The sequence below is a fragment of the Chlorocebus sabaeus genome, chromosome 13 (assembly GCF_047675955.1).
Source record: "Chlorocebus sabaeus isolate Y175 chromosome 13, mChlSab1.0.hap1, whole genome shotgun sequence".
Lineage (NCBI taxonomy): Eukaryota > Metazoa > Chordata > Mammalia > Primates > Cercopithecidae > Chlorocebus > Chlorocebus sabaeus.
In genome coordinates, this window is record NC_132916.1 from 88,751,479 (window position 1) to 88,895,657 (window position 144,179).

Genomic DNA, 144,179 nt, shown 5'->3' on the forward strand with positions numbered 1-144,179 from the left:
GTAAAAGGTAGAAGTATTTTTTTAGCGGAGATATCTTGAGCAGGTGAGCTACAAGTTTGTGGTTAGAAAAATTAATTGAATTCAAGATTTGGAAGTGATATGGGGTTTGATTGTGGCAAAGTCGTTGAAGAACACAGGTATTATTTTCTTCATTGACTGGTAGTGTTGAAGATATAAAGTATTTTTAAAAAATCTGTTGTAAAGAATGGGCATGTGAAACTTTATGATCCGGGTGTCCCTCCGATGAGGTGACATTTAAGTTGTGAACTGATGTATATGAAATCAGCCATAGAATTAAGAGGAATAAGCATTCCAGATAGGCTCTGAAGTGAGGAAGGAAGGTTACTGTGTTCAATGAAATGAGAAGAGTGGGAAATGGGAAGTAGGATAAGAATGTTTAGAGGCAGGGGCTTCTGGTAAGTATGACAACTGGATTTTAATCAATGTTTAATCACAATTACTTGAAATTCAATGAATATTACTTGAATACCCGTTTAATTACAATTACTTGAAACTCAATGAATATTACTTGAATACCGGGAAATATTCAAAACATTAACAACCAAAACAGCAAAGGAATCAACCGATTGGGACATATAAATTGAACAATCAGAAAAATCACCATTTGCAAACAGCTGATACAATTGAATTGGTGTAGACATGTTGATTATCAGTTCTGGTTGAATAAATGCTGTTTGAGATCAGCATTTCTCAAAGTGTGTTCTTTAGAATGCCAGTTCAGTGGGATATAACTAAGTATTAACATTAAAAGAAGAAAAATGTTCTCATGGTCAATTAAGTCTGACTTTTAACTTTTTACATATTTACAGAACTTCTGTCTTTAATATGCAAACACGCATTAAATTCTTTAAGAGAGGCCAGGTGTGGTGGCTCATGCTTGTGATACCCACACTTTGGGAGGTGGAGGCGGGCGGATCACTTGAGGTCAGGAGTTCAAGTCCAGCCTGGCCAACATGGTGAAACCGTCTCCACTAAAAATACAAAAATTGGCCGGGTGTGGTGGTGTGCACCCACTTGGGTGGCTGAGGTAGGAGAATCACTTGAACCTGGGAGGTGGAAGTTGCACTGAGCTGAGATTGTGCCAAAACTACAAAATTAGCTGGGTGTGGTGGCATGTATCTGTAGTCCCAGCTACTAGGGAGGCTGAGGCAGGAGAATCACTTGAACCAGGGAGGCAGAGGTTGCAGTGAGCCAAGATCACGCCACACTGCACCAAGCCTGGGCAACACAGCGCGACTCTGTCTCCAAAAAAAGAGACACAGAGAGAGAGAGAGAGAGAGAGAGAGAGAGAAAACTACAGAACACAATTTAGAAAACTTCATCACAGCAATACTCTCACTATAATAAACATGCTGAAACAGGCTGCCTTAGCCATTACTTATTAGTATTTCTCTTATCCATTAGTCTCTTTCCCAACTTCATGAGCCTTTCTTCTGGCTCCCATCATTTTTTTCCTGGACTATTTTAGGTTCCCCTAAGTAATCTCCAAGTTACTCAATTTATCTACTATACCATGACAATTATCTAAAATTGATAGATTAAATTGTTCAATCTGCATGCATCCAATAACCATTTTCAAAAACGAAAATAAAGACTTCATACAGCACACAAGAACATTCCTGATCCCGCCACCCATCTGCCTCCTCAGCTTCACCTTCTTCAACTTCCTATCTTAACAAGTGGCCCACTGGCAATACTGCAATTATGCTTTACCTCCAAGCCTGAAATTCTCTTGTCCCCCTGAACCAATGAGCATTCACTCATCTTTCAAAACTCATATTTTTTACAAAGACTTTCACACCTACCTACCTCCTTTTCCAGAAAAATAGGGCATTCTTTCTGATGTCCCTAGGTATTATATTATTGTCCTTTCATCTTATTATCTATAGCCACTGTGACTGCTTGATAAAAATTTGCCTTAAAAATCTGTCTAGCCCTTTAAAATAATAACATATGTATGTTAAATTTAACACTGTTGAAAATTTCAAAAACCGTTACATTTCAATTAAGACGATGTATTTTGAATAACACAATTCTGACCTGTAATATGCAAACTTTGGGGGTTCAGAAGAGGAAAAACTCCTACTTTTTAATGACGAAACTTTAGCAAATTTAGGCTGCAGAAGATATCTCAAGACAATAGGTGGGGAAAAGTATACCATGAAAAAAATATATTTTATGATTCTTTTTTAATACTTAGACATTACATTCCATATCAAAATTTACCAACATGCTGTTCTTTAAATTCATATCTATTTTTTTTTTTACCATAATTTGATTTTTCTGTTTCATGCTAAAAAGCCCACTCTCTCATAACTACCTTTAGCATACATTACCTGGAATATAAAAATTTCATTAAATGTTGGCAAACTCTTCCCCATGACATGTAGAACAATTACAGAAATGTCTAGTTATAAATTTTCTTAAGCTAATGAGCAAAAGAAAAGCCCCAATACACTGGCATTTTCACTTAACAGTGGCTCATAGTTACAATGATCAGAAATAAACTTACTTGCTACTGTGCTATATGAGTAGTTTTGCCAAGTGCTCACCTTTAAGAGCTAGGTCAACTTCTAAGAAAACTGTATGGAAACATTCAGTTGTTAACAAAAATTTAATATTAAAATTACTCAGTTATTTAAATTATTGTTAATTTAGGAAAAAGAAAACCCATGTATTAATCACCCATAAAATAACTTTTATTTTAATAAATAACAGTGGGCTTACCAAAGGGCAGGGATTTTAACGTGTCAAGTTTTATGCTTATTGGTAGTAAGTCTTAAAGAGGTGAAATGAACTAGTCAATAAAACCCAAAAGGCCCTAAAAATAAAATTATACTTTAATAATAAAAATTAAAAAGAAATTTCCAAAAGAAAATAGTTCACTCCTTGACCATGCTTATTTATTCAGAGTACCAGCGATTTCAGTAAGTGCTTCATTTTTCCTGCAAATCTGATGTTGCACAGGGAATGTACACATTTTCATACCATCACAATATCATCAATATCTCAGGCCAATAATATTGTGAATGCAACTGTTTTATAACAAACACAAAATAAAAAAACCAATGTTACTATTTATGGCAAACAGAAACAAAAGTAAATATTGCAAGGATGTTTTCTTTTGTTTCTAGTACTGATTTTAGTTGGACTTTAAATGAAGGTCATCAACTCTCCTGGAATAACCTCTACCTCTGGCTGTGAATCCACAGTATAAATATGGTGAATAAAGCTAAACTGTAAGAGCTAACTATATACTGAATAACCAAAATAATTGTAACTAATACTGCTCTTGAAGACCAATCTAATGAAAAAAGTATCATTAGATATGGTGAGAAATACAGACAAATCTGTACAATCTAACATCTATAAACAGTAAAATCAAAACATCCAACTTCCTTATAGAAAGTGTTTTATCTATGTAATTATAAATGTTAAGGACTCTTGTATTTTATAAACACAAGATGGGCTCACTTTGATGATATCAATTTTAAGATTTATAAAAATGTTTAAAAAAATCTTTCCACAAAACTTTATACAGTTTAAAGCTATACACCAATCTATAAATCTCAGAAAATGGAAAACAAAACAAAAAATCTTTATAAGATCACATGTATAAAACAAGAAATGAAATGTGATTTTATTTAAGGCAATACTGGGCTACTTCACAAATCACCACCTCAAATATTTACACTGCTCCACACTACTAGTTTTCTATCACATTCACAAAGGATTTTTTTTTTTTTAATACCAAATGTTTAAAATCTTCAATGTAGTAAATTCTTTATTCACATTTCCATTATATTTCATGGACTCATAGTAACTATATCCAATTAGAAGCAATGAGGAAAAAAAAAAAAAGCAAAATTGTAGCTATAGGAAACTGCTAAAGAATCTGCTTTAATTTCACATGAATACCACCCCAAAATCCTGGATGGCAAATTTACAAAGCAGAGCAAAGTGTTGATATAATGTGCCTATTTTGTGAAAAGTAATCTTGATATCATCTTGTAAATAAATGTTTCATGTAAAAATCAATGAACTATGGCAGAGTTTCTGGTTTTAGTTCAAAAAGTTCTTAATTTAAAACAATAAAAGAACAATTTAAAAAACTTGATCGCTTAGTTAAAAATTAAAATTCCAAATATAAATGTGTCATTTAATAGTTTAGACTTACAGACTGCTGGTGGCAGCACATGATTTACAATAATAAATATATACAAAAAAGGTATCTACAAATAAAGAGTACTGTTATACATGAGCAGTGACCTGGTGAAACATACCAATCACACAGATAATTGTTTAGTTCATGAAAAGGGCAATTGGGTGATAGAAATTTGAGGTTTAGCTATTTACAATAACTGAAGTACTGATTCTGTTCCTCAAGTCCCATAGGGATAAAAAAAAAAGTTTTACATGACAATGTCATGTTTTTTTTTGTTTTTTTTTTTTTTGTTGTTTTTGGCCAGGTTAATTCATGACAACAAAAAATATAATGAAAGTTCCACAATTCTAGCATGCTTGATGGCTTCCTATTTAAAATAAAATGGTAAATGATGTATTTATACTACATTAATTATCAGTACTGACCTCTGCCTGTGGCTTTACCTATACTGATATCTTTCACAACAGACATATCTGGATCATTTGAATGTACTTCAAGTTTTTTCAGACTGACGGTAGGTTTCATTTCCTGAAGCTGCTTTAAGACAAGCTCAGTGCAATCTTTAAGATTCTTGTCTAAAACAATTTTTACGTTATCACTGCACTGAAGCTGTGATGGATTGGCAAACTGTACAAACGTTTCGCTTTCTTTACAAGGACATACATGATTTCCACTAGTCACAGCAGTCTTATCAATATTTTTTCTTGAATTTGAATGGGATCCTTTTTTGTTTCCAGTATTTGGATGGTCTTTGTCAATATTTTTCTTCTGCTTCACTGCAGACTCCTCAAGAAACTTCAGAAATGATACTTCAAATCCCATTGGCTTAAAAGAGCTCCAGTCAAAAGATGCAGGATGCTCCTCAGTGGTTTGAATGGCAACAGCAGTTTCTTCTTCTTTACGCACGCTACTTAACTCAGCTGCCGATGCTGGTTCAGCTTTTTCAACTTTCCTTTTTTTATTTTGTGAGGCATTTTTTTCTTTATTAACTCTCTTCAAATTACTTGCTTTTTGTCTTTCTGACTGGCAGGGGTTATCTTCCTGAAAATCGTTACTCACATTTGAAGAAGTAATAGCCTGGGTCTCTACACTTGTGCTATCTTCATTTATTAATTTTGTAATAAACAATTCTGTTAGTTCATCCATTTCATCTTTTTCATTTTTTTCAACTTCCTTTTGTGAAACTGTAGCTGTTGTTCTTGAATTATCATTGCTCTCTGATACACACGTGTCAGAATCTTTCACATCATTCTTAGCACCTTCTTGCTCAGACGTTTCCTTTACTTGTGAGTTGCAACACCGTTTGAATACAATAAGAAGATTTCGGTGTTGTGATGTAAATGCCTTAGATAATTTATGGCACTTATAATGTCTAATTATATTGCTTTCACTTGTAACAACCGAAGTACATCCCTTTATCATACATGGATACTGGGTTACAAATCTGCTTGTACACTCAGACAGGGCATCATTTCTAGCCTTTATAGAATATACATGCTTCCCACGTTTCAGAGAATAAGGCTTATTTTCTTCAATCTGCACAATCTTTGCATTCTTGTTTTCTAAATTATTTTTTTTCTTTCGTTTGGTCTTGGGCATTTTTATTCCTTCTTTTCCACATCTGCTGTGTTTCGTCCCCCTATGTTTAGACTTTGATTTTTCCTGGTTTGCCTTGCTTGACATATTTTCCTGGCCAGGTGTTAATCTTCTTGGGCGAATCAAATGAGCCTTATGTTTGTCATTATGCTTATTAAAAATGTGTCGGAGGAGATTTGACCGGGTTGCATATATACGGTCACAGCCTTCACAATCACATTTGTATACACCATCTTCTTCGGTTTTACTTGCCCTTAGTCCAATTCCATGGTCTGCCTCTAGATGAACAACATAGTTCAAATATGTAGTAAATGAAGATTTACACTCTAACTGGTCACACGGAAATTTCCCAACATCCACTGAAGCAGTCATACTTTCAATTTCTTCAGGAGTCATTTCATGAAGTTTCATGTAGTGTTGTATTAGGCCAGTAATTGCTTGGAAAATTCGAGAACAGTCACTTACCTGACATCGAAATTCTTTCAAAGTTTGTTTAGTTTCAGTTTCTTCACTTTCTTTACCAGCTTCACTTTCCTCTTCGACCTCTGCTGAAAATGCAGGTAGATCTGATTTGTGTACAGCCTGGTAATGGAGAATCAAGTTTTGCTGTATCGTAAAGGCAGCAAAGCATCCCTGGTGAACACATCGATAAGGTCTGTAAGGACTGTATCTTGTTGGAAACTCAAGGGATTGGGAAACTGGCTTCTTCCGTTTTTTCTCCTCCTTTTCTTTTTTATGCCTCCTAATTTTCCGTCCTTTGGTTTGTATGTTTGTGAGTGCATTTGTATTACATTGTTCTGAAGTAACTGTAATCACCTGTAAAGAACTTTCTATTTTGTCAGGGCTTTTTTTTTCTACAAGTTGTTTTTCTGGGATCACTGCTACATTACTGTGGGTAGTTTGGGTCTCTGCTCTCAATTCTAAAGCAGGCTGAGATTCCTTTTTATTTTCCTCTGTCATAGCTAGCTGTTTTTTCACTTGTGTACTTCGTGGGGCCGACAAATTTTCACTCTGAGATTTTCTTCCATAAGGCCTTTTAATTTTTAACTTTACCATTTCTTCAGTTGTAAAATGATGCACCAATTGACAGTGTGCCCGGAGGTTAGAATTTCTTGTAAATGTTTTTGTACATGTAGGTACTACACATTTAAAGGGAGCAAATTTCAATTGATTCTTCTTAATTTCAAGAATCATTTCTGGAGTGTACTGATGAATTTTACCATAGTGCTTAAATAGTGCATCCTTTGTCATAGCACTGTAGTTACAGCCTTGGTTTTGACACACAAAGGGTTTATTAACTTTGTCATTAAATTGAATGTTTATCATTTCAGAAACTGGCTGAACAACTGTGACATCTGCAGTTGATTTAACAGGCGTGGGAGTCAGTGTCACTGATGTATTTATCAGTACACACTGGGATGCTGGAGGGGACAGGTCATTTTCTAATTTTAGTTTCTGTAAGCCTTCTAAAATTTCCTGTATTTGATCCTCCTTATGTGATACTTCAGACTGAGGAATGTTACTTTTTGTTGGTATGACGCTTATAAAGGAGGAAAACTGAGAAGAATCAGGTAATTTGTTATTTTGCACAGTGTTTACTGAAGGAAGCTGAATGTTATAATTTATTTGAGCATTTTGTGATGTTTCACCAGCACCCTGAGATCCACTTTTTACCTCAAGTATTTGAGAATTCATAGCAGTTTTAATAATTTCAAGAGTCTTCTCAAAGTTTTGTATAACATTGTCTTCAGAAATCTGCAAATCAGAATTTATTGAAGTTGTGCATGAATTCAAAGCCATCATTTGGGAATCACCATTTTCAGTTTTTAATGTTAAAGGGGCTAACACTGTATGGGACTCAATACTGGTTTTAAAATTCTCTTTTACATCAGTCATAAATAACTGATTGTTAACATTATTTAACTTTTGTGTTAGATTTTCCACCAAACTCTGAGGTTCACAACTTGGAATTACATTTGAGTGAAGGTTAGTAGCTGGGATTTCAACACTCTTTGCTATGAGTCCCATTGTTGTTAAGTCACTTGTTACCAAGTTTTGGGACGAATTAGGTGCAATTAGTGGAGGAGCAACTTTCTTTCTTCTCTTAGAAGCACTGTTTCCCTTTTTATTTAAATGACTGGATCTTGTGTTCTGAGGACCACTTATAACAGAAACACGAGAACTGTTACTGGTAAAATTTTGTGATGGCCCACCAGAATTAGGAAATGAACTAGAGCACAAACCATTTTCAACAGTCTTCAGTAGTAAGTCATTTGTTGGAAAAACAGGCAAGCTGCTACATTCCTCAATGGAGGAAGTTTTGGAGTTTGATGTCCTATTCTGGTTGGTCAGCAAGGTGTTTGGATGGCATACAGTCTGCAACAGGGGTGGTACAGTTGGATTTGGCATCACTGTTGCATTTACTTGTGGTGTATCAGAGACACAACCTGTTGAAACATGAGAAAGCATCTCGGCACCCTCAAATGTACTGGGAATGCCAGCAGTTTCCAAAGCCTGTTTAATAATTTCACTACCTTCTTGACTGACACTGGTATTGAAGTTAGTCACGCCAGGTCGAGGAAATGTATTTGGTAAAAATGTTGGTGAGCGATTTTCAGCAGCAAGCAGCTGTAGAAATGATGGATCTTTAAAACATGCTTCTGGATTGAAGGTAGATTGTTGTGGCTGCTGCAAATTTACTGCATTTGTGGAGAGAATCATGCTGGCAAGAAGAGAAGGCTGTCCATTACTCTGTAGAAGTTCTTGAGCAATTTCGGCTCCATCCAGTGGTTTACAGTAAGATCGCTTGGATAAGTGCCCACCCAGTGATCTGGGATTAGTAAAAGCCCTGTAACACCTGCTACAGATAAATTTCCCATCTCTGATAATTGCAGGCCATTTAGCCCTTTTGTTGTGCTTAGGTTTTCTTTCCTTCCCATTTGGGCCCCGCCCACGGTCTTTTTTAACTTTTTCAGGTGCAGACTGTTGGTCATTGGTGCTACTGAAATTATCTGCAACATTCACTTGTGAAGGAAAAACTGCATTTTCACCATTACCCCCCTTTAGAAAGGAGGAATTAGTGTTTCCTTCCATCTGTGAGGAATAATGATTTGTATTATTTTCCAGTTGGGAAAAAACAGAATTAGTCCCACTATCTGCTGGTGAAGGGAAGAGAGACATTGAACTACTTTCTGCAGGTAAAGGAAGGAAAGGATCTGAGCCACTGTCAATATTCAAAGGCAGAACTGTTTTGGTTAGATCTTCCATTTGTGCTGGCAAGGCAGTATTAGGTAAATTTTCCATTTGGGAACATAACATACCACCTTGTTCATTTTTATCCTGAGAAGTTATATTTGGATTTATGACACTTTCCATTGAGGACAACAATGGAGTTGACACACTTGCTAAATGAGCTGGAAAAATGGGAGGCGAGACATGCTGCAACTGGGCCGAACAAGTAGGATTCCCATTGGCTTTGGTCTGTGATGTAAAAAATGCATTATTTGAGCTGTTCACCGGTGATGGCAAAAAATAAACAAACTTTCCATTATTTGGTGTATTTAAGTTGTTAGCTTTCTGACCTTTTTTATTTTTGCGCTGCATTTTAAATGCAGCATATTGGTCAGGGTGTGCTGTCTTCATGTGTTTCCCAATACTCTGTGAAGAGTTATAGGTTCGAGTACATCCCTCGACCTGGCAGCTGAATTTCTGAACTGGAGCTTTTGCAGGCACTGATGGGGTTCCTAATGAATTACTTAGATTGGGCTGTGGCGGAACAAATGCAATACTTTCTAATGTCTTAAGAGGTAAATTATAAAGATTGGATGATGTTTTAACATTATCTCCACATTCAAATTTGGAAGTTGGTAAATTGTTTTGAAATCCTGCCTGATTTTGCACAGAAAAGGTCATCAAGTTGTTCACTTGTCTTTCTAAGTTTTGTGGGGTAAGGTCACCTATTTTGAGAGTTTCTGAATTTAATAAAGAATTCTGAGTAACCTGGGCTTCATTAAAGCAATCTTGTTCTTTTCTCTCCTGGAAACCTGGATGACATAAATCATTACAAGTATCTTCAACTGGTGTATGTAAGTCTGTGACCAGAGATTCACCATTGCCTTCCACAGTTGAGTTTTCTTGCTTTCCAAAGTTATCCTCAATCCCCTGATTGAGAGACACCTTAATGGACACAGCTACTTCACTGGATTGAAGCAGAGGAGTAGTAGCAGAGTTTTCCAAACCATTTGACAATGGTCCATTAACTTGCCTGAGCTCAGAGGCAGAAATCTGGTCTTGTTTGGTCACAGTTGATTCTGCTTTGCTTTTATCCCAAGCATCACTTCTATCTGCTAGTAAGCTGTTTTCAATGTTATTTTCTGAAGGAAGCACAGATCTTTCTTTCTCAGTATTCTCTGCTGTGTTCTGATTCACTTCAGAAGGCTGAATGGAATCTCCAGATGAATTAAGTTGGGCTTCAGGAGGCAGCACTTTTTCAGGAGGAGTACTGTGATCATCCAGATGCTTTTCCAGCTCACCCTGAGAACGATAAACTTTGCCACAACCTGTGAACTTGCAAGTGTACGTATTATAATGTTGTGCTTCATGATCATACAGTAAATAAGCTTCTGAAAAAATTCTTCCACATTTAGGAAACATACATTTTGCTCTAAAGACTTGATGCTCCTTTCGGTGGGTTAAAAGCTCGGCATAACTATTAAAACCAGCTTTACATTTCATCTGTATACAGATATATGGTTTACTGCCACAGTGCATCTGTAAGTGATCATTGAGATGAGTAACACTCACAAAATGCCGCCTACAGTACTGGCAAATAACTTTTTTGCTCTGCATTTCAAGAAAGCGCTTAGCATCTTCATTATCTTTATGCCCCTTTACATGAGCAATTAAATTTTTAAAGTACTTAAAGCCCTTTTTACAAAAAGTTACAGGGCAATTAAATTCATTGACAGGTACTGGTTTCTGGACTGGAATCACTTCTGGCTCATAGGATTTATCTTTGTCATCATTCTCATCGTCTGAACCATCATTGTCATTAAACACTATAAAATCTGTTGAATAGAGACTATTCTTTTTTATAGGTCGCTGCTCCTGTTTAGCCACAGTATTAGTCTTCTGATTTTCATTGGCAGTTGTGATCTTTGGAGGCCTTCCCAATCTTCTTAATGGTTTCATAGCTGCTAGTCTCTCTTTACTAGATTGTTTAACATGCAGTGTGACATGAGGGACAAAAGTTTCTTTAGAATTAAAGTTCTTTGCACATATGGGGCAACTATAAATTCCATCTTTGTAATGTTTCTGAGCATGTCGTACTATTCTGTGACCAAGGAATTCTTTGTCACACAACACACAATACTGCATGTAGGCTTGCCAATTCCTAAACCTAGCAGATATAAATCCCCTCTCTCTTAACTGTTTTATCTCTCTCTTCTTCTGCTTTTCATCACCAATGTCTTTAAGAAGGCCAGAATTAGCACCAACTCCACCAGAAAGTCCATTCATAGAAGTTTCTTTACTCTCTTCTTGGTAGTCTACTTTTTCATATACTTCACTGTCATTCAGTTCATCTATTGAAGACACAATGGATGCTTCTTCCCCCATTAATGCAAGGCATTGTCGTTTCAAGGTTTTCCAATCCCAGAATTCTGGATCAAAGGGCCACTGAGTTTTCAATACAAGTAACAGCTCACAGCGTAGAGAATTTGGTATTGGAAGATTCTCTTCATCATATTTCTGGTCTGGCTGATTATACAACATTTCCACAGCATAATACGCATCTACTGTAGGCTCAATAAGAAATTCACTCAGTTGACAAGCACGTTTTACTTCCAGATCATCAGGCAACAAACATGAAATGGTCTTGCAAATAGATATTTTCACTTCAGTATTTTCTGTAGACTCCAAGCGAAGAGCTTTTACACACAGTTCTATACAGGTAGCAAGTCCAGCCCCTTCAGTCTGTGAAAAAGCAAATAGGAAATGTTAATTTAAGCTACACTAATCAACACTAATTTATTTCAGAATTTAGTTAAGATTGAGATTTTTCTCAAATCTTACAATAGCAGCTTATGAAAGGATTCCCCTTCTAAAGCACTGCAGCTTAGTCTGTTATGTGTGTATGTAAAATGAACTGCATAGAATGGCAGAAAATGCATAAGTATTAGAAGCTAAGACCTGGGTATGAAATTATTTAATGGCTAGGCAAACTTGGAAGTTAATTTAACTTTTTTGACCTTTTATATCCCACTTATAAAACAGAGGTCAAAACAGCACTTAAACTTCATTAAATTGCCGTATTAAAGAAGATTAAGTATGTGTTATAGTTTAGTATAATGTCTGGCACATAGTAAATGATCAATAAATGTCATCCTTATTGTAACTCTTCCTGTTTGCATAAGCAATCTTTCTGAAACAAAACCCTCCTAATCTAATTATAAAACTGAGAACATCCCCGTATTTCCAAACTTATCAGTACTGAAATAGTTTGCTTCTATAAAATAAGGTACTAATCCCTAATAGTGGAGATTCTAGTGCTATCATAAAAGCGAATGTCAAATTACCTACCTCATAGCGGGACCAGCTTAAGAATTAGAAGTAGGGGTAGACATAGCCCAACACACTTTTTCTTTTGAATTAGCATCTTAAACTATTATTATTAGATAGCAATAACAAAGGTAAGAGTCATTTGAAAGACACATAGAGTAAAGAGATAAAAATAGGTTTTAAAGACAAGAAGGGAACAAAGATAAATGAGAAATAAGATAGCCACAGGATGTGGCCACATTCATTGGAATAAAATATGTATGATACAGGATCAAAAGGCAACAAAGAAAATAGGTAGAGAGAACTGATAGGGCCTGTATTATCATAAGTTAAGAAGTAAATATTATACCAAAACAAGCTTAAACTTGTAGGGCAAACATATTTTTACTTAAAAGGAAAAGGAGCCTGGGATACTGAATTGGCCTTGATTTTAGAAACAGCAAGAGCACAATGACCAAAAAGAAAATGAATAGAAAGAATAGCATGATGAGACCTATTTTTAAAATGATAGGCTAGGCTGGGGGCGGTGGCACATGCTTATAATCCAAACACTTTGGAAGGCTTTGAGGCAGGAGGATCACTTGAGCTCAGGAGTTTGAGACCAGCCTGGGCAACATAGGGAGACCCCATCTCTACAAAAAGTACAAAAATTTGCCAGGTGTGGTGGTATACAGCTGTAGTCTCAGCTACCTGTGGGGGTGAGAAAGGAGGATCACTTGAACCTGGAAGGCTGAGGCTGCAGTGAGCAGAGATCGCACCACTGCAATCCAGCCTGGGTGACAAAGTGAGACCCTGTCTCCAAAAAAACAAAAAGGCTGGGCATGGTGGCTCATGGCTTATGCCTGTAATCCCAGTGCTTTGGGAAGGCAAGGTGGGAAGGACTGATTGAGGCCAAGAGTTTGAGATCAGCCTGGGCAATACAGAAAGACCCCATCTCTACCAAAACAAACAAACAAAAAATTAGCTGGGCATGGTAGCATGTGCCTGTAATCCTAGTTACTCAGAAGGCTAAGGCAGGAGGATTGCTTGAAATTGGGAATTTGAGGCTGCAGCAAGCTAGGATTGCACACTGCACTCCAGCCTGGGCAACAGAGCAAGACCCTGTCTCTTAAAAAGAATAATAATTTTAAAAAAATGACAGGGAAGATGAAAACTGGGAACGAAGTGGGACCATATGGGTGTCTCTAGATTTCATATAAACTTGTATATATTATACTATTCCTAGATAGATCTGTGCCTTAAAACTTGTACAGTAAAACATCTGCATCTCTGTTACATGCCTTATGGGGCTGCTAAGGGTGAACAATTAGGTCACTCCTCTATTACGATATGCAAGAAAGAAAAAAATTACCGGTGGTCTGTGAAGCTGCATTCTACACACGGAAAGGCACAAATAAGTCTGGGAGGACTTAATGGCCAAGTAAACCATAAAGATGATTAAAAGTAATACTGAAGGCACATATAATAATGTCAGAAGAACTCGTACAAGTTCTTACTGGTGAAAGTTCTGAGAAGGGGTGTGATTCTTCAGAAATTCAGGAAATGATGGAGAAATAAATGAATTTTAAAAAGGATTCAGAGAGGCCCGGCATTGTGGCTCATGCCTGTAATCCCTGCACTTTGGGAGGCTGAGGCAGGTGGATCACCTGATGTCAGAAGTCCGAGACCAGCCTGGCCAACATGATGAAACCCAGTCTCTACTAAAAATAGAAAAAATTAGCTGGGTGTGGTGGCGGGCACCTGTAATCCCAGCTACTGAGGAGGGTAAGGCAGGAGAATCACTTGAACACAGAAGGTGGAGGTTGCTGTGAGCTGAGACTGTGCCACTGCACTCCAGCCTGGGCAACAAGAGCGAAACTCTGTCTCAAAAAAAAAAAAAAAAAAAAAAAAGATTCAGAGAATGAAGGATTTCTGGATGAAGGGTATCTGTCTTGCAGAAGATAACTATTTGTATCATATGAATGTTGAGCCTCTTCTCCAGGAATGGCAAAAGCTGGTAAGAATTCTACTTATTGGCCAGGTGCAGTGGCTCATGTCTGTAATCCCAGCACTTTCGGAGGCCGAGACAGGCGGATAATGAGGTCAGGAGATCGAGACCATCCTGGCTAACACGGTGAAACCCGGTGACTACTAAAAATACAAAAAAAAATCAGCCAGGCGTGGTGGCAGGCGCCTGTAGTCCCAGCTACTCAGGAGGCTGAGGCAGGAGAATGGCGTGAATCCAGGAGGCGGAGCTTGCAGTGAGCCGAGATTGCGCCACTGCACTCCAGCCTGGGCGACAGAGCAAGACTCCATCTCAAAACAAAAACAAAAACAAAAACAACAAAAAAGAATTCTATTTATTGCTCACAAGACACACCTAAACTATTTAAAAGGGGAATTCCACTGACATTCTATTCTAATCCAGTCTGCGACTAAATTCGAAGGTTCATTTCGATTCATTAACGGTGAGGCGCCTCAATAAATTTGCTTTAAAAACATTTTCATGTTGTAATTAAACCTGAAACCTTTACATAATGTCAAAGAAACAAAATAAACTATATTTTACAATTTTTTTTCTTCTGACCTTTCATGTGTGTACTTGAAAATAAGTGAACAGGCAACATTCAAATCATAAACTGGCTATACGGCAGGTAAGTTTTAAAAGTTGAATTTGAATTCACAATAATTTTCTATAAAGACAACGTAATTAAGTGATTTGCCCAGAAAAATCTACTTAATTCGTAAGTTAATCATAAATACTAATAGCACAAGCTTAAATTTATGAGTCACAGGAACAGAAAGCTAAGTGACATGAATTCAGAGGAGGAACAGACACTCAACCCCTTTCCAGGAAAAGAACAGCACCAGACAAGTTCTGGAAAACAGAAAGGTTTGTCTTTTGTACCTTCTTCCCATTGCCTTTTCTGTTCCTTTCCTCTGGCTGCCTAGTATTCTTGACCTAAAGCTATCCAAGGCTTACATGTTGCTTTTAGTTTCCCACATAACATCCCATCCAGTCCTTCCCTACCCACTCTTAACATCACGTTTTACCCGGTTTTAAAACTCTTTGAATAATTACCACATATTTCAGAATAAAATACAAACCTTAGTGTGGAATACAAAAAGGACTTCACAGTCTGACCACTGCCTCATCTGTTATTAGTTTCCTCTTTTATCTTTCCCTCCACTCAAACAACTGAGCTACCTGTAGTTACCCAAATATTCCATTTTCTCATTTGTCTTGATACTACTTTATGTGTTTTTTCTGTGACTAGGAACACTCTCTCCTCCCTCTTTAGTCATTACTAATTGAGTAGCGAAAATAGACAAGTGGGTTATTATGGCCCACTTCTTTTATTCATTCAGAATCTACTTTTATACCAGGCACTGCACTAAGTAATGTACCCTCACCAGATCAAGATTCCACTCTAGTAGAAAGACTCATATAATATTGCTATTGGTTTTGAGTTTCCATCAACAGACTACAAAATCCTTAAAGGCAGGGATGTATTTTTTTAACTCTTAAACCTCAAGGAGTCTAGGGAAGAGTATACTATATGAATAAAAAGATCCCAAGCTATCTGCTCCAATTCCTTTGCAGATCTCAATTAGGATTTAAGATGTTAATTACAGTTGTCCTTCAGAATCTGGGGGCACTGGTTCCAGGATTCCTGTGGATACCAAAATCCACAATGCTCAAGTCCCTTATATAAAATGGCATAGTATTTGCATATAAACTATGGACATCCTCTCACATAATTTAAATCATCTCTGTATTACTTATAATACCTAATAAATGGCTACATATTACTTCATTTGCATAGATTCAACATAGTACGCTTGTGGCAAATTCAGGTTTTGCTTTTTGGAACTCTATAGAATTTTTGTTTCCTTTTCTTTTTTGACACAGGGTCTCACTTTGTCACCCAGGTTGGAGTGCAGTGGAGTGAACCTGGTTCAGTGGCATGATCTTGGCTCGCTGCAATTTCTGCCTCCCAGGCTCATGTGATCCTCCCATCTCAGCCTCCTGAGTAGCTGGGATTACAGGCACACCACTATGTTTGGCTATTTTTTTTTTTTTTTTGGGTAGAGATCGGGTTTCACTGTTTTACCCAAGCTGGCCTCAAACTCCTGGGTTTAAGTCTTCCAAAGTGCTGGGATTACATGTGAGCCATCACACCTGACCCCTAAATATTTTCAATCTGTAGGTGGTTGAATCCACTGATGTGGAACCCATGAATGTGGAGGGCGAACTGTATTTTAAATTAACATATGAGTAGCTGGCTGATAGTCTTCAATTCCTGGAGTTTTAATTTTTTTATTTTTTATTTTTATTTTTTTTTTAGGGTTACCAGTTGGCTGGGTGTAGCGGCTCACGCCTGTAATCCTAGCACTTTGGGAGGCTGAGGTGGGCAGATTACCTGAGGTCAGGAGTTCGAGACCAGCCTGGCCAACATGGTAAAACCCGGTCTTTACTAAAAATACAAAAATTAGCTGGGCATGGTGGTGTCCACCTGTAATCCCGGCCTCTCAAGAGGCTGAGGCACGAGAATCGCTTGAACCTAGGAGATGGAGGTTGCAGTGAGCCGAGATTGCACCACTGCACTCCAGCCTGGGCAACAGAGGGAGGCTCCATATGAAAAAGAGAAAAAAAGGGGTTACCAGTTAATCCAAATCACTACATCGAGGTTAACCTCTATGTGGAAAACGAAGAGAGTTATTACACCAAAATCTAATCACTATAGCTTAACTTTAAGGTCTCTTCAGTCCTAAAATAATAATAATCTATGATCCTAGTTTTAAGATAAAACCTCTGCTTGATCAGATTTCAGAAAGTAAAAAAACAAAGGGAAAAAAATTTCTTGCAACAAGCAGCAAGGTTTTTGGGCAAAGAGCAATTACTATGGTGCATACTATCCCTGTCAAGAAGGCTGCTGCGAAGGTCACGTGTGGTGGCTCTTATCTGTAATCCTACCACTTTGGAAGGCCAAGGCAGGGAGAATTGCTTGAGCCCAGGAGTTGGAGATAAATCTGGGCAATATCGTGAGACCCCATCTCTACAAAAAATAAAAAAATTAGCCAAGTGTGATGGTACACACCTGCAGTCCCAGCTACTTAGGGGGCTGAGGTGAGAGCACTGCTCATGCCTGGGAAGTTGAGGCTGCAGTGAGCTGTGATTTGCAGCACTGCACTCCAGTCTGGATGACAGAGGAAGACTCTCTCAAAAACCAACCAACCAACAAAAGCAACAACAGAAAAGGCGGCTGCTGCCACTGCCAACTTCCAAAGCTATTCATACTTTTAACTGCTTTTTTATATACTCTAATTCTGAACCCAAATTCTCCGCAATAGTGTTACCCGACAGAACTATTAGTGATAACGGGACTGTTCTATATCTGTGCTGTCCACTAGCACAGTTCTATATCTGGCATAGCCACTAGCAACATGGAGCTACTCAGCAACTAAAATGTGACTACCATAATGGACAGAGCAGCTCTTGTCTAGTATTTTACACCCCATCCTCTGGCCCACCATGGTCTTTTTATGAGTAGGGAGTAAGACTGAAGAAGGATGGTCACTTTTACCTAACCTCCTCAATGTATCTGATTTAGTAGTAATGAAACCTACAGTGATTAAGGTCAATTCCAAGTCAAGATTTATACCCAGTTTGGATTCTAGTTTCAACTTCTTTCTACTCTACTCTGTCGTGCTGTTTTTTAAGTTAGTGGCACAATCTATAATTTAAAACTGCATAGTAGTTTCATAAGAAATTTATTATTGGTCCCTTTCAGGTTTTTGTTTGTTTTGTTTTGGAGACAGGGTCTTGCTATGTTGCCCAGGCTGGTCTTGAAATCTGGGGCTCAAGTGATCATGCCCAGCTACTTTATTTTTTAACTGCAGCACTGCAATATATAAATGAAAAATCAGGACAAGTTAACAAGGGTGACAGAGGAAAAACTGGAAAGCAGGATTCATTCATATTCTTTCCTCCTGAAAATGAAGAGAAATTATTTTTAGGAGAGAAAAATGAAGATACGTCTAAGACTTACTGACCAATGACAGATTTTAAAAGGTACTTATAAAGAGGAATAGGAGAGTATCTTTTGGTCCTTCCTTTCAAAAACAATTATACATTCATTTAAAAATACTTCTTAATCATGCTGCATCTCAGTTTTTAGATTCTACACAATGGTAGCACTTTGGAAGGCGTTTTCTGTGTACATTTAAATGGAAACCAACTGCATTTCTACACAGGTTACTATAAGAAAATCAGTAACTTTACGAAACTGGAATTCTGATTTATTAATATTTAATAGTAATAAATAAATGGAAACACACATGCAACCTCTACTCATCAACTCACTCTTCAGTTGTGTCTAATCTGTATAATCTACCTGTTAAAATTTTCATTTCAATAACTATGTATGTTTATTTCCAAACGTTCTTTTGACTCTTTTTACAATGCTTGGTCATTTTGATACTGTCTTTCTCATGCTTTAATTCCTTATTTTAAGTGTTTAAATATATATACTTCCCAGATTTTTCCATAATTATATTATTTAAAGTATTAGGCAAGTAATTCTATTATTCCTTTGCTGAAAATCACTCAGGTCAGATAGTTTTGTATCTTTATAAATCTTAATGGTGAACTCATGTTAAGCAGGGCTTTATGAAACACCTGTGTTGACAATATGTCCCTCCCAAAGGAGTTCGGCATTTCCTTCTGCAGGAATCTTAGGTGTTCATTCTCACCTTCTTAAACATTAACTTACTTGGCATAGGGATTTCTGAACTATACAGCTAGGGTAAATGTGGTTCCCAAATCTGTACGAGGGTAGACTTGTAGTTATAACTTCCTAAAGAATTTCCTCCTCTGACCCAGAGTCCAGTTGGACATACCTAAAATTCCCTACCATCCATCTGTGTTAGACAGTATTATTTTTCTAGTCTACCTTTTCAATAAAATTACAGAACTTCACAGGTTCCAGCTTTGTGTAGTGCTCGTGTATGCATGCGTGCGCACATGTGGTGAGGGGGTGGTTGTTTCAGATCTACCTACCCAAGCAGACAAGTAGAGCTGGCCCAAGATCTTTTTTTTTTTTTTAAAGACCAAGTCTCACTCTGTCTCCCAGGCTGGAGTGCAGTGGTGCAATCTCGGCTCACTGTAACCTCTGTCTCTCAGGCTCAAGCCATCCTCCCACCTCAGCAGGGACTACAGGCAGGCGCCACTTACCTTAGTAGAGATGGGGTTTCATCATGTTGGCCAGACTGATCTCAAACTTCTGACCTCAGGTGATCCACCCACCTTGGCCTCCCAAAGTACTGGGACTATGGGCGTGAGCACCCTGGCCTGGCCCAAGATCTTATCTCCATATAGCTATCTCCCGTCCCTGTGTAAATATCAAACTTCCAACTACTTAGTTACTGCAAGTAGCAACTTATCCCAATCTCCAGGTTAGGTGAGGCTCAGTATCAGTTCAAGCTTTCTGTTCCTGTTTTTAGGTTTCACCTTTTGAGCCCAAATATTCCTGCAATCTCAGCTGCTACACAATAAAAGAGATGTTTGTTTTATTTTATCACGTATTTGTGGCTGTTTGTAGAATTTTAGATAATGTAATCTTCCCTTCTGCTAGCAAAGGAACCTAGCACTATATATTCTTCTTTATACTTTTAAAATTTCTTTTTGTTAGTTTGTTTGAGATGGAGTCTCGCTCTGTTGCCCAGGCTCGAGTGCAGTGGCGTGATCTCGGCTCACTGCAACCTCCACCTCCTGGGTTCAAGCAATTCTACTGCCTCAGCCTCCTGAGTAGCTGGGATTACAGGTGCACGCCACCACACCTGGCTAATTTTTGTATTTTTAGTAGAGACAGGGTTTCACCATATTGGTCAGGTTGGTCTCGAACTCCTGACCTTGTGATCTGCCCACCTCGGCCTCCCAAAGTGTTGGGATTACAGGTGTGAGCCACTGTGCCCAGCCTACTTTTTAAATTTCTACAGTCAAATTACCAAAGTAGTGTAACACCTAGAACCAAAACAGAAGAATGATATAATTTAAGTATTACATATATTACTTTTCTTTTGGGTAAGTAAGAACAAGCCCCTGGATCTCAACTGCATTTTTAAGTCTTTCTGTATCAAGTATCTTAAAGGACTAACAAGAAAATGTTCAAAGGATTAAATGAAACATTTTAAAAATCACTGAAAAGGGTGCCAAAATCATAAAAGTTATAGTCTTTTATTAATGATAATGTATACATTTTAACCTTAAAAATATTCTGATTATTCTTACCTCTGAATTAATAACTTTAATCAGGAAGAAAATGTGATATACTGTTTTCGTTAACAAAGAAAGTTGACGACACCTCTCAAGGTACACTTGTATAGATGGTTCTACTCTTTGTTGTAATTTACTCCAAAAGAGAGTAAGTTCCCTTAAAAAAAAAAAGTTACAGTAAGAAAAGTTGGAGCAGTAATGTAATAATCATGGACCACATCAGTCCAGTCATTACATTTGAAATTAAAACTGGTTTTATATTCCAATCCTATATGCATGCTTAAGTTTAAATGCAAGAAAATAGATCCCAACTATCTAAATACCAAATAAAATCAGGATATGATTTATCATTTTATTAATATTTTTCAGTCCCAGAGAAGCATTACCTTTTACTAGGAAAGCATCTAACATTTTTTTTTTGGAGGTAGTCTCACTGTCACCCAGGCTGGAGTGCAGTGGCGCAATCTCCACTCACTGCAACCTCTGCCTCCCAGGTTCAAGCGATTCTTGTGCCTCAGGCTCCTGAGTAGCTGGGATTACAGGTGCGCACCACCATGCCTGGCCAATTTTTTATTTTTAGTAGAGATGGGGTTTCACCATGTTGGCCAGGCTGGTCTCAAACTCCTGACCTCAGGTGATCTGCCCGCCTCAGCCTTCCAAAGTACTGGGATTACAGGCATAAGCCACCGTGCCCAGCCAGCATTTTAACATTTAAACGAGTTACACAGATGATAACTTTGAGCGACGTGTGAACTTTATGTAATAAGAAAGCTCAAGATACGTATGTGTACGTACGTGTATGTGTGTGTATATATATAAAACATATCAATGACATGATTTTTAAACAGCATTTCTCTTTTATCTCCTAACAAATTTAAAATTGATAAGGTTATTATTATTAGATGAATATAAAAACCAATGCCGACAAAAAACCCAGAAGACACTAATCTATGTTACAGTAATTTCCCAGTTGATTTACTGGCTTTCCAGTTGATTTTCTGTCTGAACTCTGTACTGCTACTTCCTTGTCCAACTCTGCCCTCACTATTGAGTCGTCAATCAACTCACAACTGCTTATCTTAAACAGTGCTCCTTGAACATAAACTTCTATGTTGCCCTTCAAGAGCTTATAATGGACTGCTTTTGCTTAGCATATGAAACTTAGCTTTTGATGCCTTTGTAAAAACCAACATAACATACTAATTTTTTAGTCATCACTGATTTTCTGGTAGTGTAACTAGAAAACCTATTACACTTGTCCTGGATAAATACATTTTACTTATTCTCCCTTCAGAATCTTTCTGCCTTTCATACCAATCCTCTGTATTGCATATACTACTTTGCCTTCATAACAAGGTTCAATGCTTAGAAATCTTTTATGAGCTTCAATCTTTATTGATTACACAATCATTGATTTACCTTGCTGTTCTATTATTCATTTGTATGCTGTCATTTGGTAAATATTCTTAAATGTTGGAATTTTATAAACCAAATTTTCTTACGTGTTCCCATAATATGAACACAACACTGAAGAATTATAGTGCTGTTGACTGACCAGATAAATTGTCAGTGTTAGCGAAAGCTAATTTAAGGCAGATGATCTTCAGTTTTTTCGTTAACTGAAACCAATATCTCTGTTTCTTGTAGCCTCCCAAAGGATTACATATAACAAGCTATGCCCAGCTGAAAATGTACCATAAGAAGAAATGTACTGCTTACATATCTAAAAAATGTTATGGTGGCATTGGACAAAACAAGTCTTTCTTTCGCTTTCTAACACTTAAAATTTTCCTGACCAAAGATAATTACTGGTATGCATGCTAAGGAATTGTGTGGCCTTTAATACACAAAGTTTTTAGAGTTGTAACAACTACTTGATAATAAGTTTGCCCAGCATGTAATACCTAAATATAAGCCTTTTGTCTTAAAAAGATTTTAAATTATGTTCGTAAGTCATATGAATTCTCACAGCCTATTTTGTATTCTTATTTAACAAAGATTTCTTAAAAAATAAAATCAACTCACCAAGCGCAGTACATATCTCCTTGTTGGAGCTGACGTGACAAAAATGCAGTACATAAGACAAGAGCGCTTTTTTCATCACCCTCAGATTCTAAGTTACAGATCATTTCCAGTGCATCTTTGCAATCAACTTCTGAAATCTAAAGAAAAAGCCAACAGAAATATTCCACAAAACGGTTTTATATTAGGATACAGAGCAATATACCTTTGGTTTTTTCATTAGATATTCACAGATCGTTTTCATGAATAAAATACCATTAATTCATACACTATCAAGTCAGTCATAATTTGTCATTATGGGACAAAGATTGGCTGCAGTTAAAAAAAAAAAAAACACCTTTCTTTATAGCCAGTAGAAATTTACATAGTAATTCTGAGAATATTAAGAAACACCTGAGAAATATTAGGAATATTAAGAAACACTATTTAAGAATTTACAAGCATTTATATGTAACTGATGATAACTATAAGCACTCTCTACCCATTCAATCAGATCTGATCATGAAAAAAAACTACAGTACTTTTATTTTTTCCCCTTTTATCTACTGATTTAAACAAGCATTAGAATCAACAGAGACACACAGAGAGGTACACTGCATATAGAATGATAAAATACGTATCTATTCATGAGGGAAAAATATAGTGTTAAGCATTTTATGTAACGACTTTTAAAATTAGCTCACCTCAACTTTCTATAAATCTCCACTATTTTTCTTTTCATATAAATATACTCCATCTCAAAGCTTGCCAAAGTCATGCATGTGTACATATAACCTAGATGAAGGCAACTTGCTTCATTTAATGATGCACTTACATCTATGATTTTTTTTTTACATTAAAATTTATTACTTCATCACAATGATGTACTATATAAAACGAAGAGACTTTACCTGTGATTGCTACAAGCATCTGCTATAAGACAAGGGATGTGACAAACAGCATACAATCACAAATTACCAGTGTTCCAAAGAATAGAAAGATTAATTCCAACATGGTACAACTGACAGATGGCAAAAAGAACTGAAGACAAAACAGACCGTTAGCGCTCACGTACCACAGAGGAGACTATGCCTCTCCTAGTTGATTTTCTCTCTTTCATAAAATATTGAGTAAGCAAAAATGTGCATATGTGTAAAATGTAATGTGTTTAGGAGTCAATAAGTATGTAAATGGAGAATGGGGGTAATCCTGCGGTCAATCTTTGATAATGAGGATAAACGCTGTGGGGCAGTAGATTCACAGGTTCTATTTTACACATTAAATCAGGCCTTCTTAGAAAACACTAAGGGAGAAACAAAAAAAAAAGCATCGTGTGTTCAACATAAATGACTATCTAAAGCAATTATGAAGTTAGTGGAAGACTTAAGACTGAAATCTAGTCTTGTACTACCCGGTACAGTGCTCTTTCCACTACTCCTCTGTTTGACTCTTTTTCAACAAATCTTTATAAGCAGCTTGATTTAAGCAAATTAAAAAAAGACTGAAGGATATATATTTATAAAGATTTAAAAATATCTACAATATGTTAAACACATGGTCAGACATTTTATGTATATTATTAAACATAACTTTCCCACTAGGTAGGTATTATCACTAACATTCTATATACAGATGCTCTATGACTTACGATGGGGCTACATCCCAATACACCTATCCTAGGTTGAAAGTGCATTTTTGACTTAAGATATTTTCAATTCAGAGTAAGTTTATCTAGATGTAACCCCATCATATGTTCAGAAACTTACTGAATGTGTATCACTTTCACACCATTGTAGAGCTGAAAAATATTAAGTTGAACCATCATAAACTGGGGGACCATCTGTATGATGAATGTGCTAGTTGAGTGGTTGAGCCACAAATCAAATCATGTCTGGCTGACATCAAAGATCCAAGCTCTGGGCAGACACGATGGCTCACCCCTGTAATCCAAGCACTTTGGAAGGCCAAGGTGGGTGGATCACCTGAGGTCAGGAGTACGAGACCAGTCTGGCCAACATGGTGAAACCCCATCTCTACTAAAACATACCAAAACTACCTTGACATGGTGATGCATATCTGTAGTCCCAGCTACTCAAGAGGCTGAGGTGGGAGAATCGTTTTAAATCTGGGAGGTGGAGGTGGCAGCAGTAAGCTGAAATTGCACCACTGCACTCCAGCCTGGGTGACAGAGCAAGACTTGGTCTCAAGAAAAACAACAACAACAACAAAAAAACCCCAAAAAAACCAAAAAAAAAAAAAAAAAAACCAAGTTATTTCCACTTCATCACAATATATTTTATTCAAAGTTATGTTAGTTTTAAACAATTACCCTGTCACATTCATGCAGACAAACTGCATTGCCCCCAGACAAACAGCTTGCCTGGTAGATGCTACCTACTACTTTATTATTTATTTATTTATTTATTTGTGAGACGGAGTCTCACTCTGTTGTCCAGACTGGGGTGCAGTGGTGTGATCTCGGCTCACTGCAACCTCTGCCTCCCAGGTTCAAGCGACTCTCCTGCCTCAGCCTCTCGAGTATCTGGGACTACAGGTGCGTGCCACCACGCCCAGCTAACGTTTTGTATTTTTAGTAGAGATGGGGTTTCACCGTGTTAGCCAGGATGGTCTCGATCTCCTGATCTCCTGATCTTGATCCACCCGCCTCGGCCTCCCAATGTGCTGGGATTACAGGCATGAGCCACCATGCTTAGCCAAAGCTAATACTTCTTTTAAAGAAAGAAGGCCTAAGAGATTAAGTTGCTTGCTCAAAGTTAAAGAAAGAAGGCCTAAGAGATTAAGTTGCTTGCTCAAAGTTACGCACTTAGTGGCAAAGTCAAGATGTCAACCTAAGTTTAGCTTCAGAGTCTGTGCTCTTTCCAGAATTCCACGTGCACAGGCATACTAAGGCCATATATTCATATGCTGCTAAATATGGATTTTTACTTGTTCAGGTTTAATAAAAATCCTTATTTCTTGAAAGTCTGATTTATTTTTAATCTTATCATTTTTGTTGTTCTTCTAAAACCTAAGCCACCCTTAGGCTGGGCCCGGTGGCTCACACCTGAAATCCCAGCTCTTTGGGAGGTCAGGGGGTGTGGATCACCTGAGGTCAGGAGTTCAAGACCAGCCTAACCAACATAGTGAAACCCTGTCTCTACTAAAAATATAAAATTAGCCAGGCGTGGTAGCAGGTGCCTGTCATCTCAGCTACTTGGGAGGCTGAGGCAGGAGAAGTGCCTGAACCCGGGAGGTAGAGGTTGCAGTGAGCTGAGATGGTGCCACTGCATTCCAGGCTGGGCAGTAAGAGCGAAACTCTGTCTCAAGAAAAGTAAAAAATAAAAACTAAAATAAAATAAAAAATAAAACCTAAGCCACTCTTGCTGAGTGCTCATATGGTACCAAATTTATCTATTATGTATAAGGAAAGAAATTTACTTCCCCAATGTTATTACTATCATTAGCTTACTCTTTTTTTTTTTTTTTTTTTTGAGACGGAGACTCAATCACCCAGGCTGGAGGGCAATGGTGTGATCTCGGTCCACTGCAACCTCTGCCTCCCAGGTTGAAGCGATTTTCATGCCTCAGCCTTCCGAGTGGCTGGGATTACAGACAAGTGCCACCACGCCTGGCTAATTTTTGTATTTTGGTAGAGACGGGGTTTCACCATGTTGCCCAGGCTGGTCTCAAACTCCTGACCGCAGGTGATACACCCGCTTCGGCCTCCCAAAGTGCTGGGATTACAGGTGTGAGCCATTGCACCCGCCCGGCTTACTCTTAATATTTAAAAATATAAATGTGTGATTGCCTGTGTGTATTTTTTCATATACATGCAATGTACCAATGGAAACATTTGCTATATTTACTAACACAGTAAACTTCATTTTTCATAGGCATACTAATGAAACAATTTTTATGGTGTACTTGGGATCCTTCATTTCTCTGATTTGCCACTAGATGGCTGTCTTGAAAAAATATGATATTAAGTAGAATGTAGGAATAAGGAAGTCATATATAAAGTAGTAAATGACTGAATTAAAATTATGAAAAGTGAAGCATAGCCACCAATGAACAAGAATTATTTAAAAATCCAAAGAAGCAAAGTTCAGAGATTATCAGTATATTACCTATAGAGGGACTATTCTCTATTGCTTTGACAAATGAGCAAAAATTTAAATACCAGAAAATTTAGAACTCTTAATAAAATACTTAAAACCAATTAGGATGATCTGTTTGCTAAAGACACATTATGCTGAATAAAGTCCCTTTATAAAGCATAACAATTATTTCATAGATGTAAATAATAATTTGTATGTTTTAACATGGCTCTTTATGCCAAACATTCAAAAAACATAGAACACTATCAACATTTTATATGAATTTACAAAGTATGCTTTTAAAAAGTATTGGCTGTAATCACATTTCAAAAACAGTTTCGGTTGGGTGTGGTGGCTCATGTGTATAATCCTAGCAACTTTGGTAGGCCGAGGCGGGAGGATTGCCTGAACCCAGGAGTTTGAGACCAGCCTGGGCAACACAGTGAAACCCTGTCTCTACTAAAATACAAAAAATTAGCCAGGCATGGCAGCGTGTGCCTGTAGTCCCAGCTACTTGGGAGGCTGAGGCAAAATTAATTGAACCCAGGAGGCAGAGGATGCCATGAGCTGAGATCACACCACTGCACTCCAGCCTGGGCAACAGAGCAAGACTCTGTCCCCCCAAACAAACAAACAAACAAACAAACAAACAAAAAGTTTAAAAAATAACTGATTTGCTTATCAAAATAATATTGCTTTCCATATAGAAAATAAATATTAAACCTGTCATAACTAAGAAAATATAAAATCAAGAGTTAATCAAAATTAACTTTTGGGCTAGCAAATATTTAAGACTAATAATCTCTAAGAAAATATTTCACATATTGTTTTTGGAAACATAAATTGCCATAATCGTTTCTGGAGGATAGTTTAAACCTATCAATTTAAAATGTGCTGATTCTTTGATCCAGCAATTTCACTTCCAGAAATTTACCCTACCAGTACACTCCCCACAAGGATACACAGATGTATGCAAAAAGCAACAATGTAAGTAAGTGTCCACCAATCTGGTTAAAGATATTACAAATCCATACTATGGAATTATGTAGCCATGAGAAATAAGGCTGATCTATACGGAATGATATGGAAACATGTCCACAATAATATCGGGAAAAGTGGCCAACAACCAGGGAGTGTGTATGTGATTTTAAGTATTAAAAATGGATGTATCTGCATAGAAAAATGTCAGAAAGATTATATATCAAATTTTAATCTTAATAATAATTACCTAGTGGAGTGTTAAATGGGGAAATGAGACAGCTACAGAGATACAAGATAGAAAGTTTTAGTTTTTAAACTTCTATATTTATTTTAATGATAAAATGAATAGAAATATTGGATCTAAACTAGACCCTGCTAACTTTATTTTTTACCACTATACCAAGAATCCAGTTCATTCCTTCCAGAAAGGCCAGATAAACACTCTTCTCTCCCAGCCCCATTCCTCTGCCATCTACCAAGGCTAGCTGCTATTTCTTTTCTTTTTTTTAAAACAACCTATGGGGTATCAACTAGCTGCTATTTCTATCACACTGAAAGGGTCCTGGGGAACAGTCAATCCCTTGCCTCACTTGGACAAAGATCTCAGAAAGATCACTACCAATCCAGGCCATTGCTGACTCCTTCTAACAGTCTATTCCCACTATCCTTTAAGGAACACGTAAACAAAACCAAACCTCAAATACTTGTAAGGCAAGTAACGTACATTAATGAAGTGGACAAAGAGTAGGGTGGGCAAGTGAGACAGGACACAGTGCATACCTCTTCTAAAGGGGGCAATGTCTCTGGGTTGGGGACAATAAATCAATAAATCTTAATTCACTCACCTCATATGGAACAATGAACAAGTTTTTAATGTGTTTATAACAGAAACATAAAAGAGCAAGCAATCTCTAAGCAAAAAAGGATTTTTAACAAAGTAATGTTGTTACTTTGTAACAAGGGACTTTAAACAAAGTAATGTTCCTATATATGTGTAGACTTACACCTATCTGTCCTGTTCTGCAGTATATGATCTAGTTTTTTCCTGGGATGGAGTATACAGGCCTTAGTGAACCCTGCTCATGAACATGAAAAGTCTTAATTCTACCTGCTTAACATGAGAAGTGGGGGGAGGGAAATAGTTCCACATGACATTAGAGGTACCCAGGGTCGTCACAGAGAATTTTCCTGATCACATCCCAGAGCAGGCTGGACTGTTGTTACTCAACTCTGGATAATTAAACCAAGAAGGAACTTAGGCTCAGTATTGCAAGACTGGATTATTCAGAGAGCTGGAAATACAGATTTTTTTTTTTATTGGATTTTTACTTGAGACACAAATTCATAGTCTTCAACTTCAAAGCTAACCCAACAACTCTATGTTTACACAGTCAGTTTCCTAATAGGAGATAGGCTTCTTTAGTGAAGGGCCTATGCCTTATTCACCTTTTTAAATCCCACCTCCCGTCAACTCCCCACCAATGCTTATACAGAAAAAATCATTCACTTAATACAAATCTGTGGAAGTGGAAGGGAGGACAGATAGACTTTAAGGGCAGGGACTGAACTGATAATAAAAGCTTTCATGGCATTGAAAAATATGAGATGTAGCAGCACAATAACTAATGATTTTTTTAAAAAAAGTTACACACATGTCAAAGGTGATTTCAATAAATTTTATACATCTGCAAATTAACTTATCTAGTTATTTTGAACTAATAAGAAAATGTCAGTCTTCTATTTTGCTCTCATATATAATATCAATTAAAAGGTCAATTACCTGTAATAAAAGAAATAATAAAGAAAAACATATATAGACTAGTCGAAGTCCAAACTAATAATGATATAATATCCTACGCTACAGACCATGGTTCTACTCCATCTAGCCTACAAACTGTCTGACATTACTCTTCCCAGTACCCTCAATATCCTCACATAAGAAACCCAACAAGGTTTATTTCTCATCTTGGTCCAAGCCTACCACTTGCCCTCCTACTTGTCTATTCTCAAGGAAAAAATATTACACAATCGTCATTACAAACCTCATGTGGCACTGAGTTTTCTGTATGAGCTATTCTGCTTTGAGACTGATGACAATACCTCTCGGTCTAAGAGGATCATGCAAGCTCTATTAGTTTACTCCTCTGTCTTATATCTCAACTTTTCCCTTAACATATCCTTATGTTTTGCCTACAATCGCTTTGTTTTCCTCTCTATTGCTCTGGAGTCAAAGGGTATGTATATTAGAGATATAAGACACTTGTACACAATCAGTGCCCACTGAACACTGATCAACCTACTATAGGTGTTTTTGTTTTTTGTTTTTTGTTTTTCAGACAGAGTCTCACATTGTTGCCCAGGCTGGAGTGCAGTGGCGTGATCTTGGCTCACTGCAACCTCCGCCTCCCAGGTTCAAGCAATTTTCCTGCCTCAGCTTACCAAGTAGCTGGGATTACAGGCGCCCACCACCATGCCCAGATAATTTTTTGTATTTTTAGTAGAGATGGAGTTTCACTATGTTGGCTAGGCTGGTCTCAAACTCCTGACCTCGTGATCCGCCTGCCTCGGCCTCCCAAAGTGCTGGGATTACAGGCATGCCACAATACCCGGCCGATCTACTATAGTTTTATCTAAATTTTTAAAATATACACGCCCTGTTTCTTGATCAACAACTTTTAATTCTCCTACCCTGTCTCCAACTTCCTTTGGAAATTGTGAGTCCCCCAAAATGCAAAATTCCCATTTGGATCATGATTCCACTCTCAGAATTTTGTAGTCATAAACTATACAAATATGTGAATACTATGCTTTATACCAAACTAGAAGCGAGAACAAAATGTCTCAGAGAGAAAATAAGGTTTTACATTAAATATGCAAATAAATATGTACTCAAAATTATATATAGCATAGATGTGCATATACAATATAAAATTTATATGACTTATCTCCAAGTATTCTCAGAGATAAGTCATAAAATTTCTATAAAGTTACTTAAATTAGCCAGTTTAAAAGATCTTCAAGTATCTTAAAGTCAGACAAGACTGAGGTTAAGGCCCAAAGCTGACAAATCTAGGTATTCTACTAAACTGTTAAGCCACCACTATCTTTCCAACAATTTAGCCAAAGCATTTAACAGATGTATATTATTTAAAACAGAAACTAGGTGCAATCAGTTTACATATAATTCTAAAAGTTGCTTAGAATCACGTTGCCACCACTCAGGAACATACCAAAAACGTAAGATTGACAATGATCTCTTCACTATCTAAGAGAAAAGGAAATCAAAGACATTCTAATTAAAAATTAATTTCTCAACTTAAAAAACAATTACTAATGAAAGGAAATATACTCACCTCTTCAATTAACTTTTCATTTGGTGATGATGTACAAAGACAGACAAGGTAAGTTTGCTTAAAACTACCTTTTGTACCAATCTCTGGATGGTCAGAACACAGCTTTGCTAGAGCAGTTGCTTGACTTAACTGATGTGTTTTGATTAGGTGTTTAATTCTCATATCCAACAAGATGGGACCCTCAAAAGCTAAAAATTCATTCACTTTAAAAAACAAGACATAATAGATTATTAACATTTGGTAATAATTCACTTGCAATACAAACACTTATAAGAAATATTTTTAAACATAGGAACTAAAATGTTTCTTTTTTTCAATTTTCTATTATTGCTAGTAAGGCTATCACAAAAGACTTGACCTTATAAGCAAGAAGAGATTATATTGCTAACTTTGAAAAGTTAAGTACTTTTGGTCCTTACATAAGGGATCATTTAGAATGAGCTGAATAAACTTGATGATGAAAATAATTCTGTGTTAAATTCTAATAGTCAATGTTATTAAAATTACACTAAATTTTTTTCCTACAGCAGTTATTCTTCAACACCAGCAGCTAGCATCCCTAAAATCTGTAATGCTAGGGCATTACAACCTTACATGATGAGTAACCACAAAAAGCTACTGGAACATTCCAGAAGAAGAGATTCAACTAATATTTTGTTCAATATTGATGGTATATTTTCCATTTTACAAAGCTGAAATCTAACTTTTAAAAATAGATGTTTCAGAATGAACCAAAATATCTATAGAAAAATAAATAAGATGGGAGAAAAGTTTGCCAAAGGATAAAACTTCTGTGGGTTTTATGTCGTTATTTTTAAAACGTCAATGAACAAACTCAAAACAGTCACTTATTTATAAAACAATTCTACTTTGTTCAAACCTCTGACTATCCCCTAGTGCTAGTTTGGTCATCTACAAATAAGAATTAATATTTTTATTTTTCGTACTTATGAAGGAGAATTAAGTTTTAACAAGTGCAAGTTTAAATTTTTCCCTAAGTGTTCTTTACCAGAATAGAAATCATGTTTAAAAATTTATTTGGCAATGGCTAGCCTGAAACCTTGGGAAGGCTTTTAGTAATAAAATTTAAAATGCCCTATGAATAAAACACACTATCTTCTCTGCTTGTTAACATACTGAAAGATACGTCTGGTAAGTAATTTGCAGGTTAGAGGATAGAAAATGAGAGATTTTCTTTCCTTCTTGTAATATCCTTTGTTTCCCTCTAGTACTTTTATTTTTAGATCTCACTGTACTCCACTCTACTATGAAAAGATTCTTCTATAAAATGCTATGATCATGGCTCCTCGGTATTAAAACCATAAACATATAAGCAACATAATACAAGATCTCAAATCTAATCCTTTTCTTGAAGTCTAGACCTTTTTACTGGCTACCCTCTATTCTTTACATTACACTAAATCAAAAGGCATAAGGCATAAGCACAGATAAATAAAGCATATGTTTCTGGTGCCTCTGACTATTATGTCTTTATGAGATAAAGGGCATTACTTTTCTTTTTTAAAGTTGCATTATCCTATTAGGACAATTATATTGCAGTTACAGTTTAGTTTACTGACAAAGCAAAAGATGCTAAACATAAGATTTAAAAAAACAAAGTTATAATAAAGTTATTCTGGCTATAAACACCTTTAGTTTCCTAATTCAACAATTTTCTCCAAAGGAAACTCTAGAGATATAAAGTCTGGGAATTACTGCAATGGGAATTGCTGCAAATATTTCCACAAAAAAAGTCATAATCAACAGACTCTAAAAGATCATGGTGAATAAATAACTTAAAGGTGGGAAGTATTTAACAAAACTGATGGTCCCAATCTCAAATAGGCCCTACATTCTCAAATAGCAGCATTTAAGTTAGAATGACAAATTGTGTAATTTCTGCATTAAATCAATGTAGAAAAATATTAATATTGCAAATTTCAAAACCATAGGCTTTTGTTTGTCTCTTAATGATGGGAAACCACTGCCACACTTAGGGCAAAATGGATTTCAAAAATACACAGAATATTTGAGTAGAAGGAAATTTACAGATCATTTTGTCTGTTCCATCATTTGGCAGATGAGTAAACTGAGGCTCAGAGAAGGCAAGTGACTTCCTAGGGACATAAAGCCAGTTAATGACATAACTAGGAGTAGAATGAGTCTTCTAACTTCTAGCTTTATACAGTGTGAGATATGAAAAGAATTTTTTCTTTTTTTTCTATTTGACTACTGGGTCTACTTCTCATTAGAATGGCAGCTTTCAGCAGTAAAAACCTCTGAAGAAGCATCAGCCTTTAAAAGAAGATAATTATATCTTCTGAAGTTCATGATTCAAATGGATCGAAAGTGGATTACACTCAATTCAGTCCTATTGAAATCTCACTTCTATCCCTCTACTTCTTCACTACTTTTTCCCCCACTTCCCTGCATCTTTCTCTATTTCTCTGCAATCCAAGATGTTTTTCCTTATAATGTTACAATATTGCAACAAAGACTGTTTTCACGCTTCTCAGACTTATCTCTAAGCAGCCAGCATATCAAATTTCACTCCCTAGCCTGCTTTTCCCACTGGCATCCCACAAAAGTATAAAATATTTGTAATTTTACTGATGTGTCGCCTTTTCATGCTTTCTCCATATTCACAGACTTCAACAGAAAAGCAGGCTTTATTATATTTGGGCCTATCAAGAGAGCTATGTGACACAGATAACGCTACTTCACATGGCAATGTAAATAAATGATATTTAGCCAATTTGATTAAAAATGTAAAAGAGCCTTCTTTATGCCACTGTCTTTTTTTTTTTTTTTTGTACGGAGTCTCGCTCTGTCACCCAGGTTGGAGTGCAGTGGCACGATCTCAGCTCACTGCAAGCTCTGCCTCCCCGGTTCATGCCATTCTTCTGCCTCAGCCTCCCAAGTAGCTGGGACTACAGGCGCCCGCCACCACGCCCGGCTAATTTTTTTGTACTTTTAGTAGAGACGGGGTTTCAGCGTGTTTGCCAGGATGGTCTTGATCTCCTGACCTCGTGATCCGCCCGCCTTGGCCTCCCAAAGTGCTGGGATTACAAGCATGAGCCACTGCACCCGGCCATGTCACTTTCATAATATTAAAAGGAAACTACTAATTCCTACATTAAAGATAATTAACTACAAAATATGAGTTGATTTTCTGTGAGAAATAATTACACAAGAATTAACTGTGTACTATGTACAACAGGTTACACTAGCTCCTAGATTCCCCCTAAAGTGGGGTCAACTCATTTACTGGGTTCCTATTCTCATGCCCAGATTTGCACATGATTTCCTCTGCAGCATCTTTAGCTGTTTGAAAAGCATGTCAAACTCAGCATACGAAATCTCTACACCACAGTATGTGTCATCTCCACATTTCCATCTATTCAGTTGTGCTCAAGGCAGAAACCTGAGTCTGTCTTAAAAATGCTCTCTCCTACCTCCTTTCTACCCAGATGTCAATCTGTCATCTAGTTCTGTGACTTCCAATGCCTAAATACTCAATTCCATTAACTCTTCTCCATCTCCACTTCCACACTGTTCCCCCAACCCAACCCAGCCCAAATCACTAATCAGATTATTTCCTAGCAATCTGCTAGTCTTCTCCATCTACTCTTACCACCTCCATCACTTCACTAGAATCCAGGGTGCTTTTGGCATTACTTTAAAGCACACACTTGATTGCCTTCCCTGTTTAAAACCTTCTAGTGGCTTTCCCTTGCTTTCAAAGCAAGGATCACTCACCCCTTTTAAAAACACTTAATCTGTATTCTCTCTTAGAAATAATTCAGCAATTAGGCCAGGCACGGAGGCTCACGCCTGTAATCCCAGCACTTTGGGAGGCCAAGGTGGGTGGATCACCTGAGGTCGAGAGTTCGAGACCAGCCTGACCAACATGGAGAAACCCCGCCTCTGCTAAAAACACAAAATTAGCTGGGCGTGGAGGCGCATGCCTGTAATCCTAGCTACTTGGGAGGCTGAGGGAGGAGAATTGCTTGAACCCGGGAAGCGGAGGTTGCAGTGAGCTGAGATTGTGCCATTGCACTCCAGCCTGGGCAACAAGTGCAAAAACTCAGTCTCAAAAAAAGAAACAATTCAGCAATTAGGCAAGAAAAATAAAAGACATCAAGATTGAAAAGAAGTAAAATCATCTGTTAGCAGATGACATGATCTTATATGTAGAAAGTCCTAAAGATCCCATTTAAAAACTACTGCAACTAATAAATTTGGCAAAGTTGCAAGATGTAAAAATTCACATAAATATCAGCTACATCTATACACTAACAATGAACAATTCAAAAAGGAAATTAAGAAAATAATTCCATTTACAATTCCAACAAAAACAATAAAATAGGAATAAAGCTAACCAAGGAGGAGACAAAAGACCTGTAGACTAAAGATTATAAAACACTGCTAAAAGAAATGAAATGCATAAATAACTGGAAAGTTATCTTGTGTTCATGAATGATGAGACTTAATATTATTAAGATATCCAAACTAGTCAAAGCAATCTACAGACTTAACACAATCTCTATAAAAATCTCAATGGCATTTTTTTTTTTTTTGCAGAAACAGAAAAATGCATCCTAAAATTCATACAGAATCTTTAAGTCAAAATAACTGACAAAGAACAACAAAGTTGAAGGTCTCACACTTCCTGATTCAAGATATATTACAGAGCTCAAGTAATCAAACACTGATGATAACTGGCATAAAGACAGACATGTGGACCAATGCAATAGAAAAGAGTCCAGAAATAAACCCTATCATATATGGTCAAATGATCTTTGACAAGGGTGCCAAGGTGACTCAATGGGGAAAGAACAGTCTCAACAAATGGTACTGGAAAAATTAGATACCTAGATGCAAAAGAATGTAGCTGGACCCTATTCCTGCACCATATAAAAACATTAACTCAAAATGGATTAAAGACTTAAATGAGAAAATTCAAAATTACAGAACTCCCAGAAGAAACCATAGGGAAAAGCTTCATGACAATGGACTGGCAATGATTTCCTGGCTATGACACCAAACATGTCATAGGCAACAAAAGCAAAAATAAAACTACATCACACTTAAAAAACTTTTATGCAAAGGACACAATCAACAGAGTAAAAAGGCAACCTTTTCACCAGAGTGAAAAGGAATGAGAGAAAATATCTGCAAATCATATCTCTGATGAGGGATTAATATCAAGAATATATAAAGAACTCCTTTAACTCAACAACGACAAAAAACAAACAATCCAATTAAAATATGGACTAATAACTTGAATAGATATTTCTCAAAAGATAACATACAAATTGTCAACAAGCATATGAAACATCACAAATCATCAGAGAACTGTGAATGAAAACCACAATGAGATATCACCTCACACCCATTAGGATGACTACTATGAAAAAAACAGAAAACAAGTGTTGGTGAAGATGTGAATTAACTGGAAACTTCATACAATACTGTTAGGATTGTAAAATGATGTACCCTCTATGGAAAACAGTACAGAAGTTCCCCCCAAAATTTAAAATACAGCTACCATATGATCCAGCTATCCCACTTCTGCATATAAACCCAAAAGAATTGAAAGCAGGGTCTTGCAGAAGTGTTTGTACACCCATGTTTATAGTAGCACTACTCACAATAACCAAGAGGTGGAAGCAATCCAAATGTCCAAATACAGCAGATAAATGAATAAGCAAAATGTGGTATAAACATACAATGGAATATTATTTGGCCTTAAAAAGGAAGGAAATCCTTTCACATGCTACCACACGGATGAATCTTGAGGACATTATACTAAGTGAAAAAAGTCAGTCATAAACAGAAAAATATGGTATAACATTTATATATGGGATCTAAAGTACTCAAAATTACAGAAACAAAAAGTAGAATAGTGGTTACCAGGGACTGAAGGGTAAGGGAAAAGGGGAGTTGTTGTTTAATGGGTATAATTTTCACCTTGGGGTTCAAGATCAAAAAGTTTTGAAATATGTTTACAGCAACGTGAATATATTTGACATTACCAAACTTAAGAATAGTTAAGATGGTACATTTTACCTTGTGTTTTTTTAACCACAATTAAAAATATATTAAAAAAACACAATTCAGCATCGTTGGAATCCAAATTAAGACATTTAATTAATCCAAAAAAATCCAAATTAAGACATTTAATAAAACACAATGCTTCAAGCTCTACAATACTGGTTGCCCAGAGAGTCTAATTTAATTGGTATGAGGTAGGGCCCTGGCACTGGTCTATCTAAAACCTCCCCCCCTAGTTAATTCTAATTATAGCCAGGATTGAAACTACTGCTCATGGTAACTTCCAAATGACCAATTAGGAATAATCAACCTTGACCCCACCTCTTACCCTTTCCTGAAGAAGGATGTTACATTTTCAGGAAACAGAATTAACTTTTAAAGATTAGAAAGTATTTCATATCATAGATGAACCTAGTCAGTATGCCACAATTTTTCCACAAAATGAGATTTAACTATGAGTGTCAGATTTAACTAAATTCTGACAGATTTTTCCACATGACATTATAAAATATACCCATTAAGGTCAGGCATGGTGGCACATGCCTGCAATCTCAGCACTCTGGGAAGCCAAGGCAGGTAGATCACCTGAGGTCAGGAGTTCAAGACTAGCCTGGCCAACATGGTGAAACCCAGTCTCTACTAAAAATATAAAAAATTAGCTGGGCATGGTGGCGCATGCCTGTAGTCCCAGCTACTCGGGAGGCTGAGGGAGGAGAATCGCTTGAACCCAGGAGGCGGAGGTTGCAGTGAGCCAAGATCACACCACTGCACTCCAGCCTGGGCAACAGAGGGAGACTCTTATCTCAAAAAAATGTATATATATGTATTTAAAAAGTAATGTACTTGTCTGGGATGTTTAAGAAACCAAAGAATGTGTTTAAAAATCCTTTTTAGTAAAAATGAAAACTTTGGATCACATAATTAATTACTTATATTTAATTATAAAATAGAAGGGTATAATCTGCATGTAATCAGATCTGACCTCACCCTATTTACCTGGGCAACATTAGTTATCATTAGCTCTCTCCTCCCATCCCCTCTCCTGCTAAAATATTACTGCATCTTAGGTACGCTAATATCTAGCAAAGAGCAATTTCTCCATGTTCACTTTAAAATGCAAAGTTTATTACTAAAATAAGGGCTTATTTCCGACAAAACCATGAATGATTTATGAGTATCATGGAAAATCTTAAGCTTTAGAAATTTCCTTTGAAAACAAAAGAGTTCGGGGGGGGGGGGGGGAGAGAACTGCAGTGCTCAAGATGCAAGAAAGGACTGGCAAGCTGACAAAAATGCAATTTATGCAATTGCAAATTAACCCAATATAGAAGTAGAGGGAAAGTGCCTAAAAAATTCAGTGTGACTACAATAGAGAGTTGTCTCAGAGCTTAGATTTTAAAATAATACATACAAAAGAAGGAAACACAAGTTTAAGACCAAGGATGCACCATGAGTGTCAGACACCTGGTGCTAACAACCTGTGCAAAATGTTAATAAAGCTAAAACCCAAGATGATACCTAACTCACCAAAAATGCTGAGAACAATACAACCCAGCATGGTGGGACCTTCTTGGGTAAGTCTGCTACTTGGGTCTGATTATGTACTATTTATGATAGCAAAGAAAAGCATATTTCCTCTACTCTTACTCTACTCCTTCTTTGATAAGCTTAAGATTTAAGAGTAGAACAAACCATAGAATAAGCAAAAACAGATGGCAAAATGTAATTTTCAAAACGGGGCTGATGGTACTTCTTGCAAAACTGTAGAAACAGCAACAGATGTAATCCTGAATAAGAGTTTAAAAATTAATTATATTAAAAAGATGGGTTGTGATTGTTCAGAAAAAGAAGTGTGACTAGTAAGAGCCAAGACGAATTCACTAAACATAAATTAAGTTACACTTTTCACAGAAATTCATCTCAAAATGGATCATATACCCATATGTAAAATGGGAAATTATAAAATTTCTAGAAAAGACCATAGAAAAATCTATATGGCCTTGGATTTGGCGATGAGATTTTAGATAAAATACCAAAAGCATGATCCATGGAAGAAAAAACTGGGAAGTTGGACTTTATGAAAATGTAAAACTTCTGCTCTGTAAGTTGCTCTTAAGAGAAAGGACAAGCCACAAGAGAATTCTTTCACAAGAGGGAAAGAAAAGATTTGCAAAACACATATCTGAAAAAGAACTTGTACCCAAAATATACAAAGAACTGTTAAAACTCAACAATAAGAAAACAAACAACCCAATTAAGAAATAGGCAAGAGATCTGCACAGATGCCTCACCCAAGATATACAGATGGCAAATATGCATATGAAAAGATGTTCAGAATCATTTGTCATTACAGAAATGCAAATTAAAATAACAATGTGATATCACCACATGCCTATTAGAATGGCTAAAATTCCAAAAACAGACAATACCAATTGCTGGTAAGGGTATGGGGCAAAAGGAATTATTCATTGCTGATGAGAATACAAAATGGTACAGGCACTTTAGAAGACAGTTATTTTTTCAAAGTTAAACACAGTCTTACCATATGACATAGCCATCATACTCCTAGGTATTTTCACCCAACTGATCTGAAAACTGACATTCACACAAAAACCTGCATGCAAATGTTTATAATGGCTTTATTCAAATCACCAAAAACTGGCAGCACATACATCAAAAACTAGCATCCATTACATGGCTGTACCACAGTTTGTTAGCCATTCACCTTTAACAGGTGAATAGATACTGTGGTACAGCCATATAATGGAGAATTATTTAGTGATAAAAAGGAATGAGCTAACAGCTCATTGGTTTAACAGACACGTAAAGCCCTGGATGAATGTTAAATATACAATGCTATGTGAAAGAAGCTTAAATGAAAAGCTTTAATTACATGACATTCTGAAAAAGGCAAAACTATAGAGGTGGCAAACAGATCAGTAGTTGTCAGATGTTTGGGAGAAAGCTGGATAGGTGAAGCACAGTTGATTTTTTTTTTAGGGAGTGAAACTACTATGTATAATACTGTAATGGTGGACACATGACATTATTCATTTGTCAAAACCTATAAAACTATATAACACAAACAGGGAATCTTAAGGTATGCAAATTGAAAAAAAAATTATTTAGGAGGTTCAGGAAGCCCAAGATGGAATACAGAATGTAACAAAATAACTGTATTACAAATGTATGAAAACCACCTCACTGAAAGGAATGGAGAAATAAGGTGCTGACCTAACTAACTTTGGAAATGAGTGGAGAATGTAAGAATAAAGTAAAAAAGAACTACAAAAGCACTGTACTGTAATTAATAAAGCTTTTCCCTATAGGGGTATAATAGGAGTAAGTAAATGGATGGCCAATGCTGGAAGAAGTTAGTCTGAAAGGCTACATACTATATGATTCCAATTATATGACATTTTGTTGAAGTGGGGGATTACAGATTAGCAAGGGAAGGAGGCTAGAATGATCCTTGTGTTAATGAACTAGACTTGGAGACATTAGTAAGAATTCATATTTAGTTTAATATAGATCTTGGTTTCTAACACCATTCTCCAATAAAAGGAGCAAGTCCTCTCTAGAGAAATGGGTGATTCCAGGACTCAGGCAGGAAATACACCAGATGAACCTGGAGCATATTATGGTGCCAGAAAGCAAGGAAGTGATCACACAAAAAACAAAACCCATGATGAGGGACACAAGAGTCAAAGGAAAAGAGCTCCCATGCCAAAGCTGGAAGAAATTGAGCAACAAAATAAAGTGCATCAGATTATGACCAAAGTATAAAATAAATATATGTAAGGCCATACTAATATAAAAGACTGATTTAAAAAAAATAAATAGGGAGGAGACAAATCTCCTGTGTAGAATTCCAAATAACATGTAGATACTGCTTCTTCAAGGAGGTGCAGCATAACTTTCCACTTCAAGTATGGGTTGCACACAGTGATTTCATTCTAAAGAATACAGCATGGAAAGGGAGGAAAGAATAACTTCATAGTGGAGAAACCTGACACACGCTACCATAGCTAGGTGGTCTAGGTTCACACAAACAGTGATAAGTCGGCTGGGTGTAGTGGCTCATGCCTGTAATCCCAGCATTTCGGGAGGCTGAGGCAGGTGGATCACTTGAGGTCAGGGACTTGAGACCAGCCTGGCCAACAAGGTGAAACCCTGTATCTACCAAAAAATACAAAGAAGTTTAGCTAGGCATGGTGGCACATGCTTGTGGTCCCAGCTACTTGGGAGGCTGAAGTGTGAGAATCGCTTGAACCCAGGAATTGGAGGTTGCAGTGAGCTGGGATTGCAGTGAGCCACTGCACTCCAGCCTGAGTGATGGAGTGAGACCCTTTCTCAAAAAACAAAAAAAAAAAACCCAAAAACCCAAAAAACCTCAAAACAGTAATAAGTCATGTTGACAATATATACGCTTTATATGATGTGATGACAATGGTACTTTACCTTTCTGGTCTTCCTTCTCAAAACCCACAACCCCAGTCTAATCATGAGAACAACATCAGACAAATCTCAAATGAGGGACACTCTACAAAATACCTGACCAGTACTCCTCAAAACTGTCAAGGTCATCAAAAACAAGGAAAGTCTGAAAAACTGTCACAGCCAAGAGGAGCCTAAGGAGACATGACGACTAAATGTAATGTGGTATCCTGGATGGGATCCTGGAATAGAAAAAGGACATTAGGTAAAAACTAAGGAAGTGTGAGTAAAGTATGGATTAATTAATTAATAACAAAGTATAAATACTAGTTTATTAATTGTGACAAACATACCAAACTAATGAAAGATATTAATGATAATGAAAACTGGGTGTAGGGTATACGGAAACTTCACAATTTTTCTATAAATTTAAAACTATTCTAAAATAAAGAATTTTATGTAAAAAACAAATTAGGTCAGACTAACCTCAGTATTGAATAATCTTACATAAGAGAACTTTAGGCAAACACTTGTCAAAAACAATGAAAGTCTGAAAACCTGTCACAGCCAGTTTTTCACAGTCACAAACACTTGTTATGGTCTTTCACCAAATCCTTATAGATAGAAAAGGAGAATCATGGGCCAGTATTATGGGAAAATAGGTATATTTGATAAAACAATAATAATCAACGGATATGGATGTAAGAACTAAAGGCAAGCAGAAAGATTTTTGTAAGTATCCCAGAAGCTTGATTTCTGGACATGACCTTTTTACGGTTATGATGAAGAACCTGGATGCCAATATGGTATATGAAAATGAAGTCTGCAAAATGAGAGGAAATTGGGAAGGACAAAATCCTTGAATAACAAAATCAGGATTAAAAAGAATCTTGACAAGTTGGGGAGACAGAATGGATCTAATACAGTAAAATTAAACAGGAAGAAAAAGGTAATATACTTGTACACCAAAAGAAAAAGTATATAAATGTAGATTGAGAAGACATAATTAGAAGTTAGCATTTATTTTTTTAAAATTTTAAATGATTTTAGTAACCTCATTGAGTTGTGAGAATTACATGGCTGCCCAAAAAGGTAATGTCATCTTAGGTTACACTAACTTAAGTATAAATTGTTAGCATGAAGAGAAAGAGGATACCTGTGACCTCAAAACTGGCCAGATCATATTTAGAGTACAGACGAAGTGCTGAGATTTACACATTTAAGAGAACTACAAAAACATAAAATGCACTCAAAAAGGAGGAATCACGATTGTAGATTTATAATCAAGCCACATCAAGGTTTTTAGTCTACAAAAGAAGACTCCCATAAATATATACACCTGCTATATATCCACAAAAATTAAAAATTAAAGAAAAGAAGACTAAGTGTAGACATGATGGCAATCTTTAAAAATCTCAATTGCTACCAAGTGAAAGAGAGATTTATACTTTACTATGGCTACAGGCAGCACCAGGTCCAAAAGAAGGAAACTCCAAAAATTAGTTTTCACAATTTTCACAATGAAGATTTTCTAACTTCAGGCTAAGAATAGACTGAACTACATAAGTACCATACTCTAGAAGTGTTTGAGCAAAAGCTAATTTATCAGTGATGTTTTAGAGGGGAATTAAAATTGAGTAACAAATAATTGAGCATTAAGTACCTTTCCAATCCCAAGATTATGACCAAAGAGAGGCATAAGTAATATTTAAGTATGCCTAAAGTTCCTTTGATATTCAAAACCACTACTTGACTTGTATTGGTTTAGTTATTAGACCTACCTCACTCTAGGATACTCAAACGTTGAAGGGAAACCACTATCTCTGAGTCCTGTCCACCCTTACTCTCCCAAATTAAAGAGGATTTCTTGGTTGAGCTGGGCTTTAGTAGCTCCAAAATCAGTCAATTGAAAAAAATAAACTAAAATAACTCAGAATTAATCAGATTATTCACTGTTCAAATACTACATCAAAACTTCAACAGGCTTCACTATAAACAAACTAATGAGTATAACCTATAGAGGTATACTCATTTTCTGAGCTCTTATTCTTCTCTTCAAACTTGCTGCAGGCTAGATTATGGCTGCAAATCTCTCAATCATGTAACATCTCTGGTTGCTTCATAAGCTGTATTGTATTAGTTTGGCTACCTACAATCCATCTAATTTGTGGAAACTCCTCCTGGCTGCATAGTCCTAATTATTCCAGTGGCATGACAGATGAAGGTCAAGAAATAAAGCAGCACAGAGATGGGCAGAGACATTGGTTAACAGATACAATGTTAGGCACATTCAAACAAGTAAAGAAATCAGGCACATTATCTTTTCAAATAAAGTTGACATCTCTGCTAGGATAAAGGTTCCTTTTTCCCACTTTAGCATAATATGTGAATTTAGCAAAATGCTGTTCAGAAATTGACAATGGGACAACAGGGCATAATAGGGAGAGGCTGAGGTCTGATTTTAATTCCTGGCTCTGCCTCTCATCACTGGTAATGTGGTATGGAAAAAATACTCATCTTTCTGAGCCTCTATTTTCTCATCTGAAAAATAGGGACAATAAAGATCCTACCTTTTTCACAGCATTCACTATGATGGTTAAATAAAACCATGCATATAAAAGCACTTTCCAAACTGTGAGGAACTTGTAATTTGATATTATTACTAATACATCACATCTAATATTTCTAAAAGTTGACAAGATCAGAAAGTATAAGTCGGTGCCAGAAGTAAAGCATACTGGTATTAATCTATTGGGAATAAAGTTAATATGGCAAGGCAAAAAAAAAAAAAAAAAAAAATCTAAGATTCTCAACTTTTTTTTTTTTTTTGAGACGGAGTCTTGCTCGGTCACCCAGGCTGGAGTGCGGTGGCGCGATCTCGGCTCACTGCAAGCTCCGCCTCCCGGGTTCACGCCATTCTCCTGCCTCAGCCCCCGAGTAGCTAGGACTACAGGCGCCCGCCACTACGCTCGGCTAATTTTTTTTGTATTTTTAGTAGAGACGGGGTTTCACCAGGTTAGCCAGGATGGTCTCGATCTCCTGACCTCGTGATCTGCCCGTCTCAGCCTCCCAAAGTGCTGGGATTACAGGCGTGAGCCACCGCGCCGGCTGATTCTCAACTTTTAAATTTATTGTTAGGCTGGGTATGGTCGGTCATGCCTATAATCCCAACACTTTGAAAGGCTGAGGTGGGAGGATGGCTTGAGCCCAGGAGTTCGAGACCAGCCTGGGTAACACAGGGAGACCATGTTTCTACAAAAAATAAAAATACAAAAATTAGCTGAGTGTGGTGGCATATGCCTGTAGTCCCAGCTACTCGGGAGGCTGAGAGGATCGCTTGAGTCTGGAAGGCTGAGTCTGCAGTGAGCCATGATCACACCACTGAACTCTAGCCTGGGCCACAGAGCAAGATCCTGTCTCAACAAATAAGTAAATAAATAAATGAATTACTATTATTAAGTAATGAAAGGATCTCCTTCCAAGGTCTTGAGAACACTGTAGCTAATTTTTGGATATCCATGAAGACAGGGGATAAAGATAAACCTCTTGTGAAAGCTAAGAAACAGGTACACTACTAGAACAATCAAGAAAAGAAAACATGAAGAAAATGGTGGAGACGGAAATCAAGTAGGAATAACCAACCTAAAGAGAAGTTTGAAGATTGGTTGGGAAGGCTTTGGGTAAATATCAAAGTACCAGAAGAGCTCACAAGCAATAGACTTAACACTCCCTTCTCATGGCCTTCATAACTTGCTATCACATAGCAAAATTTCCTAGAATTTGCCACTGATCAACAAGAAAAGCAGCAACAAATGACGGAAGAAGCTTACAGTGGTAAATATAAGATTTTTCCATTAGATATATTACAATTATTCTAAAAAATTTACTTCCCAAAATACCTTGGGAAAGGTTAGGATGATATTTGGGCACACTTTCCTAAATAATCTCAAGAAAAGTATCTAGAAGACAACTGTACTTTTCTTCAGGGTCTATACAAATTTTAAACTCTAAAAAACATTAAGCGCTATACATATAAGTAATTTAGCCACCTACTTTCAATAGGATACCAGGCTGAGCTCATATAAGAAAAACACAGGGGATAGAATAAGACTGAACAATAAACTGAGAAAGCATATTAATCTCAGAGACAAAAGACTTAACGAGTTCTAGCACTGATTTCTTATTCTATTTTGAGGAAGGGCATTTAATCACCCTATTTCTGTTTCTCCAACTATCAAATAAATTATCAAATATAAACTGGACTGCCACCTGTCAGAAGTTAGAGAAGGAATTCCTCTGTTAAAAAGATGTTGGGAAAAAATTCTAGTTTATCTGTTATTCTATGATTCTATAATCGTATAAATACATCTTCCCCAAAATAAAATAAAGGCGCAGGGCCTCAAGCACACCTCAGAAGATATTTAATTAAATGGTCTTTCTTTGGAATATCTTGAGATAAATTATATCAAAACAACTTTAACACTTATTTTTTCTAGTCTATTCTTTTTTTTCTCTCTCTCTCTCTCTCTCGAAAATTTACCTTTATCCTTATCCAATGGTTCCTGGGAAAGAATAGTGCACAGTACCGGGTTTTTCCACACCCCAGTCTCTTGAGCTAGAGTAGCTAAAAAATGCAATTCACAGCTGCCATTCTCCATCAGCTTTTCATGAGCTACCTATAAATATTAAATAAACATCCAAAGAATTACAACAGATTTTTAAAAGCAAGCTTATCAGGCTTTAAATATAATGCTAAACTTCTGAAAAGACTTTTATCTTAAAACTTTCACATCACATTAAAAAGTACTCAATTCCTTTACTTCTAATATTTAAAGATGAATTTCAAGGATAAGAAATAAATTATTTACAAATCTTAAATAAATATAACGTATTTACAGAATAAGTCTGTATTTTCTTTTCCCCAAAATCTAAGCCAGGAGTAACGTTATTCCTCAAGGAAGCAATCAGAATATCCATACGCATAAAAGAACTTACACATTTTATATCCTCTGTGTTTAAAAAAGTTTTCCCCCAAGTCTACCATTAATAAAAAGATTCACATAACGAACTAAGTGACAACTTATGCATATTCCAATAAAAGGGAATTACGAAAAGAAAATAACTAAATGCACGATTTTTTTCATTTATTCATTATATAGTTCTGGCAGTTTCACATTAAAGCTGATGATGAACCTTGCCTGCTAGTTGTTTCCAAGTATTCATGAAAGGGGCATAGTCTTCAGTCCACAGAAGACCAACAGTTTTTATTCAATTCAGAAACTGTATATTGAAAATTTCTATGAACAAAGTTCTAGAGAAGAGAGCAACTAGTCCCTGACTTTATGGGGTTTGTCCTCTAGTGGGGTAAAGAAATGTTTAAATAGTTAAAACACAGGGAAAATAAATGCTGTTAGGCATAAACTAACCTTGAGGAAGCTCAGAAATGGGAACAAAGTGTTGTAGAAACTCAAAGCTGCATGCTATTTTCAAACAAAAAGTCTAATCCTCAAAGCCATACAAATATTCCCATTCCAACAAGTTCAGGTGCTTTATTAAGTTTTAAGTAACTGAATGTAGAGGGATGTAAAGAGTTATTTCCTTCATAATCCATCTAAAAAGGTATTAACTAGTCCTTTTGTTTCAAAAAGGAAAGTGTAAAATTTTATCTTATGTTGGCAAACAAAATCAGTAGCATTTAGAATTCTGGTTAAGCATATTAAGTCTGTAGTAGGGTGTATCTGAATGGCAAACGGTAAGTTTCAAAATAATTTACCTAAAAATACTTTCTGGAAAAAAAAAACCTAAGATACAAGTTACGGATATCTGAAGTAGAATATGCATGATCAAAAAGTTAGTTGCAATGTGACAAACAGGACAAGACACTTTCATTTCAACAAACAGTTATGAAGCATTTGTTATATGTAAGACATTATGCGGAATCCTATGACATTAAATAAGATGAATTCCACCTTCAAGGGCCTGTTGCACTTGATGTAGATTTTAACGTTTAATATTAAAATAGGAAAGTTTATTTCTCTGCTTAACTATAGCTTATTCTACATGCTTCTAAAATTTAAGGCTATACCTCTTTAACAAATTTCTTACAGAAAATCTTAAGGCCTGAAGATATTTTAAGAACTCTGGATAGAGAAATGGGGAGAAAGAGAGCTATAGCTTTGAAACTAGCTGGCAGGAGCATTCTTTTTAACTAACCAATTAATCAAAATTTAATTGAAGCCATAATACATCCAGCTCTAGTGCTTAAAACAAAATTTAACATTCTTGAAAATACTCCAAGACAACTAATTGCTAAATTGTGTAGTATCGCATGTAAGCAGAATAACAACACTAAATAAAAGAGACAAAGCATGTGGTTTCAGGCTGGAGAAAAAGCATGGGCTTTGGAATAAAGAACCTTAGTTCGAATAACTACTATGTGATATTAGCTACACAAGTTTGGGCAGATAATTATTTTAAAGTATGAGCCTCAGTTTCCTCACCTTTAAAATGGGGAAACCATACCTACCCACACAAATTTTCATGGGGATTAAATGATATATGTGAAATTCTTATAAAGCACATTGAAGACTTTCAGAAACCAGTTTAACTGTTTCTAAATCCAAATGAGGGCACTTCCTTTTGTGTTCCCTTGCTGCTCTTACAAAGCCCTAATTATCTGATCATAAAGATTATTCAATCTATCTTATTTAGCAAACACTTGTTGAGATCTACTATATGTAAGACACTAGTGTTAATAAGATCAGTAATTAATGTCTGTCATTATTGAGATGTCTTAAAACTTAACTGAATAATTTTTTTAAGAGTAAGGAAAACTGACATAAGATATACCTATATTAAATCTAAAGATTCTCACCTGCACCAGTGACTGAAATTGTTCCCACTGTTTATCTGATAACTCAACAGGCAGACACAGTAAAAGTTCAACACAGCTTCTAAAAAACAAAAAATTGGTAAAGAGAGGAATAATTATTAAAATTCAAAGGAAAATAGAACCAGTAATTCTAATATCATAAGCAGACTCCCCATATCTAATCTATTTAAAATTAAACTATAAGACTTGAGATTTAATGATTTTGTGTTCTTTTTTAAAGCTAAATCTAGTTTATTTACTCAAAGGTCTACTCACAATGCCAAGCGTTCCAGAACCAAGGCTACATTTTCACATTCAGAGGTAAGATAAGGTCGGGCTTTAACGTAACTTTGGATAGCCACTGTGTATACCTCCAATAAAGGTAAAGGATCTTCTGAAGTTTTCCATTTCTCTGCATATTCTAGGAGTGTCTGTTTTGGAAAGAATAAAAAAAAGTATTCAAAATATAAATCAAAATATACATTGACTCATCAGCTGTGTTTCTGAAAAATTTTGAAAAATACAAACTTTTATTTATAAAAACAAAAAGTTTATATTGATTAAAATATTAAATGAAATATAGTCATATTTTTGGCAGCTCTCTGTAGGAGAAAAGATTAGCATTAATTCATCCAGCAATAGCATCATTTCATCAAGGCTAGTGTTAAATAGTGCAAGAGTTAGCTCCTCTATTCCCTAGTAAGTTTTAAAAGCTATTTTAAAAAGACATCTGGGCAAGTAATACTTGACCAGGCATGCAGTGAAGAATTTCAAATAATATCTGTTTTCTATTTTTCGTAAAGCAGCAGAAAATTCAATACTGAAAAACAAAATGAATCATGTATGGTAAGCAAAGACATGTCCTTTTTCAGTCCATAAAAAAATAACAGTACATACAAATTAATAATTTTTTGACAAGCGCTAGCATTTAAAAAGTCATCCAAAGATTTTCAACATATAAAATCAACATTAAAGATATTAAATAATTATTATAAGATTAAGTAATTTCTATAATAGTTTTTTAATAAAAAATATTTCTCATCTTTCAATTAAGTAAATATTTTAAATTTACCTCATCAGAATTTCTTTAAAAGATGCTATTTATCTTACTGAATAAAGATGGGAGATAATGGAAAGAGAAGCTACACAGAAATACACACGTTAAGACTCTTATCTAAAAGGTTCTATAGTTATGCTAAATGAAGAGAGATTCTAAATAAATGTTTTTATAACACAGAAGTCACAATTGGTCCTCTCCACATTTCAGGGTTTAAGACTCATTTAATCAAACATATGGAAATTCAGGTGTCTATTCCTAGAAAATAGGGCATTGAAGAAAAAAAAATTTCCTGAGGGCCTGTATCCTCTGGCATACAGAAGCAGATTTAAAAAACTGGAGAGAGGGAGGAGGGAAAAGGGAGAGGGTGGGGATTGTATTCTACTACCAAAGCACTTACTACCTTGTCCTTTCTTCTAACTTCCAACTAACAGAATTAGTAAGTGATCAGACAAAAGCAATAGAAAAAGTAAGCTGGTAAACTAAAGGCAACAAAACAACTACTCACCTACTGAGTAGCCACATATTCACAGACCCTGGCTCTCACTAATCCTTTCCTTTCCTTTCCCCCTAAGAAGTGAGGGCAAATACTGATTCCTAGGGAGAGAAAGGACAGAAAACCTGCAGTCACAGTGCAGGATGTAGGGTGGGGTGTCAGGGGATACTCAACTAGGTTCAAAACCAACTCCACAGCAAAATTTCCCAGTAAAGTTGAGGTAGAAAAACTTATTTCTCAGATATCCGGGAAAAAACACCCCAGTCTTTCCCAGATGAACGCTGAAACAAATCTGCTCTCATCCACACTTTCACCTCACCTCACAATCCCATTATATCCCAAACCTCCATGGTACAAAATAGATTCTATGTGAGGATAAAAACAATCAGTGATAAGTTCCCTAGCTCAATCCACATGAAGCCCAAAGGTAAAGCTATTCCTGATCTTTTAAGTCCAAGCAGGGATAGAGATGCTGGAGAAGAGGGGAATCCGTGTTTCTGTACCCTCTTGACATTGTTAAATGTAATGATGAACAAATGACATTGTAGCTGGTCAACATGGAACATGAGATGAAGCTGCCTACATTATACCCAAGATGATTCAGCTTCGATGTAAACACAGAAATTAAAGCCTTTTATTTGCCTAATCATGTCACTATTATACATATAATCCCAATCAGAGACTCACTTTTGCAGGTGTCGGGGCTCAGAAACTGATACCCCAAACTGTGGCACTCTGACATGCTGAGGAAGAAGCCTCAGAGTCTCTCTGACCTTCCCCTGTTCCTTCCCATCTCTTGATCTTCTTTCTCCCAAAGCACAGTTTGAAGTTGTTCTGTGAAGTTTCCTTATCTGTCTAAAGTCCAGATCCACCAAAGAAGAATAAAATTAACTTTGATCCTGTTAGTGAACCCCAAGTTTCTCTTCAAAGAATCAGTATGTATGTTCACTTCTCTTATTCTTTGATTCTCCATTTTAAAGTTCAACTCCCTGGTTCTCTTCACCCCCCTGCTTCTAAGTTTCAGTAAACAACTTTCTCACCAGTCCTAATCAGTAGTTCACATTTGTTCCCTGGTCTCCTGGTTGGTCCTGACTCATCCTGGTCACCTGCTTTATCTGAGTCACCCCGGTCACCTGCTCTGACCTAAGTCACCTTTAGTTACCTATTCCTAACCATCCTTCCCACCAAACTACTCACCCTACCACTATGGCTCATATCCCCTGCTCTTTTTAAAATAGCCAATCGGAATTAGCTCAGACTGTGCGGGCCAACCCTAGCCAATACGGGAACGACACAGCAGCAGGGGCTACCTGCATCAGGAACAAGAACTCCTTCCCCTCCCCTGACCAGGTGTGGTCTCACCATTGTTCCATCTGCGAGGAGCACCTTTTCTGCAGAAAGTAAAAATTGCCTCACTGTGAAAATTAAATGTATGTTTGAGTGCTATTTCTTTGTGGCACTGGGAACAAGCATTTCTAACAGTTCCCTCCCTGAGTTTTTATTAACTGAACTCACAGGGCGGAAACTTTTGTCACAAACCACTGAGTGCTTTGCAGGCTCAACAGACTTTGTCCCAGGCTACTGTCTCTTCTTCAAGCCCACTGAATTCCCCTAAAAATAATTTACGACCCTCCTCTAAAATCATCCACAGTTCTCCACCTCCCTTTCATTAATAAATTTGTATGCCATTTCAAATCTGCTGTTTGTCAGTTGATTTTCAGTGAACCTTCAGAGGATGAAGGGGAAGTTTTCTTTAGGCCCCTACCCAGGAGAATTAACTTTCTTCTAAATATCCATCAAATAAAGAAGAACTTATATTTCTTACGGATCTGAAATGGTTATACTCTCCAATCTTTTGACCAGCTAGATGATTCAGAGGACAATGACAGAGAACTATGGACTACTAGAAATGAAAACATTCTCTTACATGTGATTTTGATTAGAGCAATTAAAACCTGGGATTAGTTCCTGGTTGAACCAACATGAACTAGGAATCAACATGAAAAAGAAAATTTGGAATTCGATGATGCAACCATTCAATCAAAAGGGATGTTAAGATTCATGATCAGTCTTTGAATTCAGTTTGTGCCATTGGCAGGCATACAAGTATGGTATAATAAAAATAACTGATCTTTGTCCTAGGTTCCTAGCACAGAGCTCCTGAAACCCTTGAAATCTACATAAGTGTCTTTTTCATGTTAATGAGATAACATTAGGCTGAGGAGCTTCTAGATAGCTTTAAGATAGGGACTGGTCACTAGAAAGACCACGCCATGATTAGAGAGATGGAGCTTGCAGCCCCACCCCCCAGTCTTGGAGGCGATAAAAGGTCACAGAGATTGAACCCAATCGCCAATGGCCAATGATTTGATCAATCATGTCTATGTACTCCACAAGACCTCCTAAACAACAGTAGTCTAAGAGCTTTTGAGTTGGAAAACACATCCATGTGCCGGGAAGCTGGCACATCGCAACTCCACAGAGACAGGCTCTGGTGCTTGGAACCCTTTCAGATCTCACCCTAGGTACTTCTTCGTCTGGCTGTTCATTTGTATCCTTTATAATACCTTATAATAATAAGTATAGCATTTTCCTGAGTTCTGTGAGTTATTCCAGCAAATTACTGACCCTGAGGAGGGGGCTGTGAGAACCCCTAACTTTGTAGCCAAGTTGGACAGACTTGGGGACCTGGTACTTGCAACTGGCTTCTGACCAAAGTCCTACACTTTTTCCCCCATTAAACCAATGGTTTTTGTTCCCACACTCTTTCAAGAATGAATGAATTTGTCTATACACATATATTTATATTTATACACATACGAACAGACAAAGATAAAAGTCACTGTAATCTGGTTTGAAGATAAGTTTGGGGGGAGATGGCACAGAGGGGAAAAGACAGGGAACAAAACCTAAACATCTTCCTGCAATGCACCATATTGCTTCCATTAATGAGTAACCTGTACGCAAAATAGGGTGAGAAAATTTAAAACTGTTTTTTGATGAATGACTGATGGAACTAGGGATGCTTAATCTGGACACTGAATACTTACCACATGGCTAGGTGTTGTTCTAAGAGCTTTACATGTACTACCTATTTAGTAATTAGGTAAATTATAGTAATATGCTTATATTAAAAATTAACAAACCAAGGCATAAAGTAGTGAAATAACAAGCCATAACATCACAGAGCTAGGAAAAGGCAGAGAAGGTATTCAAACCCTCATAGTCTGACTTCAGAGTGTTCATTCTTAACTACTATGCGATACATTTCTGGAGAAATAAAAATTAACTTGTAAATCCAATTTTTAAAATTTGGATTAAATTAGATTAAATTAGCCAAATTCACAAATCTAGAGGCTTGTCACATAAGAGAGGAGTTAATTTTATTCTGTGTGTCTCACAGGTCATACTAGGACCACTAGGTTAAAGTTTAAAAGAGACACTCCTGTTTCTGATAAGACAGAACTACCAAACCATCAGAGTAAACCAAAAACAGAACAAGTTGGTCTCCTGAGACAGGTGGTGGCCCATCAACTGAAGTTTTTCAAAGAGGAGCAAGATGATTCAGAGTTGAGGATGCTGAAAGGAGTCATACATTAAAGACACACTCCACCACACCAGAAGAGACTACACTAGTATGTGTGTCTGTTCATAAACTAGTGGCTCATGGATGTTTTGATGTGCACATTGTTCAAAAAATATTTGAATTAGTTTCTAATATTTAGAAGTCATATATTTTACATAAAAACTTGGGTTTCTGGCTTTTCTTTAAAAAAAAAAAAAAAAAAAAAAGGCAACTTTGGGCCCACATTCCAGCATGGCAACTAGCTAGGGCTGAGTGAGACCCAAGATCTCCCACTGAGATCAGACACAAGCTCTGTGGTTGCTACATGCCTCACCTCCTTTAAGGGAGCTACTGGATCCCTACAAAGTTATTTGTGGCTACTGCATCTGCTCTATAGTGTGTGTTATGGGGCAAGCCTAGGATAGAAGAAATAAGCAAGAGGTTAAAGGATCTCTAACACAGTGTTTCTTGCGGTGGTTTTCATTGTTGTCCTCTCTTAAGGAGACCTTTGACTTTTTTTTCCTAATTGTTCATCATCCCCAATGAAATTTTGATACCACAGATTAAACTATATATTTGTTTACATGTAACAAACAATTAAAAAAACAACTTTTTTCTTTAAGAGCCAATTTTTACTCCCTTGAGAACAAAAATGCACACTTTAACATTTGGCTCTTAAGTTGATTTCTCATTATTTAAATCAGCAGAGTCTAGAACATATATGCTTTAGGGAGAAACAGTATAGATTAACTTCTGGTAGCTTCCTTTAGTTGCCCTAAGGATTACTAGGAAGGAAAATAAAAGAGAAATAAAACCACAGGGGTGTTACATTTAATAAACATGGGGATTAAATTACATTACTGTCCTATGTAAAGATAAGACTAGTGGAGTGTTGGTTATGTTTATATTATTACATTCATGTTCCACTTTCAATTTACATCTAGGGTTCTCCAGAACAGAAGTTGTCAAACATTTTGATCTCATGACTCTTTACCCTCTTAAAAATGACTGAGGAACCCAAAGAGTTGTTTATGTGAATTACAACTACTGACATTTACCATATTCAATATGAAAACTGAGACTTTTACATATTTATAAACAAGTTTAAAATAATAAACCCATCACATAAGATATTTTTAATAAAAATGCACTTCCTGAAAAAAGTGAAAAGAGGCATTGTTTTACATTTTTCAAATCTCTTCAAAGTCCGACAAGAGAAAAGAGTGGGTTTCTCATATTGGTTTATACACTTAATCTGCTGCAATACCACACATTAGGTAATCTTTGGAAAACTCCCTGTACATGACTGAAAGGTAACAAATAATGTCTTACAGTTTTGACCTTTTACCCTGAAGAACCTTTGATGAATGTGAAATACTCTTTAAAATTTCTAAGTTATTAAAATGTATTTTAAGGTTTTGTGTAGAAATGGTAGACTGGACACATTTATTTTGCACCTTACTCTCCTCTTCCCCAAACCTCACTGAAACTACAGTAATTTTTTTAAAGTGGCATAAACCCATAAGAATAGGAACATGGGAATGGAACAAACAGAAATAAAATCTTAAAAGCTGGAAAGCATATGTAAGATTGATACTCCAAGAAAAGTGACTCCTAAATAGGCTTTAGGTAAAAACAACAAAAACAAACAAACAAGCAAAACCTACTAACTATGCATAATCACCAAAGGGCTCAGGAACTGGGAGCACCAGATGCCTCTGAAAATGGGGGGTGAAAGTGGGGCTAAAAAAGAGAAAACTGGTTGAAAAGTCTATTTTAGGAGTTAAGCCTCCTTGATTTCCTCCTCACTCTCCACAGCTAGAAAATCCAAGCGAGGTACTGCCACTCTTCCTCAGTAAAGAAGTTTAAAAAGAGGTGTTTGGACACAGTTGAGAAGAAGTATCTTACTTTTCAGGGCAGTAGGTCAACTTTACATACTCCCTATAGACAGCAAGCCCCTTTTTTCCAACTCACTGCCTGAACTTCCAGGTCCCTAGTTGAGTCTTTTTCTGGGAAATCAAAAAGAAAAGATCCAAGATTCTGACACCAAGCCTTCATCAGGGAATGAAACAAACTAGACCCCTCATTTGTGAAAATCACAACAAACGTCATACATGAACTTGGAGCTCTCAATCACGTTTTTAGCAGTACACCCTTAAATACGGTATTTAAAGACCAGTAGACATTTTTAAAAAGCTTCTAACGTTGAGAGAAATCAAAACAAGGAGGAAAAAAGCAATTTTGAATAAACAGAAACTATGCAGGGAGAAAATAAAATTTCAAGAAACTACCATTGATATTCTTGGATATATGAGAAAACACATTACATCTATGAATAAAAACACCATGTTATAAGAAATAGTTATGGGGAAAAAGACTAATAAAAATTATGGATAGGACAAAAAAGATTTTAAAATTTAAATAATAATGCTAGAGGTCCCATAATTAACAACAGGAGTTCCAGGAAGTCAGAATAGAGAAATTGAGGGGAATAAATAAAATACTTAATTCAAATTAATTTTCTAGAACCTAAGAACATGAATTTTAAGAATGAAAAGGCCCACTGAATGTCCAGCACAATTACTGAAAATAGAACTGTACCAAAGTACTTTCTCATAAAATTTCAGAACTCAAAAACAAGATAGGATCAAAATAAGACTGGAAGGGGACGAGGCAGCAGACTTCTCAACAGCAACACTGAAGCAAAAAGAAAATGAAGCACTGCATTGAAAGCTATGGGGAAACTATTTATATCCAACGATTGTAACTATTAAAATAGAAAAGTCATTTTTGGACATATGTGGTCTAAAATTTTTTACCTTCTAGGCACATTTTTTCAGGATGTTACCGAAGAAGGAATTTCACCAAAATGAAAAATAAACCAGGAAAGGAGTCAGAATGATACACAGAAGAAAGGGAGCTCTAACATGAGAGAGATGAATGAAGTAAGATTCCAAGAAGACAGTTGTGCAATGGACCTGGAAAATAATTATAGCATATTAGATGGATTCTGGATAAATTTATTCAAGATGAAATTGATAGAGAACCCAATGTGCTTGAATAAGCTTAAGAGGAGATTTAAACAATTGAGGGAGAATTTGGATTGAATTAGTGATAAACACACAGAAAATTAAGCTAAGAAAAAAACACGGTAATTTATGTCTAGAGAAACAGGATTCTCCAATTAGAAAATGCACACTCTTCACAAACACAAGTAAAACAGTTACAAAAATTGAACACAAACTAGGCCACATAGACAGTTACATGAAATAAAGAATATGTTCACATTTTTTATATTTTTTCCACATTTTTCCACATTCTTTGAATATAATGCAATAAAGTTAAACACTTAACAAAAGAATACCCTAACAAACAAAACCACAAACTTGAAATTTTAAAGCGTACTTCTCAGTCTGGGGTAAAAGAAACCATAATAGAAATCAAAAAATACTTACACTTGAATTATAGCAAAAACAACCTATCAAAATTCATAGGATGCAGCTAAAGCAATCTTAAGAGGGGCAGTTTTAGATGCAAATGTTTATACTGTCACTTCTGTTACAGCTTTAAAAAATACATATATACACATTTGTTCCCACACAACATTAGCAAAACATGAATTTCTCATTTGCTTATATACTATTTTTTGGTGTGAAACATTAGGTGAAAGCAGAGAATTGTACCCAGATGAACTGAGCTGTTAAGAGTATGCAAAATACACACACGCACGCAAATCAAACATGTACCAGCTACCTCAGTTCACCATAAGTGTTATTAGTGATAACCAATCACACGTGGTGTTACAACTTTCTATCCAATTTCAGAGAACTCTCCTTCTGCTAATTCACATTAACTCACAAACTACATCCCTTCTGACACCCACTTTCCTTCTGGTGCTCACTTCCACAAAGAAATTTCAGATCTTTTTCAAGGTAAAGTACCTATGCATTTTTAAACTACTTAATAGGTATAAAACTGCGCTACTGTTTCAATAAGGTTCTGTGTGTGTGATGACGTTTTTGCATGCTGTGTCTCTTAAGTACATTTTTTCAATAAGCCCTGGGATCTTTAATGTGCAATTCTGCATGTCAAAGAGATTGTTAGGAATTCATATATTGTGATAAAACAAATATCACATTTGTTTTGTGGTATTTGTTTGATAAATGGCTGCACTTTAAAAAGAGAAAATAAAGAATAGCCAAAGATGATATTATTGGGACAAATGGAGAAATTTAAATATATATCATAATTAGATAATAGTGGTGTGTCAATATTACATTTCCTGAGTGTGATGACTGTGTTGTGAGTATACAGAAAAATGTCTTTGGCCTTAGGAGATAAATGCTTAAAGTATATAAAGGGGGCAATGTCATAACACTGGCTAACTCCTAAAAGATTCAGACAAGAAAATAAAGTGTGAGATAAAGCAAATATGGCAAAATGTGAACGAAGGAGGAACCTTGGTGAAAGCTATGGGGGTATTCATGGTACTATTCTTGTAACTTTTCTGTTATAAAGAGTTCGGAAAAGCAAAGTATTGAGGGTGGGATGTGTGGTAGATTGAATTCTTCACCTCTCCTTATTTCCATGTCGTTCGTCACATGACTTTGGAGTACTTCTCATAATGGTAGAAAATATTTTCCTAACCCATGTGACTTGTTCTGACCAAGAGAATGGGGCAGAAGCGATAGTAGGACGGCTGTAAGTTTAAGCATCTTGCTTTCTCTTATGCTTCTGCCCTCACAATGAGAAGATACATCCAGATTAGCCTGCCGTTCCCAGTAGGGTAATGAGAGGCAGATGTCATCCTGTTGCTCCAGTTGAGTCCAACACGTATCAGGTAACAGCCAATCTGAAACATATCTATCAGTCCAGCCAAGATCAATAGATACTTAACCAGACCTCAGATGAGTAAGCGATAATGCTTATGTTAAATGCTATTAAAGTTTTTGCAGTTTATTATGCAAAATTTGGTGAAAATAACTAAGTAGCCAACTTAAATTGGAAAAAGAACAGGATAAAGTCAAAGGGTATAAAAACGTAAAAGTAGTAAAATTAAGATAAGAAATAAATGACAAAAAAAATAAAGGCACAGATTGTGGTGAGGATGTTTAAAAAAAGAAAAAAATAAGAAAACACACAGAGAGGGTCAACAAAACTAAACCTAGTCATCTGGCAAAGCTGGTCAAGAAAAAAAGAGCACAAATCAACAGTACTGGAAATGAGAAAGGAGTCATAACTACAGAAGCAATAAAGATGTTTTAAAATAAAAATATATTGAATAATCTTATTTGAAATAAGATTATTGAGTAAGAATCATGTTATCTGAAAACAACTTAAAAATCTGAATAAAATGGGAATGGTTAGAACATTACTAAAATGATCTCACAAAGAAATAGAAAAAAATAGTCCTCTACCTATTGAGAAACTGAATCCAGGTTAAGAAAAAAAAAAAAAAAAAGGAATTATCAGACAATTTTTATAGAAAAGTCCAGCAAACAGGCTGGGCATGGTGTCTCCTGTCTGTAATGCCAGCACTTGGGGAAGCCAAGGTGGAGGGACAATATGAGGCCAGGAGTTAGAGACCAGCCAGAGCAACACAGTGAGACTTCATCTCTACCAATGATTTTAAAAATTAGCCAGTTATGGTGGTGCATGCCTGCAATCCCAGCTACTTGGGAGGCTAAAGCTGGAGGATCACTCGAGCCCAGGAGTTCGAGGTTGTAGTGAGCTATGATCTTGCCACTGCACTAGAGCCTGAAGACAGAGAGATGTATTGTGTCTGGGGCCAGTGGGGGGGAGGGGGGGAAACCCCAGCAAACAATCCTTTAGGAAACAGATAATCTCTTTATTACAGAAGCTTTTGGATGAAAGGAAGAGTGGGAAAATTCACTAATTCATTGTTTGAGGCTACTATAAACTTGAGAATAAAACTGGGTACATATGGTATGAGAAAGGAATAATCACAGGCCAATCTCAGACATAAAAAACAGCAATTTAAAAATCCTAAATGTGGCCAGGCGCAGTGGCTCACGCCTGTAATCCCAACACTTTGGGAGGCCAAGGCAGGCAGATCACCTGAGGTCAGGAGTTCAAGACCAGCCTGGTCAACATGGCGAAATCCCGTCTCTGCTAAAAATACAAAAATTAGCTGGGCATGGTGGAAGGTGCCTATCATCCCAGCTACTCGGGAGGTTGAGGCAGGAGAATTGGTTGAACCCAGGAGGCGGAGGTTGCAGTGAACCAAGATTGTGCCATTGCACTCCAGCCTGGGCGATAAGACTGAGATTTAGTCTTTAAAAAAAAAAAAAAAAAAAAAATCCTAAATGTTACCAACCAAATCCTACAATAAATAAACTTTAAATTTTTTAAAAAATATTTTGAAACAATCACAAAGTTAAAGAAAAGTTGGAGATACAGTACAAAGAAATTTTTTTCCTAAGCTATTTGATAGTTAGTGGCCAACCTAATGCCTCATTACCTTCAAAGAGTATGTATTTCCTACACAGAAGTACGTTCTCCCACATAACCACAGTATGACCATCAGAATCAGGCAATCAACACTGATACATTACTACTATTTAATCTGCAGACATTCACGTATGCCAAATTATCCCAATGACGTCTTTTATAGAAAAAGATACAGTAGTAGCACAGTTTGCATTTGTCATGTCCTAGTCTCCTTAGACCCTAAATAAGACTCGAAAGACTCAGGACCCTGGCACCACTGGAGATTATTATAGGCTACTCATTTTGTAGAATGTCCCTCAATTTGGCTTTAGTATTTTCTCTTGATTAGATGTATGCTAAACGAAAGAGCTTTAAAATAGAACTACATATATATGAGAGCATGGTATACAAAAAAGTCCCATTAGAAACCAGTGAGGAAAGTACAGACTCTTCCATAAATAACCTGAAACAACCATCTAAACGGGAAAGAAAAATTATAACTATTCCCAGCATACAACAAAACTATATACTATATGGACAAGTAACTGAATGTGAAAAGCAATACTTTAAAACTTTAGGACGAGGCTGGGCATGGTGGCTCATGCCTGTAATCCCAGCACTTTGGGAGGCTGAGGTAGGCGGATCACTTGAGGTTGGGAGTTCAAGACCAGCCTGACCAACATGGAGAAATCCATCTCTACTAAAAATACAAAAATTAGCTGAGCATGATGGTGCATGCCTGTAATCCCAGCTACTTGGGAAGCTGAGGCAGGAGAATCGCTTGAACCCGGGAGGCAGAGGTTGCGGTGAGCCGAGATCGCGCCATAGGATTCTAGTCTGGGCAACAAGAGTGAAACTCCGTCACAAGAGAAAAACAACAACAACAACAACAACAAAAAAACTTCAGAATGAAAACATAGGAGAACACCTTAAGACCTTAGGGCAAAGAAGGTTTTCTTAACAAGACAGAAAATACACACCATAACGGAAGACAATAACTGCAGCTACAACAGAATTTAAAACTTGTTTTCACCAAAACCCCACAGAAAATCAAATAAAAGGCTACAAACTGGGAAGACATTTTGTATCTCATATTCACAAATAATACATAGTGCCATATGCATAATACAAATTTCATAACATAAAAATAAGTCTACCTCAGAATCTCAGAGTTGAGCTTGTCCACCACTATTTTTTCTTCTGAGTATGTTGCCTTTATATCATCTCTCTCCCAAATTGTAAGAATTCAGGAGACTCTCACTTACTTGTGATGAAATCCAATAATCTTACTTCCCCATTGTTCTGGTTGAGACACTTGTTTCCCCATATCTCAGTATACCATCCCTGGCAAATGGCTCACTGCAGTAGTTATTTTAGTAGTAGTTGAGCATTTTCAAAGAAAATCAATTATGAATTTAACATGATTCACATTCCCATATACTCAGTGCTAGGATATGAAATAACCATTCACAAAACTGAGTTTCTGATAGCTTTGAATCCCTAAATAATCTCCAATATGGATGCTGTAACACAATCTCCAGACTTTCTGAGAATTCTAAAACTTCTGGCTCCAGGGCCTACTCTCTTTGTAGCATTTTGATGGCATGAACCAATTATAATCCCAAAACTTCCCTATTCCCTAGCCTGACATGGCATGCCCCATAATTTCTCTGTTCTTGTATATTCTTTGCTATAAGCTAGGCTTACGGAAGCAACCACATCGATGCCTTGGCACAAAGGGTTTCAATCTTGGAAAAACATGAGCATGTTTGATGCTAACCAAATTCCTAAGAAACCTGACATTAATGGGAGAAGGTATTTTTTTTTTTTAATGTCTAGTACATAATACAGAAATGGAATGTTTTTAGGTTTCATCCACTGAATTAATTCTCACAATGCTATGTAACTGTTTCTCCGTAAAAAACATTCTAAAAAGGACACTTCTGACTTCAGCTTAGTCTCCACAGTATTTCTGGCTTTGAATTTACTTTCCAAAAATGCTAACATAGTATGTCTGGTTGATCTGTACCTTTACATTTTGACTCCCATAGTCAAGTGGTCATAATGAAGATAAATACATGGCTCAAATCTGAAGTGAAGACTTTAGCCCAATATACAGCTAAATATCATGTGGGAGGTCCAAAATCCTTAAGCGTAAACCCCCTACATAGAATGTAACCCCTAGTAACTTCAGAGACCTACAAGCTCAGTATGTACATAATCAGATTCAAAGAAAGAGAGTCTAGCTGCCATAAATAATTATAGCATGAGTCTCAATCTCAACTTGCTGGGGATAAGCCAGAAAGGGTGCCACAGTCTACTGTGCATGTCTATCATGGGCCAATTGGCACATACAATACATCCTTACTTTAGGACATGAAATACAATGGTAGGAAACCCAGCTTTAAAGGTGATTGATTCCTTTAATTTCTATATTCTCTAGTAACTGCTCTGAATAGAAATAAAATTCAACAGAAATAGGTTTTCCCTTAGTAATTTATACTCATTGTATAAATGACTTTGATAAAAAAGAAATTAAAAACATTTTCCTAGAAACAAATGCTAATATAGGCTGAACCAGAGGGCATGTGATCCATTCTCTGCACAGGAAATGGTACTGAAACAACTGAATATCCACATGCATAAAAATGAAATGAGATGCTTACCTTACATCATACACAAAACCCAAAATGGAACATACTTAAATGAAGAGCTAACCCTATAAAACTTCTTAAAGAGTTCTTATAACACCAAACATGATCTATTTTTATAAAGTTCATAAATTGGACTTCAACTCATCAAAATAAAAAACTTCTGCACTTCCAAAGACTCCATTAAAAAATGAAGAGCCAAGCCATAGGTTGAGAAAAAAATGTTTACAAACGATATATCTAACAAAGGGCTCATATCCAGAATACAGAAAGAACTACAATAACTCTATAATAAAAAGACAACCTTGTTTTTAAAAATGGGCAAAAGACTTAAATGGACAGTTCACCAGAGAAGATAACAAATGGCTGAAAATGCACATGAAAAGATGTTCAATATTATTAACCATTAGGGAAATATGAATTTAACTATGAGATACCACATCCACTAGAATGGCTAAAATTTTAAAAAGACAATACCAAGTGTTGGTGAGTATACGGAGAAACTGGAACTCTCATACATTGCTAAGGAGAATGTAAAATGGTAGTCACTTTGGATAGTCAGTTTCTTAAAAAGTTAAACATAAATATACTATTCAAACCAGCAATTCAATTCCTAGCAATCCACCCAAAACAAATATAAGCATGTTGGCCAAAAGAGCCTAAAACTAGGAACAAGCCAAATGTCCATCAATAGTTTGAATGGATGAGCAAAATGTAATAAATCCATATGGCTGAATATTTTTCAACAATAAAAAGGAATGAAATGTTTGATAGGTTTTGTCCCATTTAGTGAGAATATTTATGTATTCTGCTGTGTTTATGACATGCAACCCAAGGACCCTCTGAAGTTATTATGTAATACAGTATATGCACCATATTCTTTTTTGAATGCGGAACATTTCTGGATCCTGATTCACATCTGGCTCAAAGTTTCAGATAAAGATTGCAAAGTTCAAAGAGAATTAATAACTTCCCCAAGTCTAATATATTTAAGTACTTCATATCTTATAAAACCTATTTTAAGTCTCATCCATTTCCCAACTACAAAGTAGTTCTAATGTTAATATTTTCTAAAATGACTAACATGGAATACATAAACATGCAATGGTGACTTGGTTATGTCAGGATTTAAATTTTAAGCTAATTGGTGTCATTGTTACACAGACCTCTAGCTATCCACATTTTCTCTCCAACTTATCAAATTTATAGAATCAATTTGAAACTGATGAAAAAGAAAATACCAATCAGTATCTATTAAACATTGCTTAAAACAGCAATGATTCAAATCATATTACTTTTATCTTCAGGAAAAGTTAACTACATTTCAGAGGGACCTGTTCTTAAGATACATAAATACTCTTGAAACAGAAATGATCTAAAAATCCCTTTAACTGTAGCACCCTCATAACCCAGAATCAAAGATTGAAAACACATACTGTTGAAAGCTAGAAATGAAGGTACATCTTTCAACTAAAATGGATACATCTTAGATAAAAAACTGAAACTAACTCTAGCTCTACTTAATGCTTATTTTTTTGAAACAGTCTCACTCTGTTCCCCAGGCTGGAGTGCAGTGGCATGACCTCCGCCTCTGGGGTTCAAGCAATTCTCCTGCCTCAGTCTTCTGAGTGGCTGGGATTACAGGTGTCCACCACCAGGCTCGGTTCATTTTTTTGTATTTTTAGTAGAGATGGGGTTTCACCCTGTTGGCCAGGCTAGTCTCGAACTCCTGACCTCAGGTAATCCACCAGTCTTGGCCTCCCAGAGTGCTAGGACTACAGGCGTGAGCCACTGTGCCCAGTCTTACTTAATGCTTTTTTTTTTAAAAAAAAAAACCCAAATGTTAAAAATCTGATATTCTAAAATTGTACTCTGGTTTCAAAAACATTTATGGTACTATCTAACCTACTGCAATTAAATGAAATACTAAATTTTCTACTATGGGATGGATTTCCAGAAGAGCAACTGCTAGGATAAAGCAAACAGATATGCTGTTTTACTGACAGATTTACTGGCCAGATTGCTTTCCCAAAAGGTTGTTTTCTCATTTCCACCGAAGTTTGAGAGTGCCTTCTCTATATTACCTCTAGCAAGAAATCATATACAACCCATTAAATTCTACAGTTTCTCTAATCTGCACTTCTTTAAATAATAATAATGAATCTGACTTCCTTTCTCATTTGTTGTCCATTTGGATTTGTTTTGTCTGTTGCTCTATCACACTGATGGTCTCTTTTCTTGTCACACCGCAAGAATTTTATATATTACAGAAATTCACCTTTTGTTCATCACCAGTTTTAGAAATAATTTTCTGGATCTACTGTTTTCCCTGTTGGCTTTGTTATTTTAAATTCATTTTTATGTTATGAAATATGTCCATCTTTTTACACTTTCTGGGAATAATATAAAGACTAGAAAGTCTTCATTAGGAAGGACTAAATATGCAGTCTCTCACATTATATTTCAAGATTTTTTTCTGTCTGTGTGTCATGTACACAAGCAGTCTTTGCTTTTGCACAGTTCTGAAATACACAGGTACCAGTCATCAGAGTTTAAATAATAGTCCCCAACAACCTGGTTCAACTCTTAGTTACCACAGTGTATCAACTTTGAGTAAGTGCACAGTTTCTAGATGTCTGGTCCACAAATCACTAAGTAAATAAGAGATGTGCATCATGATCAGTAAGCAATCACATAACTTTTCCCAAAATTTGACAGCAACTGGTTACTGGGTACCTGTTTGTATACTCAGTATATGCACAAACAGCGAAGTGTGTAACTGTGTTGTCTTCCTGTCTCCCAGTGATACACTGACTTAACATTTTACAGAAGTAAACAGTCAAAAGAGGGGACTGACCAACAAAAATGGAAGTGCAGCAAGGAAACAAAAAGTGGCAATGCTGAAAGTGGAACTGGAAACTGGTTATGACCAAAAGATGAAGATATCCCAGAGGAAAAAAACTTCACATTAAAAGAAGTCTCTGAAATATTTCATGACTTTGGAAATGCCAAGTACTATATAAAATGTTGAAAATTAATACAAATTTAGAAAAGAAAATGATAATTCGGCAAGGCACAGAAGAGATGCTTGCTCCGTATCTTAAGTTATACAATTAGAAGGCAAGCACCATTGAAACTATTCTCGATAAGCTTTTTACAAATAGAACATCCTCTCAATTTTTCTTTCTTTCTTTTTTTTTTTTTCCCCAAGACGGAGTCTCATTCTGTTGCCCAGGCTGGAGTGCCGTGGTGCTATACTGGCTCACTGCAACCTCTACCTCCCAGGTTCAAGCGATTCTCCTGCCTCAGCCTCCCGAGTAGCAAGGATTACAGGCATGTGCCACCATGCCCAGTTAATTTTTGTATTTTTAGTAGAGACGGGGTTTCCCCATGTTGGCCAGGCTGGTCTCAAACTCCTGACCTCAGGCAATCCACCTGCTTGGCCTCCCAAAAGTGCTGAAATTACAGGCGTGAGCCACCACATCCTGCCTAGTTCTCGATTTTTCTTTTAGATAATTTTAAATAATTATTTTCTATTTTTTGTATTTTTAGTGTATTATTTTAATTCCTTTCCTCCATTTCCCAATACATTTATGACCAGTGATGGGTATTTTTAAGTTTAATGAAAATTTTAACAGTCACAGGAAAACTATAAAATTTCCAACTGATAAAGTATTAAATAAAATTGCTTTGCAGTTTCAGCTCTCATCATCACTTCTGCAACACCTCAAAGTGCACCATGCAAATGAACCTGTATTTAAATCTTTATCTAAAAAACAATTTTGTATGTGATATGAGGGTCTATTTTTATCTTTGGACAGCCAGTTGATACCAAAATCCTCATATTAAACTTTTCCCATTAAATTCAACACTGTTGTTATACACTAACTTCACAATTTGTACCAGAATTTTTTCACTCTCTACTTGTTCTACTAATATACTTTTCTATTCCTTAAATGTTTACGTATTGCTATAATCTAAATGTGAAAAGGCAAATCTTCCTTTCACTATCTTTTGTACAGTTATTTTAATCTATTCTTCAACATTTTACTTTTCTTAAACTACTAACAGTATGTTAAATAAAAATAGTACTAAAAGGGATTCCTATCTGTAACCTGTTTACAATGGAGAAGATTTTTGTGTTTTTATAACTTAAAATTATGTCATTAGTTTCTAAAACTTAGTCCCTACTACATTAAATAATTTCCGTGTATTCCTATTTTACAGAGTTTTTATTGGGAATGGTGATTTTAACAAAGGTCATTTGTAGCATCTACTGAATACAGGTTTTTTTTTTTCCCCCTCAAATGAGCTTTTCAATTTAATATAGTATATAGATATTTTCAGGTACAGAACCAGCACTGAATTCCTGCAATACCATCTGTTTTGTTAAAAGGATTTTTTGTATATATTGCTGGATTCTATTTCCTAATATTTTATTTAAACTTTTGCATATATATTCTTTCATATGTCAAACTGGCCTACAGTTTTCTTTTTTAATATTATTTATTAGGTTTTGATATTAAAGTACTTTGTAAAATAAATTCGGAAGCTTTCGATTTATAAGCCATAAATTACTCTTTTCAGTTAAACTGAGAAAAGAGTAATTTATGGCCTATAACAGTTTTCACAATAGAACTTGTATTCATTCAGACTTTTCTTGATTCAGTTTCAGTAGTCTGAATTTTAAATGGAAGTCCACCATTTCTTCTTGTTTTCAAATTTGGTGCTATCGAGCAGCAAACTTAGTTCTTGCCCCCTAGATCCACAGTTGTCTCCTTATTTCTGATTTTGTCTACTTCTGCTGTCTTTTTTTTCACTTAGACGTGAAAAAGAGTAATCTTTTTCAAAGAATTCATTTATTTTTAATTCTATTTTTTCTGCTTCATTAATTTCAACTTTTTTCTTTTTTCTGATTTAACATAAATGTTTAATTTCATTTTTCACGCTTTTAAACTAAAAAGTCCTTGTAAACAGCATTTTTATGTCTAAGAGTGAACTCAAATTATTCACATTTAATTTTATTCCTTCCATATTTACCATTTAATCTCCCTTTCCTTTTCCCTATTTGTTCTACCAAGTTTGTTTTTATTCTGTTTTCCACACTTATTTAGAAGTTCTAAATTCATTCTGATAATGAATGCTGTGCCTTTTTTAGACATATGACATGAATAATTTTCCACACTGAATTTCCCATGCTCCAATTCTCCCTAGTTACCCATCTAAAGGATGAGACCTTTAGGTTCTAGGGTTAGAATACTTCTATTTCCCCTGTTCTTGTTTTTCCTTTTCCTCCATTAGACCTTTAAGATATCTTATCTCCCTCCTCTATCTCTCCTCATCTTAGTTGCTAGATTTTGTTAAATTAGTACAGGCTGAGTATCCTTTATATAAAATGCTTGAGATCAGAAGTGTTTCAGATTTTTTCAAATTCTGGAATATCTACATACACATTAACGAGATATCTTCAGTATGAGACCCAAGTCTAAACATGAAATTCATTTATGTTCCATGTAAACTCTACACTTAGCCTGAAGGTAATTTTATATGTTTTTAAATAACTTTGTGCACGAAACAAAGGTGCACACTGAGCTGTCTTATTACTCTTGGAGGGCGCACTTGTGTGAGAATCTGAGCATGTATGTGCAGAAAAGATACATCACAGTTGAAGGGCGCAGGTTGTTTTTTCCCTTGGGGACACTGAATAAACTGTGTTGTGCCTGCATTTTTTTTTTTTTTGGAGGGAGGGTCTCTCTCACTTTGTCATTCAGGCTGAAGTGCAGTGGTGCGATCTTGGTTCACTCTAGTCTCAATTTCTCAGGCTCAAGTAATCCTCCCATCTCAGCCTCCCGAGTAGCTGGAACTACAGGCGTGCCACTGCCTGGCTAATTTTTGCATTTTTGATAGAAATATTTTTCGCCATATTTCCCAGGCTGGTCTCAAACTCCTGAGTTCAAGCGATCTGTCTGCCTCTGCCTCCCAAAGTGCTAGAATTGCAGGCATACCACCACACCCTGCTGTGTGGCCGCATTTTAACTGAGACCTGTCACATAAGCTCAGGTATGTTTTCCACTTGTGGCATGATGTCGGTGTTAAAAAATTTTAAGATTTTGGAGCATTTCTAATTTAGGGTTCTCAGATTAGGCAAGCTCAACCTGTACTTAAAATTACCCTCATCCCCGATACTTGGAGACTAGGGCAGAATTGCTTGAGCCCAAAGGTGGAGGCTGCAGTAAGCCGTGTTGCTATCGCACTCCAGCTGGGGCAACAGGAATGAAATCCTGTCTTTAGAAAATAATTTCCTTATATTTAATGTTTTTTGCTTCAAGAGTCTTTATATAACAGTAACTGAACTCATTCCTGGTCAAATCTATTCCTTATCCATTAAGATCCCTGGAAATCCAGCCCACTGAAATAAAAGTACCAGTATGTATGAACTTAAAATACAGGGACATGCAATGCAATACTGTTTCTGATGGTCAAGATCTCACAAAAAAGTGAACGTTCATCAGTAGAGAATTAATGAATAAACTGTGATACAGTTACTCTGTGATTCTCATGGAAACATTCACATGAGCCATTATTTAATAATTAAATGCAATGAAGTATATAATTCCATTTTTGAAAAATCAGGACTGACAAAGGCATTTTCTATGTGTGTGCATGTATCTATGTGTGTGTACAGAATTACAAGAGCCTTAAAACATTATGGAAGGGCACAAACCTAAGTGAATAAGGGTTTCCTAGAGGGGTTTGGGTATGTGGAAGAGTGTCCATGATTAAAAAAAAAAAAAAACACCATGTAAAATCATCCTCCTTGTGCAAAATTAACGTGTATATTGGAATGTGCAACATGCATGAAAGCACAATAACTGACTTATCATATAATGGTCGAATTCTAAGAAACTTACCAAAAAAGTTATTTTCACTAGGGTTAAAATAAAAATCCACCCTCATCCTAAACAGTGCATCTAGATTTATATTCACTTTTTAAAATAACAGAATTGTTCCAGTAGCTCTAGAAAGACTGTTGAGATATTTTATTGGACCTTCTTACATACAACAAAAGTTCCAATGAGAAATTGCAACTCAATCTCTGATAAATTAACCCGTGAACCATAAAAACAAAGTTCTCTGTTAAAAGCATTTTCTCCCCGTCTGTTGTTTGCCTTTTGTGGTTCCCACCATAAAGAGGTTATAAACATTTTTGTAGTCAAATCTGTCAATGAATCTTCAATCATTTCTAAGTTTGTGTTACCCTTAGAAAGGCTTTTCCATCACAAAGCAGACATCTATGAGAAACAAATTCTCAAACCTACCCAGTATCAGGCACATAAAGATTAAAAGTGCCAGGCATGGTGGCTCACACCTGTAATCCCACCACTTTGGGAGGCCAAGGAGGGGTGAATCATTTGAGGTCAGGAGTTTGAGACCAGCCTGGCCAACATGGTTAAACTCCATCTGTACTAAAATAACAAAAATCAGCTGGGCGTGGGGGGCACTCCTGTAACCCCAGCTACTTGGGAAGTTGTGCCAGAATCGCTTAAACCCGGGAGGCAGATGTTGCAGTGAGTCGAGACTGCGCCACTGTACTCCAGCCTGGGCGACAAAGCGAGACTCCATCTCAAAATAAATAAATAAATAAATAAAATAAAAGCAACAAGGAGACATGATTTCACCCTAGAAAATGGTAAAAATTATATAGCTTCAAAAACAAGTATTGTAGAATGTTCATCAGTGCAGACTTTTGGAGGTCAATTTGGGAATGCAAAATACTGGTTCCAGAAAACAATTCTAACCAAGTATTGCCACATACATGTAAAGATACTGATATTAATATAAGGGTATCTTGACACAAACTCTAACCAAAACACTGTTAACAATGTAAGTGTCACTAACAGAAGACAGTTTAATAAAAGCTTGTCCAACCCGTGGCCTAGGATGACTTTGAATGTGGCCCAACAGAAATTTGTAAATTTTCTTAAAATTATGAGTTTTTTTGTGATTTTTTTTTTCTTTTTTTTTAAAATCTCATCAGCTATCGTTACTGTTAGTGGATTTTATGTGTGGTCCAAGACAATTCTTCTTCCAGTGTGGGCCTAAGAAGTCAAAACATTGAACACTCCTGGTTTCATACATTATGGAATGTCTGTATTATGAAACATTATATTTAAGAATGTAGTAGCTTTGAATACACTGACATGGAATCATGACCAAGATTTATCATTAGGTTAAAAAAAAAGTATGGTATAGAATATTATGTATTATATGATCCCACTATTTAAATATAAACATATAAATACAAATGAATTATATCTGTGTGAATGCATAGGAAACTGTCTAGATAGAATACTCAGGTTTTGTATAGTTACCTCTGAAGAGTGGAACAATTTAAGGAAGATAATATTTGTATTGCTTCATTTTTAAAGAAGAATGTTACATTCATAACTAAAGAAGAAATAGTAAAGAAAAAAATGGAAAAAGACTATTAATACTCTGTACCGGAGAGGTAGTTTTAAAGATGTTTATTAACTAATTCCTTTGGAGAAATTTTTCTCCAGTCTTCTTGAAAATACATATTCTGGGAGGCTAAGGCGGGCAAATCACCTGAGGTCAAAAGACCAGCCTGGCCAACATGACGAAACCTCATCTCTACTAAAAATACAAAACTTAGCTGGGCATGGTGGCATGCATCTGTAGTCCCAGCTACTCGAGAGGCTGAGGCAGGAGAATCACTTAAACCCAGGAGGCAGAGGTTGCAGTGAGCCACGGTCGCACCACTGCACTCCAGCCTGGGTGACACAGCAAGACTGTATCTCAAAAATAAATAAATAAATATAAATATAAAATTAAAAATGAAAATACATATTCACTGGCCTAAGAACTCCATTTCCTGATACATTTCCCTGTAAGCAAGCATAGGTAATCTTCACTGCTCTAATAACTTAAAAATCTCCTAGGATCTTTCTTAACGAGGTTTACTTCTAAGACAACGTTCCCTAATGCTTCTGAAGTACTTGAATGAAGAAAGCTAGCAGTAAAGCATAAACACAATACATTTTGTTAGTTATATGGTATTATGGTCAGCAAGGATATAAAAATGGAAGGTTGTCTGTATATCAGACTTACGTCTTACAAATTTTCTTCTCAATCAAAAGACTAGAATATCCCTCTAATACACACATATGCATACACGCATACACACACAAAGGTTAGGGAATATACCAAAGGGATATACAAGTAAAAGAGTTCCTGTGGCCAAAGTTGGAACAATTTGAGCAACAAAATAAAGTGGTGTTGGATTATTAACCAAAGTATAAAACAAATATCCATGAGTCTATACTGACATATATAAATGACTGAATAAATATAATGTGGTAGAAGAAAAATTTCCCATGTAGAAGAATCCCAAATAGTTTACCTAGATTCTGCCCTCAAGGAGACAGAGCCTAACCTCTTAAGTGTGGGCTACAAATAGTGGCTTCCTTCCTTCCAAGTGCAGTATGGAAGGGGAAGGGTGAAGAATAACTTTACAGTGTAGACTCTGACAAACAGTATTAAACCAGCCCATCAACTGTGCTAAGTCATGTTGCGAATATACATCTTTGATGATGGCACTTTATCTCTGTGGTCTTCTTCCCCTCTCCCCACCCCTATAAAAAAAAAAACATAATCCCAGTCTAATAATGAGAAAAACATTAGACAAATTCAATATATTCTACATACTACATGGCCATTACTCCTAAAAGTAAAGTTTGGAAAATAATCATGCTCAGAGCAGCCTAAGTAGACATTACAAATGTAATGTGTATCCTAGATGGGATCCTGAAACAGAAAAAAAAAAAAAAAAAATTAAGAAAAACCTAATGAGATTTGAACCAAGTATGGACCTAGTTAACAATAATAATATATTATGAATATTGGATCATTAATTGTGACACACACTATGTGAATACAGGATCTGACTAATTGGAAACTGTGGCTATATGTGAACTCACTATACTATCTTCCCCATGCTCCTACAAATTTAAAACTATTCTAATAAAAAATTTATTTTGAAAAAGACTTATTTTTTGTTTTATTTATATTTACTTATTTTTGAGTCAGAGTTTCACTCTGTCGCCCAGGCTGGAGTGCAGTGGTGAGATCGCAGCTCAGCAACCTCTGTCTCCTCATGAGAATTGTTCAAACAATTCTCATGCCTTAGCCTCCCCAGTAGCTGCGATTACAAGTGCCCGCCACCACGCCTGGCTAATTTTAGTATTTTTAGTAGAGACGGGGTTTTACCATGTTGTCCAGGCTGGTCCCGAATTCCGGACCTTAGGTGACTGGCCCGCCTTGGCCTCCCAAAGTGCTAGGATTACAGGCATGAGCCACAGCGCCCGGCCTGAAAAAGACTTTTTAAAAGCCTTCATTATGATGTTCATTTTCAAACCTCTAATAATTTATCTGCATTGTATTTTTAAAGTCTTATTTAGATTAATATATAGCCAGCCATAGTAATTTTTTTATTAAAGCTTAATTCACTGTTGTTTTTCAAGTAAAAATAGCCAAAACAACAGTGAATTAAACTGTTTAATAAAAAAATTACAATTAGAAAATTACAATAAAAAGTACAATTAATACAATGCAGAAAATTAAATAAGAAAACTGACATTCTAAAAACTAATTTTAACATAAGCATCTTGTAAGAACTTGAAATAATCATGCAATTTCAAGTTAACATGGTTACAAGCTAGTGTTATCTGATTTGCTCTCCTCTATCCTTCCACTGAAATACTCATAAAATCACTCTTGGATATATACAATGTTTATATAGTTCTGGAAGCTTAGAATACTGGTTAAAAATCTGAGATCTCAGGATAAATTAAACAAAGCATAGAGGCCTCTAATAGAAATATAAGGCCAGGAAGACAGTAAGGGATTTCTACATTATCTGTCAGTTGGGTATCTTTACCTTAGTGATTTCTCTTTGCTAAAGGTATCAAAACAGTCTGAGTTGTTTTCCTTCCCTAGCCATGCTGACCATTTGTACACTTATTTCCAAATGCATTCAGAGCTGTACAGTTTCCAGGTACGTGAATAATGATGAAAGCACACAGACCACGGTAGAATTAAAGAATCAAAACTCACTATGGAAGAGTTGTTTTTCATGTACAACTGGCAAACTACAGAATGCTCAAAATCTCTAAGAATAAATTCCCCAGGCATGTTTTATTTGGCTCATACAGTCTTTTAGGGTCTTTTTCCCCCAGATATTTTGAAATCATTGCCAATATTTCATAATTGAGACATTATCACAAGCAACTGGACCTAGTTCTCACTGAAAAATCAAAAGACTCAGCAAACACCGGCCAGCATTCCCATACAGCAGTAATAAGCAGATAGGTAGCAGTTGGTGAATTACGGTGAGAGCTCTCTTGTTCCCCACTGTCCTTTCTCTATCCAAGTCATTAATTTGCATGCCTGGTGTCGATAGGCATTTAATGTTGCAACTACTCATATAGTGAAACAGCTAAGTAGTAAACACAGCTTTTAATCTAAGAGCATCAAACTACATTAAGTCAACAGTAAATATCAAACGTTTTTTTTTTTTTTTGAGACAGAGTTTCACTCTGTTGCCCAGGGTGGAATGCAATGGCACAATCTTGGCTCACTGCAACCTCCGACACTTGGGTTCAAGTGATCCTCCCACCTCAGTCTCCTGAGTAACTGGGACTACAGGCATGTGCCACTATACCTGGCTAATTTTTGTATTTTTGGTAGAGATGGGTTTCACTCTGTTGGCCAGGCTGGTCTCGAACTCCTGACCTCAGGTGATCCGCCCACCTTGGCCTCCCAAAGTGCTAGGATTACAGGTGTGAACCACTGTACCTGGCCAAATATCAAACATTTGACCACAGAATGGGTTCATCCAGCCATTCTCCAGTTTAAGATCTGGCTGTAAATATGTATGTTTTCAAGCATTAAGATTTAGTAAAGTGAGTTACTGAACAAGATTTTCTTTTAAACTTTACTGATATTTATCATGAGTACAGAGATTTAGTAAACTGAGTTACTGAACAAGATTTTCTTTTAAACTTTACTGATGTTTATCATGACTGACCTGGACCCATAAGTAATAGTACTTGATATACATTTAAATCAGAGAAGATTGACAATATTTCTAATTACTGCAGAAATTTTTTTTTTCTAAAAATTTGGATTACTATTTGTTTTAAGATTAGAAATTAAACATAATGTCACTGAAGTGAGGAAAAAATTAATTTCCTAGCTCACATATTAATAACTAAAAAAGACTAGAATGATGATATACAGCTATAGTCCTGAACTGAGAAAATCATACGCACCAAAAGCTCTAGTCTTACCCTCCTCATTTATCCCATGAACCTTTGCTGCTAATGTAATATAAGTAGTTGGAAGAAAAATTTTCAGTTCACGCGTTGAGAAACTTTAAGTTCTGGAATACAGGAACAACTATAACAAAAGACTGGACACGGGAGCAACTGGGAGGCTTCCCTCTTTGGAGATCCTTCCACTCCAAATTATCCTTCCTCCAAATCACCTGTACTTCTCTGCCTGTTTTTTGAGACCAGGTCTTGTTCTGTCACCCAGGCTGTAATGCCGTGGCATGATTACGGGTCACTGCAGCCTCAATCTCCTGGGCTCAAGTGATCCTCCCACCTCAGCCTTCCAAAATGCCGGGATTACAGGCATGAGCCACTGTACCTGGCCATTTTCCCATACTTATTATCTACCTGAAATTGTATCTATTTAAGGCACATTCATACAGTATCATAAATTAGTTCATATTATTTTCTTTAGCAGCTAACTGAGCTCTCCTATATTGAAGGAATAGGTTTGAGTGAAGATGCTAAGTGTACTCACAGAAATATGAGAACATCGGCTACTTGAGAAAGAGGACTGGGGAAGGAACAGGGAATGAAAATGAAGTGATAAGGCATTCCCAAAACAAAACTCTGAATTTGACAGTGGTCTTTCCTGCACAGTATTCTGTTCCTAGAATATAAAGTAACATTACAATTTTACTGTGAATTTTAAAAATACTTTTTGTAACTAGTCTGGGAATTTCACCTCCATTAATAACCTAGAAAAATATGCCTGAAGGCTTCCTTGTATACTAATGAGTTGACTGACGGTTGGCAGCCCATAGGTAACTTCAGGACAGGGGTTGGACACCAGAAAGGCCAAAGCATGACTAGAGGGTTGAGACTTTTATCCCCACCTGCCCCCTAGTCTTTGGAGAGGGGAGAGGGGCTGAAGACTAAGTTGATCACCAATGGCCAATTATTTAATAGATCATGCCTAGGTAATGAAACTTCCATAAAAACCCAAAAGGACTGGGTTCAGGAATTTCTGGATAGCCAAATGTGCATGAGGTTTCTGGAGGGAGGTGCACCCGGGCAGGGTGTGGAAGGTCCCTGAGCCCCTTTCCCCCATATCTTGTCCTATATGTCTGTTCCTGTCAATCCTTTGTAAAATCCTTTATAATAAACTAGCAAATGTTAAAAAATTTTTTTTTTAAATAAGAAAAATACAGAGGGCTGGGCGTGGTGGCTCATGCCTGTAATCCCACCACCTTTGTAATCTACCCTCGGGTGGGTAGATCGCTTGAGCTCAGGAGTTCAAGACCAGCCTGGGCAACATGGTGAAACCCTGTCTCTATCAAAAATACAAGAAATTAGCTGGGTGTGGTGGCATGCACCTGTAGTCCCAGCTGAAATAGGAGGAATCACTTGAGCCCAGGAGGTGGAGGTTGCAGTAAGTGAGATTGTGCCACTGCACTCCAGCCTGGGTTACAGAGTGAGACCTCATCTTAAAGAAAGAAAAAAGTATGCTTAAAGTTCTAGAATACAAATGGTAAACCAACAGAATTAAATTACTATATTAATTAAATTGTGACGCTGGTAACTAAAGCAGTGCTCATCAGAATCCCAAAACACACAATCCTAAATGTTGAAATCCAAAACATCAAAATCCCAGAAATCTAAAATCCTGAAAATCGTAATTCTGAAAGATTAAAATCTTGAAATGTCAAAATCCTGAAAGTTGCATTCTGGGGAAAAGTTTAGTGCATTTTTTGGTTGTACACAGGATATTTGCATCATATGAGTTGCATAATGTTAGGTGGAACTATTACTTTGTTAATGTCTTTATTTGGAAACTAAGTATTAGTTCAAGGAAATGCATATGGGCACATGGTCAAGGGGTAGACTTATGGACTTAATTTTAGGTGTCAACTTGACTGGATTAAGGAATACCTAAAAACCTGTTAAAGCACTATTTTGGGTGTGTCTGGGAGGATGTTTTCAGAGGACATTAGTGTGTGAGTCTGGGTGGACTAGGTAGGGAAGATCTGACCTCACTGTGGATGAGGACCATCAATTGGCCAAAAGCCAAGAGAGCAAATACAGAAAATGGATTGGTCTCTGAGAGTTAGGAAAAGACTTTTCTTCTGCTTCCTTGGATATGAAAACTTCAGGCTCACTGGCCTTTGTACTCCAGGACATACACTAGTAGCCCCTTAGGGTCCTTGAAGCTTTCAACCTCCCACTGGGTCACATCACCAGCTTCCTTGGTTGAGGTCGAAGGAACTGGACTGAGCTTTGCTACTGCAACCCCAGAGTCTCTGGCTTGCAGATGTCCTATTGTGGAACTCTTCAGCCACCAGAATCTCTTAAGTCAATTCTCCTAATAAATCTCTTCTCACATATCTATATACATATCCTATTGGCTCTCCCTCTGGAGAACACTAATACAGACCTAGTATCGGAGAAGCCAACCATTCCTTCTTATGGTATTTCTTACAACACAATAGAAGACACTTACGGAATTGTTCCCCCCGACCAAAAAAAAAAAAAAAAAAAAAGAAAAGCTATGGTAAGTTGAGCACACTAAGCTCCTTACTGGTGAAAGACAGAAGTTTAAAAGCTAATTATTATTGGTGATGTGAAAGCAGAAAAATGCTTAATTGCAATGGCCAAACAATAACCAGACTTCCAAATGGACAACATATACCTAGAAAATGTGTAGAATACACCACTCTCCAAAAGTTCACAGAAGTGAAAATGCAGGCAAAAAGTAGGAGAAATCTCTCATGCCAAGTTATTCAATCATGAATTACTTCTGCCCCTTCACACATTGTGCCAATTAGCTATGCTATCTTTCATCTTCACATCATTTCCAATACTGGAAGTATAAATTGTATAAAGGTTTAAAGAGTTTTAATTTGTCATATGCATTTTAGTAAATATGACTCTTGTACAAAAGTGTATTATCACAACATTAACTTTGTGTAAGCACCGTGTGTATACGTGAAAACGTTGAAATTTCCTCAATAAATAGAGATGTCCTTTTTTTTACATCTGTATTTGTGAAAGACAAAATCTCTTGAGATCTTGGCTCTCTGGGCAACTGCATATGTGGCGGTGAATCATTATGGTATTTTGCTGACCTCATCAAAAGACTCAGCTGTCCATCACATTATTTTAGATGACTGTGATCATCTAAATTATAAGTTATATACTTTATATACTATATAAGTTATAATACTGGGTGTATACAGTTACCAACAATAGTGATATGTATTTACACATTTCACTTTGTGACCTATTTCTTTACGAATATGGCTTATCTGCTCATAACTGTTATACCCATGTGACTATCCTTAGTATATCTATTTAAACTTGCAAAAATATGTATGTCATTACTGCCTATTTTATGGTGTAAAGTGGTTTATGTTCTGTGGTAATTTATGATTCTCAAATCCTCTTTAAAATGTAAATAAACTCTTTTTAAATGTTTTTAAAAATTATTTTTTCCAGAATTAATGGAATTTCAATCCTCTGGGATTTTAGACATTAGGGATTTCAATCTTTCAGGATTTCAACATTTGGGATTATGGTGTTCAGGATTGCGTCTTTTAGAATTATAATCCGACCCCAACTGAAGGGACCATTTTATTTTTTTAAACAGTAACTTCTTAGATACAACATGCTTGAATTTCATGTTACATTTTCCTGCAGGGGCCAGCCTGCAAGAGGAAAGTATTTGATAGCAATATGTATTTTAAATTACTTTACTCCCTGTTACTGTAACTGTTGCAAAGCACTCTGTTTGCCTTTAATATTATTAGATGCAGCCCTTTGTAATTATAAACTTCCTCTAGTACTTAACACCCTTACTGACTCTAAGGTGTCAAAGACTGGAATGAGGCATCATTCTTTCACTTGCAGGGGGAAATGACTATTTGTAACTTTATTGCAAGCATTTTTTCTTTTTCAGCAACATTCACTGTAAACACAGTCATTTATAACCTAGGTTTAAAAAAACTGACTCCTACACAGAAGTCATCACTGCTTTTAAAAATTTATGTAAAATACTATCTCCATGAGTGTTTCATTGGGAAGATCACCTACAGAGTCAGGGCCATCAGTTTTATCTTCAATAATATCTCTCTACACAAAGTTGTTACAAACAGTGAAGTTAAAGCAGTAGGACTAGGAAGTAGAAAATCTCTCAAAAAGATTCTGGTGTCCTGCTGTTTTACTGATTTATTAAAAATAATGTAATTTACTTAATATAAAATGCAGGCTCATTACTTCTATACTAATGTAAAGGCTACTGGATATAGCAAATTTAACACGATGCTATGGAATCAATAATATGATTGTTAATTTGCTTTTATTCTTTCTTCTTTCAATTTCTAGAAACATATCACCAACTATTTTTACACACATAACTTCAAAGGAAAAGTCAAATATGAAAACGAACACAATCATATTTAGATGTCTACAAATGAACCATCTATTAGTAACAAGTTAGCACTAATAAATTAATCACAATAGCTCATCTTCTGTCTCTCTGCCTCACCAACCCCACATCCTCTGAAAGTGTAGGAGTGCTTTTCTTTTAACCCAGCCTTCTACTTGGGGAAATTTTTAAAAGATAATTTACATGACTGCCATTTGCTAATTTACTCAAAAGGAAATAACCAGGTGGAAATTTTTTAAGCTACCAAGAATGACAATAGAGTAATAGAATTGAAAAGTTCTCATTTGATGTTTCTTAATTGTTTAAATTAAAATATAATAGACTTTTAACTATGGAAACACACTCACACAATTATTCCATTCTCTCAACTCAACCATTTTTGGGATCAAAATGACTTTTGGGCTACTCCTGCACAGTAATATCCCACTTGAGTGAATAACTGCATTTACAACCATGGTATTTTTTAATAACAAAGCTAGTCACCATGGACGAGCAGTGACCCAAATATGCCCTGTATATGAGCAGTGGGGGAGGAGGAAGCATTCGTACTAATCTTCAGTTTTCAAGCACAAAGATAATATGTAATTTAACTCACTTTAGCCCACTGCATCTGGTAGGATCCAATTTAAAAAATGAGAACCACCGGGCACCTGTAATCTCAGCACTTGGGGATGCCGAGACGGGAGGATCACCTGAGGTCAGGAGTTCAAGACCAGCCTGGCCAACATGGCGAAACCCCGTCTCTACTAAAAATACCAAAAAACTAGCTGGGTGTGGTGGTGCGTGCCTGTAATCCCAGCCACTTGGGAGGCTGAGGCAGGAGAATTGCTTGAACCCAGGAGACAGAGGTTGCAGTGAGCCCAGACAGTGCCACTGCACTCCAGTCTGGGGTACAGAGTGAGACTTCATCTCAAAAAAAAAAAAAAAAAAAAGAGAACCACCCACTAATTTGATTAGGGAAAGTTTCATATACATGATATGAACAGGAGACAGGGAAATACTGGGTAGAAGAGAACAGATCCCCAGCAAATGCCCCACCCTCAAGTCTGAACACCAGTGGCGCTAAAAGAGGGCAGGCATTCCTGTTTTTGCGCCCAGAAAGTTGCCTTTTGGTCTGCCACTTCTCCCATCTTGCCCCCACTTAACCCAAGACCTTAGAGGGCACACACACAAACTGCTGAATGTCAACAGGAATAGTGGAGAGCGGCAGAGAGCAGCAGGGCGGCACAGCAGAGAAGGAGGGAAGAAGCACCTGAATGCTGAAAGGAGTTCGGCTGACCACAGCTGAACTCCAGGGAAAGACTATATCCCCCATCCCTCCATCTTCTGGCTCCCCATCCATTTCACTGAGAGCCACCTTCACCATTCAATAAAACCTTGCACTCATCCTTGGAGCCTGCATGTGATCTGGGACACTGGGGAAGAGCTTGGGATATAGAAGGCTGTCACAATGGCCTTCTTCCTTGCAATAAGGCAGAGGGTCCACTGAGCTGATTAACACTCAAAGCCATCTGCAGATGGCAAAACTGAAACAAAGAGCTTTGGAACAGTGTGGGTGCAGGCACTCACCCCTAGACACTACCATAGGGCCAAGAGCCCAAAGCATTCATCCTGGTCTCTGCACCTACCAGTCTGCATGCTCCCCCTAGGGGCCTGAGCTGCGGGGAACCAAAGGTAAGCCACACCCGTCACACATCCTGCAAGGGAAACCAGGTTACAACTATTAACTGTAATAGGAAAATAACTATCAATGTGTAATGAAAACTCTGAAGAATACCCAAGGGCTGAGTGAGGGTATCCACGGAAGGAACAAACTTAGAAGAGGGTCCCCTCCCCAAAACTAGGGTTCAGGCCTTATTGGAAGTATGGTTGCTAGGGCTTAAGGGGCTGGGCGTTGAGCACACACAGTCAGTTGGGACATTGAGAATCTGATTACCAGCAGGGCCTGCAAAAGGAAAGCTCTCCTGAGTGTAAGCAGACATGCAGGGGAAGTTGGAATATTGGCAGCTGGTTCTCCAGAAGGCAGGCATGAGGTCTGGGGTGTGTAGCCTCATGCTGGGAAAACTACAGAAAGGAGGTCACTAAGCTGAGGCTGGGGCTGTGAGCTAGACAAGGGTCTGTCTGCTCTTGACACAGACCTGGGCCAGAGGACCCCTGGATATCCATAGCCACACTACCGGCAGCCGTGCATTCACAGTAAGAAGAAACAAAACCATAAGCCCACCTTTGTGCACTGTCCTTCCAGCACTCTCTACTCACAAAATTAACATACAAAGAAGAAATGGTTAAGGCAAGCTGTTCAAAATGTGGCCCTGGATGGCTGTGAATGTGGGCCAATGCAAATTTGTCAAACTTTCTTAAAACATTATGAGGTTTCTGTTTTTTTTTTTTTTTTTTTTTTTTTTTTGCGATTCAGTTCATAAGCTATTGTTAGTGTATGTTATGTGTGGCCCAAGACAATTCTTTCAATGTGGCCCAGGGAAGCCAAGACATTGGACACCCCTGGCCTAAAGGGTTAGGCTTCAATATTGCAGATCAAGTAATGAAGAGGTAATTTAGAGCTGGGAGAGAATCTGATAACTTGCACACTCAACACTCGGGGATCTTCATAAAGAATAAAACATGGCAGAAGCAATAAACCAGAAATACACAGTAAATTAAATTTGACTAAAACATAGTATAAAAAAATCTGAATGGGCTGTTGCTGTAACTTCTCTGTACATGGAGGAAACGGCAAATAAATCAGGCACTTGTTTAATAATGTATTATTAGAAAACTTTATTAATCATAGCACTATAAACTAGGGATTTACAAACAGAGGATGTACACTAAAGTACAGTAGGAAAAAAATTCTATTAAATTTTTCTAAATCATAAAATTATAAACAGACTTGAAAAACTATATAAGCCGAAATAGTATATATATTTGTACTTATGATTTATAATTAGACATACTTATATTGAAGTTTCCTATTCAAATGTTCGCTGGTAAGGTACCCAATTAAAAAATTTAAAGACCACTACTGTAGAAAATAGCCCTATTTCTCTCTACAGATTTTACATACTCCTTTATACCATATAGAGTCCACATTGGCCAGGCATGGTGGCTCATTCCTGTAATCCCAGCACTTTCGGAGGTTGATGTGGGCAGATCACCTAAAGCTGAGAGTTCGAGACTCACCTGGCTAACATGGTAAAACCCTGTCTCCACTAAAAATACAAAAATTAGCTGGGCATGATGGCGCACACCTGTAATCCCAGCTACTCGGGAAGCTGAGGCAGGAAAATCTCTTGAACCTGGGAGGCGGAGGATGCAGTGAGCCGAGATCGCGCCAGGGCACTCCAGCCCGGGCAACAGAGACTCCATCTCCAAAAAAACAAACAAAAACAAAAACAAACAAACAAACAAAATAAAGCCACATATATCACAAATACAGATTTGGTTTTGTTTAATCCAATAAAACAAATAATCGTATATTAATATGTAAAGATTGGGAAACAATGTCTTCAACAAATTGCTATCACTATAGTTCATAAATACGTATTGTTCACCCTTCAAGGACCTACACATCACTCAAATTCAAAACTAATGAAATTCCCACTACTATAGAACAAAGAACCCTAATTTGCACATTGTTAAATAAGGGTATTACTCAGACTCCACAAGGGTAAAATGCTCACATTCTGCTTTCCTGAAACTTAGTTTCAAAAGATTAAAGTTTTCTTTTATAAATTCCTTTAGTACCCTAAAGCAAAATTCAACAATCACACCTACACACTGTCCCTAAAAAAACAAATAAAATGTTTTATTTAGTTTGGGTTCTGATTTTCTTGCGTTGTTAAAAACTCCTAGTTACTTGACTTGGGCAAGTTATTTTACATCTCTGTGCCTTAGTGGTCTCATCAATAAATAGGGATAGTATCACCTATTTCAGAGAGGTGCTGAGGACTAAATGAATTATTTTCCTCTCTTATACACACAGGCAGACATACACAACACACAAATGTAACAGTTCCTGGCACATAACTTTAATAAATGTAAGCTAATAAGAGTATTACTACTTTTCATACACTCACATTTGCTTTATAAGAACTGTTTGATCAAACTGAATCCTTGCCCTGAATATAGATATCCAATTCAGAAATGAGATGAAATAAGAATAGTCAAAAGTAACATAATTTCAGTAAAGAACAGCTTCTTAAAGGCACAAAATTCACCTTTCTTCCAAAAACTGAAACCACCTATCCAAGGAGAAAACCATTCAGCAAGATTTAATTACTTACAATTCAGCAAACTAGGCAAGGTCCCTCTTTTTAAGGAACACCAACTTGGGAGGTAGAAGAAAGAAACACAATCATAATACAAAGAAACTATGAAAAACATACACAGTTCAATAAAAAGAATGAGGAATACATAATTAAATCCATTTAGTAGCATAGGAAGGCCTAATTAAAAATGTAGAATTTGAATAGCCTTACCATAGACTAAAGCAAAGAGATGTGGAAAAACCAAGTCAATTAAAAAAAGAAAACACTAAAGGAGAAAGCTAAGGCAAATGCACAGAAGTGAGGGAGAATACATAAGCTGTAGCATAAGAATAGACTACAAAGGCCTAAGACTACAAAAAAATTAGAGATATGGTGCCAATCAGTCAGGATGGGGCACTGGAAGCATGAAAGATTCCTGAATGTAAGGTTAATGAGCTTGAATTTTCATTTTCATGGAACAACAGCATTTTACATGGTGCTTGTTAATGTGATGTGCACTGTACTGATGCCTCACTTAATCCTTACAAACCTATGAAGTAAACATGACTATTATCCTTATTAAAGAAATTAAGCAAATGAGCCCACAACTAGTAAATGGTGAAGTTGGGATTTTAACTCATGGTGTTCAACCCAGAATTTGAATTATTCAACATAATGTAGTCTTTTAAAATCTTTTAAGGAACAAATATGGTATCTGTGCTTTGGAAAGATAACTAATAATCTTAGTGATAGTATAGAAGACAGATTTAAAAAGAAGTGAATGGAGGACAGAAAAGTACCTTCATGAAAAAATAAATATTTGTTACACTTTCCTATGGCAAGAAACTACGTAGCTAGTAATGACTTATCAAATTTAAGCAGCAAGGGATACAGGAAATAGTACAGGAATAAAATTGACAAAACTTGGTAACTGGCCTGTGGAAATGAGAGGAGGAGCTAAAAATGACTCAAGGATTCAAAACTTTTGTTTTGTTTTTTTTTTTGAGATGGAGTTTCGCTCTTGTCGCCCAGGCTGGAGTACAGTGGCGCAATCTCAACTCACTCCAACCTCCGCCTCCCAGGTTCAAGAGATTCTCCTGTCTCAGCCTCCTGAGTAGCTGGGATTATAGGCATGTGCTGATAATTCTGTATTTTTAGTAAAGGCAGGGTTTCACCATGTTGGGCAGGCTGGTCTCGAACTCCTGACCTCAAGTGATCCACCAGCCTCAGCCTCCCAAAGTGCTAGGATTGCAGGCGTAAGCCACCGTGCCTGGCCAGGATTAAACAGGATTAAAAACTTAAGTGTGTGTGCAGGGCAGGGAGGCGGTGCATTAGGAATAGCAGCAACAGGCTTTCTTATTGGTGGGAGGATGGAGGGCAAAGTGGATGAGTTCCATTTCAGACATATTTAATTAGAAGTACTTACTGAACATCCACGAGAAGGAGTTCCACAGGTGACTGAAAATGGAAGCCAAGAGCTAAAAGTCTATAAAAATAATGGACACCTGGAAATCCCATTGAGAGTGAGCGATGAGAGTCAGAGTGGATGACTACTGAAGACGATTATGTAAAGTATGGATTATCAACCGGGCCATCAGGAACCACTTTCTGAGGAGAAAGTCCTGCCTCAGACATAATGATAAGTTGGGAAAAAATGCTTGACTGTTGCCAGTGAAGAGTGAAAGGAAGAAAACATTGAGGGTGATAGGGTTCAGGAAATGCTACCCCAAAATATGGCACCTTGGCATTTGAGAAAGTAGCAGAAACAGGAAGCTTTCTGATCTCCTCCCACCCTTCTCCCCTGAAACAGGCCATAAAACAATTTTTTGACCTTCCTCTAAACTAGGTCATAAGACCCTCATTTCAGAGGTGTCCTCACTATTCCCTGAGGAAAGGAATGTCCTTATCTCTGAAAACACAGGAACATTAAGGATCTGCACAAACAGGCCTTGCTAAGTTCCCCTCCAGTTTATTACCATTAGATCCTACCTGCTTTGTCCAATCATATTTCCCCACCACTGTCTATTCTTCATCAAATCTAAGCATTGAAATACACAGGTTTCCCTGTATCTTTGGGTCTTCATTTCTGAAAACTTCCATGTCATGTAAAACTTTTATTAAATAAATGTGCGTTCTTTTCTCTTGTTAATCTGTATTCTGTTAAAGGTGACTCAGCCACGAACCTGGTGACAGATGGGAAAAAATACTTTTTCTTCCCTATGAGGGAAAGCCCCCCACCACACACATACTATAAACTTTTGGATCTAGTCCTCTTAAATATATTAATAATAGCCACCATTTACCTTCCAGAAGGTGAAAGGAAGATTGAGTAAAGACAATAAACAGTCACAAATGTAGAACCAGGAGCCTAGTGTAAATAAACTGAAGGTAAGTCTAGGTGGTGTCACAAACATTTTAAACGGCCAAGAGGGGTTGGCCAGCAAGCCATTTCAGTCCAGAGCCAGGCATTAGTTCAATATTGCCAGATCTTCTGATTTTCCAAAAGCCCTAAACCCTCATTTCAATATGAGTTTATGATTTTTTAAATGCTGACAAATTTTCTTTAAAACAATGTACAGGCATATGAAATAGTCTTTGAGCTGCTAGGTTGCTATGCAGGTCTACAAGTACTACAGACATGCCAAGCCGAGTGACCATTAAAAGAACATTTTCTTGGCCAAGAGTAGTGGCTCACATCTGCAATTCTAGCACTCCAGGAAGCCAAGGCACGAGGATCACCTGAGGCCAGGAGTTCAAGACCAGCCTGGGCAACATAGTGAGACACTGTCTCTACAAAAAAGTTATTAAAAATTAGCCAGGCATGGTGGTGTGGGCCCATAGTCCTAGCTACTCAGGAAGCTGAGACAGGAGAATCACTTGAGCCCAGGAGTTCAAGGCTACAGGGAGCCATGATTGCACCACTGCACTTCTGGGCAAGAGTGAGACCTCAACTCAAAAAAAGAGAACATTTTCTTTTGTGTGGTGAGGAGTAAAATCCAAATTGCAATGAAAGGTAAACAAATGAAGGCAATAAAAACCATACCTTTCCAAGAAGTCTGGCAATAACGATGAGGTGAAAAAAAGAATTAAGGAAAACCTTTTTTAGGAAGAAGTTGTTTCACATAAGGAGAGAAGAAGTCAGAGGAAGGGGCAAAATCTGAAGAGAGATGACCAGTGAAACAAAAAGATGAGAAAGATATGTATACGTCTATACGCTAAAAGACAGAAGCGTGAAAAGTGATTAAGATTCAAAAGAGTGGATGGTTCTCTGAAGCGGTGGGGATCAAGTACACATATGAAAAGATGTACTTTGGAAAGGGAACAGCCACTTCCTTCCTTAGGTTTCTAAGGAAGGAAATGAAAAGTCCAGAGAAAACTTGAGAAGACGACTTGGGGAAACATGTAAGATAACCTCAGTCTTCTCAATAAATTTTTAGAAACATTAGCACTGAGTATAGTTGTATAAATTTCACTGTTTGATATTATTGTTCCTCTGATAAAGTACAATTCCCCTATTCATACTATATACACATCAGTGCCGTGATTCCAGAGAAATATATTTAAAATCTTAGGTACTAAAATAATGAGTTTAATGTGCCTTAGTAGGTAAGACAAGAATAAGCAGCATAAGTCTTTAAAAACTAAATCAAAGGTATGAAACTCTTCAGTAATGGCTTATGTCTCTAAGAACATTCACTATGTTAGTACACAGAAGAAAGCGGTAGAAAGAGGAAATAGGAGGAAAAAACACCAGTTTAGGAAGAAAATACTGTCAGAAGAGAACTACACTTTAACTTCCTTCACGACCCCTGCCAATAATGCTGTTACATTCTAGAGTACTACTTGTCAAACTGTTCTGCAGCAGTAACGTTTCTATTTTATACATCAAGGTATCAGGTAAGACTGGGGAGAAAAGGGAGTTTTCCTATTTTTTTTTTCGACTGTAAAACCACTATCTAGATGACAAGAAACTAAACAGTATTTTATTAACACTAAGATTAATGTTCTTGGACAAGTCACATGGCTGCAGGTTGCTCAGAGGCGCTGTGGCTGAAGATGTCCTTCCTCTCCTAGAGCTGCCAACCTATCCTGCTGCTTGGATGCTGGTGAATTGAATAGTCGCTATTTCTGCCTGGTGGCCCAGCCAAAAGCACATCACTCTGCTACCTTAAGAGGAAATACACCAGCATTGCAGAGAAGGTCAATGTGAAGCTCCTGCACTATTCTGAGAGCCTTTTGGGTGTCCCCATTGCATATAACATCAAAGTTGTGGTGAACTGGGAGATATTTATGATGATCAAGAACACATTAATCTTAACATTGAAGTAGATTTTGTTATTTTCTGCCCTGAACCAGGGCAAAAGGTACAGTTAACAAAGTCAGACTGGCTATTTTGTACAAAAATATTTTAGTATGTCCATCCCTAAACCTGAGATGTTAGCTGACCAGTGGCAGGCCCTGGAGATATGTGTGGGTGATGAATCAGAATATGAAGTGTTTCATCTAGACTAAGATGCTGCTGAAATATTCTGCATTTAGGGAAAACCACCACTAGTTGACAATCCAAGAGCTCTGAAGTTTCTGATAAACCAGCACTAAAGCAGCTTTTGAAAAGCTTCCAAAGAAGAAAAAGAGAAACCAGAAACACCTAGCGATTAATGAAGTGGATGATGGTACCACAAGCTAGCAAATTTTGCAGATGTCATCCCAAAGGAAGAGTCAGACTTACAGGATTATTGCTAATGAGAATAACCTCTGGGAAGATGAGCCAAAGAAGAAGAAAAAGAAAAAGCATCAGGACTAGGACCCTGTTTTCCAAGGTAGTGACTCCAGCGGTTATCAAAGTGATCATAAAAAGAAGAAAAAAAAGAAAAAAACAGTGAAGAAGCTAAATTTACCCCACTTTTGGAATATTCGCCTAAACAGAAAAGAAAAAAGTAATCTTTAGGGAATTTTAAATATGATTCAGTTTGACTTACACAATAGATGAATCTTTTGAATGACATAGAATGCCAGTGTACATCAGCAGTTTACGAAACGGAACGCCTGATAAGGAGTTGGATTTTTTTTGGGGGGGCCAAAATTACAAAACTGACAATAAATTAATCTGAAGAATTCCAATATTATTAAAGTGCCATTTTATTGTATATAGAAAAAGAGCTGCTGTGACTCTCAAGTCTTCCATCTTTCCAGGTTTTATGCTACATAAAGTTATTTCTATAACCTTAAGACTACCAAAAGGACATTATAATACGATATTATTCATATTAAAGAATGAGTCAAGTATAGATTTTTAATTTTATTTGTAACAGATTTCACCTTTAATCATTACATGCCATTTCATTTTTTAATTTAAAATTTTCTTTTTTTTTTTTTTTGAGACAGAGTCTCATTCTGTCACTCAGGCTAGAATGCAGTGGTGCAATCTTGGATCACTGAGACCTTGACTTCCCAGGCTCAGGTGATCCTCTCATCTCAGCCTCCTGAGTAGCTGGGACTATAGGTGTGTACCACCATGCCCAGCTAATATTTTGTATTTTTTATAGAGATGAGGTTTTGCCATGTTGCCCAGGCTGGTCTTAAACACCTGGGCTCAAGTAAGCCACCCGCCTTGGTCTCCCAAAGTGCTGCGATTACAGGTATAAGCCACTATGCCTGGTCCTATTTTAGTCTGCATTTTGAAAAACTCAGGTCATTTATTGGTATTAGGTTTTCCTTTATCATGACTACTATAGTACTTCTATTGTTTAACTTTGAATGGTTAAACATTCTAAAGAATGCTTAATTAGTCTCCAGGGTGCTAATGAACCATGCCTCTGACTGACTCCTGGGGAACAATACTCACTATTCTTTCCCACCAGGTGCATATGTATTGTTTTCTTTTTTCTTTAAGTCTAAGAGGTTGATGAAAAGAGCTGTTCTCTTGTTACTTGTCCATTTGTGCCTCAACCATTCTGATTCCGGTGTGTCTTGGAGGAGTTGTTGGATGAAGGCAGGATAAATGTGATTCTGACTACTGGGCAATTTCCTGATTACTTTTTAATGATTGGGGTAGGCTATCATAAATTGTTCTAAAGAGAAAACAGCTGTTCACTGCTTTTACTGAGAAAATGTAGCAAACAAGGTGGATGCAGTTCCTTTCCTCATCGGGTGTCATCGGGGAAATAGTACACAGTATAAAAGACTACAGAAAATTAGTAACTGTGGTAGGTGCTATGAAGAAAAAGAAATTACCCATTCACAGTTACCTTTGTTAGTATATGCAAACACATAAATGGTTGAATTGAACTCTCCATGTCAGGCATTTTTGTTGCCATTTAACTAGTACCAGACATAGTGCTAATCTCATAGTTTAATGTTCAACAATAAGTATGTTCCGCTAGTGGTATATCTTTATTTAAATCTAGATGATAGGATATAGAGGTTGGAGAGTGGCAGACATTCACACTGGTTTACAAGTAGATGTGCCGACAATGAAAGGGTGCAAACCAGTATATTTCATTACAATTGAGATTCATGTGAGTATACATACAGCCCTTGAAATGTAACTAGTCCAAGCTGACATGTCATCAGTATAAAATACATACCAGACTTTGAAGATGTACAAAAAAAGACTGTAAACTATATCAATTTTTATGTTGGTGAAATTACAACATTTTTGATATAGTGGGTTAAATAATTTTTTAAAACTAATATCCTTTTATGAGGGAACATTTTGGATCTACTCCTCTTAAATGTATTAATAGTTAACAATTACTCTGTAATTCTAGCACCATAATAAGCAAAGCACTCAGCAAACGTTATGCCTTAATCACAACAGCTTTAAGCAGGTATTATTACTATTACCTCCAGTCTATAAGTAAGAACAGAGATTTAAACATACACACACACACACACACACACACACACACACACACCCTGAAGTCCTTCAGGAAGTGCCAGAGTTGGAATTCAAATCATAGTTCAAAATGTATTATTTTAGTTACTGTATAATCCCAGCTTCTCTCTCATCCCCAGCCTCTCAAATTCTAGTTTAAAATTTTGGACAAAGGAAAGGTTTCAACTATAAAGCCACTAATCTTCTCCCAGCACATTCACTCCCATCAACTAACTCCAAACCCTCCACCACACACACGCAAAAGGATCTTTTATAAATTACTATAAAGTCTAATCCTACTCTCTTCAAAATGCAGGCTTTAAACAAATTAATAAATCAGTAATTTAACATTATTTTTAAAAGTGATAATCATGGATAACTTTGAAAACAGTGGAATTATTAATGTTTTAAAATTATGCTAGGTCATATCATACATAAAACATCCAAAGTGTTTCCAAAGTAGTCCAAGTGTAAATGAAAATGTTACTTTATATTACAGCGATCATTTAAAATATTTATGGCTTTCATCAGTTCTAATAACAATCACAAAAGGTCCCCATTTCAAGGATAAAGAAACAAAGAAATGCTGTAAGTGGCATGCCAAGCTCACAATAAACAGTATGTATAAAACCCACATCCTTAGAATCCCAAGATTTTAATTCACAGTATCTAATGGGCTGTCAAGCAAACTATATACATGGAAGACAAAATCTAGGATATAGTTTCTTTTGGTCAAATAAAACAAGATCTATAAAGGATGGCTTTCATGGAGGAAAAAATCCACACCACAAATATTTTCATTCAATTATAGGTAAATCCTCAAAGGTCTTTTGGTGTTGAAGATAATTTCTCCTTAGGCAGAATGTGCAACATCAGGTAACCTTTTCAAAAATACTTCATAAATGAGTCACAACACTGGATATACTGATCAACTTATTGCCAACATATTCAACTTCACTTACTAGGGTTAATTCTTAATTGCTAAAGAAGCAGTTTTATAATACATGCATTCAGAAATGCTTTCTATAAAATATCTTCATGCTGATGAACTTCATGGTCAGTTTGAGGATATAAATTTTATTGACAATGTCATTTTATGCAATGTGCACTATCCTATTTTAGGGAGGCAACTAAAAAAAATCCCAAACCAAGGTTTAAAATAAGATTATACAAATAGGAATAGGTTAAGTCATGGAATAAATCACCAGATTCAAACTACTTAAGTATCAGTCTTTTATGTTTTAGTCTTTTAAAATAATATAATAATCTTGTAGAAGTTTTTTTCAAAAACTAAAAATTTGCATTATTTCATAATATAATGTTAATGCTTTTGAGTTAACGTATAGTGATGTTTTAAGTTTTATATATAGTGAAATCTATCACATTTGCAAAAAGTAGAGAAAGATCAGCAATACATGCACATGTTCATATAGAAAAACGCAAAATGTAAACTATTTTGAGTATATACAAATTCTAGCCTGGGCACGGTGGCTCATGCCTGTAACCCCAGCACTCTGGGAGTCTGAGATGGGCAAATTGCTTGAGCCCAGGAGATCAAAACAAACCTGGGCAACATGGCAAAACGCTGTCTCCACTAAAAATACCAAAAATTAGCTGGGCATGGTAGTGCACATCTGTAGTCCCAGCTATCCAAGACGGACGAGGTGGGAGGATCACTTGAGCCTGGGAGGTGGACGCTGAAGTGAGATCTGATGGCATCACTGCATTCCAGCCTGGGTGACAGTGAGACCCTGTCTCAAAAAACCAAACAAACAAACGAACGAACGAAAAACAACTAAATGCTACTGGCTCATCTTTTAAAAGTAGCATAATCATTCCTATTTACTGGAAATAATTTTCTCAATATCACAAATAACTACTTCAATTAACTTTGGTAAATCAAAATTAGTGCTAGACTTAATTTAGATTATTTATATCAAATAGTTTTCTGATATCTGTATAACACTGTCTGCAATGAGGAGCCGAGCCAACTGTTAATTACAGGTGGCCCTCAGTATCCATGGGTTCCATATCCACAGATTCAACAATCTTCGTTGGAAAATACATGAAAAAAACAAACAAACAAACAAAAAGCAGACCGGGCACAGTGGCTCACATCTGTAATCCCAGCAATTTGGGAAGCTGAAGTGAGCGAATCACTTCAGGGTCAGGAGTTCGAGACTAGCCCGGCCAACGTGGTGAAACCTTGTCTTTACTAAAAATACAAAAATTAGCCGGGCACAGTGGCACGCCTGTAACTGCAGCTACTCGGCAGGCTGAGTCACGAGAATCACTTGAACCTGGGAGGCGGAGGCTGCAGTGAACGGAGATAGTGCCACTGCACTGCAGCCTGGGAAAGCAAGATTTTGTCTCAAAAAAAATAAAAATTTTAAAAAAAAGCAATAAAAAGTAACAATACAACAATAAAAATACAAATAAAAAACCAAAACCGTATAATAACTATTTACGTACATACATCTACAGAGAAAGCATTTGGGAGGATATGCTAGGTTATATGCAAATACTATGCCATTTCATTTAAGGAACTTGACCATCTGGGGATTTTGGAATCCAAGGGGGGTCCTGGAGCCAATTGTCTATGAATACCGAGGGATTATTGTACTATCTTTAAACTTAATTACCTCTTTCTAAATATAAAACCTGTTATCAGCCAGGCGCAGTGGCTCACACCTGTAATCCCAGCAATTTGGGAGGCCGAGATAGGCGGATCACCTGAGGTCAGGAGTTCGGGACCACTCTGGCCAACATGGTGAAACCCCGTCTCTAATAAAGATAGAAAAATTAGCCAGGTATGGTGGTGTGTGCCTGTAATCCCAGTTACTCGGGAGGCTGAGGCAGGAGAATCACTTGAACCCAGGAGGCAGAGGTTGTAGTGAGCTAAGATCGTGCCACTGCACTCCAGCCTGGGTGACAAGAGCAAAACTCTACCTAAAAAAAAAAAACTATTATGAAGCTAATATATCACCTCCTATATCAGGCATCAAAAAGGATGCCAAATGTTCCACATGAAGACATTTTCCAGGTATTTGAAATTTTATTTTTTAAAGCACTGCTTAGTTTTAGCCATTTAACCCTATGCCTCAGTCTTCCTAAATAATCACTTAATAATTTTTGATGACGCTGGGTCACACTGAGCAAGTATTATATAGTAGTAATGGTGAGGTCGTAGGAGGCAATTTAAATTAACTTGGATACTAAAACAAACTAAATGGTTCTTGAATCCTATGATCTCATAGGCCTTCAGATTAAACAATTAATCGTTAGTAAAGCATCTAACAGTGCCTGTTCTGAATACTGATTCCCTTTCTCTTCAATCTAGTTGGTCTTGCCTCTAACTCCAATGTTCCACCCATTTGCAGATTATGGAAATTAGGTAATTGAATTTCCTAACTTGCAAGTAAAACGTTACTGATTTTGGACAATGACAGTCTGAGTGAGGATGGGTGCCTTCAGTCCAAGACAATGGAGAAGCTTCACTAAGAGTCCTTTTGGTTCTGCCTTTATAGGTAAAGAGGACTACACTCCGGATAATCACATTTGGTTTAACTTTGAATGCCAGTTAGGTGGCATTTTCTGAATTAGCCAAGAATTCCTACACAATCTTAGTTCAAATTACTTTCTCAACCACATAAAGAGCAGCAAAATACATCTAACAAACATAGCTCTCCTCAATCTCATAATCTCAAAAGTATTTCAGGAAAACTAAATGTACAAACAGCAAGGTTGTCATTAAAACAGAAGTTTTTTGTTTCTGAGATGGCGTTTCACTTCACTCTTGTTGACCAGGCAGGAATGCAATGGTGCGATCTTGGCTCACTGCAACCACTGCCTCCCTAGTTCAAGCGATTCTCCCGGCTCAGCCTCCCAAGTAGCTGGGATTACAGGCATGTGCCACCAAGCCCAGCTAATTTGTGTATTTTTAGTAGAGACAGGGTTACACCGTGTTGGTCAGGCTGGTCTAAAACTCCTGACTTGAGGTGATCCACCCATCTCATCCTCCCAAAGTGCTGGGATTACAGGCATGAGCCACTGCGCCCGGCCTAAAACAGAAGATTCAAGAGTCGTTTTACTTTAACTGAAAACGAAATGTACTGAGGGAAAAAAGATTTCAGGATTGACTTCAGAAGTTTAACTTTTGCAAGTTTTTTGCTAAAATCACAGCAGATTTTTCCTATACCAATAGTACAGTGTCTGCCACAAATTAAGCACTAAGTAACTGCTAATGGAATAAATAAATGTTTCTTCCTGCAGTTCATTTCCTAGTTTATGGAAGTAAATAGTAGTATTTTTACTATTAAAGTAGTTTTTTAACACTACTACAATAAAACAGTATAACTTATTTCAGAAAGAGTCAAGTAACTCTTTTAACAAAAGAACACGGGAGACACAGGCAGCAAAATATATTTAATTTGAACCTGGATTCTAACCATATCCTAACTCTGGCACCTTGGGCAAATCAAAACTCAAAAGTGTTAATATTTGAGGACAAGTAAAGCTCTGAGAAAAAATCTCAAAGAAATACTTACGGAGAACTTACTACATCAAAGCATTGTATGTCCAATGAAGGAATCCAAAATCTACTGAGGACATAGAGCATGCAACAAAGAAACAAAAGGCAACAAATGCACACATATTTGTGACTCATGTATATTTTCTTAACCAAAACTGAAAAAGTTAGAACAAATTTTCAAACATTGAAAATAAAGTTAAATCATACTGAAAAATCCATGCTATACAAGCAACATAACATAGTCAATGACAGAAGTCAGAAGTAACTCTCAGAGCAAGTGCAGACCAGAGAAGGGTATACTCGGAAAACACGTAATCATCATCCTAGGCTTTAAGGTACAAGGAGAGTTGAGAATGACTCAAAAACTACTTGTTCATGATGTCTTCCTTATGCCAGACACTGTGCTGGGAGCCTTCACCAGTGTCTCCTACCCTCTATGGGTAGGCATTTATCATCCCTTACCTCAGCCTTATTTTTTCAAAGAAAGCATGACTTACAGAGCTGAATATTTCTCCCAGATTGTGGGGGAGCTGTTAGTTGAACTCAAAGCCATTTGGCTTTCCACTATTGTAACATTGCAAAGTTAATTGTAACATTGCAAAGTTATCTAAGCAGTCACAAAGGCAGTAAAATGAACAAGTATGCTTGTGAGGAATTAATAAACTTGGAGCAGAAAGCTCCTGTAGAATAATAAAAAGTAATGCTAAAAAAAGTAGGAGGGAGAGCACTGGGTTCATGCTTAAATGTAGGTTTTTTCCTACGCATCAGTATTTCTCAAATTGGGTTCTGTGAACATAATGTTGGGTTTCTAGCATTCACTTTAAGAAATGTAAAACTGGCCAGGTGACGGGGCTCACGCCTGTAATCCCAACAGTTTGAGAGGCCAAGGCAGGCAGATCACCCGAGGTCAGGAGTTTGAGACCAGCCTGGGCAACATGGTGAAACCCTGTCTCTACTAAAAATACAAAAACTAGCCAGACTTGGTGGTGCCTGCCTGTAGTCCCAGCTACTTGGGAAGCTGAGGCAGGAGAATCGCTTAAACAGGGAGGCAGAGGTTGCAGTGAGCTGAGATCATGCCATTGCACTCCAGCCTGGGAGACAAGAGAGAAACTCTATCTCAAAAAAAAAAAAAAAAAAAAAAAGAAAAGAAAAGAAAAGAAATGTAAAACTGTATTTTAATTTTGATGCTTCTAAATAAATGAATGTTCTGGGCCAACTAGACCAAAAGACTAGCTTAAACATAGGGACTGCCTACTTTTTTACTTACTACTGAATTGAATCCCAGTGATCCTCTAAAAGAGTATTTTTCAAACTGTGGGTTATGACCTATTGGTGGATTATAAAATCAAGAGTAACATTTTAAAATAAGTAAAAACAGAATGTGTCACACATAGTAAGGATAAGTATTGTTTTGTGGTCATTTTGTTTCAGTGTGACAACTAAATGGTGAAGTAAAATAAAGTTACATCTTACTCCAGGTTGAGTATCCCTAATCTGAAAATGCTTAGGACCAGAGTGTTTACCATTTCAGATTTGGAATGTTGAACCTGAATAAGCTGAGGTGAATAATTTGTAACTCTGAGATCTACAGACTTACTCTCTTTGATTTCTGCAAACTGAAGTTTGAGAAACACTGTTACAAGAAGTAGTCTGCCACTGAGAAAGACAAAAGCAGGACTTTGGAGAATTTCACAAACTGAAAGGAATGTTAAAAGCAAGTTCATTGGGACAAGAACTAGGATGTCATTATCAGACTACACAAGGTAGAGATAATGCAACACAACAAATTCAGACCAGGTTTAATATCAAGGTAAAGAACCATGGTAAATAAAGAGGTCATTCTAGCCACGCAAGGTGGCTCACGCCTGTAATCCCAGTACTTTGGGAGGCTGAGGAGGGCGGATCAAGAGGTCAGGAGATCAAGACCAGCCTGGCTAACATGGTGAAACCCCATCTCTAATAATACCAAAAAAAAAAAAAAAAAATTAGACAGGCGTGGTGGCACATGCCTGTAGTCCCAGCTACTTGGGAGGTGGAGGCAAAAGAATCACTTGAACCTGGGAGGTGGAGGTTGCAGTGAGTCGAGATCACCCCACTGCACTCCAGCCTGGGCGACAGAGTGAGACTCCGTATCAAAAACAAAACAAAAACAAAAACGAGGTAATTCCACAAATATTCTAAAGTCTCAGTGATGGGGTGAGGATGCCTCTCTTCTATTTAGAGACTGAGATCAGAAAGCAGGAATGGGAATGACTTTTGCCAATCAGATGGACACAGATGTGGTTAGAGAAGATGAGTGACAAGAAAGAAAGCAGAGGCAATAGCAATTGAGAGTAAAAAATTAAATTTGTCCTATAAAAGTGCCTCACACTGTAGTAGGGAATAAAGGGAAATGGGACATGTGGTAAGAGTGTTACAGAAATGGTCCCTAAAGAATCACATCTCCCTGTACCCATAGCATGTGTGGTCCCCTTCCCACAAAGAGGCTGAGTTTGACCACTTAATTGGCAGTAGCCAACGGGACATCAGTATAAATATGACACCAGGAGGGGCATACAAAGTAAAGCATGTGTGGAAAACAACTTACTCTCTTGATGCCATGTAAAGAAATCCAGGCTACCTTACTAGAGAAGGCTAAGAATAGAGAAATAAGCCAGCCCAAGTGAAGCCTTTAGACCACCCTGACAACCACCAGACATATGAATGAAACCATCTGGGACCATTCAGCCCCAGATAACCTGAGAGCTGACAGCAGAACCACTCAGCCGACCCACTGACTTGCGAACAATAATAAAAATGGCTGTTCTTTTAAAGGCAGTAAGTTTTTGGATAGTCTGTAACATGACAGTAACTGATACAGGATACTTGAGGGGGCGGAGTGGGGGAAACAAGGGTTGTAATATTCTGAATTTAACTTTTATTTCAATGCCTCAAACACAGAAGGATGAGTCTTTAGGCCATGTAACCATAAATCTACGCTTACAAGATTTATCAAAACTTCTTGGCTTGGCATCCTAAACTCTTAGTCTGGTTTTAATCTATCCTTTCAATCCTATCACTTGACATTTTTCTCCAAAAACGCCAGTTTGAATAGTTGGTCCATTTATCTGAGCTTTTATTCTCAACCCTCCCACTTCTCTTTGGTTATCCAAAATCCTTCAAGATCTGATGTAAATAGTGTTTTCCTTTCCTGCTCAATTTTTGGCTACAATAATTTCAAGATGCTCTACTTCTCTTAATCCATACTTCTTATACCGCTAGATGCCTTACTATCTAATACTGTCACTTAACAATTAATACACACTGTCGATTTTGTAAGCTCTTTAAGGTAGAGGTCCACTCCATAATTCTCCATAGCTACCTTAGTGTTCCCACATAAGAGCAATTTAAACATCTGATTAGAATAAATCAAGAAAAGATATATATTAACTGAAATGTATGTGTGGGGTTTTTTTTTTTTTTTTGAGGCAGAGTCTTGATCTGTCGCCCAGGCTGGAGTGCAGTGGCATGATTTAGGCTCACTGCAAGCTCTGCCTCCCGGGTTCACACCATTCTCCTGCCTCAGCCTCTGGAGTAGCTGGTACTACAGGTGCCCACCACCACACCCGGCTAATTTTTTGTATTTTTAGTTGAGACGGGGTTTCACTGTGTTAGCCAGGATGGTCTAGATCTCCTGACCTCGTGATCCGCCCACCTCGGCCTCCCAAAGTGCTGGGATTACAGGCATGAGCCACTGTGCCAGGCCTTATGTATGTAACTGAATTTTAACAAATCTTCTTAGCTGAACATATTTACTTAGAGACCTTTAGTCTTTCTTTTTAAAATGTAAGTCAAGGGGGAAAAGGTAACATTTTTCTTTTGAGATACATTGTGCAACTGCCAATGCCAAAACAAAAACAATGAATCAAGAGGCTCTCCTGGAAAACAATACATTGTTAAAAGTTGCAGTGTATGCTGACAAACATACTAATGAAAGCAAACTTTCCATTTTACAACTATAAGAGGATACTCACATTGATTGGTTAATTTTATAAACTGAATTTATCTGTAGGAGTTGGGAAAAATAATGTAACCTCTCATCTTTGACAGAAGCTCAAGAAAATAAGTACAGCAGCAGTTTTACAGATAAAAACCTATGAAAATCCTGTTTGGCAGGTTATTATATGTTATGAAGTACATTTGCAGAATGAATGTTCTCTTCCCTCATTTTAATTTAGGACCAAAAAGGATAAGAAGGGGACAAGCAAAGCTTAGTAAAGTTTTCCCCTTTGCTAAAATTGATATAAGCATATTCTGCAAAGTAGAATTTATTATCTCTAACATGCAATCATACTAATTATGAACATTTAAAACATTATTTCCCCTGAGCATTATCTAAACTTCTAAAAGTTTAAATGACTTATTGCTCCCTCAATACCTGAAGTAATTATCACTAATTAACAAGCAAGTTATCTTTTCTTCTGATTTGAAGTGTCCTACAAATTAAGATAGCCTCTAATAGTCAAAAAGAGGAGTCTAATTTTTAAGGAAAATGCTTAGTTTCAAAGCTCTTGCAGTTATAATTAAAGCTAAGCAAAACATATATATAAACAAAAGAATCAACTTGTATCAAACTGATGAGACATAAAATATACAAAGAAATGTTTAAATATGTAACCTACACATTCTGTAGCTCTAACAGTTTTAAATTGGTTTTTATTTCTTATACCAATCAGGCACCACTAATGGCTAATAAAGGTAATGAAGACTAGCTCAAATAGTACCTTCTTGGTAAAGCCTTCCCTGATACCCCAGCCCGAAGTGCTTACTACCTACTTTGAACTCTTTAAGTTACTATACATAAAATTAACTTACTCTCCCAAATATCCACTGATAATGAACTGATTAATCAGACACAGTCATAGACTAGAATTACTATACACTATACAACAGAAAGCCATAAACTTACATGAGCAGCTATGGAATGAGCTAGAAGATGCCTCTGGGGGGAGGGAAAGCAAGATGCAGTGTAGTTATCTTTATTTTCTTAAAAAGAGCAAACTAGTTCTGGAAACTATTAGGGGATTTGTCTTCATGGAAATGAGACCAGAACTCTAGAATGAGAAAAAGATCAAGTTTTCATTGTATGCCCTTTCTCAGGGTGAATTTTTAAAAACCATTTCAATTAGTACATTTTCAATTTAAAACAAAACAAAACAAAACAAACAACAAAAAAGCAAAACCAGGCTGGGTGCAGAGGCTCATGCCTATAGTCCCAGCACTTTGGGAGACCAAGGTGGGAGGATTGCTTGAGCCCAGGAGTCTGAGATCAACCTGGGCAACGTAGGGAGATCCTGTCTCCACAAAAAATGTTAAAAGTCAGTCAGGCATGTTGATGTGCACCTGTAGTCCCCGCTACCCGGCACGCTGAGGCAGGAGGATCACTTAAGCCCAGCTGGTTAAGGATGTAGTGAGTTGTGACTGTGTCACTGCACTCCTGCCTGGGTGACAGAGTGGAGACCCTGTCTCAGGAAAAAAAAAAAAAAAAAAAAATTAAAAATAAAGCAAAACGAATTTGTTAGTTAATACACTGCCTTTTGACATCTTTTCAGCTGTCATTTTGAAGTGATATTTAAATATTATCTTACTAATTTATATCCCACTAGTTGCCCATATCTTTTATTTCCTGTAACATCTAAATCTAGGTCCTTGCATATAAATGCTTTCTTAAAAGTATGGAATTTGTTACACCAAAATGTCAAAACTTTGCTTTAATCAGGATAATTATGCTGAAGTTGCTGCCTTCTTTAACCTAGTAAGAGTTGTTTTACTAACTGTTTAAGTAATTGCTTGTAATTTCTGCTAAGAAAGCAGAAAGCTGCTTGACCTCTCATGGTCAGTACAAATTATACTTAAATATAGTTGAATATCATTTACCTGAACCTGTTCCAAATTAACCATATTTCTGGACCTTAACTATCTCAATATGAAAAGAGTATAAGGACTAAAAAAAAAAAAACCTTCTAAATATATTATTTTTCTTTCTGTTCAATGTTTCTGAAAAGGGCACTGCAGGTATTTAGACAGAGGGATTATGTTTCCATTTGTTGGGACTGTCCTGATCACTTCAGAAAATTTAGCATTCAGGGTCATAGGCACTAAATGCCAGTACTACATCCCTAGTCATAGCAACATCCAAAAGCCTGATCCCACATATTTGTAAGTGCCCTTGAAGAGATAACTGGAGGTAGGGAAAGTACTATGCCCAGTTGAGAAGCACTGCTTATATGAACTAACAAAATTTTATATATATATACACACTTCATATATATGTATATACACACACACATCGTACATATGTATATACACACACACACTCACACACACATTTTTTTTTTATTAGTCTCTTGTATCTTATATCCTCTGTAACATCTAAACCTAGGTCCTTGCACATACACATACACACACATGTATGTGTATGTGTGTGTGTATTATACACACACACACACGACTGCAATTCAACCCTTTAAAACAACTGTCAGCCACCAGATCACTACTGATCAATGGTCAATAACAGTTACAATCAACCAGTCAGTCAGTCCAGTATATAGTGCTGTCAGTAAATATCATACTCCAACAAATCAACTATTACAATGGCCAATTTTTCCAACCATTATTTTAAAATCTCTTTAGAACAACTCCTCTGTTGGAATGCTTCTTTTAAAACTCCCAAATAACCTTCCTCTTTACTGTACTCATCTCTGCAATAAAATATATAAATCACAGTTTACGATTATCTGTCTACCTTCCTCCAGAGACTATAAACTCTTTGAAGCCAGGGACCATGATCATGCTTGCCTAGCCTGTATACAGTAGATGTTCAATAGAAATGTTGAATGACTGACTACTGGCCCAGTCTAATACAATTAACTAGTCCAAAAGATTCCAATTATAACCAATTTTTTATATAATAAATACAGTAATAATCCTAAAACAAGTAAATGCAAGAAATTACTTCTGGTTATTCTATATACTTATTCTAAGTCAATTTTAAGAAAATGAGTTGGTCATATCGCCCATATTAAAGCTAACTTTGAAAAGATACAAGGAAATTTAAGAGCTGGGCATGGTGGTGTATGAGGTCTCAGCTACTTAGAAGGCTGAGAAAGGGCCGGGCGTGGTGGTTCATGTCTGTAATCCCACACTTTGGGAGGCTGACGGGGGCGGAACGAGCCTGACCAACAAGGAGAAACCCTGTCTCTAGTAAAAATACAAAATTAGTCGGGCATGATGGCACATGCCTGTAATCCCAACTACTCGGGAGGCTGAGGCAGGAGAATTGCTTGAACCCAAGAGGCGGAGGTTGTGGTGAGCCCAAATTGCGCCATTGTACACCAGCCTGGGTGACAGAGTTAAACTCCAACTCAAAAAAAAGAAGAAGGCTGAGACAGGAGGATCACTTGAGCCTAAGAGTTTGAGGTTGAGATCCGACCTGGGCAATGTAGCAAGACCCCATTTCTCAAAAAATAAAATAAAATAAGGAAAATTTAAGATTTATGACAGGCACTCTACCATGCCCATCCTCCACTTACTCTTCCCTCTTCCCACTTAAGCTTTAAGCAAATTCTCATTTAAATAAGCAAAGAGGGGGGCTTATTTCCAGAAAGAGCAAAACAGCACTGTTAAGAAAAACATTTAATGCCTTTCGTTTCTATTCTGTTACTCAGAATTTAAAAAATCTATTAATCTCCTACCTCACTCAAAAATAAAACTCTATAAACTAGGGATCATAAGCAACTCTTATTTCTGTGGGCTTCACCACATTCTCCAGAAACTTAACTTTTGTTCATAAACATTACATAGAAAGTAAACTAATTCATTTTTTAAAGTAAATGCAAAAATAAGGGTTACACAAGCACTAAGCATCAACACTGGCAGAATATTAATTCTGAAGCCCATTAACTTTGACAAACGTTTATTCATCTTTGCCTTCTTGAAGCATGTGACTATCCCAGTTTTACAGGAAAAGCTTAAATAGAAAAAGTTAAACAATAATCTCAAGGTTAGAAACTAACAGATAATTTCTAGCTCCTAGTATCCCTGGCACTATATTTAGATTGTGCCAATAAATTCTACAATTGTTAAACACTGCTTCACTCAACTTCGTATCAAAAAGCTAGGTAGTAATTGCTAAGATACAATTTTATTTTTATTTTTTATTTTTCTGAGCCAGAATCTTGCTCTGTCACCTGGGCTGGAGGTGCACAGTACACAATCTCTGCACACTGCAACCTCTGCCTCCCTGGTTCAAATGATCATCCCACCTCAGCCTCCCGAGTAGCTGGGACTACAGGCACTCGCCACGGAGCCTGGCTAATTGTTTTGTTTTGTTTTCTCTATTTTTTGTAGAGAAGGGGCTACACCATGTTGCCCAGCCTCAAGCAATCCGCCCAACTTGGCCTCCCAAACTGCTGATTCAAGGCATGAGCCACCTCCACCCCTGTAAATAAACATAAATAAAACAATGGTTTCAAGTTACCTCCATTTGACACGATCACTAACATAAATAGGTTACCTGAAAAACAAAACAAAAAACCCCACCCCAGAAAACGTTCCAGAGGAAATTAGACACACTCTGTATCGTTTCAAATGGAGATTGCTTTTAAGTGTACTTAAATTATTCTGAGATTACAGTGTATGAAATATTTTATAATTTTTGAAATCCACAAATCCAGCCTTCGTTTCATTACTGTTTGATGTTTTTTGTCAGTAGCATCAATAACAATTTATGTGGTAAGACTAATCATTTAATGAAACTAATGTAGGAGATTATTTTCATTCTGATTTTTAAAATGCTGTTTCACTCATTTAAAAACTCTTGTAAGTCTGGCGGGGTGAGATGGCTCACACCTGAAATCCCAGCACTTTCGGAGATGGAGGCAGGTGGATCACTTGAGGTCAAGACCAACCTGACCAACATATAGTGAAACCCCAAACCCTATCTCTAATAAAAATACAAAAATTAGCTGGGCATGGTGGCGCACACCTGTAGTCCCAGCTACTTGGGAAGCTGAGGCAGGAGAATCCCTTGAACTCGGGAGACGGAGGTTGCAGTGAGCTGAGATCGCACCACTGCACTCCAGCCCAGGTGACAGTGCAAGACTCCGTCTCTCAAAAATAAATAAATAAATAATCTTTAAGTGATAACTTTACAACCTCACACACCCACAAAAAGGGGGGGGTCTAGCTTGCATGAGATTCTATTTTCCCAGAATTATTAATCCTGCTTAAAAATACTGCTGACAAAAGAGAATTTACAGTAATTAGCCTTAAAACTATCAGCGGACACTATTAGGGGAAAAATGTCTTTCAGCAAAGCTAGACTTTAATAGTTCTCACTGATTATTATATAAAAACTGACTCAACTTACTAATGAAATACTTCCTATTATAGGTATCTTAGAGAAATTTTTTTCTCTCTAAAATAAATCTTTAAGGACCAATTAAGGTAGTGGGTAATGCAAGGTAGAGAAACTGAGAAATTTCAACAATTTTTTAATATTAGAATTCAAAGGAATGAGCCTCTAATTTTGCCACAGGTATTCACCAGACCTATTTACCTAAGTAGGGAGCTTTCAAATTGCACATCCTCCTAGACAAGTCACCACTTGATCTCACAGTTTTTGTTTTTAAGATTTTGAACAGCCATCAAATAATTTGTGACAATAAAGTGCATACAGCGGCGGAGATTCTTTTGTATATGATCACGTATCCCCGACATTATAATGGAAAGATTTCAATATTTGGAGGCTAAAAAATAAGTGAAAATGTAATCTACTCAGCTAAAATGGTCAACCATTGTTCTGCGTTAAGATCAATACTTTTCCAAAACGAATTCTCTGTAAAGATAATTCACAAGTTAACTCTAAATATGACCTGAGTAAATTGTCTTCTTTTTCCTCCTGAAGACAATCCAATCAAAGTCTTCACCAGAGCCAGCAACACTACCTTGAAATTTCAAACCTAAGTGCAAGGCTCGTAATGAAGTCCAAATGTAGACCCAAACTCTCCGATTTTCATCAAGGATGAAATTATTTTCATCACTAGCAAACAGTGTTATTAACATTCCAAATTCTGATTAGAATGCAGTCACTGGTGAGAAGCGTCCTTGGGCAAGCAAAGATTAGATTTGAAACTACCCAAAGCACAGATCCACATGAACCTGTCTTCTCCCACTTCATCAGGAAGTCAAACAGGGAGAACTCGAAGAAACAGGGGTGAAGGGGTGACCGGTAGAGAAAGGATAGTGGAAATCATACTCCTCGAAGGGTGGAAGCAAATGAGAAACGGACTCTGGAAAAGCCGCCCCAAAGGGCCATTCAATCTGAGACAGATATACAGGGACAGCTCCTCCACACTAAGGAGATCAAGCTTTACCATGGGTGCACCAAGCAAGCAAGTATGGGCAGGAGGGGACAACCTCCGCCAAGCACCCCCTCCGGAACGTCTAGCTCAACTAGAAGGGGTCGGCGGGGACTGCTCCTCCGAACATCAACAAAGGCCCCTTCAGTCCTAAGGCGAAATTCGAACAACAAAGGCCCGGAGACAGCCAGGACAGGGCCGGGGCTGGGGGCGGGACGGATGAAAGCAGGGGAAGGCAAAGGAATCAAACCAGTGGGGGCGGAGGCCCGTCGGAGTGGGAAGCAGAGAGGCGCAGAGGCGGGAGGCGCGGTAATCCCCAGTGCACAATAAGAGGAGGAGGAAGAGAACCTGGCCTCCATTCTCCTCCTACTCTCTCCAATCCGCACCGTCTACATTTCCTCAGCCGCGAGGACCGCGCAGTCCCGAGTTCAGGGAAGGAAAGGGGAGGGGGGATTTTCCGCCTTGACCACAACTCCCTTCCCCCAGCCAGGAGCTGCAGACGACAACAACCGCCACAACTGCAGCCACACAAAGGCGCCTTCCTTTTACTACCGCTCCCACCCGGGCGGAGGCGCCGATGATGCCAAGGAAGCGGCGACCACCTCTCGGCCGCCTGGCGCTCGCTCGCCCTCTTCCCCTTCTAGCTGGGTAAAGGGGGAGGGGACCACCGGGCGCCCTCACCTGGCACAGCTGCTGACAGTAGTCGGTGGCCGCTTCCACGGCCGGTACCCGGCTCTCCCGCAGCTGTCGCTCCAGCTCCTGGAGCCGCTCGCCCAGGCGCTGCAGCTCCGCGACGCAGCCGCCTTCGCCGCGACTCAACCTCTCCTGCTCGGCCTCTTCGTCCGCCATCTTCACACCCCGCTCCGTCGCGTACGCACCTGGGTCACGTGATAACACAATGCCACGTTCGGCGGGGTCACGTGCCAGGCGCGCTTGCACGCCGCCGAGCACGTACAAAGGGCCCGAAGGGGAAGATAGGGGGGTGGGGAGAGTGGCGCGAGAGAGCCCGAGGGAGGTGAAGGCAAGGGGAAAGGAGAAGGGCGGGGTTGGGGCGGTGCGGAAAACCGCGGTTACTTACCCCGAGCGGGAAGTGGGCAGTAGCGGCCAAAAGGGGCGGGCTGGTGAAGGCCTGCTCTCGGTCACGTGGGCGCCGCGACGGGAAAAAGCCTAGGGAGGGGCGACCCTCTCCGGCGTCCCGATCCCGGCGTGGCTTTTCCCAGTCCCCGAAGTCTTCTACGGACATATCCTCCTGTTCCCCAAGAGGATGGCACAGGGAGAGTTCTGAGTGGCCTCGGGCAATGGCTGCATTTGCTGTTGGCCTGTAAGCAGGCCAGAAGCAGAGGAAGAGAGAGAAGGTAAAACCCGCCCATGGACCGCAAGCGTGAGAGCCGAGGCAGGACTATGAACTGTCAAAATTGTCTCTGACTTCTCACCAGGCCGGAGAGGAGGGATCTAGTGCGTGAGGTACCAGATCTCGTCTCACTTGACTCTCCTCCTCTTCAGCCCCAAGAACGCCTGTCCCCTGGAAACATTCTCTAGGGGGTGGAGGCAACAAAGGAAAAGAACAATTGGGTCAGAGCAGAATGAGGTTCAATCCTCAGTCTGGAGAATGAAGCAAATTCATGAAAAGCATAGTTTAAAAGAAGTCAGAATATGAACAGACCAGATGATTTTTAAACCACGAAAACATTTCTAGAATAAATGATAACTAACTACTCTGTTTCACCGTGATTTAGACTCTACTAGACTCTACAGAAATCACCAACAATGAAAACAGGCTATATATGAAAGCTATTGAAAAGTAGGTCAAGAAAAAAACACCAATAAGGACTCCATTAAAAATCATAACGGAGGAGAGGAAATTGATGCTAAAATAAACCAATGTTGTGGAGAATTATTACAAATATCTACAGCATTTTTTCCTAATGCTACAAATAGAGGTAGCATTCTGAACCACATTTTACTTACAAGCTGAAAGGAATTAATACTTGGCACTTGAACAAAAGAGTAGAAGAGGTGCTACAAAAATCCAAGAGCTTAACCCTAAAGTTCTTAATAAAACTAATATTTTGTTACCGCTAGAGCATTAGACCTGTCACAACTGAATGGTCTACAGAAATTTAGAAACAATGATATTGATGAGGCACCCAGTCTTATCATTTACTCTGAGTGAAGTATATTTTTCTAGTACAAGCATCTAAAATAAAAATAATTCCCATTGTGGGCAGTGTCCTCTTCAAGAGATTTCTAGTAATTAATGGAAAGTGTTCTACATACTATGTTGTCCAGAATAAATGTTTCATAACGCATCAGTGATGGTGATGTTTTTAAAGCAGCATTATATAAGGTGACCAGGCACAGCTAAACCCCTTATGAAAAACAGTATCAGTTAATATTACATATTAACAAGGTAGAATCTTCAAATGTTTAATCTTCAAATGTTTACTCATGGAAGAGACTAGGAAGTACATTCAAAGGCTGAGGAGAGAGGATATAATGGTATCACTGAGTTGAAAAAGCAACAATTAAGGCAGCTAATGATTTTTAATATTTGCAGCTCACTTTCCCAAGTTAAGTATTTTAGATACCTAAACCAGGTTTCACCAGTTTATGTTATCTTAGGATTCCAGTGAAAAATGTAAAAAGGGAAATATGAGATTAGCCAAATGTACCAGTAAATCCAAGGACTGGTAAGGTATCACAGGTTAGCAAGCTCATTTCCACTGTAAGTATAATGGTTTACACCACACCTAATCTATAGAAAGGAAGAAAAAATGGTGGTTGAGGGGTGGGAGAGGTATATATCCAGATATTGATTTTTAAGAGAATTGCCTGATACTGTAGGTCATTCCTACCTCTTCCACATAACAACCCTAAAACTAAGGAGACTTGATTAGCAAACTGATTCTGAGCACCATTACTATCTGGTAAATATCCATCAGCATTGATGGCCATGTCTTTTACTTTTATTTGGTATCTGTGAACCCTATCTCCACATTCCTCCATTGCTACTCCTTTACACACACAGAAATATTTAGAGCCTACAGGAAATGAAAGGATTGGGGGTGAGTGGTGTAATTAACACTCATTTATTGGGTACTTGATATTTGCAGGCATTACTTGGTTTGGGACAAGTCAGAGGCGAATAAAAGGTCTTCCTGCCTTAAAGAAGCTTACAGTTTGGTGGGAAAATGACCTGCAATGGGAATACATACGATATAACAAGTGTTCTATTATGAAAATTCATGCCTATATTCAACTTAGAACATCATAGTAATCTAAGATACTAACAAGAATGTCCAACAAAAATCTACAGAAGTACAGGCATTTTTTTTTTTTAAATTAAATGAGAAGGATTGAAAATACTATCCCGTGACAGGTCAACCTTGTCTTGGAAATCTCAGAAATCTCAATCATATCCATGGAAAAGGCATGACTTCTGTGCCTATGTCCATTTGTTCTTTAAATACCAAACTGTCAGCTCATAGGAACCATTTACACACACACACTGACACACACAAACACGCACACCCCTACTTACTGAGATGTTCCTGGGGAAATTCGAAGACCTGTTCCATTGAGAAAACAAGAATAAGCCCCTGGGGCAAAAGACTCCGCGTCTCTGGGGAACTCAGTATCCGCACCGCGAGCACCCATGCCCATTTTGAACACAACGCGACTGCTATGGACGTGGTATAATCATATGGACCTTCACTCCCAAGAGACTCGATTTCAGAGAAAATCTGGGAGACAAATTTAGATCCCTACCCCCCACCCACGCGATCAATAAAGCTGGGGAGACCTTTGGGGGAGGGGACAGATGTGCTTGCATCCGGGCCGTGCGTGCCTGCTTCACGGGTTTTCCGGGCAGCACCGGCCTGCACACGCCGGTGCACTCTTTTTCTGGAATTCTTGAAATAGCAGGGCCTGAGAACAGTAAGGGAGCTGGGTTGTGTCTGCTACAGACAAGCGGCGCAGAGCCTCGGGTCCAAGCCAGGGATGCAGGAAGCGCGGCGTTAGCGGATGACCGATAGCTCAGGGCTAAGGCCTGGCAGGTCCTTCCTACCCCCGACCCAGTACACCACGCAGCCCCGCCCTCGCCCCAGCACGCGAGGTGAAAGCGTGAGGCCCGGGGATGGCGGAGAGCGCGCGCCACTATCGGGGCACTGTTTGTCTCTTCCCCCGTTCTCGCCCTGGGCCGGGGAACACAGAAGGTCCGCAGGCCTGGGGCCACGGAGTGCACCAGATCGGTCCGCTCTGCTCCGCTAACCCAGCCTGCGCCTCTCCACCCTGCCAAGGCCCTGCTGGGCGCTGCGCGGGTTGCTCGCGTCCTCTGTTGTCCGGGAGCCGCCGCCGCCCGCGAGCCAGCAACGCCGACACCCAGCAGCTGCAGGCCCGGCGTTTGCCGCCGCGGTTTTTCCACCCAGCACTGAGGATCAAGCCAGCTGTAGCGTGGCTGCGACTCCCCGCTTGTGAGCAGAGGCCGCGTGGGGCCTTCGGGCCGAGAGATTTTGGAGCCTTTCCAGGGCGCGGCGGGGCGCGGGGCTCCGGAAACCCACCCCGGGGATGCTGGAGTCTGTCCTGCAGAGGCCGTGGCACGGGCACTGCTGCTTGATTTCGAGGAGGCTCCATCAGCCTACTCTCTTCCAAAGGGCTGGGCAGCCCAGCCACAGACAAGCAGCCTCTGGATCTCAGAAGTGGGGGACGGAGGCTATCCTGGGTTTGGTACAGTGGAAACCCCCCACCCCCATCCCCAGAGTCTGGGAACCAGTGCTGTGCCCACAGATGCAAAGAGAAAGAGCATGGGTTAAAGCGCTATTGGGATAGATTAGACACCACACTTTTCCATGGAAGACATTTTCTTCCAGAGGAACAGCAAAAGGAGTCAATATAATGTTGAAAACATTAAGGCAGGTGCTGTGCCACGTGTTGAAGTGATTCCAAAAGCGGAGAAAACATGGGACTCACATTTAAGAGGATTAGTTGTAGCCCTTGAGTTTTTCCCAGAAAACAAAAAAGGATAGCATATATATTTATATATATTTATATGAACAGTTAATTAAATAAGGAAGGATTTTTAAAAATTGTCTATTTGGATATCTTTTTCCATTTGAGGAAAAGCCAAATGCAAATAAGGAGAATAACATTTAAAGAAAATGCTTTTAATACAGCCTCAATTATCCTAACTTCTAATTTAACCAAGATGAAAATAATTGTGAAATAAAGCAAAATAAAATCTTGGAAGCATAAATGTGGTATACATTTTTTTTTTTTTTTTTTTTTTTCTTCTTTGAGATGGAGTCTCACTCTGTCTCCCTAGGCTGGAGTGCAGTGGCCCGATCTCTGCTCACTGCAACTTCTATCTCCCGGGCTCAAGCGAGTCTCCTGCCTCAGCCTCCCCAGTAGCTGGGATTACAGGCACCCACCATCATACCAGGCTAATTTTTGTATTTTTAGTAGAGACAGGGTTTCACCATGTTGACCAGGCTAGTTTCAAACTCCTGATCTCAAATCATCAGCCCGCCTCGGCCTCCCAAAGTGTTGGGATTACAGGCATGAGCCACTATGCCCAGCCTGTTTCTGTAGAGAATTCTGGAGTTGGTTCACAGCATTTCTCAGAAGATTCAAAGAGAAATATTTTAAAGTGCCTTTCTTTTCCTATATTTCTAAACTTTAATCACTGTGTCTCATTTACCTCATCAGGTTATTTAAAAAATTAGAGGATAAGACTTTTGTGGCATTTGGCTTTTTAAAGAAATAATACTGTGCAAATGTGACAAACTTGGAAATTCCCAGGTCTCTTCCCATTTTAGGACGTCACCTTCTTAGTTTTGCTGGTTTCTGTGATTCTTATAGGTATTTCTTCAATGTAACAACAATAATAATAATGTAAATAATATCATTTTGAGTAGTATTCTACTCATGTATCGGGCCAGAATTGTTCTTCCCACCAAGTGCTTACCCTCTATCACATTATCGCATCTTTACAAAAATATCCTCTTTTTTTTTTTTCTTTCTTTCTTTCTTTCTTTCTTTTTTTTTTTTTTTTTTTTGAGACGGAGTCTCGCTCTGTCACCCAGGCTGGAGTGCAGTGGCTCCATCTGAGCTCACTGCAATCTCTGCCTCCCAGGTTCAAGCGATTCTCCTGCCCCAGCCTCCCGAGCAACTGGGACTACAGGCGCCCACCACCAAGCCGGGCTAATTTTTGTATTTTTAGTAGAGATCAGCTTTCACCATGTTGACCAGGCTGGCCTGAAACTCTTGAACTCAGGTGATCCACCCCACTCGGCCTCCCAAAGTGCTGGGATTACAGGTGTGAGCCGCTGCCCCCAGCCTTACAAAAATATTATCTTACTCATTGTTCTGCTCGTCAAATCCTCATCCTTGTGAATTTCTCTGTAACCAGGCTCCTCTGTGAAGTCTTCTCTGGTGTGCTCTGGTGGAGTATAATCTGGATGCAACACCTCTAAACAGAGTAGATTTGACTTATTTGTTCTGCTTTTCCTTAGGTTACCACAAATAGTCACTCTCCAAAGTTCCTATTGTTCAGATTTATGACTTACTGCATTTTTATTTGGAATCTGTCATTTTGCCTTTTATTAAAGTTAGTCTATGGATGAGCCTTGTTCATCATCCTGTAAGCCCTTTGAGGGTAGAACTGTATCTTATAACCAGCTTACCTCCTCTAATACCCTTTGGCAAGGGTATTAGATATAAATTGCAGTATAATAAGTAATTGATAAATGCACATTAAACTAGATTCCATTCTGTTTATACTTGGCAGTCATATATTGATTTATACTTATCCTCATTGTTATCTGAAATATTCTAGACTCTACAGAGAGATCAGATGCCTTCTAAACTTTAGGACCTTATTCATAATAGTCTTTCAAATATTTTAGGAGATCTGTGATTTATCAACAAAATTATCTATAACCAAATTTATAACACAAGTACAATCAAAAGAAGACAAGATGTATGCTCAGTTATTACATTATAACAGATGAACTGCAAATACATGGTCTCTAGCTTTCTCTTTCACAAACTTAAGGGAAAAACTCATGATGAAGCTACTGAGAAAATAATCATGTTAAGGAAACAATTGGATGGAAATTTAGAATCCTTTGAGATGATTTTAAAAATCTATATTGTGACAAAATGTAAGAGAGATGGCAAAATTTTAAAAAGCACAGATTGAGATTTTTCCCTAACATCTAGCTCACTCCCTAATATGGGCCCTAACACCTTCCTAGAAATCTAAGGAGAAAATAAACATAAGGAGAGTATCTCCAGATAGGACTTATTCTTCAGAGTGGAAATAACCTTAGAGCAGAGTTTCTCAAACTTAGTCTTATAAAGTGTACTTAGACCATTTGACTTCAATGCAGATTCTCAGGACATACCTCTAGAAAGTCTTATTCAGTAGACTGAGGTTGGGCATTGGAAACCTGCATTTCTAACTATCACTCCAGGGCCTTTCAGATTATACAGTTCTAGACCTGTGGTTGTCTAATTCTGTCTTCTCTTTTTTTTCTTCAACTTATGTCTCTTTCACCAACTTCATAAAAAATGCCTGAATAGCTTCCTTCTGGCTCCATCCAGCAATGGGCATACACAACTTTAAAACAATTAGAGCTAACTCTTCGTAATTTCTTCAGATCATCCTAATTATCCCAAGCATTTGCTTTGTGAATCATTTGGACCCTAAACCCTAGTTCAATGCCTGGCACATAGTGGTTATGTTTTCAATAAATGTGCATTTTCCAATCCCTTCCTTGTGCATTCTCTAGCAAGATTACTTGCTGAGGATGATTACTTGCTGAGGATAATTACTTATTAACAGCTGTATCAGAAGAGGTATGCAGAGATAGAAGGAAGACAGTTCAAAACTTTTCCTATATTTATCTGCTATGACAAAAGGCATTTTTCGTTTTATACATGTAAGGGTAAATGGAGAGGGAAGAGAGCCATTTAAAATTTTCATCTGTGAGTTTCAAATGTCCATGGTTTCAATAGTCCCTATGATTGAGAATCAGGTGTTATTACTTTTTAAATTATAAACATAATCTCTACTTGTGGTAAAAATTTCAAGCAGCAAAGGAAGACATAAAATAAAAAGTAAAGATTTTCTTCCTCCATTTCTGACCTCTAGTTCCACCCCATTCACTACACTCAGGAATATTAACAGTTGCTTGCTTGTCCTTTAATAATTGTTTTCTTCATATATAAACATTTATGGTTATATCAGCTTCTTACTTTCAGAAACAAATCAGCTCATACCTCCCCTTGGGCAGTTCTTCACCTTTCTTTTTTCCCTTAATAGTTAATTTAGAAATCTTTTCATGTCAGTATTCTTTCTAATGGCTGTGTAGTATTCCACAGTATAATGCAAGATAATTTAATTATTTTATTGGTGAGCAATTAGGTTAATTTCATTTTTTTAACTATTAAAAAGGATGTAGATGCAGTGACCTCCCTTGTGCACATATGTGATTATATCCATGGAACAAATTCCTTAAAGTGGAGTTGTTAGATCAAGAGCAGTGTGTAATTTTTTTTTTTTTTTTTTTTTTGAGACAAGATCCTGCTCTGTCACCCAGGCTGGAGTGCAATGTCATGAGCACAGCTCTCTACAGTCTGGATCTGCCGGGCTCAAGAAATCCTCCATCTCAGCCTCCTGAGTAGCTGGGACTACACATGTGTGTCACCATACCTGGCTAATTTTGTTTATTTTGTTGTAAAGGCAGGGTCTCACTATGTTGCCCAGACTGGTCTGAACTCCTGTGCTCAAGGATCTTCCCTCCTTGGTCTCCCAGTGTGCTGGGTTTATAGGTGTGAGCCACCTCTCCCAGTTGCAATGTGTGATTTTAATTGTTAGATGGCCAAATTGCCCTTCCAAAATGTTGCACCAACCTATATTAAGAGAGCTGATTTTTCCAGAAACCCTTAATAAAACTGTGATTTATCAACTTTAAAAATAATTTCATAGTTTTAAAATATCACATTTTGATGAATGTTTCTCAAATTTTGGACCAAATTGAGCATCTTTTGACTTGTTCACTGCTACTACTAATTTTTGAAAGGTATACATAGTTAAAATCAGATACTATTTTAAGTAACTGTTAACATTAATATAAAATTACATGAATATACTGTGCTTGAAATTATTAACTTTGAGGTTAAAATGTATCTTTAAAAGGATAAAATGTATCTTTAAAATGTATCTTTAACTTCTTCCTCTCCTCCTCCTCCTTCTTTCTCCCTCTCTTCCTTCTCCTCCTTCTCCTCCTTCTCCTTTCTGAAACACAGTTTCACTCTGTCGCCCAGGTTGCAGTGCAGTGGCAGAATCTCAGCTCATCACAACCTCCACCTTCTGGGTCCAAGCGATTCTTGTGCCCCAGCTTCCTGAGTAGCTGGGATTACAGACATGTACCACCATGCCGGCTAATTTCTGTATTCCTTTTTAAGTAGAGACAGGGTTTCGCCATGTTGGCCAGGCTGGTCTCAAACTGCTGACCTCAGGTGATTCTCCTGCCTTAGCCTCCCAAAGTGCTGGGATTACAGGCATGAGACACCATGCCTGGCCTAGATAACTTATTTACCTAAGTCAACAGAGGAATATGAAAATAGGGCTAATGTTTCTTTCCTTTATAAATATTTCCACCAATAAAATAGCCTTTGGGTATATTTTTCTCCATATAAATTAGTGACAAAAGGTAAAATGGGGTACTTATTTTATACAGAAAATAAACCGTGAAACAAGGAGGCAATTTCTTTTACTTCTGCTTTAGGATGCCCATATCTTGCTGTCATTTTCATTCTACTGTAAGATTTCTTTCTTTGGTGCTTTGCACTATTTCAAGTCGTAGAAAGGAGCAGAACACTTAAAAGTACTCAACTGTCTGTAGCACTGGTATGTCATTTAAAAAGCAAAAATCATTTTTCGCCAAGCACTGACTGGCACCACACAGAAGGGGTGTAAAGCTGAACGGAGAAGCCATGAGAAATTTGTTTCCCTTTTCTGTGAAATGCATAAAACTAGGACTTCAAAATGAACCACATGTGCTTCAAATGAATTTTCAAGATTAAAATCAAAACTTTTTGTAACGTGCAAAGATCAGTATATGTTGCTCCTCACAGAATGATTAGAAACTGCTCTGTACATATTTATTTGAAGTTGTAAGGCTATAACAGAAGAGACAACGCGATAGCAGCCCTCACTCTTGGCGCCTCCTCGACCTGGCATCCACTTTGGTGGCGCTTGAGGAGCCTTTCAGCCCGCCACGCACTGTGTGAGCCCGTCTCTGGGCTGGCCGAGGCCGGAGCCGCCTCCCTCTGCTTGAGGGGAGGTGTGGAGGGAGAGGCCCTGGCGGGAACCAAGGCTGCGCCTGGCGCTGCAGGGCCAGCGCAAGTTCCCGCAGGCGCGGGCGCGGGCTTCGCGGCCCCGCACAGGGGGCGGCCGGCCGGCGCTGCCAGCCCAGGGCAGTGAGGGGCTTAGCACCTGGGCCAGCAGCTGCGGAGGTTGCGCAAGATACCCCAGCACTGACGACCAGCATGCACCACGCTCGAATTCTCACCAGGCCTCAGCCGCCTCGCCGTGGGACAGGGCTCCGGACCTGCAGCCCGCCATGTTGGAGCCCCCACTCCATGGTGGGCTCCTGTATGGCCCGAGGACAGGGGCCACCCGCTGTTCCGTGGCGCAGGGTCCCATCCACCGCCCAAGGGCTGAGGAGTGCAGGCACCGCTCGGGACTGGCGGGCAGCTCTGCCTCCAGCCCTGGTGCAGGATCTACTAGGTGAAGCCAGCTGGGCTTGGGAGTCTAGTGGGCACTTGGAGACCCTTTATATCTAGCTAAGGGATTGTAACTACACCAATCAGCTTTCTGTGTCTAGCTCAGGGTTTGTAAAATACACCAATCAGTACTCTGTGTCCAGCTCAACGTTTGTAAATACACCAATTGGTACTTTGTATCTAGCTAACCTAGTGTGGACTTGGAGAACTTTACTGTCTAGCACTGTGTGTCTAGCTCAAGGATTGTAAACACACCAATCAGCACTGTGTCAAAACGGACCAATCAGCTCTCTGTAACATGGACCAATGAGCTCTCTGTAAAATAGACCAATCAGCTCTCTGTAAAAGGGACCAATCAGCAGGAAGTGGGTGGGGCCAGATAAGGAAATAAAAGCAGGCTGCCTGAGCCCTACAGCAACCAGCCAGTTGCGTCCAATTGTGCTGTGAGGAAGTTTTTTGTTTGTTTGTTTTTTTTTACAACAGATTTTTTTTGCTGTGGGTCACTATTTGGGTTGATGCCACCTTTAAGACCTGTAACACTCACTCCAAAGGTCTGCAGCTTCATTTCTACAGCCGGTGACATCACGAACCCACCGGGAAGAAATAACAATTCCAGACGCATCGTCTTTAAGAGCTGTAATCCTCACGGCCAGGGTCCATGGCTTCGTTCTTGAAGTCAGCACGACCAAGAACCCAGTAATCCAGAGACATGACTGTCAAAATTAGTTTTATGATGAACTCAGCCTTTTGGAGAATTTTGCGTCTTTCATTTAAACTATTTTTATGGAAAGCAAAAGACTTTTTTTAAAAAGAGTAACTGACCACCGTTACTTCCGTGTATGTTTTTTGCACTGTGAACTTTCACAATTATTCCAAATACGCTGCCTGCAAAGCATAATGAAAACAAAGCACATCATTGTGTTAAAGAGGTCTATGTGTTAATACGTTTGGTTTTGGGGTGTGCCGTGCAGGATGCCTGAAAGTTTGCAGTGAGTGCTTTTATGAATTGAAGCCCAGGCTCGTCATTTGTACCTCTGATTTCATAAGACCGTTTTCTGTACAATTACTTTGGAAAATAACTTCCTGGTGAAATATTTACTGTTGTGTTGTAGAACTGTTAAGTTTTTATTGGGGGGATGGATCTTGTAAGACCTGACTTTGTGTCTTGGTAGCTAAAGATACTGAGTGATTTTTTTCCTTGTTTTTGTCTGTAGTAGCATAATATGGTTCTATTTTTTATTATACTTTTAAGTTCTGGTGTATGTGCGCACAACGTGCAGGTTTGTTACATAGGTATACATGTGCCATGTTGGTTTGCTGCACCCATTAACTTGTCATTTACATTTGAAATTTCTCCTAAAGCTATCCTTCTCCCTGCCCCCTACCCCACGCAGGCCCTGTGTTTGATGTTCTGTGCCCTGTGTCCAAGTGTTCTCATTGTTCAATTCCCACGTAAGAGTGAGAACATGCTGTGTTTGGCTTTCTGTCCTTGTGATAGTTTGCTCAGAATGATGGTTTCCAGCTGCATCCATGTTCTTGGAATGGACATGAACTCATCCTTTTTTATGGCTGCGTAGTATTCCATGGTGTGTAGGTGCTACATTTTCTTAATCCAGTGTATCATTGATGGACATTTGGATTGGTTCCAAGTTTTTCCTGCTGTGAATAGTGCCACAATAAACATACATGTGCATGTGTCTTTATAGCAGCATGATTTATAATCCTGTGGGTATATACTCAGTAATGCAGTCACTGGGTCAAATGGTATTTCTAGTTCTAGATCCTTGAGGAATTACCACACTGTCTTCCCCAATGGTTGAACTAGTTTACAGTCCCCCCAACAGTGTAAAAGCGTTTCTATTTCTCCACGTTCTTTCCAGCACCTGTTGTTTCCTGACTTCTTAATGATTGCCATTCTAACTGGTGTAAGATGGTATCTCATTGTGGTTTTGACTTGCCTTTCTCTGATGGCCAGTGATGAGCATGTTTTCATGTGTCTGTTGGCTGCATAAATGTCTTGTTTTTGAGAAGTGTCTATTCATATCCTTTGCCCACTTTTTGTTGGGGTTGTTTGTTTTTTTCTTGTAAATTTGTTTAAGTTCTTTGTAGATTCTGGATATTAGCCCTTTGTCAGATGGGTAGATTGCAAATATTTTCTCCCATTCTGTAGGTTGCCTGTTCACTCTGATGGTGGTTTCTTTTGCTGTGCAGAAGCTCTTTAGTTTAATTAGATTCCACTTCCCTATTTTGACTTTTGTTGCTGTGGCTTTTGGTGTTTTAGTCATGAAGTCCTTGCCCATGCCTATGTCCTGAATGGTATTGCCTAGGTTTTCTTCTAGGGTTTTTATGGTTTTAGGTTTAACATTTAAGTCTTTAATCCATCTTGAATTAATTTTTGTATAAGCTGTAAGGAAGGCCTCCAGTTTCACCTTTCTACGTATGGCTAGCTGGTTTTCCCAGTACCATTTATTAAATAGGGAATCCTTTCTCCATTTCTTGTTTTTGTCAGGTTTGTCAAAGATCAGATGGTTGTAGATGTGTGGTGTTATTTCTGAGGACTCTGTTCTGTTCCATTGGTCTATATATCTGTTTTGGTACCAGTACCATGCTGTTTTGGTTACTGTAGCCTTGTAGTATAGTTTGAACTCAGGTAGCGTGATGCCTCCAGCTTTGTTCTTTTTGCTTAGCATTGTCTTGGCAATGTGGGCTCTTTTTCGGTTCCATATGAACTTTAAAGTAGTTTTTTCCAATTCTGTGAAGAAAGTCATTGGTAGCTTGATGGGGATGGCATTAAATCTATAAATTACCTTGGGCAGTTCGGCCATTTTCATGATATTGATTCTTCCCATGCATGAGCATGGAATATTCTTCCATTTGTTTGCGTCCTCTTTTATTTCATTGAGCAGTGGTTTGTAGTTCTCCTTGAAGAGGTCCTTCACATCCCCTGTAAGTTGGATTTGTAGGTATTTTATTCTCTTTGTAGCAATTATGAATGGGCGTTCACTCATGATTTGGCTCTCTCATTGGTGTATAGGAATGCTGTGATTTTTGCACATTGATTTTGTATCCTGAGACTTTGCTGAAGTTGCTTCTCAGCTTAAGGAGATTTTGGGCTGAGACGATGGGGTTTTCTAAATATACAATCATGTCATCTGCTAACAGGGACAATCTGATTTTCTCTTTTCCTAATTGAATACCCTTTGATTCTTCCTCTTGCCTGATTGCCCTGGCCAGAGCTTCCAACAATATGTTGAATTAGAGTGGTGGGAGAGGACATCCCTGTCTTGTGCCAGTTTTGAAAGGGAATGCTTCCAGTTTTTGCCCATTCAGTATGATATTGGCTGTGGGTTTGTCATAAATAGCTCTTACTATTTTGAGATACATTCCATGAATACCTAGTTTATCCAGAGTTTTTAGTATGAAGCACTGTTGAATTTTGTTGAAGGCCTTTTCTGCATCTATTGAAATAATCATGTGATTTTTGTCGTCGTTTGTTTGTGTGACAGATTATCTTTATTGATTTGTGTATATTGAACCAGCCCTGCATTCCAGGGATGGAGCCGACTTGATCATGGTGAATAAGCTTTTTGATGTGCTGCTGGATTTGGTTTGCCAGTATTTTACTGAGGATTTTTGCATCGATGTTTATCAGGGATATTCATCTAAAATTCTCTTTTTTTATTGTCTGTCTGCCAGGCTTTTGTATCAGGATGATGCTGGGCTCATAAAATGAGTTAGGGAGGATTCCCTCTTTTTCTATTGTTTGGAATAGTTTCAGAAGGAATGGTACCAACTCCTCTTTGTACCTCTGATATAATTCGGCTGTGAATCCGTCTGGTCCTGGACTTTTTTTAGTTGGTAGGCTATTAATTATTGCCTGAATTTCAGAACCTGTTATTGGTCTATTCAGAGATTCAACTTTTTCTTGGTTTCGTCTTGGGAGGGTGTATGTGTCTAGGAATTTATCCATTTCTTCTGGATGTTCTAGTTTATTTGCATAGGGTTGTTTGTAGTACTTTCTGATGGTAGTTTGTATTTTTGTGGGATTGGTGGTGATATCCCCTTTATCATTTTTTATTGTGTCTATTTGATTCTTCCTCTTTTCTTCTTTATTAATCTTGCTAGCAGCCTATCAATTTTGTTGATCTTTTCAAAAAGCTCCTGGATTCACTGTTTTTTTTTTTTTTCTTAAGGGTGTTTTGTGTCTTTCTATCTCTTTCAGTTCTGCTCTGATCTTGGTTATTTCTTGCTTTTTGCTAGGTTTTGAATTTGTTTGCTCTTGCTTCTCTAGTTCTTTTAATTGTAATGTTAGGGTGTCGATTTTAGATCTTTCCTGCTTTCTGTTGTGAACATTTAGTGCTGTAAATTTCCCTCTACACACTGCTTTAAATGTGTCCCAGAGATTCTGGTATGTTGTCTTTGTTCTCTTTGGTTTCAAAGAACATCTTTATTTCTGCCTTCATTTTGTTGTTTACCCAGTAGTCATTCGGGATCAGGTTGTACAGTTTCCATGTAGTTGTGCAGTTTTGAGTGAGTTTCTTAATCCTGAGTTCTAATTTGATTGCACTGTGGTCTGAGAGAAAGTTTGTTGTGATTTCTTTTCTTTTGCATTTGCTGAGGAGTGCTTTACTTCCAACTATGTGGTCAGTTTTGGAATAAGTGCGATGTGGTGCTGGGAAGAATCTATATTCTGTTGATTTGGGATGAAGAGTTCTGTAAATGTCTGTTAGGGCCACTTGGTGCAGAGCTGAGTTCAAGTCCTGGATATGCTTGTTAACCTTCTGTCTCATTGATCTGTCTAATATTGACATTGGGGTGTTAAAGTCTCCCATTGTTATTGTGTGGGAGTTTAAGTCTCTTTCTAGGTCTCTAAGAATTTGCTTTATGAATCTGGGTGCTCCTGTATTGGGTGCATATATATTTAGGATAGTTATCTCTTGTTGTTGAATTGATCCCTTTATCATTATATAATGGCCTTTGTTGTCTCTTTTGATGTTTGTTGGCTTAAAGTCTGTTTTATCAGAGACTAGGATTGCAACCTCTGATTTTTTTTATTTTCTATTTGCTTAGTAGATCTTCCTCCATCCCTTTATTTTGAGCCTATGTGGGTCTCTGCATGTGAGATGGGTCTCCTGAACACAGCACACTGATGGGTCTTGATTCTATCCGATTTGCCAGTCTGTGTCTTTTATTGGGGCATTTAGCCCATTTACATTGAAGGTTAATATTGTTATGTGTGAATTTGATCCTGTCATGATGGTAACTGTTATTTGCCCATTAGTTGATGCAGTTTCTTTGTAGCATTGATGGTTTTTACACTTTGGCATGTTTTTGCAGTGGCTGGTACTAGCTGTTCCTTTCCATGTTTAGTGCTTCCTTCAGGAGCTCTTGTAAGGCAGGCCCGTTGGTGACAAAATCTCTCAGCATTTGCTTGTCTGTAAAGGATTTTATTTCTCCTTCACTTATGAAGCTTAGTTTGGCTGGATATGAAATTCTGGGTTGAAAATTCTTTTCTTTAAGAATGTTGAATATTGGCCCCCACTCTCTTCTGACTTGTTGAGTTTCTGCCGAGAGATCCACTGTTAGTCTGATGTTCTTCCCTTTGTGGGTAGCCCAACCATTCTCTCTGGCTGCCCTTAACATTTATTCCTTCATTTCAACCTTGGTGAATCTGACAACTATGTGTCTTGGAGTTGCTCTTCTCGAGGAGTATCTTTGTGGTGTCCTCTGTATTTCCTAAATTTGAATGTTGGCCTGTCTTGCTAGATTGGGGAAGTTCTCCTGTGTAATATCCTGAAGAGTGTTTTCCAACTTGGTTCCATTCTCCCCATCACTTTCAGGTACACCAATCAAATGTAGATTCGGTCTTTTTCATGTAGTCCCATATTTCTTGGAGGCTTTGTTCATTTCTTTTTCCTTTTTTTTCTCTAAACTTCTCCTCTCACTTTATTTCATTAATTTGATCTTCAATCACTGATATCCTTTCTTCCAGTTGATCAAACCAGTTATTGAAGCTGGTGCATGTGTCATGTAGTTCTTGTGCTATGGTTTTCAGCTCCATCAGGTAATTTAATGTCTTTTCTACAGTGTTTATTCTAGTTAACCATTCGTCTAATCTTTTTTCAAGGTTTTTAGCTTCATTGCGATGGGTTCGAACATCCTCCTTTAGCTCAGAGAAGTTTGTTATTACCAACCTTCTGAAGCCTACTTCTGTCAGCTTGTCAAACTCATTCTCCGTCCAGCTTTGTTCCATTGCTGGCGAGGAGCTGTGATCCTTTGGAGGAGAAGAGATACTCTGGTTTTTAGAATTTTCAGCTTTCCTGCTCTGGTTTCTCCCCTTTTTTGTGGTTTTATCTACCTTTGGTCTTTGGTGCTGGTGACCTAAAGATGGGATTTTGTTGTGGATGTCCCTTTTGTTGATGTTGATGCTATTCCTTTCTGTTTGTTAGTTTTCTTTCTAAGAGTCAGGTCCCTCAGCTGCAGGTCTGTTGGAGTTTGCCGGAGGTCCACTCCAGACCCTGTTTGTCTGGGTATCACCAGCGGAGGCTGCAGAATAGCAAATATTGCAGAACAGAAAATATTGCTGCCTGATCTTTCCTCTGGAATCTTCATCCCAGAGAGGCACCCACCTGTATGAGGTGTCAGTCGGCCCGTACTGGGAGGTGTTGCCCAGTTAGTCTACATGGGGGTCAGGGACCCACTTGAGGAGGCAGTCTGTCCGTTCTCAGAGCTCAAACACCATGCTGGGAGAACCACTGCTCTTTTCAGAGCTGTCAGGGACGTTTAAGTCTGCAGAAGTTTCTGCCACCTTTTGTTCAGCTATGCCGTGCCCCCAGAGGTGGGGTCTACAGAGGCAGCAGGCCTTGCAGACTTGCAGTGGGCTCCGCCCAGTTTGAGCTTCCCTGGCCACTTTGTTTATCTACTCAAGCCTCAGCAATGGTGGACACCCCTCCCCCTGCCAAGCTGCTGCCTCGCAGGTCGATCTCAGACTGCTGTGCTAGCAGTGAACAAGGGTCTATGGGTGGGGGACCCACCAAGCCAGGTGTGGGATATAATCTCCTGGTGTGCCATTTGCTAAGACCTTTGGAAAAGCACAGTATTTGGGCAGAATTGTCCTGATTTTCCAGGTACAGCTTCCCTTGCCTAGGAAAGGGAAATCCCCCCACCCCGTGTGCTTCCAAGGTGAGGGGATGCCTCACCCTGCTTTGGCTCACCCTCCGTGGGCCACACCCACTGTCCAACCAGTCCCAATGAGACAAACCAGGTACCTCAGTTGGAAATGCAGAAATCACCGTCTTCTGCATCCATCATGCTGGGAGCTGCAGACCAGAACTGTTCCTATTTGGCCATCTTGGAATGGAATCAGTATGGTTATATTATATTGGATCTTTGATTTCACTAGAAACTCCTTCAGGCTGTTAATGTTTTTCTAAGTTTCTGCTGTCAATCTTCTCATTTTACTTTCTACTTTGGCAATTTCATCCATCTTTATGGCTTTGATTTTATTCCTATGACTGTGACTCCAAATCACATCTCAATCCCAGATCTCCAATCTGAACTTTTGCCTGATCTGCAACTTCACATATCTAATCGCCTGTTGGACAGCTCCACCTAGATGTTTTGCCAGTGAATTTATCAAAGTCCCTTCCTACCGTTGCCCTCACTCAAGCTAAGCTTTCTCCTGACTTTTCTGTTTCTGTTCAGGGCACTGCTATCTTTCCAAGTTTTAGGTACCAAGTCTTAAGTCCAGCTTTGACTCCTTTTCCTTTTCTTCATATGCCATCAGTTGTTCAGATTTGCCAATGAAATCTTTGTGTTACTTATCTTCCCCATTCCCAGTGTCAACCCTGAGTGGTTCTCTGGATCTCTCCTAAGGAGAGTTTTCTTCATGTTTGTCTTTATCTTCTGGCTTTTCCTACCATGACATCTTTTAAAGTTGAAATATATTTTAGTCCAAAAATTAGGAGGATATGATAAATTACACTAAATACTGGAGTTATGTGGAAGTCCAATTAATGGTCCCCGTAGATGTCTATATCCTAATCCCTAGAACCTATAAATATGTTAGCTTATATGGCAAGGGAGAATTAGTGTTGCAGTGGAATTAAGGTGATTATTCCAGAATATCTGTGTGCGTATAATGTAATCACAAGTATCCTTTAAATATGGCAGAGGTAGGTAGTAGAGGAGGTCAGAATCATTCCATATCAGAAGGACTAGACAAATCATTGCAGGCTTTGCACATGAAGTGTGGCCATACGTTAAGGAATACTACAACCTCTAGAAACTGGAAAATGCAAGAAAATTTTCTCCTAGAGCCTCCAGAAGGAATGCAAGTCTGCCAAAACCTTGATTTTAGCACAGTAAGACCCATTTGGGACTTCTGATCTCCTAAGCTATAGGATAAACTTGTATTGTTTCAAGCCACTAAGTTTGGAGAAATTTGTTACAGCAGTCATAGGAAAGTAATGTAAGTGCTAGTGTCATAAAAGGAAGGAAGATATTCTCTAAACTGGTTAATTTTAGTAAAATTAGGAAACTTTAAAATGGACATATTCAAGGCAGATGTTAGAAAAATAAGAATAATTTGGGCTGGGCATGGTGGCTTATATCTGTAATCCCAGCACTTTTGGGAGCATGAAGCGGGTGGATCACCTGAGGTGAGGAGTTCGAGACCAGCCTGGCCAACATGGTGAAACCCTGTCTCTACTAAAAATGCAAAATTAGCCGGGCATGGTGGTGCATGCCTGTAATCCTAGGTACTTGGGAAGCTGAGGCAAGAGGATCACTTGAACCCGGGAGGCAGAGGTTGCAGTGATCTGAGATTGTGCTATCGCACTCCAGCCTGGGCAACAAGAGCAAAACTCTGTCTCAAAAGAAAAAAAAAAAAAAGAAAGAAAAAAATAAGAATAATTTGATTCCTATAATAGTTTATCAAAATTAGCTGCGAATATGTTACTGCTGAAAGTAATTAAAGGATGCCATATGAAATACACAAGAGATCCTTGATTCAGAGAATATTTCCAAATTTGTTGAGTGTCATATAGTTGGAAGGCAAATAAGCCTTTGTATAAAATTATTTGTGCTTTGTTTCCCTTACTAAAACAAAACTTACTGGAATGATGTATATGCCCATCAGAGTGTGTGAAATTCAATCAGCATAGTTGTATTTAGAATTTGAATATCACTAGCTGTATCAGAAAGTTCACCTGTATAACCAGCTTCCCCTGGGGAATACTGCCTCCTATGTAATTTGATTGCCATAGTTACATAGAATGAGAACCTGGCCTCTTGAAAACAAGGTATTGATCTGGTAAGAATCTACCTTATTCTTATTCATGAAAGCTGTTTTTAGTTGTAAGCATGTAAGGTTCTGAAAAATCACCCTATTTTAAGGGACTATTAACTAAGGTTTGGAGTGATGATTTTTAACCTAATTTGGCATCTAACTTTTTGCCATATATTCAAGTTGTGTCATATTCTGCAAAAGTCATATTAGCCATAGAGAGGTCAAGAAGTTCTGGTCATCATGTACTTGGGAGGCCGAGGTGGGTGGATTGTTTTATCCCAGGAAGTAGCAGCTGCAGTGAGTTGAGATTGAGCCATAGCACTCCAGCTTGGGGAACAGAGTGAGATCCTGTCTCAAAAAAGGAGAAGGAGGAGGAGAAGGAGGAGGAGGAGGAGGAGGAGGAGGAGGAGGAGAAGAGGAGGAGGAGGAGGAGGGAGGAGGAGGAGGGAGGAGGAGGAGGGAGGAGGAGGAGGGAGGAGGAGGGAGGAGGAGGAGAAGGAGGAGGAGGGAGAGGAGGAGGGGGAGGAGGAGGTGGAGGAGGAGAAGGGGGGAAGGAGGGGAAGGGGGAAGGAGGGGAAAGGGGAAGGAGAAGGAGGAGGAGAAGGAGGAGGAGGAGAGGAGGAGGAGGAGGGAGGAGGAGGAGGAGGGAGGAGGAGAAGGAGGAGGAAGGAGGAGGGGGGAGGGAGAGGAGGAGGGGGCAGGAGGAGGTGGAGGAGGAGAAGGGGGGAAGGAGGGGAAGGGGGAAGGAGGGGAAAGGGGAAGGAGAAGGAAGAAAAGGAGGAAGAGAAGGAGGAGGAGGAGGAGGAAAGAAGCAAAAGGAGGTGGAGGAGGAGGAGAAGAAGAGGAAGAAGAAGGAGAAGAAGAGGAGGAGGAGGAGGGAGGAGGAGGAGAAGAAGGAGGAGGAGGGAGGAGGAGGAGGGAGGAGGAGGGGGGAGGAGGAGGAGGGAGGAGGAGGGGGGAGGAGGGGGGAGGAGGAGGAGGGGGGAAGGAAGGGAAGCGGGGAAGGACGGGAAGGGGGGAAGGAGGGGAAGGGGGAAGGAGGGGAAGGGGAAGGACGGGAAAGGGGAAGGAGAAGGAGAAAGAGGAGGAGGAGGAGGAAAGAAGCAAAAGGAGGTGGAGGTGGAGGAGGAGGAGGAGAAGGAGGAGGAGGAGAAGGAGGAGGAGGAGGAGAAGGAGGAGGAGGAGAAGGAGGAGGAGGAGAAGGAGGAGGAGGAGAAGGAGGAGGAGGAGGAGGAGAGGAAGAAGAAGCAGAAGAAGAAGAGGAAGGAGGAGTAGGAGCAGGAAAGAAGAAAGAGGAAGAAGGAAGAAGAAAGAAGAAGAAGGGGGAGAAGAAAGAAGATGAAGATGAAGAAGAAGAAGAAAGAAGAAGTAATCCTTGGCCATGAACAGAGGCCCTGACTTTTTATAAACTGCAGATTTCAAGTGGGCCTTATCCCCTTTGGTTTGTTGGTCTTTCAACAAGATACCTCTAACTCTAATTTACATACCAAAGGACAGGAGAAGCGGGGTTGGGTGGGGAGGATAGCTCTCCAAGAACTTTTATGGAGAGGTTAAAATAATTACAGAGTTTATGAGCCCATAAAGTTCATTGTTAGTCCTACAGAATTTTCAATTTCTTGCAGAGATTTCTTTCTAAACTGTAAAATTTCATTCTATGCAAATTGTTTAGTCCCTTCTTTTCTTTTCCTTTACCCTATTATCAAAACATTCCCTGGAATGTTTCCTTTATGACCTCATATATGCATATATATGCAGCGCTAGAATTTCAAATAATACTGAGTTCAATTCAACAAGGATAATGAACAAAAATAATTGCTGCATGTTTCTTTAAAGTCAGAGAGCGTGCTTCTAGCAATGTTGATATGGTACCATGTCAATATATGCAAGCATAATTCTTTGTTTAAAGCTCAACCATGAAATTCTTCCTGTCAGATGGGTTCCAGAACCCAAAGAAGTAGTGCAGTTTGGACTATGATGGGATGATGACAGAATAAGTACCCATATTAAAGAGGATTATGCCATATAGAAAAAGCAGGAATTCCCAGGCACTCTGCAAATAAAGAAGGTGATCTGTAAAAAGTTTGAGGTCCTGGTATGGCAATGGCTCATTTCTAACATCTCTGCATATTCCCTGTACATGGAGTTGCCTGATTTTCATAACAGGATCTGTAATTAATAGTCAGATTCTTTTAATGCTTGGGCCCATCTATAGCCATATTTTCAATTTTTCTTAATTTTAGCTATACATTTTCCCTTGCACTCCTAATATCAATTAGTAGCATATTCTAATTCTGGTGTTATAATTGATTTAATAACTTGACATTCAAGTTTTTACCTTTTCTCATTTTGGTTTTTTGACTTGGATGCAGGCAATTGTAATCAGATAACCAAATGCAACTTCATGCTTCATGCAGCTTTTTCTAAAGATATTAGTTTGGTACTGCTTTCCAGGAAAGAAAACTCTCTACTTCGAACTCCTTTTTAAAGTGAAGGTTTTCTGTGTAAAAATCACACAAAATCCAAATTAGCTTGCTGTACTATAATACCAGAGGCAGAGTGAACATGTGAGAAAGTGTTCTAAATGTTCATATTCTAGCAATATGCAATAAATAACTTTTTCTCTATTATATTTCCTTAAATATTTTAAATATTTTAGTCAATTGATATTGAGAATTGTGTTATTTTCTCAGTGCAATAAACCAAAGCCTCTAAAAAGAATTTCCCAAAAATACAAAATCAAGGATGAACTGAAACTCAATTTTAGTACGTGCTGTATTAGGTCCTCGGGGTTTTCGATTGATGATAAACGTATATATATTCTTTGTTAAATGTCTATTGATTTCAGCTTTATGTTAAGAATCATTGCTTAGTGGAAAAATAATAGGTGTTAAATGGTAAAATGAAAAACAAATATAATATTTCTTTTAAAAAATATTAATAAGAATACAATGAATGTAATAAATTCCTCTTGTAACATAGTTGATTAGCAATAAGAAAAATGTAGGAAATATTAGGAGAAGAATGTAACATTAACTGCCTGCTAATACAAAGCCTTATAACATATATATTCAGCAGCTAAATTTACTTTCCTCCAGCTCTTCATGTATAGATACTTTTCATTCACACGAACCTTTGTATTATTTACAACTAATTCATAGTATTAAGACGATGAAGAATTTAGCAAGAAAATATTAACTTACTTCTCTAAATCTCCCCTGAGATTAACGACTTGCGAATGGATTCTTTGTCAGAGATGCAGTCTCCATTTTTTAACACCAAGATAGGCTCCTTACACAGCTATCCTCCTACTCGATCAGGGACAAAATATCACTTTTGCTGAAAGCAAACCACTGCTTTGACAGCAATCAAATGATCAAAATTTCACTTTACAGACATAAATTGTTAATGGATTTTTGTAGAAAAAAGTTGTGAGTTATGAATGAGGGAAAACTGAAGGAATCTAGGACACAATTTTGTGACTCATTCAAAAATAAGGATTTAAATGTATTGCTAAATCTTGTTTCTCAGAAGTATTATTTTAATAATTCCTTCAATAATTTTTAGACTACCTTCAACATTGAACCAAATTGCCATAATCTGTGACTGCATGATGTTTCCAAATACAGTCAGCCCTCTGCATCTGTGAATCCCACATCTGTAGATTCAACCAACCATGGATTGAAAATATTTTTTTAAAAAAAGAATGGTTGTGTCTGTACTGAATATGTGCAGACATTTTTTCTTGTTATCATTCCTGTAACAACACAACCATTTATACAGCATTTACATTGTATTAGGTATCACAATTAATCTAGAGATAGTTTAAAATATCCTGGAGGATGTGCATAGGTTATATGGAAATACAACACTATTTTATTTTTTAATTAAAAATATATTTTAAAAATTTTTATTAGAACAGTGGTCCATGTGCATACACCATTTTATATGGACAAGCATCTGTGGATTTTGGTATCCTCAGAGGTGGGGGTTTTCCTGAACCCAATAACCCATGGATACTGAGACATGACCATATATATATATATATATATATATATATATATATATATATTTTTTTTTTTTTTTTTTTTTGAGACGGAGTCTCGCTCTGTCGCCCAGGCTGGAGTGCAGTGGCCGGATCTCAGCTCACTGCAAGCTCCGCCTCCTGGGTTTACACCATTCTCCTGCCTCAGCCTCCCGAGTAGCTGGGACTACAGACGCTCGCCACCTCGCCCGGCTATTTTTTTGTATTTTTTACTAGAAACAGGGTTTCACCGAGTTAGCCAGGATGGTCTTGATCTCCTGACCTCGTGATCCGCCCATCTCGGCCTCCCAAAGTGCTGGGATTACAGGCTTGAGCCACCGCGCCCGGCCGACATGACCATATTGATGGATGTGGTCCTTCTCCATTTTCTTTTGTTCCCATAACCCTTCCCAGTAGTTAGGCCACCATTGCCCCAAAGTTCATCACAATAGAACCAAAGAACCAAAGTAGCGACTTCCTGTTTTTGTTTGTGTGAGTATTAATACTGGGTGTCTACTTGATTGGATTGAAGGATGCAAAATTGCGATCCTGGGTGTGTAGGTGAAGGTGTTGCCATGGAGATTAACATTTGAGTAAGTGGACTGGCAAAGGCAGACCCACCCTTAATCTGGGTGGGCACAATATAATCAGCTGCCAGCATGGTCAGCATAAAAGCAGACAGAAGAACGTGAAAGACTAGACTGGCTTAGCCTCCCAGCCTACATCTTTCTCATGTGCTGGATGCTTCCTGCTCTTGAACACTGGACTCCAAGTTCTTCAGCTTTGAGACTCAGATTGGCTTCTTTGCTCCTCAGTTTCCTACTGTGGGACCTCACCTTGTAATCGTGTGAGTCAATACTCCCTTTTTTTTTGAGATGGAATCTCGCTCTGTCACCCAGGCTGGAGTGCAGTGGTGTGATCTCGGCTCACTGCAAGCTCTGCCTCCTGGGTTCACACCATTCTCCTGCCTCAACCTCCTGAGTAGCTGGGAATACAGGTGCCTGCCACAACACCCAGCTAATTTTTTTGTATTTTTAGTAGAGATGGGGTTTCACCATGTTAGCCAGGATGGTCTCGATCTCCTGACCTTGTGATCCGCCCGCCTCGGCCTCCCAAAGTGCTGGGTATACAGGTGTGAGCCACGTGCCCAGCCAAGTCAATACTCCTTAATAAACTCTCCTTTATATACATCTATTGTGTTAGTTCTGGTCCTCTAGAGAACCCTGTCTAATACAGTTTGCTTGCTTGCTTGCTTTTTAAGTTCAAATGTTCAAGTCCAAGTATAATAGAGAAAGTATAGGTGGTATAACATTTGACAAAATACCTAAGTGAGTTCCACTCTGCCCCCATCTTCCTTCATTTTGTTAAAGAAATAAACTATTCAATGACACTTGTTAAAGCATGTTAAAGATGTTATTCAGGACCATGATGATAGGTATTGGGACCACGGCACTGTGATTTTGCACTGGAGACAGATTGGTCTTAACTCTAAAGATAGCACGGACAAGTGAGAATTTATAGCCAAAGAGCAGGATGGGGTCAGTGGATAAAAAATTACTGTAAGAGGAAATATTAGGGTGGTGAGAGGGATTCTGACTAAATAGACCTAAACAAGATTCTTGCTGAAGATAGGCCAGGGTGACTCAACATCACCTGGGGGATGGTAGGAGATGAGGAACTGATCGAATAACAAGGGTGATCACATGTCAACAGTGGAGGGTTCTTGCTAAGCTGACTTAGGGTTCTTTGCTAAACCTGGATTTTGGAAGGAAGTACACAGATGGGCCTAAGAGAAGGTTCAGGAGCCTGGCTAAAGCAAGAAATCTTTGTCAATTCCTACCTGAGAGCAAATTAAAAAATCCTCTTCCTGTGCTGCAAGAGGGAGAGAACATTGGAAATAAACAAAAGAGACCCCAAGAAAAGAGGCCTGCACCTGTCCAAACCAATCCCTGGATAGGGAGAGGGATGATCTGATAGACTATTGAGATAAATTTAGGTATCCAAGAGTGTGTGTGTCTAGTGTCCTGCTTTTTGCCAGGTGGCCCTATGGATCAGATGAGATGTTTGGGGTAGCCTAAACAATAAAGAGACTTCCGAGACTTCCAGGAAGAAGTTCAGTTGCACACAACTTGTTCTCTCTTTCATCCTTAACTCTTTTAAAAACTGTACATAGCAGATACATAATTAATGAACTAGAGCTATTTATAAAAATATCAATCAGGCCAGGCACAGTGGCTCACACCTGTAATCCCAGTGCTTCAGGAGGCCAAGGCAGGTGGATTACTTGAGGTCAGGAGTTCGAGACCAGCCTGGTCAACATGGTGAAACCCTGCCTCTACTAAAAATATAAAAATTAGCCCAGGCCTAGTGGCAGGCACCTGTAATCCCAGCAACTTGGGAGGCTGAGACAGGAGAATCCCCCTTGAACCTGGGAGATGGAGGTTGCAGTGAGCCGAGATCGTGCCAGTCTGGACAAGAGCAAAACTCTATCTCAAAAAAAAAAAAAAAAAAAAAAAAAAAATCAATGAATTAAACAAATATTTATTGAGTGTTATGTGTGATCATTTTAGAGAACTAAAGAGGGAGTAATATGCAGCCCATACAATCAATGTTTTAAGAGTCATAGAAAGGAAAAATTCAGAGTGGAATGAAGTAAGACTCATGGAGAAAGCAGGTCTTGGGTGAGAGGTGGCAACCTATTTAGTAAAAATAAAACAACTCCCTCCAGAAAAAAGAAAAAAAAAGCAGTCAAGGAAAGAATAGGTCTTCAAAAGGATGATCTTTTATTTCTGGAATCCCCTCTAGGCTAAACTCAATCACTAAAGCATGAGAATATAAAACTGCAAAAGAATTGAAAACTAATAATAAATGACAACTCCTGTTCCTCTGAAATTGTTCAATCCAGCAATGAGTAAAGAAATGCTCCTTGTGGCCAGGTGCGGTGGCTCAAGCCTGTAATCCCAGCACTTTAGGAGGCCGAGACGGGCGGATCACGAGGTCGGGAGATCGAGACCATCCTGGCTAAAACGGTGAAACCCTGTCTCTACTAAAAAATACAAAAAACTAGCCGGGCGAGGTGGCAGGTGCCTGTAGTCCCAGCTACTCGGGAGACTGAGGCAGGAGAATGGCGTGAACCCGGGAGGCAGAGCTTGCAGTGAGCTGAGATCCGGCCACTGCACTCCAGCCTGGGCGACAAAGCAAGACTCCGTCTCAAAAAAAAAAAAAAAAAAAAAAAAAAAAAAACACCAAAATTATTCTGAAAAGTAAATTTCCCTAAAGAATCAAGTCCTTATGTTAAGGACCAAGTGCTGCAGTTTGAGGGAATTTCTCGGGTGCTAAATTGTGAAATCATTGTGTGTGTGTGTGTGTGTGTGTGTGAGAGAGAGAGAGTTTCTTGAGAAAACTCTTTCACCTGTACCTCTTGGCTAAGCCTGTTGCTTCATTACTTCCTGCAGATGCTTTTCCCAGAAGACATAACTATTTCATTACTTACTCTGAAAGGGTATTGTGAAGCTGCTATGGAATAAATTGTGTCCCTTTGAAATTCTTATGTGAAGCCCTAACCCTCAGTATGATAGTATTTGGAATGGAGCTTTGGACAGTAATTAGGTTTAGATGAGGTCATAGGGCTGGGGCCCCATGATGGGATTAGTGCCCTTAAAGAAGAGATGCCAGATAACTTGCCCTCTTTCTCTCCCTGCCATGTGAGGATACAGCAAGAAGGCATCTTCTGCAAGCCGGAAAAAAGGTTCTTGCCGGAACTCGATCATACCAGCATCCTGATCTTGGACTTCCAGCCTCCAGAACTTCAAGGAAATGAATTTCTGTTGTTTCAGCCACAACAACAGTATTTTGTCATGGCAACCCAAACTGACTAAGAAGCATTGCATTTGCCAGCATGAGGATGCTTTCTGAATGTCAAGTGGTTATTGACTTTTAGTTTACCGGAATGCATTATCATGAACATAAACTACTGCCGCTTACCACTTATACATCATCATGTCAGTGCTGGAGCTGAGTCTAATTACAAAATGCCAGTGGCAAAGAGACACCAACTGTTACTGTTTAAGAGAGTAGTTATACTACTAGACAGCAGAACTAGGCACAAATGAAAAAGAAGCCCTTAATGTTAGCTCAGAGATTAGGAAGCCTCACATCTTCCTGTGTAAGGGCCATGCTTTTACAATTTGGATATATCACAAACTTTCTGTTTATGATAACCTTTACTTATTACCATCTATACAGAGCTCAAGATGTTTTTGCTTGATATGTATGTCTAGTTGAACAAGTATAAACCTGAAAAGCACTCTAATGCTTATGATTTGAGCTGCAATAGCAGACTCTATAGCAATGCCTTCTTTGAAAGTGTGGTGTAGAGAACCTTCAGGATGTTCAGACTGAATGACTCAATGCATCCCAGGTTGGTTCAATGGCTTGAATCAGGTATGAGGGCATGTGTAGGAGAGAAACTGCTTGAGTTATCTAAGCCATTCCTAAGCCAGGAACATAAATTATCAGCCCCACCTTTTGGGGAAAGTCACATTATCTCATAAATTATGGTGACTGTGCTATATACACCGAATCAGGGGATGTCTGCATGAAAGTAATGACTAGAAGCTACTTTTGAAGACTCGTAAGAACAGTAATTTTTCCTCAAGTGCAAGTTCCCTTTATATGAAATTCTGGTATACTTAACCTCATTTCTATACGTGTTTTGGTAAGCATGAAAATTTTATTTCTAAAATAGGTTACTATTTTGGGGGGCAATTAAGAAAAGAGTGCTGGTGTGGTGGCTCAGGCCTATAATCCCAGCACTTTGGGAGGTCAAGACAGGCAGATGACTTGAGCCCAGGAGCTTGAGACCAGCTTGGGCAACATGGCAAAATCCTGTCTCTACAAAACAATACAAAATTTAGCTGGGCATGTTGGCACATGCCTGTAGTCCCAGCTACTCAGGAGACTGAGGCAGGAGGATCACTTGAGCCCAGGGTGGTTGAGGGTTCATTGAGCCATAATTGCACCACTGCACTCCAAACAGAGTGACAGATGGAGATGGAGTCTCAAAAATAAATAAATAAATAAATAGTCTGGGCACAGTGGCTCACACCTGTAATCTCAGCACTTTGGGAGGCCGAGGCCAGCAGATCACTTGGGGTCAGGAGCTTGAGACCAGCCTGGCCAACGTGGTGAAATCCCGTCTCTACTAAAAGTATAAAAATTAGCAGGGAGTGGTGGTGTATGCCTGTAATTCCCGCTGCTTGGGAGGCTGGGGCAGGAGAATGGCTTGAACTTGGGAGGCAGAGGTTGCAGTGAGCCGATATCATGCCATTGCACTCCAGCCTGGGGGACAAGAGTGAAACTCCATCTCAAAAATTAATTAATTAATTAATTAAATACATTTAATTAAAAATAAAAAGAGAATTAGAAATAGGAAATAGGAAAATGATAAAAATATTGATGGCATATTAGGAGAACAAAAGTTTAGAAATTAAGCTAGAGAAAGAAAGATGAAAACAAATCCAGCTATGGGAATCGCCCTGCTACATCTGTTAGAAACAAGGAACTGAGACACCTCTGAAAGGGCAGGTGAACCGGGGGCTGCCTTTAGGCCTATGGTGGGATTCTGGGGGCCAATAGTAAACACTATTGGGTCACAAATGCAGAAAAGCTTTAAATATTTGAATGAAGAAGCAGGCACACAAAAAGAATAACTTTTAGGATGTCTATTAACCTATAGAAAAGTTAAACAAGTTTACCAGCATTTCCTTGAAACTACAAGGACAGCAGATTCTAAAAAGTTTCTCATAATCTGGAAACGTAAATGTAAATTAATTTATGGTGCTCATCATTATCCATTTGAAATGTTTTAAAATCCAGCTTTAACCTCAGCCCCTATCTAATAGATCAAATGCACAGTGAAAGGAAGACTGTATTTGACAGACGTTTTTACATCTGTTCAGTTTCACTATATATGTATATAAGATATATATACATAAAAATATATATGATATATATATAAAAGCTAGACAAATTTACCTAAACATATTGATACAAAGTGGGATAAACATTATAAATGATCTCAATTTCAGACAGGATTTACTGCTAAATGAGTCCAGGTCAGGACAGGTTTTGCTGCCAAGTGAGTTATGAATGCATTTTCAGTTTTAGGAGAGTTTTAGACTTCAGATGTAGAATCGTGGGATTGCAAACCTATATTACTTTTTTTTTAAATGCCAAAACTCAGTTTTGGCTAAGAATTATAGAGTTGCGCCAAGTAATACTTTTTCAACTATAATTGAGGTCATACAATCTGTTTTGCACAAAGTATAGAGTACAAAGGAACAGTGATGGTATCTCCGAAAGGAGTTATGTAGACATTCCCCCAGAGTAACTCTAGGCACAGAACCACTGGGACAATCTTGTCTTGTGAAGCTGGTCATAGGAACACACTCAAAATTTCCACAACTTTTTCAAGTGTCCTTGTTTTTGACAAAGTAGAGGAAGTAAGTAATCCTATTTAGCACACACTTTTGGTCCCACAGATTGTCAGGAGATCAGAGTAGTTCAATTATGGGATGTTTAGCCTATTCATTCCAGGATACTAACTCACTCCATCAAACTCCAGTTTGCTCCCGAACAGTTAACAGCGTGTTCTGCTCAGGTTTCATAATGAAGTGTGTGTGTGTGCATGCGCGCGAGCGTGTGTATCTGTTTACCAGTAGCATTCTCTCAATTTCTCTCTCTCTTTCAGTATTGCTCCCTTTCTCTCAATATCTCTCTCTCAATATCTCTTTCTCAATCTATCTCTCTTTCTCAACAATTTCCCAATTTTGCTGCTAGAAAAAAAGGTTGCATTGGCTATTACCAAGCATTAGACTAGGAACAGGTATGCTTTTGACTATTTCGCCCTTTATTAGTTCGAAAATTGCAACTCAGCCTGCAATTATTTTAGCACAAACCAAATCAAAAGAAACATAAACACTGATACCAAACCACGGCATCCTAGATATACAAAGCAGAAGCATTTCAGGAAAAATCAATAGACTGAACAAAACAGAGAAACAGAAAATAGTAAATACAGGGAATGTGAGGAAAAATGGATGACAGCCTCCTAGAGTAACTGAATATTGGCTCATAACAGAAAATAAAGATGGAAAAGCAGTGTGAGACCAGGCGTGAACTGATGTGCATGGGCTAAAATGCTCCCATTGCTAATCTTTGTCACCTGGGTGATAAATGTAGGGGGAATAATATTTTTTTATAGCAATAGCTAATGTACATACGGCAGTTTTTATGTGCCGGATATTATCCAGGTGTTTTATATAAATTAGCTTATTTACTTCCTACAGCAACCTTATGAAGAGGGTACTACTACTACTCTCATTTTATAGGCGAAGGGACTAAAGCACAGAGTAGTTCAGTAAACCTGCCCAAATTTTGCAGAGCTAGGAAAGCATGGAGGTGGAATTTAAGCCTAGATAGCTTCTTCTATCTTCACTGTTAACAACCATCATATTCCAGTGACAAAATAAGTATGGGGACCAACTAGAGAAAGAGTCATTGTAGAACTAGGTTGGAGCGGAAGTGAGAATGTCTAGTGGATTTTTTTTTTTTTTTTAAGATGGAGTGTTGCTCTGTTGCCCAGGCTGGAGTGCAGTGGCACCATCTTGGCTCACTGCAACATCCACCTCCCAGATTCCAGTGATTCTCCCACCTCAGCCTCCCAGGTAGCTGGGATTACAGGCGCGTGCACCACGCTTGGCTAATTTTTGTATTTTTAGTAGAGATGGGGTTTCACCATGTTGGCCAGCCTGGTCTCGAACTCCTGGTCTCAAGTGATCCACCCGCCTTGGCCTCCCAAAGTGCTGAGATTTCACGCACGAGCCACTGCGCCTGGTCCCTTTTGATGAAAGATGGAGGTTGATATTCTTGCCTGCTGAGTTTAGAGCTCAGAGACTGTTAAATCTGGAGTTGTGGCAGCCACTTGCTATCACATGGACACTTTGCCTGCTACCACCACAATAGAAGAAAAAGTCAGGGTGTGGAGAGAGGCCAAACTCTGAAAATAAGACTTGAGCCTTGAATCCAGTCGTGTCCAAACTCTCTCTCTTACTCAAGGTTTTAGTTGTGTGAGGCAATAGATTCTCTTTAACAAACCTCATTTGTATCGGGTTCTTTGTCATTAAAAAATGTACTAGCAAATACAGAGTAAGAGTTTGGAAGAGAAATAAGGTTGGTTTCAACAACTCATGCTTGAGGTTGTCAGTAAAACAATAAGTGGAGATGTTCCATAGATACTTGGGAATATAAACTAAATGAAAGTTCACAAGCAGAGATGCCTGTTCAGAGACTCCTTCAGCAGTTAGAGTTGATTATAAAGAGACTAATTGAACAATGAGTGTGAGTTAACTCTACAACTCAGGTGGTTGTACAGTTGAGGGGAAAATCAAAGACGGAGCTCCAGGGAAGTGTTCTTCTTAATATTTTCAAAATACATGTGCCCGGTCAATAAAATTTTTAAGAAAATTTTCCAATGTAGGCTTAAGTGGTTGCAAAGTGTATATTTTTCTGCATATTCTGACATTTTAAAGTAAAATGGTTATATCACTCTTTTAAATATATTATATGAATTCCAAAAGCTGTACCAATTTAATATTTATCATAAACCATTAAAAAATACATGCACAAACTCTTCTTTAACATAGAAATGCACGTCAGCTTTTTTCTTGAACTCATTTCAATTATATTTCCCTAAAGTATTTTACCCTAAAGTAATATATTTTAATGCTTAGAAATATTTAATAAATCATTTTATACTTCTCTCCATAAAAGTATGTATAAAAACTGAACCTAAGGCACTTTTATTTTCTGTGATTTTAGGGCTGTATGCTAAAAATGCTTTTCTAGATTGAGGTATTAAAATGATTTTCAGTACCAACATACCAAAACAAGGTATATATGTTACGATTTGGTAACTAATTATTAATATAAACCATTTTGGAAATGCATGTGGAAATAGCTGTTAGTTATATCATTGCCACCTCTATGCCACCTGCAGTGGTAATAATGATAATAGGAATAATAATAGGAGTGGTTAACACCTCTATGCCACCTGCGGTGGTAATAATGATAATAGGAATAATAATAGTAGCAGTAAACATATATTGAATTTTATTATGGGCCAGGCATTGTCTAAATCCTTTTCCTTTTAGTTTACTTACTCTTCGCAGCAACACTATGATGTAGTGACTCTTACTACCCACATTTTAAGTTTGTCTGTGGATTACTATTACTTACGATTACTTATCACTAGAAGAAAATGGGATTTTTAGTATCGATTCTACTTTTTAATTTTAATGATGTACAATCTGAGAAATCTTTACTCCCATAAGTAACTAACGGGAATAGAAGGTTTTATTATTTAAAACTTCGTTCAAGTTACATGCTAAAAAATTGTATTTTTATTTTATTGTTTAGTTTTAATTTTTTTACTTTTATTTTTTTTGAGACAGGGTCTCACTCTATTACTCAGGCTGCGGTGCAGTGGCACAATCACAGCTCACTGCAGTCTCAAACTCTCAGGCTCAAGCGATACTCCCACTTCAGCTTCCTGAATAGCTGGGACTAAAGGTACATGCCACCATGCCCGGCTAATTTTTATTTTTATTTTTTTAGAGATCAGGGTTTCACCATGTTGCCCAAGCTGGTCTCAGACTCCTGAGCCCAAGCAATCTGTCCACCTCGGCCTCCCAGAGTGTTGGGATTATAGGCGTCAGCCACTGAACCAGGCCACATTTTTATTTTAAATTATCTCATTGACAACACAATTAGGTGCTCCTTCAATTCTGTTGAAATCGTGGAATTAGAAACTACCTAACTTGCAAGTATATTTGTTGCTCGGTTAGAGTAATGTCATTTCTGGGAAGTCTCCCAAAGAGGCTTCACTAAGAGTTATCAGATGATTATTAGTTACTCTTACTCTTCACTTGGAGGCATCTCAATATACACAGAAAATGCTAGGAAAATCTAAAAGTTGTTAGTTCACCTCTGCAAATATAATATTTCACCTGATACGTGATTTACTTATTTTAAAAAAATTCTTGGAGCTTCAGGATTAGTTCATTCAATGTATGGATAACGTCCAACGTGTAAAATAATTGGCCAAACCATCGTTTTGTCAAACTAATAAGCCAAATCATACTTTCTTTTTTCTTTTTATTTTTTTGAGCCCAGGCTGGAATGAAGTGGTGCGATCACAATTCACTGTAGCCTTATCTCTCAGGCTCAAGCGATCCTCCCATCTCAGCCTTCTGAGTAGCTGGGACTACATTCATTCATTCATTCATTCATTTTAGAAATGTTGCCTGGACTGGTCTTGAACTCCTGGACTGAAGCAATCCTTCCACCTCAGCCTCCCAAAGTGCGGATTACAGGTATGAGTCACTGTGTGGAGATTCACGCTTACTTTCCATCAGAATAAAAAAAAAAGACTTCATTTTTGAATTAATATACATCCCAATAATTATAATCTTCCTTCCTAATTCTAAGGCTAAGATAAATATTTAGGTAAGTCATGAAGCTTTGGCAGGAGTTTGTTACAGAATGAAATAAGGGACTGCCACTTGTCTGAGTCTCTTTTGTTTTCCTTCGAGAAGAATCTATTGTCAGGGATAATGCATTTTGTGATCATGTGTAGAAGTTGGAAGAGATGAGGTTGTTGACCGAAACTGCCATGATTTTTGCTGCCCTACCCAAGCATACATCTATGGTTCACTATTAATAGAAATAGATTGGCCGCCTGCAGCTTCCCAGTCCCAGGACCGGGGGACGCGCACCTCTGCTCTGGCGCGGGTCAGGCCGTGGCGGAGGGACTGGCCGGTCCCTTCCTCCGCGCCGGTCCCAGTCCCGCGGCTGCCGCCGCGCTCCGAGCCCGCATTCCCGAGCTGCCGCTGTCGTCGCTCACTCGGCGCCTCTCTCCCGGACGCCCTCTCCTCGGGACGATGGCGCGCGGCGGCCGCCGCCTGGGGCTCGTCCTGGGGCTGCTGCTGGAGCTGCTGCTGGCCCGCGGGCGCTGCGGGCCAATCCCACCGTGCGCAAGGAGCGCGTGGTGCGGCCCGACTCTGAGCTGGGCGAGCGGCCTCTAGGGGACAACCAGAGCTTCCAGTACGGCCAGGAGGCCTTCCTGGGCAAGGAGGACTCCAAGACCTTGGACCAGCTCACCCCGGACAAGAGCAAGGAGAGGCTGGGGAAGATTGTTGATGGAATCCACAATGATGGAGACGGCTTTGTCACTACTGAGGAGCTGAAGACCTGGATCAAACGGATGCAGAAAAGACACGTCTTCGATAATGTCGCCAAAGTCTGGCAGGATTATGATAGGGACAAGGATGATAAAATTTCCTAGGAAGAATACAAACAAACCACCTATGGTTACTACCTAGGAAACCCCGCGGAGTTTCATGATTCTTCAGATCATCACACCTTTAAAAAGATGCTGCCACGTGACGAGAGAAGATTCAAAGCTGCAGACCTTGATGGTGCCCTGACAGCCACTCGGGAGGAGTTCACTGCCTTTCTGCATCCTGAAGAGTTTGAGCATATGAAGGAAATTGTGGTTTTGAAAACCCTGGAGGACATCGACAAGAACAGGGATGGGTTTGTGGATCAGGATGAATATATTGCGGATATGTTTTCCCATGAGGAGAATGACCCTGAGCCAGACTGGGGTTTATCAGAACGGGAGCAATTTAACAAATTCTGGGATCGAACAAGGACCGGAAGTTGGACAAAGACGACATTCGTCACTGGATCCTCCCTCAAGATTATGATCACGCACAGGCTGAGGCCAGGCATCTGGTATATGAGTCAGACAAAAACAAGGATGAGAGGCTAAAGAGGAAATATTGGAGAACTGGAACATGTTTGTTGGAAGCCAAGCTACCAATTATGGGGGAAGATGTTACAAAGAATCATCATGAGCTTTGATAGACACCAGAATATGGCAGACTGTCATAGGCGTTGTTATTGTCTTGGATGGTTGCTTCAATTGTCTAATTTACAGCAGTTGTGTTCCTACAAAAAGCAAGTTTATACCTCAGATTGGGGTATAAAAATTGTTTTTCACTCAGTATTTACTGGAACATGGGACATCACTATTCTTTCAGTAAGATTTCTCCCAAAACACTTGAAAACCTTGGTAAATTGCAGTTCTCTCTGGGGATATATTCGTACAACACGACTTTTTAAAAGTTGTTTTTTTTGTTTTTTCCCGGCTGGGCGCCCTGGCTCAAGCCTGTAATCCCAGCACTTTAGGAGGCCAAGGCGGGCAGATCACGAGGTTAGGAGTTCAAGACCAGCCTGGCCAACATAGTAAAACCCCGTCTCTACTAAAAAAATACAAAAAAAAAAAAAAAAAAAAAAAAAAAGGACAGGCTTGGTGGCAGACACCTGTAGTCCCAGCTACTTGGGAAGCTAAGGCAGGAGAATCTCTTGAACCTGGGAGTCAGAGATTGCAGTGATCCGAGATCACTGCACTCTAGCCTGGGCGACACAGCAAGACTTTGTCTCAATTTTTTTTTTTTTTTTAAATTAAAACTTAAAGGAGAACAAAACTTGACAAAGCTCTGTTCTTCCGAAGTTGGGTGGGTTGGGGGAGGCAGTAATATGAAATGACTGCCATGTATTTTAACTACCAGATTTTATATATTCGCCACTGTTAACTAGTTAGAAAGTGGAAATTCTTATCAAAAGTAGTATCATCCTAGGTAAGCTTATTTCAGAATAAGTCTAATATTTCAGATTCTTCCGTCTCGACTTTATACTCTGAGCTGTTACTGTAAGTGGTGTGTATGAAACCTCCATGCATTTTCCAGGATGGACCTGCTAATATGCACAATAAATCCATGTCTTTGTTTTTCTACTAAAAAGCAATCAAGAAAGATAATGTGAAAAAGAAAGGAATGTAGAGGTAGGGAAAAAGATGAATGTCAGACATTTGAAGAACTATAGGAAAATGATAAACACTAAATATACTTGAGGAAACTTTCTTGGTGTGCCAGTGAGGTAGGCCTGATCTTTGAAACAGTGAATAGGAATACAATGCATTTCCTCGATGATCACTGATTAGAAGAAGGTGGTGGGATCCTTGGGAAGCCAAATGTAGTGAAGTTCTGGATCATGTCCCATCCAGTCCAGTGAATCCAGACCCTTGGCCTCTTCCCCCAGAACAGCTTATACTATGGAATGAGGACAAGGTGATATTCTGAGCCATGGACTGAATTGGCAGACACAACCTGTCAGATGAAAATTTCACCTTGTAAGGAGGAGGTGAATGAAATAAAGGATCCCCTAAAGATCTTTTTTTTTTTTTTTTTTTTTTTTTTTTTTTAAAGAAATAGGTTTAAGACAGAGAAAAGTGCTAAGACCTACTATGGGTTTATGGTGTCTTCATTAAAGATTGCTTCATCCCATTATCCTCAGCAAACTAACACAGGAACAGAGAACCAAACACTGCATGTTCTCACTTATAAGAGGGAGCTGAATGGTGAGAACACATGGACATATGCGGGGGAACAACACACACTGGGGCCTGTGGGGAGGCGGCTGGTGTAGGGGAGGAAGAGCATCAGGAAGAATAGCTAGTGGACGCTGGGCTTAATACCTAGGTGATAGGATGATTTGTGCAGCACACGCTTACCTATGTAACAGACCTGTACATCCTGCACACGTACTTTGGCACTTAAAAGTTAAAATATCAACACAGATATTTTGAATTATCCCTGTGTTTTCACTCTAGAATTTTCACTCTCAGGGTGATTCAATACAGTTTTGGAATGCATGAAAGACACGTCTTTCTTTTGTAATAATTGAAAATGCAGCTGTGAAAGGTGAGGGGAGATAGCAAGAAAGAACAGGCATGATATCTTGACCATGATGTGTTGTCAAGAAGATCAAGTTTGGAAAAGAATAGTTATGGAATTTGAGGATTTGGAAATTGATAATCTTAAAACTATTCATGCCCTTTTATCCCTTGAAAAGTCGTAGAGTACCTCCAGGGGCATGTCGGCCCCATTTGAAAACTGTGCTTTAGTTATTTAAGGTTTGGGGAAGATGAATCCGTTGAAGTAAACATCAGAGAAACCCTACAGAGAATGGGTTCTCAACCTGGGATTTTGTGGGTGCACTCCAGTGTGGGGCACAAGCCCTCTAAACTTGTACTACAATTTTTGTGTCCTAATACATTTTGGCAAGTGGATAATTTTAATAGCTTTCATCAGTAAGTGACTATCACTAAAAAATGTTTAGATTCCGTATTATGAAGAGAATATACTAGGTCAAGTTTTCTATAACTAATGTATGCTTTCTTATTAGTGAACTTTTTGTTTGTTTGTGTGCTTGTTTTTGAGACAGAGTCTTGCCCAAGCTAGAGTGCAGTGGTGCCATCTTGGCTCGCTGCCGCCTCCACCTCCCAGGTTCAAGCGATTCTCCTATCTCATCCTCCCGAGTAGCTGGGACTACAGGTGTGCACCACCAGCCCAGCTAATTTTTGTATTTTTAGTAGAGATGACGTTTTACCACATTGGCCAGGCTGGTCTTGAACTCTTGGCCTCAATGGAT

At 38.2% G+C, this 144,179-nt stretch overlaps 1 protein-coding gene and 1 pseudogene across 2 annotated transcripts; one reads left to right on the forward strand and one right to left on the reverse strand.

The window, feature by feature from the left end:
* Window positions 1-2,621: 2,621 nt before the first annotated feature.
* Window positions 2,622-109,108, reverse strand: ZNF292 (zinc finger protein 292). 2 transcript variants are annotated; one of them, XM_038002243.2, is made up of 10 exons: window positions 109,004-109,108; window positions 106,541-106,711; window positions 106,144-106,340; window positions 48,671-48,825; window positions 48,398-48,476; window positions 46,064-46,199; window positions 31,030-31,232; window positions 22,623-22,759; window positions 20,613-20,754; window positions 2,622-11,755 (listed from the first exon to the last, which is right to left on the reverse strand). In XM_038002243.2, exons 3-10 carry the CDS (start codon window positions 106,309-106,311, stop codon window positions 4,601-4,603), a joined length of 8,175 nt encoding a protein of 2,724 aa, XP_037858171.2. In that variant the 5' UTR covers window positions 106,312-106,340; window positions 106,541-106,711; window positions 109,004-109,108; the 3' UTR covers window positions 2,622-4,600. The 2 variants fall into 2 exon arrangements, with proteins under 2 accessions (XP_037858171.2, XP_008004722.3); XM_008006531.3 differs by lacking the exon at window positions 109,004-109,108 and having other exon boundaries at window positions 106,541-106,866.
* A 31,455-nt stretch (window positions 109,109-140,563) lies between these two features.
* On the forward strand, window positions 140,564-141,777 carry LOC103240224 (reticulocalbin-1 pseudogene; annotated as a pseudogene).
* The last annotated feature ends 2,402 nt before the right edge of the window (window positions 141,778-144,179 follow it).

What these genes read in the sequence shown, in the direction of transcription:
- ZNF292 (XM_038002243.2), bottom strand. Translation starts at nt 106,311, where the DNA reads ATGGCGGACGAAGAGGCCGAGCAGGAGAGGTTGAGTCGCGGCGAAGGC. An exon ending in ACTGTCAGCAGCTGTGCCAG is followed by an intron (nt 48,826 to 106,143) that starts GTGAGGGCGCCC and finishes TTTCCAAAACAG; the next exon opens with ACACTCCTAGAATATGCAGA. An exon ending in GTTCTGGAACGCTTGGCATT is followed by an intron (nt 48,477 to 48,670) that starts GTGAGTAGACCT and finishes TTTGTTTTTTAG; the next exon opens with AAGCTGTGTTGAACTTTTAC.